The 133569-nt window shown below is 40.2% G+C and overlaps 4 protein-coding genes, 1 long non-coding RNA gene and 3 pseudogenes across 11 annotated transcripts in view; 4 read left to right on the top strand and 4 right to left on the bottom strand.

Annotated features, from left to right (window-relative positions):
• Positions 1-9816: 9816 nt before the first annotated feature.
• Positions 9817-24185, bottom strand: LOC141510107 (uncharacterized). 6 transcript variants are annotated; one of them, XR_012474773.1, is made up of 5 exons: positions 23932-24037; positions 18075-18201; positions 16944-17039; positions 11962-13893; positions 9817-11511 (listed from the first exon to the last, which is right to left on the bottom strand). XR_012474773.1 is itself a non-coding variant. In XM_074220106.1 (5 exons), exons 2-5 carry the CDS (start codon positions 19234-19236, stop codon positions 12074-12076), a joined length of 2070 nt encoding a protein of 689 aa, XP_074076207.1. In that variant the 5' UTR covers positions 19237-19281; positions 23600-23874; the 3' UTR covers positions 9818-12073. The 6 variants fall into 6 exon arrangements, 5 of the variants coding, with proteins under 5 accessions (XP_074076207.1, XP_074076210.1, XP_074076206.1 ...); XM_074220106.1 differs by lacking the exon at positions 23932-24037 and adding exons at positions 19210-19281; positions 23600-23874 and having other exon boundaries at positions 9818-13893; XM_074220109.1 differs by having other exon boundaries at positions 9818-13893; positions 23932-24185.
• Positions 24186-34542: 10357 nt separating this feature from the next.
• On the top strand, positions 34543-48175 carry LOC141510104 (uncharacterized; annotated as a pseudogene).
• Positions 40476-41188, bottom strand: LOC141510105 (V-type proton ATPase subunit D pseudogene; annotated as a pseudogene).
• Positions 48176-49014: 839 nt separating the features above from the next.
• On the top strand, positions 49015-72066 carry LOC141510993 (uncharacterized). Its single transcript, XM_074220352.1, is given in 7 exon segments — positions 49015-49227; positions 55626-55752; positions 56802-56897; positions 67172-69320; positions 69322-69353; positions 71849-71922; positions 72017-72066. Coding segments are annotated over 6 exon segments (2466 nt in total). The 5' UTR covers positions 49015-49194; the 3' UTR covers positions 71878-71922; positions 72017-72066.
• An 8-nt stretch (positions 72067-72074) lies between these two features.
• LOC141511670 (uncharacterized) lies at positions 72075-107712 on the top strand. The gene is made up of 4 exons (XR_012475362.1): positions 72075-73087; positions 75409-75483; positions 104949-105045; positions 107513-107712. It is a non-coding gene; the product is annotated as an uncharacterized LOC141511670 (long non-coding RNA).
• Positions 83614-108738, bottom strand: LOC141511080 (uncharacterized). Its single transcript, XM_074220389.1, has 5 exons — positions 108449-108738; positions 106497-106623; positions 105935-106030; positions 89007-89101; positions 83614-88531 (listed from the first exon to the last, which is right to left on the bottom strand). Exons 1-5 carry the CDS (start codon positions 108719-108721, stop codon positions 87020-87022), a joined length of 2103 nt encoding a protein of 700 aa, XP_074076490.1. The 5' UTR covers positions 108722-108738; the 3' UTR covers positions 83614-87019.
• Positions 108739-113935: 5197 nt separating this feature from the next.
• LOC141511620 (alpha-enolase pseudogene) lies at positions 113936-117081 on the top strand (annotated as a pseudogene).
• Positions 117082-125876: 8795 nt separating this feature from the next.
• LOC141511052 (uncharacterized) overlaps positions 125877-133569 on the bottom strand; it is a 15596-nt gene continuing 7903 nt past the window's right edge. For both annotated transcript variants that reach the window (XM_074220382.1, XM_074220379.1), the window contains 2 exons: positions 132609-132700; positions 125877-131178 (listed from right to left, as the gene is read on the bottom strand). In XM_074220382.1, coding sequence (XP_074076483.1) covers positions 129451-131178; positions 132609-132700 — 1820 coding nt within the window. In that variant the 3' untranslated portion in view covers positions 125877-129450. The remainder of the gene's footprint in view (positions 131179-132608; positions 132701-133569) is intronic.

The raw sequence follows: 133569 nt of genomic DNA, 5'->3' as shown, positions 1-133569 counted from the left end.
AATTTAAGGAATTTATTAATTCTCTCCAAAAAGAAATTCCAAAGTGAAAACTCCCAAGAATGAGAGTCCAATTCCAGAGGTCCTAGAGATCAAGGAAAAAAGTATTGCAAATAGAGACCATTCAAATATCATGAAGCTACCATGATGATCACAAAAGATTTAGCACCTACATTTAATGATCAGAGGCCTTGAGACATGATATTTCACCTGACAAAGGAGTTAGGTTTATAATCAAGAATCACTTCCCATCAAAACTGAGTATAGTCCCTCTGCAGAAAAAAAAATCAAACAGTTTAAATTCCTATGTGGGAAGATCATACTTGAAATCCTAAGAACTTTAATTTTTAGGATGATTAGAAAGAGTATATAGACAGAGTGAGCAAGGCTGTTAGTTAACTATGATAGTATGATATCTAAAAAAAATTAAAGGTTTAGAAAGAATTGTGCTGAGAAAATGGAAAGAGAATGGGATAAATTATTATTAAATAATTATTAAAAATATATTTTGAAAAGTATGTATTCTAATAACATCTACCTCTTATGGTTGATGCGAGGGTCATTAAGATAATACTTGTAATGTATGTTGCAAGCATTAAAGTACTTTAAAAGCTGGCTATTGCTATGATTATTCCTTGGGCAATAAGTCTCTTAGTAGAGTCATTGTCTAATAGTATGAACAGTTTAGTCATTTTTCCTTAAATTCAAATTAATATTCAAAACAGCATAGAAGAAAATAGTATGTTGTAATGATAAGGCACTGGTTTGAGAATCAGTTTGAGATGCTCCCTTTAACTATGTAACTATGGACAAAGAACATCTACCTCAATTTACTCATCTGGAAAATGACAGGGTTTGCTTCATGAAATTTATTGACCCTTCCCCTTTGACACCATGTTTCCTTGAAAAGTGTGTTGGTTCATGTTTCTTTTATCAGCAGGACCAAATCTAAAAATATACCACAACTATTGCAAACTATGCAATATTGAAAATCAGAGAACTTGAAAAACTAAATTAGTGTACTAGATTAATTAAAAAACTGGATTAATGTATAATGTACAAAAAAAGAATAATGGAAGCTGGAGTGAAAATGTGGGGTAACACCAGCATACTATCCTGTAGCTGTAGCTAGGTGGTACAGTAGATAGAGCACCGGCCCTGGAGTCAGGTGGACCTGAGTTCAGATTTAACCTCAGACACTTCATAATTGCCTAGCTGTGTGACCTTGGACAAGTCGCTTAACCTCATTGCCTTAAATAAATAAATAAAAATTTAAAAGAGAGTGTTAAACAAGTAGACCTTAACAAATAATGAACAAAAAAGACATCAACAATCGCAATGGGTACTTAGTACCATAGGTACTGAGGTGGAAGCTGGTTGAAAGTATGATGCAGTGGAATCAGCACTAGCTCTGGGCTAGCACCAGGGTGCTAAAGGGATTGTACAAGTGTCAGAAATTCCATGAGATTCAGTCATTATAGGTCACAGGATGTGAAGATACTTGACAGTTCTGTAACCATCATACAGTTCCTGGTCAGACTTTCAGGTTGATAATGTTCGATCAAGGATGTAAGGGATCAGATACCTTAACTGGGTAGGGACCAGAACACCGAGCAAGAGATCGGGGATAAATTCCTTACTTGAATGACACCAACCCACCAAGAATACCTGAAAGAGCTCGAGAAAAGGAAAACAGGGAAAAAGAAAAATCTGGTATTAATGTGATAGACAAAAAAATAGGGAAATTAGGGGCAGCCCAGGTGGCGCAGTGGATAGAGCACTGGCCCTGGAGTCAGGAGGACAACTTCAAATCCAGTCTCAGACACTTCATAATGACTTAGCTGTGTGGCCTTGGGCAAGCCACTTAATCCCATTTGTCTTCCAAAAAGTAAAAAAAAAAAAAATAGGGAAATTAGTAATTGAAGAAGTTATTGAAGAAAAATGAGCAGCTTAGAAAAGGGGGAAAAAAGATCCTGAAGACAGTTTCTTAAAAAGCAGATTCAGCCAAAAGGGAAAAGTATTTTAAAACTTCCCTGGAGAAAATTGTAAACTTAGAGTTGGGCAAGTAGAAGCTAATAGCAACATGACTCATCAAGAAATAATGAGAGCGAAGTTAAAAAATAAAAAAGGAGAAAATATGAAGTAGATCTCAGGGAAAACAACAGACATGGAAAAGAAATCCAGGAGAGATATTTTAACAATTATTAGATTACATAAAAGTTATGTGTTTTTTTTAAAAGAGAGCCTAGATAGAGGCTAGGTGGTGCAGTGGATAAAGCACCAGCCCTGGAGTCAGAAGTACTTGAGTTGAAATCCGGCCTCAGACACTTCATAATTACCTAGCTGTGTGACCTTGGGCAAGCCACTTAGCCCCATTGCCTTGCAAAAAAAAAAAAGAGAGAGAGCCTAGATACTACATATCAAGAAATTCTGAATGAAAAACAGCACAAATATAACTAGAGGGCAAAGTTGAAAGAATCCATTGATCACCTTGTGAAAGAATTTCAAAATGAAATCTCCCAGGTAAATTCTCAACAAAATCCAAAACTCAAGTTAAGGAGAAAGTACTATAAGTAGCCACGAGGAAGGAATTCAATACTGTAGAGTCACAATTGAGATCACAGAAGATTGTGCAGCCAGTACAGTTAAAGCCTGAAGACTTTGGAAATGTGACATTCCAGAAGACAAAGGTGGTAAGATTAAATCTAAGAATAATCTATCCAGCAAAACTCAGCATAATCCCAAAGGAAAATGATGGATATTTAATGAAATAGAGGATTCTAAGGTATTTCTACAGAGCCTAAAGCTGAATATGAAATGGGACATTCAATCAAAATTTAAGAGAAGTCTGAAAATTTTAAATGAATGAAAAATCATAAAAGACTCAAAAGGTTAAATAAACTGTTTACATTTCAAAATGGAAATATGATACAATCTAAAAAGATTTAGAATCATTAGTGTCTTCAGAAGGTGACTTCTAGAAAAAGGTTTTGCTATAAGCCTATATTACAGAGCTATCTATAATCATCAAAACAACATGGTCCTAGGTAATGGAGGGGTTGATAAATGGAAAGGGTTAAATACACAATCTCCAGAAGCAAATGAATACAGTAACATAGTGTTTAATAAACTTAAAAGTCCCAGCTGTTGTGGAAAGAACTCACTATTTGACAAAAAACTATTTTAATTGGAAAGTAGTCTGACAAAAATGGACATTTACCAATATTTATATCATGCACCAATATAAGCTCACAGTTGAGTGTGTGATTTTGATCAATGGTGATAATCTTTTTTTTTAAATTCATTTATTGGGGCAGCTAGGTGGTATGGTGTCCATAGTTACATAGTTAGAGGGAGCATCTAAGGGAGGACTTGAACTCTAAAACTGACTCTCAAACCAGTGCCTTATCATTACAACATACTGTTTTCTTCTGTGCTGTTTTGAATATTAATTTGAATTAAAAGAAAAATGACTAAACTGTTCATATCACTGGATCTTGCAAAAACTTTTTTAAAAAAATTTATTTATTTAAGGCAATGGGGTTAAAAGTGACTTGCCCAGAGTTAAACAACTAGGCAAGTAATAATTACCTGAGGCCAGATTTGATCTCAGGTCCTCCTCTGAATGGTGATAATCTTTTTTTTTTTGCAAGGCAATGGGGCTAAGTGGCTTACCAAAGGCCACACAGTTAGGCAATTATGAAGTGTCTGAGGCCGGATTTGAACTCAGGTCCTCCTGACTCCAGGGCCGATGCTCTATCCACCGCGCCACCTAGCCACCCCCGAGTGGTGATAATCTTAAGGAAATTAATGGAACCTGGAAAAAGCCACCTATCAAATTTATGGGGTAGAGAAAAAACTCATGACCAAGTGAGATAAAGTTAGATGAGATACAGTGGATAATTTTGATCAAATGAACTTTAAAAGGTTTTACAGAAACCAAAATAATGGAGCCAAAGTTAGAAGAAAATTCGGAAACTGATGAAAAAAATTTAGTTTAGCAAACTCTCAGATTAAGAAATCATTTCTCAAATATGTAAAGAACTAAATCAAGTTTATATATTCCCCAATTGATTTGAACAGATATTTTTTTCAAGGGACAGCTGTGAGGTATCTCCTCATATTCATCAGTTTGGCTAAGATCAAGAAAAGGGAAAATAGACAAATGCTGTGTTCAGATTGTGAGAAAGTAGGTATGCATTGTTGATGGAATCAGTATCAAATCCAATGAATATGGAGATTAATTTGGACGTCTACTCAAACTAGAAACTATGAAACTATGATTACTTTTTAACCCAGCAATACTGCTATTTGGTCTATACCCCATAAAGATTTTTAAAAATGGGGTGACTAGGTGGCACAATGGATAGAGCACTGGTCCTGGAGTCAGGAGTACCTGAGTTCAAATCCACCTCAGATACTTAATAATTACCTAGCTGTGTGGCCTTGGGCAAGCCAAGTAACCCCATTTGCCTTGCAAAAACCTAAAAAGAAAAAAGGTTTTAAAAATATGAAAAAGGATGAATATATTCTCTGTGATGGCGAGAACTGGAAGTTTTGTTAATGGCTGAATAAATTATGGCATAAGAATGTGATATAATACTATTGTGCTATAAGATATGATGAAATGGGTGATTTAAAAAAAAACCTGGTTGAACCTAGATGAATTGATGTTAAATAAAGTGAGCAAAATCAGAGCAATGGACACCAGTATGGATCCCCCCAACAATGTCTTCAAGTATATAAAGAAATTACAGAAATTATATCTGACTCCAAGGAAGAGCATCCAGCAGCCATCCAGGAAAAGACAGCATCCTAAGAATAATGATATATATCTAAATGATTACAAGCTTGTGGGACCATTTTAATGTTGCTCACTCCATGACATTAAAGAAAAGGAACACTGATGGGCCTCCTGGGTTCATCCTCCATGTTTTCACCCCATTACATGGGAAGATTCATCAATATCTATAGAAGTATTGAGCACTAGAGCAGTGAAAGAAATATTTGGAGTGGCAGTAAATTATTCTGGTCAGATTGAAAGTAAAAGATGCAATTATACAGGTCTTTCCACTGCTCCCCCAATTTGTTTCAAAGAAGGTCCTGATGGACCTGATCTATGAATTAAGATCACAAAAAGCATTCACAACATAACCATAAACCGAGGCATATAGAACAAAAAGAAACAGAATCACTTTGAATGTATTGGAATATATCCTGAGTAACATGAGTTATTCAACATCTCCACAAGTACAGGCATTGCCATAATCTAACGAAATGGACATGGAAAGGATGATATTTGTCTTTTGTGCAATGTTGGAAGAACATGATATGACATGGCTGAAGTCTGGATTGACAATCACATCCTTTTAATGGGGCTGACACTCCAGAATTTGTTGGGAGTGCTTATTTGCAAGTTGTTTGGGCAAGAATTTAGAAGAGATCAGATGAGCACCTGCCTTTATTCTGCCATAATGGCTCCTTCATTCCTTTGATACACATTCTGTAGGTTGGAAAAACTGAAGTCATAATAGCCTACATGATTTGCCCAAGGTCATACATCTAGTAAATGTCAGAGACTAAATTTGAACTCACATCTTGTGGTACCAGACAATTTAATGCACGTTCCAGTCACTAACTAAAAGAAATTGAAAAAGAAACAAATATCCAATATTTAGCAAAATATGTATGCCAGAATTGTTTATGTTAATAAAGAATCAGAATAAAAGTCAATATTAACAAATTAGGAAATGTCTCATGAAATGATAGCATAGCTGAAGAGTACTAAAAATGATAGTATTTTAGAGAAAAAATTATTACATTTATAGGGCATTATACACAGGAAGAAATTTAGGATCACTTATTACTGAAGCAAAAAGGTTTCATGGTAGTTAAAATCTTAAGTTTCATCTCCAGTAGAATTTCTCCAATGAGCATTCCAGGATGTCCTTCATAATAAGACTTTACTAGAATCATCATTTTTAGGATTTCCCATTCTATGTGACCATTCTGATGTCTAGGGATTTCCTTCTTCTATCCAAAGGCATGTCCTCATTTAGCACATTCAATATGAATAATTTCATCTAAGAAGATAAACTCTAAATATTTTCCCATATTGGGTTTCCATGGACCTAGTTCTCAGAATGAATTTTCTGATATGTAACGGGCTCTAGGTTACATTTGAAAGCAATATTTCATTTATTAGAGTGACAAAATTTATATCTAGGATGACTTCATTCCTGGAAAATAAGGGGTGAATTGATGAAAGTTTTTTACCATACTGATTACATTCTTCAGGGTTTTTTGCAATGTGGATTCTCTTATATTGAGCAAACCAGGAGCTCTCTCTCTGGAACTCTTTCCACACAGGTTACATTTATAAAGATTATTTCCAGGGTGACTAGGTTGCACAGTGGATAGAGCACTGGCCCTGGAGTCAGGAGTACCTGAGTTCAAATCCAGCCTCAGACACTTAATAATTACCTACCTGTGTGGCTTTGGACAAGCCACTTAACCATATTGCCTTGCAAAAACTAAAAAAAAAAAAAGATTATTTTCACTATAAATTTTTTGATATATAAGATTAGAAGTTTGTGAAAATTTTTCTACATTGGTTACATTCATAAGATTTCTCTCCAGAGAGGATTCTTTCTTGTTTACTAAAACTGGTCATTTATATGAAAATCCTTCCACACTGATTACATCGAAAATATTTCTCACTAGTGTGGATTCTCTGATGTAAAAGAGGACTGAACCCATATCCAAAATTCATTCCACAGTGATTGTATTTATAACCCTCTACAGTTGCTATAATCTTTCTAGTGTGATTCTCTGATACAAAATAAGTTTTTCGGGGTGGCTAGGTGGCACAGTGGATAAAGCACCAGCCCTGGAGTCAGGAGTACCTGGATTCGAATCTGATCTCAGACACTTAAATAATTACCTAGCTGTGTGGCCTTGGGCAAGCCACTTAATCCCAGTTGCTTGCAAAAACCTAAAAAAAAAAAGTTTTTCTCCTGATTTTAAAAAATCTTTCTGAAAGGATTCCATTCTCCAGTGTGGATTCCCCAATAACCAACAAATGGAATTATGTCTAAAACACTTTTCACGTTAATTCCATTCATTTCTCAACAGTGAGGGTTTTCTGGTGTAAAACAAGACTAAACTCAAATGTAAGTCTTTCCACAATGATTGCATTCATAAGGTTCCTCTCCTGTGTGGCTTCTCAGGTATTTCATGAGGGATGACATTTCACTGAAAGCTTTACCACATTCATGAAAATCATGGGACTTCTCTCTAGTATGAATTCTTTTATGGGAAATAAACCATGGCTATTTCCTGGAAATCTCTCTACATTGCATAGACTTATGAAGGTTTTTTTTGCTTGTATGAATATAGGATGGCTTGTTTTACGGGTGTATCCCATCCATTATGTCTACAATTTACCTTTCCATTGTCAATGTTATGGTGGTTAATGAACTCTGAATTACTGGTCAAGATCTGGGCATATTCATTACAAAGATTGTGTTTCTCTTCTATGGCTTTCTTGGGTCCAATGGAGTCTGAATTCAAGCTTGCGTTGTTATGTCTGCACTTCAGGAGACTTTTTCAGTTAGAGGTACCAACTCCTACTTCTTCAGTAAAGGATTTCCTATATTTCTTCTCCTGGGAATAGACATTGCCTGGCATTGTTTTTTGTAGGGTGAATTAGGACTGAATATTGCTTGAGCCTCTCTCTTTCTCTCTTTATCACAGGCACAGGGACTCTTTTCTTTTTTCTTTACTTTGATTTCAGAGGCACAGATTACTCTTAAATTGAGGCAAGAATGATCATCAGTCATGAATCTTTAATGATACAATTCTTTCACCGAAATGATAAACTTGGAAGCAGTCTCCTGCATTTCATGTCTGGTCTCTTCAGAAGGAAACAACAAAACATATAGATGAGGAGACATGCACAAAAATAAAAAATATAAAAATCTTCCCTGAATTGAATGAAAGGTACCTGATTTAAAATCTGGGGAAAGAGAAGTGTCTTCCAACTTAAATGGATCGATCATTTAAAAATAACAGTTCACATATCCAACAAACAACAAACCTGCACCACAGGGAAAACTAGAATTCTCATTACAGCCTCAGTTCATAAAGTTCATAATGTTAGTTACTGGACTTTTAATTTGATCATGATGCTTCTTTATTCTCTTTTGACTAGCTTTGATTCATTTATGTTTTGGGCTTTGTTTTTTTTGGCAAGGCAATAGGGTTAAGGGGCTTGTCCAAGGCCACACAGTTAGGTAATTAAGTGTCTGAGGTCCGAGTTGAACTGAGGTACTCCAGGGTTCATACTCTATCCACTGTGCCACCTAGCCACCCCTGCTAGCTTTGATTCATGAACACATTTGTTTTCTATAAATTTTACATGCTAATCCAAGAATTAGTTGAATTTGTCTAGAAGTTTTCTATATTGAATTATATATTTTATATTCATAGCTATAGCTATATCATATATATATATATATATATATATATATATATATATATATATCTATATGTATGTATATACATCAGAGAATCCACTCTGGAGAGAAATCTTATGAATGTAATCAGTGTGGAAAGACTTTCAGCCAGAGCTACCATCTTATGACACATCAGAGAATCCACATTGGAAAGGAACCTCATAAATGTTACTGTAGTAGACATTTATAATAATCGACAATTTTGCTAACATCTGAGAAACCACACTGGGTAGAAACATTATATATGAAATCAATGGGGAAAGACTTTTGGATTGAGAGCAAAGCTTAATAAACATCAGAGAACTCACACGGGAGAAAAATCTTATGGACCTAATGAGTGTGAAAAGGCTTTCAGAGAGAGCAACCATCTCATTAAGCATCAGAGAATACACACTGGAGACAAACCTTATAAATGTAATTAGGGTGGAAATGCCTTTGGCTGCAAGTCTTATCTTGTTAGTCATCAGAAAATCAAAACCAGAGAGAAGTCATTTGAATGTCATCTTTCAGCAAAGAATCTCAGATAGAACTCCTATCTTGCTAAACATCAAAGAATATACACTAAAGCAAAAACTTAGGAATGCAACATTGTGGACTTTCAGAAACAAGCAAACTAGCCATGAATTATTACTATCTCTCCAATTAATTAAATCTGAATTTTTTTTTTGCATAAAATTGTTTCATAATTTTTTTATACTTCTAAGGACTGTTTTGGCAGGTAGAGTTTCAGGTATTTTATACGGTTAAAGTATTCTCATGGGGTATCTTATTTTTTTTTATTCCAGCTACAAGTTTCAACATTTTCTTCCAAAACCCTGAGTTTCAAATTCTCTCCCTTCCTTCCATCTCACTCCTGCCATCGATAAATCAAGGAACTTAACTCAGGTTAACACTGTGTAGCCATGAAATATATCACTACAAAAAACAAGCTGTAAAAGTAAACAATCCCCTCGACCCCCACAAAGAGAAACCTCAAGAAAAATTAAGTGGGTGAAAAAGTTAAGTGTGCTTCAGTCTGTATTCAGAGACTGTCACTTCGGTCTTTGGAATGGATAGCACTCTATCATAAGTCTATCAGAGAAATTCCTTCAATATTTTTTGCAAGTTCCTTTATTTCCCTCTCCCCAATTGATTCCATTCTCTCTCTCCTTTCACCCTGTGCCTCCTCAAAAGTGGGCTGTCTCTGACCACTTTCTCCCACAATCTTCCCTCTGCTATCACCATTACCTCCCTTCCCATGACTGCTTTCTCCCATCTCTTTCCTCCCTTTCCTGCAAGGTACCATCTATACCCAATTTAGAGTGTATGTTATTTTTCCCTCTGAGCCATTTCTGATCAAAATAAAGGCTCAGCCACTCCCCTCATGGATTTTTGCAGCAATTTCCAGTAGAAAATTGATCTTTTTTTCTCATTTTATTTGTCCTGGGTTAATTATCACTTCGAAGGTTGTTTCAGAAAAGGAGTTGCTAGAATCCCTTCTTTTTTGGTTATTCCAAATAATTTATTTGATATTTCAGTTACCTGATTTTTTTAAAATGTTTGACAGCATTCAGGTGTAAATCTTTCTCATCCTGTTGCTTTTTTCTTAGGAAGTTCAGAAAATAAGCAATTTCTCACATACTATCACAAGATCAAAATACATCTATGATAGACAAAAAGTGTGGTCTGTGGAGAGGGGAACAAATTTTCCTGGGAGTAGGGGCTGAGGGGCTGAAGAAGGGTGGTCTTGGGGGATGGGGATTAGGGGTCAGCAGGCCGGATATTATTCTTTATCATAAGTCCTTTAGAATTGTCTTGGAAAACAACACTGCTGAGGAAATATACCATTCACAGTGGATTATCCTACAATATTGCTGTTACTTTGTATATACTACGTTTTGCTTTGCCTCTGCTCATTCAGATAAGTATGGATTTTGCTGAGTTCACCTCCTCATTTTTTGTTGCAGAATAGCATTCTATCATAATCACATACAATTTGTCCAACCAATCCCCAAGTGATGGGAAAGACAATTTGAATCCTAAAATCATAAGGACATAAGGAACATAGGGTTAAAATAACAAGAGAAACATCAAGATTAGACAAGAAGCTTTAATCTCTCAGATTTATCATGAAAATGTATAGATGGCGACAATCCAAGATGACCACAAAGGAAATGGTAAAGAAATTGGTCTTTTAAGCAAAAACAAAGGGTAGAAAAAATAATTAACATCCCTAGTGACTTGACCATGGAAACTGTGCAATCCATTTACCAAAAGCAATCTACAAAGATCATCAATCAGTAGTTGAACTTTGACTGCCTCTTCCCAGGAGGATGGTTTCTTTGCATCCTGTCCATTCACCTCCTGCATTTGTAATTAACTTACACTGTGTATTTTTAGTCTTATTATTACTAAGAAACAAGGGGATCCATATAAAGCCTTGCCATTACCATGATATAGTTTTGAGAATCTTATACTTTACATTGTGATCACAGTTGACATGCCAGCTTTGGATCAACTAAAGAACTGTAGAACAAATGAGTGGCATATTGGGGAGGAGTTAATATCTCTTAGAGCTCTAGGTCACTAGAAGGACAAGGAGGCAACAAACATGAGGCCAATCTAAAAAGGGGAGGAGGGGCATAAGAATGGACAATGTATTTACAGAATCAAGGGGAATGTTACAGAGATCAAGTATCGGTAAGATCTTAGTTTGGTGAGGATCCCGATGTGCTATGGCTTTATATGGGAACTACTCTGGTACAGTGAAAGAAATCAAATGACTCTATGTTTCTATGACCATCCATCAAGAGTTAATGAGCACTTGCATTTCATACCTTTATGACTGTGAGGAAACAACTGTTGATGAGAAACTGAAGGAACATGCTGCTCTGAGTCAGAAGTGGTGAGGATTTGTGGCAATCACTGCACGGATGTGAACAACATTGTATGCTCATTCATGCCAGTGTGGAGTCCCAGCAGAAAGGAATTTCAACTACGGTTGAAATGAACAAGCTTGCTGTTCCAGAGAAAAATGTTAAAAATGGATGTTTTAAAATTTTTCTATGAAAATATTTATGACAAATTTGACCATCATTTTTTGGTCCTCCATTTCATTAAAGAAAAAAAGAACAAAAACAATGTTGACAATCATGCTGTGGTCTTACATATGAGAACAAAATAATGAGAGAATTAACTATGCATATGGACATGACTGGTAATGAAATAACATGAATATTTGATATATGTACATCTAGAGATGTAATGTCTATGCATAGATCTGAATAATTCTGAATATAAAAAAGTAGATGGGCGGGCTTGTTCATGATAATCCAGTTGCTTATGAAACTCTGTAACTTCAAATTTACCTAGACATGAAAACTAATGGTAATTTCAACTGATTGATCCTGCTCATTTGAATTTGAAGACTCTTCTCTTTCCCTAGACTTATACATAAAAAATCATGTACCTTTCATTCAGTTGGGAGATTTTACATTTTATGGTTTTGTACACGTTTCCCCGTGTATGTCGGGTTGTTTTCTTCTGATGAAGAGACCAGACATGAAATGAGGGAGATGGCTTCAGAATTGTGCTTGTGGGTGAAAGAATTGCATGATCAAAGATTCATTACCAAGGACACTCTTTGCACAAAGATGACATTTACACTGAGTGTGGATTCTCTGATGTCTAGCTAGAGTGGAGATCACACTGAAAGTCTTACCACACTGATTACATTGATAAGGTTTCTCTCCAGTGTGGATTCTCTGATGTCTTGCTAGATTGGAGCTCCATCTGAAAGTCTTACCACACTGATTACATTCATATGGTTTTTCTCCTGTGTGGATTCTCTGATGATTAATAAAATTGGATCTGTCTCTGAAAGTCTTATCACACCAATTACATTCATAAGGTTTCTCTCCAGTGTGGATTCTCTGATGATTAATAAGAGTGGATTTGTCACTGAAAGTCTTATCACACCAATTACATTCATAAGGTTTTTCTCCAGTGTGGATTCTCTGATGATTGTTAAAAGAGGATTTGTCACTAAAAGTCTTATCACACCAATTACATTCATAGGGTTTCTCTCCAGTGTGGATTCTCTGATGATTAATAAAAGAGTAGCTCTGTCTGAAAGTCTTTCCACACTGATTACATTCATATGGTTTCTCCCCAGTGTGGATTCTATGATGTTTAATAAGAGTGGACCTGTCATTGAAAGTCTTATCACACCAATTACATTCATAAGGTTTCTCTCCAGTGTGGATTCTCTGATGGTTAATAAGCCTGAATCTCTCTCTGAAAGTCTTATTGCACTGATTACATTCATAAGGTTTCTCTCCAGTGTGGATTCTCTGATGGTTAATAAGTTTGTATTTCTGCCTGAAAGTCTTATTACAATGATTACATTCATAAGGTTTCTCTCCAGTGTGGATTCTCTGATGGTTAATAAGTTTGTATCTCTCTCTGAAAGTCTTATCACACTGATTACATTCATATGGTTTCTCCCCAGTGTGGATTCTCTGATGTCTAGCTAGATTGGAGCTCCATCTGAAAGTCATATCACACTGATTACATTCAAAAGGTTTCTCTCCAGTGTGGATTCTCTGATGCTTAATAAGAGGGTAGCTCTGTCTGAAAGTCTTTCCACATTGACTACATTCATAAGGTTTCTCTCCAGTGCGGTTTCTCTGATGTATGAGAGATGACTTTTCACTGAAAGATTTATCATATGCAACGTACTCATGGAGCTTCTCTCTAGCAAAAATTCCCTGGTGGGAGGTAAGTGATGACTGTCTCTTAAAGGCATTTTCAGACTGTATACACTTGGATAGCTTATTTCTAGTATGAAATTTCTGATCATACATGAAGGATGACTGTTGCTTAAAAGCTTTACCACATTCGTTAGAACTACAATGTTTCTTTCCATTTTCAATTTTCTGGAGGACAGTGGGCTCTGAACTGCAGCTCAAACCTATCTTGCCTTCATTACAGACATTAGGCATTTTTCCAATATGACTCTTCTGAAGTCCAATGATTTCTGAATTCAAGCTGAAGGCCATCACACACTGATAAGTTTGCACTTTGGGACATTTGTCACAAGACTGAGAAGCCTCTAACTCTTCAGTTAAGCATTCACTGTATTTACTGTCTTGAAAAGAGTCATTTCCTGACATCATTTTCTTACAGTGAATTAGGATTGAATGTTGCCTGACACTCATCCTTTCTGTAGCAAAGTCACAGTGAGTCGTCTGCTTTTTCTCTGTCTTCATATCAGAATCACAGATTTCCCTCAGATGGAGGTCACAGTGAGCATCCTTCACCCATCTTTGCCCTCGTGATGCTTCCTCAGACATGCTCAGTTTGGAAGTAGTCTGCCTCATTTCATTCATGGGCTTTCCATCTGAAGGAAACAAAAAACACTGGTCAGAAAACAGGCACAAAAACAGAATATGAATTCACATGTCCAGGTGGATTTCATTTACAAGGAGTTTCACATACAACTAGATTCTAAAACAGACCTGCAACACAGAGAAAACCAACATTCTCATTCCTCTCTCAAATTGGGCTGAATCTGAATGACAGGTTCCTGATCAACCTCTCTCACAAGAGGTAAAACTCAGCGGCTGGCCAACTTCTGTCCATATTACTCAATAGCATTTCTCCATTACCCTGTTTTTTTAAATAGGAGAATTCTTTGGTTATTGCATGGCCTTTCAATTTGGAAACATGTGTATACTGCCCATTGTGGAAGCAACAGTTGAAACAAGTGGCCAGTGGAAGTGGTCCATTTTGCAGCTCTGTAATATCATTTAAGAGATATTGTGGTACTAGGAGGAGTTAAAGAAGAGTAAGAAAAATGAACTCTCATAAGTAACTTGACACATTTACAATCCAAGTTTCCTTGGATACTTTTAACCTTTACTTTGTCACATTCTGTACTCTTATGCTTGTTAATGATTATTACCATGTGATTCTAGGAAGTGAACTTACGTCTCACCCAGGATTAGGTGGATGTCATTGCCAAGTCCTAGGAGCAAGAACATGTCTCTGATGCCCAGACTCATAGTGAATATTTTCCTGCTTTAGGATTATAAACACTTCTATGACTCTGTCCTTCAGGGGCTGTGTTAGCATACTTTAGATGATTTGTAGAGGTTATGATAATGGTTTTTTGCATAGTTTGTAGCTGCCAGAGTTTTAATATAAGAATGCATTTGAGTAGAGAAGTCTCTGATATTTATCTGACACTCTGATAATGCAAAGAGCACCTAAGTTTTCATGGTACAATTTAAGGTTTTATTGCAATTGTGTCCAGTGTTCTTCCCAATCCTACAAGTGAGTAAAACTAGTAGGATCTCAATCCTGGGCAGCAATGCTTCAAGTCCAGGAGGTGTCCACTACTATGTGGGATACTGTAGGGAAACAAGAAATCTGACAGAGGGTTCCTAAACCTCTAATACTCTCCCTCAGTATCCTAGAGGCTACTTCTCTCCACAAAAAATTGAGACATCATCTCAGCTGGCATTATGAGAAGGCAATCCCATGCCACTCAGCACAGCAGCCTTTCCAAATCTTTTCATTCCTTCCCAGCATTTCCATATGACTTAGTTCCTTCCCCCGTGCTCTTGGCATAGAATTTGACATATTTCATTATAACAATTGTACATTTACCAGTAGCTTTTTTTTAACCTCCTCCCCATCTCACATAAATCAGATGCCTTTCTGCATTCCTTTATTACAAGAGAAGATTCTCCTGATTTATCCTTTATGGTGTTTTAAAATTTTTTTTAGGATTTTACAAGGCAAATGGGGTTAAGTGGCTTGCCCAAGGCCACACAGCAAGGTAATTATTAAGTGTCTGAGTCCGGATTTGAACTCAGGTACTCCTGACTCTTGGGCCGGTGCTCTATCCACTGCGCCACCTAGCCACCCCTCTTTATATGTTTTTTACATAATTTTTTCAAGCAGTCTTTCCCTCTCAATAAAGGAGTTGTCTTTTCTTTATCTGAATCTCCAGACTTGAGCACTTAGCCCAAAGCATAGTTGCCATTTTTGATTCTTGCCTTTTGTTATCAAAGAAGAACAAAATGACATCACTATGATAGAGACAATTTACAGTATGTCCAAGTATGGTTAATCAGGCCAATGAGCTCAGAAAGCTTTACACAGGTCGGCACAAATACATTGTATGAATAGCTGAGAAGCATTCTCTAAACTCCCATATCTCACTCATTCTATGACCTCTTCCATTCTGCTGTACTCATAGGGTACAGTACCTTCTCCAATGAGACTATGCTATATTGGGTGATCCTGTGCCAATGTCTCCCATGCTTGCACAATCAATTCTAATACTCTTAAGTGATACCCTGAGTGTCCTTGCATTGATGTTTCTATCCCCGGGGTGAGCACTTGCCCTGTGTGAGTTTTCCATAAAATAGTCTTTTTGTCAAGCTTATGTTTGTCCTTAGAACAACATTGCCAGCCCATCATAGTTTTGCTCTCTGTAATAATGTTAGAATGCTCGAGAAATGGCCTCAGTGTCTAGTATCTACTTCTGCCAGCCAATCTTGAGAATTATCCTAAGACAATTTATATGGGAGCAATTTATTTTTCTGGTGTGACCCTGGTAGATGGACCAGGTTTGACAGGCCTCCAGCAATAAGGGCATATATAATAGTGGTATAGACCTTCAATTTCCTAGTCATTCTAATACCTGCGATTTTCTACATTTTCTTTAGGAGCCTCGCATTCTAGCACTGTGTCAGCCTCATTGTCAATGTGTACCTCCCTGGAAAGGACAGTGCCAAGGAACGTGAACTTGCCCAAAATACTCAAAACTTCTCCATTTGCTGTAATCAGTGGTTCCATATATCGTTCATGTTTTACAGGGTATTGGAGCACCTGGGTTTTCATGGTGTCAATAGTGACTTCTCATAATGAAAACCAGCAGCAGAGAATTGATCCATACTTTGTTGCATCTCAGTTTCAGAGGCTGCATTGAGAGGACCATCATCTGCAAACAGAAGACCATGCACCAACACTCCCTCCACTTTGATCTTGGCTTGTAGCCTTTTCAAGTTGAAGAATTTACTATCAATGTGATAGCTGACCTTGATTCCCTCTCCATCACTTCATCTAGACAAGCTGAGTCCTTTCTGGAAACCAGTAGGAGACCTCCATGACCCTAAGTTCCAAACAGTGGATCTGATAGGATCATAGTTTTATCCCTGAAGGGAAGTCACTGGTAATGTCTTCCGGTCACTTCACTTCACAGATGGTGAAACTGAGGTTCAGAAGTTTAATGACTTGACTAGGATTTCACTGCTCAAAATGTCTGAACAAGATTAGCAATCAGATTTTTCTACTCCAAAGTCTACTATTCCTTTCTCTGTGACATGTAGCTGCCTCTTCTGTTAATATCTCTTGAGAACTTGCTTTCATTTAACACACCTGCACAGGAGGTTCTGGGATCTTTTCGCTGCAGTAGGCAAGGTCCTTCACCTTTCTCCAAATGGAAAATCAAATCTTCTCTTGGAAGTGGAACACCTGGGAGTGGTAAATAAAAGACAAGAGGAGGAGAGACATGTGCAATGTGGTTCTCCTCTGGGAAAGAGGGAATGGAGGGTCACCAGATGGTTTCCAGGATACCACCTGGATCATTTTCAAGCTATTTCTTTTTAGATGGGAAAGAAATCATTTGAAAACAGAAGAATCAGTTTTATACACTTCTTTCACTGAAGGCCTGATTTCATAGATTCCATCATCTACAAATTAAGAAGCAGCTGGTCATACAGAAAAAAAGTGTTGGGCCTGGATTTAGGAATCCCTGATTTCAAATCCAGTCTCAGTTACTATCCAGGGATCTAAGACAAGTTACACAAACTGTTTTTCCTTATGTTCCTACAATCTAAAATGGGGATGATAATATCAGCTGATACTCCTGTTTTGAGGATCAAATTAGAAAATGCTTCTAATGATAGCATTTGGACTATTGCTTGCCACACTTAGGTCAATATAAATACTTGCCTCCTTCATTTCTTTTTCTACCATCTGTTCTAGAATTAGGGGGGAAGTATGAAAGAGGACCAATGACACAATAGCTTGACTAGACTTCTAGAATAAGAATAGGAGTAATGATCTACAATTTTAGACTGCTTTTAACCTCCAAAGACCAGACTCAACCCAAAGAGGAAGGGACTACTTTGTGAAGGAAGGGTTTTTCAACACTGTCCATCTCAAAGTAAAAACTGCCTGAGCAGTTTTCAGAGATTTAGCAGACAAACTTATGGTCAGAAAGATGGTAGATTATATATACTATGGCTAAAATTAGTTCTAAGTCTGAGATTTTCCAGCATTGCTGTGATCTTTGACCTCAGGATCCCTAGAACCAGCAAGAGAAAGGAAAGCCCCTGTACCCTGTTACACAGGGCAAAGACCCTTTACAGGAAAACCAGGCAGCATGAGGACTACCACTTTCGTCTTTCTAAGAAATGACAAATGCTCCATATCCTGCACATGAGGGAGAGAGAATGAAGGCAGTTCCTTTGATGTTACATTCAGTTCCCTGGGAATTGCTCTTACCTAGGGAGTGCAGGTTCTGGGCAGTCTCCATCATGACCTCCTTGTACAGCTCTTTCTGAGGATAGTCCAAGAGGCCCCATTCATCCGGAGTGAAGTCCACAACCACATCGCTGAAAGTCACCAGCTCCTAATCCATGAATAAAATCAAGATTTAGAGTTGAAAGACACTTCAGAATTCATCTAGTTTAATGTTCATCCATTTACAGGAGGAAACTGAAAGACAAAGAAAGGATTTCCCCAAATTTCCTATCCTCATGAGGCTCAGAATCAGTCAGGAAGAACTCAATGCAATACTAGAAGAGGTTTTTTATATTTGCAGTTACAAACTTTATTTGATAAATTTGGTACTATGAATACAATTCCTAAAGAATCCTAGAACTTATGTTTTCTACCAGGGATGCAGGAGGATCATATAAGAGAAAGAGTTTAACAGAGTAAACAAAAGTGAGATGTTATAAACCAAAGCTCATGAAGATCTGGTGAGTTGTCAGGACAACTATGTGTTTGGGATAGAAGAGAGGGGACATTTCCTGTGATTATTAAAAATAAAGTAAATAAAAAATAAATAAAATAAAGAGGAAATAAATAAAATAAAATAAAAATAAGTAAATAAATAAGGAAAATAAATAAAAGAGGAAAATAAACACAATAAATAAGAATAAATAAAATAAAAATAAATAAATGAGGAAGTAAATAAATGAATGAATCTTAAATAAATAAATGAAAATAAATGAAAATTTAAATAAAAAATAGAGGAAAACATGCACAGGAACCTTAAGAGATATTAATCACAATCCGAACCAACCTTTGTGGTAGGAGACTATTTCCAGTCAAAGAAAAGAGCTCCCTATTGTCATGTTGAAGGCGTGAGGTGGCCTTGGGATTCAAGTATCATAAAACATCTCCGTCTTTGCTTTATGATTGTATTCATTTGCAAATATCATTTATGTCAAATTATTACTAGAAGTTTTCACAACTATTCCTAGTCAAAGGTTGATGTTTCACAGCTATTGTAAGGAATAGAATGTGTCATTCATTAGAATTTGTCATTCATTCTCAAATCTCATGATATCAGGGAAGTGAAGCCATGACATGAATTGAATTTTAGTGAGGGGAGTGCTAAGTGCTAAGTTACCAGCCTCACTTTCTTTTCCAGAATCATTTGAGTCCAATCAGCAGATATGAGTCAGGATGACTGGAGATGGCCCTGCATTGGAGACATTGAGTATTAAGTGACTTACCTAAGGTCACAGAACAAATAAGTAGCAAGGGTCCGAGGTTGGATGTGAACTCCTGTCCTCTTGACTTCATGGTCAGTGCTCTTATTATATCCTTTTTAATTTTAAGGTTACTTGCCCTGCACTCTGGGTACTTAAACTCAAAAAACATGTTATCTCCCTCTGGCAAAATACAATTGGAAAAGAATGGTTTGGGACAGAGCCAAGATGGCGACAATAAGGGATCTTGTCTTAGGGGCTCTCTCATAAAACTCATAACCTAAGGACTCTAACTACACTTTCGAGAGACAGAACCCACAGAGGGACCCAATGAGGCAGTTCTCCTACTCAAGGTAACCTGGAAAAGAGCAGAAAGGCTCTGCTCCCCGGGGTTGGAGGGGCAGCCTGCCAGAGGGGTGGCCCGCCAGAGAGAAGGAATTTCAGACTCCTGGAGGCAGCCCCAGGGTGCTGGGAGCCACTGCTCCCAGCAGCAGGGGAGTCTCCTGAGCTACACCCCAGGGAGCACCAGGAACAAAGTGGGGGAACACTGTGGGGACCTCTGCCAGAGTGAGCACGTAAAACACAGCCCTCAGGGCACACAGCAAGCAAAGTGGTCTTTGGGCAGCCCAGATCCAGAACAGAAGCAGGCGGAGCAGGTAAGCAGGAGCCCCCAGGGCAGGAGCCCATTGAACCTAGGGAGGGGAGTGAAGAGAGACTGCAGAGCTCTGTCCTCTGCCCCTGGAACAGGACTCTGGGGTTCTGAACACATTCAGATACTGATCACAGTCTAGGCCCCCCCCCCTCCACCTCAGCCCCATGGCAGAGGGGGGCGCATATGGTCATTTACAGACCAGGAGGGAGGGCAGAGCCTCACACACTGAGACCTTTGTGGGAGTGTCCCAAAAGCTCAGGAAGCACCCCAAAACCAGGGAAAATGAGAAAGCAGAGAAATAAGAGGAACACTATTGAGAAATATTTTGCATATGAGCCCAAAGAAGGATCAAAATACTCTGTCTGAAGATGAGGAAGCACAAGCTCCTACATCTAAAGACTCCAAGGAAAACAGAAATTGGGCTCAGGCTATGACAGAGCGCAAAAAAGACTTTGAAAATCAAATGATGGAGTTAGAAGAAAAACTGGGAAAATAAATGAGAGAGATGCAGGAAAAACATGAAAATGAAGTCAGCAGCTTAGTCAAGGAGACCCCCCAAAAAATGCTGAAGAAAATAGCATGCTAAAAACCAGCTTAGGTCAAATGGATAAAATAGTTCGAAAAGTTATTGAGGAGAAGAATGCTTTAAAAAGCAAAATTGGCCAGATGGAAAAAGAGATAAGGAAACTCTCTGAGGAGAACAAATCCTTCAAAGAACAGAACTCAGGGAGATTGATGAATGTGAAACATCTCACTTAAAAAAACAACTGATATGGAAAACAGACTTAGGAAAGATAATTTAAAAATTATTGGACTACCTGAAAGTCATGATCAGGAAAAGAGCCTTAACATCATTTTCAAAGAATTACTACAGGAAAATTACCCTGATATCCTAGAAGTAGAGGGCAAAATAGAAATGGAAAAGAATGGTTTTCTTTGATATCAAAAAATGGAATGGTCTACAGCTAAATTGAAGGTTTCATCTACTGATGGTATGTATATTCTGTTCCCCTCTCCTTGCTACTCAAGTTTTCTGATCTCCTCCATCAGTTTGGGGTGATCAGTACCAGAATGATCTCTACCTCTATATAAGGATAAATGCCAGAGAACAAAACTAGATGTCTAATCTGTATTTTCTCTTGCTTTATTTAAATAAAATATATTTAAAATTCGAAATAAATTTATTTTTACGACTTTGTTTATAAGGTTAACATTACTTGTGCTGTTGATTGGCTGTAGACACAATTGGAAAGAAAACACTTTTCTTCCTGGCAACACCGCAACAAGACATGGAATCTGACATAAAAAAAGACCACTACCTTTTCTGAAGGTGAGGTTATTGTTTTTTAATTTGTCAAATAAACTGCTCTAGTTTAAACTGTTGATTTCTTTGAAGTTTCTCTGGGACGTTTCCTTTCCTTTGGGGGATTCTCACAGGTTGGTGGGAATTGTTTTGTTTTAAGTGGCCAGGTGGGTGCTGAGGTCTTGTCTCTAGATCTGAATGTGGTCCATTGGTAGGTCTCTGGGATTTTTCTGTTCAGTGAAGTGCAAAGGGATTTGATTGGCAATCCTGTTATATTTCCAAGGTCTGTATTATACTATGTGTTCTGTTTAATGGCTTATTGGGGCTTCTGGTGTTTGGTTTTGTAAATATTTCTTAATGTATATTTGTTTTATCTGGTTGTGGGACAGTCTAAATCTATGATTAGAGATCCAGTAGAAAGGACTCCTGCTTTATATATCAGTACTCATTATGACTAATCAACATGCATTTTGTCCAATTTGTTGAAAACTAAGTGGTGATGATACTGAATTAAGTTGGTACAGATGGGGATCCTTCAAAAGAGCTAAACTGAACTATCTGAAAACAATTTTAAAAACTAATATGTGGGTGGCTGGGTGTCACAGTGGATAAAGCACTGGCCCTGGAGTCAGGAGTACCTGGGTTCAAATCCGGTCTTAGGCACTGACTAATTACCTAGTTGTGTGGCCTTGGGCAAGCCACTTAACCCCATTTGCCTTGCAAAAACCTAAAAAACAAAACAAAACAAAACTAATATGGCTTCTAAAAATGAATGGGAATGATTCCATCACTGATTAGGGAGCTCAAAGCTGAAATTTCTTCACTTAAGGCTACTTAAAAAAGGCCTCAACTCCACATGTTGCTGCAGTCCCTGCCACTAGGGAGCCTCTAGCATCTTCAAATAGTACAACCAGTTGTTCTTTTTCAGCTTCTTTTCTTCCTTCTTGTTACCTTCTGTACTTACTAAGGATTCTGGTTTTGGGAGAGCCATCCCTTCTATAACCCAGTTCACATTCAAATCCTAGGAAAACTCTTCTATTATCTGCTCCCCTTTATCCTACCCTGTCTAGACCTAAGGAAATTTCTGATCTTTCTCCTTCCGCTTAAAGTCATCCTCAATCACCACTCTCATTCTTTTTCTTCTCCTCCGGTTCTAATCTCCATTTTTCTCACCTTTATACTTATGCCGGTAGCATTTCTTTTTTCCCTTTGCTCCTAAATAACTTCTCCCTCCATTATCTCTTCTCTTTGTTCTACAGTTTCTTAATCCTTCCATTACTTCCTCTTTTTGTCCCTCAATTTTTCCTCCTTCCGGTCCACCTTCATCTTCTCCTCCTCTCTACTTTTGTTCCCATCTCTACTCCTCCTTATATTCCTGCTTATCTATTCAGTCTCACCCTAATATCTCTTATTCTAATTCCTCATCTATATCCTTTCATTTTCTTTTCCTATTCTCCTTCTCATTCAGTTATCCTGCAGCCCCATCCTTACACTCAATTGCCTCTTGCTATGAAAGATTATATCTTCAATGAATTTATTCCATCACCAAATCTATTCAAAGATCTTTTTTTTTTAGTTTTTGCTAGGCAATGGGGTTAACTGGCTTGCCCAAGGCCACACAGCTAGATTATTATTAAGTGTCTGAGGCTGCATTTGAACTAAGAAACTCCTGACTGCAGGACCAGTGGGCTATGCATTGTGCCACCTAGCTGCCCCAGGGATCTATTTTTCTTAGGGAGGAATGGAATGCGTTCTCTTCAGACTTTGAAAGAAGACTTGTCCTGGCCTCCTTAATCCAGAAAAGAACTGTATCCTTGATAATTTGAAAGGAACATCTAGTTTTGCCCTCCTAATCCAGAAAAGAATCTGTTCAGACTTGGAAAAACAACTCCTCACTCTACCCTCCTACTACTAAAACTTTTATTTTTTTGGTTTTTGCAAAGCAATGGGTTGAAGTGGCTTGCCCAAAGTCAAACAGTTAGGCAATTAAGTGTCTGAGACCTGATTTGAACTCAGGTCCTTCTGATTCTGTGGCAGGTGCTCTATGCACTGCACCACCTAGATGCCCCCATGGTATTTAAAGTCCAAAAAATATTACTTCCTTCCGGCAAAACAGCAATATTGAAGGATGGCTCTCCTTGATTTGGATGAATGGAAGTCTCCTGCCAAGTTTCCCATTTTCTCTGCTCTTGTTATGTATATTCTATTGCCATCCCCTTGTTTTGGCATAAATTCTCTGACCTCCCTCACTTGGGGTAGTCATTAGGAGAATGGCTCCACCCAGAGAATAAACTTTCATATCTAAGGTAGCTTTTACTGTTGGTATTTTAATCTTATGTTATAAGGTCCTTACCGTTCTGCAGGTTCTCACCCCAGACTCCCGAGGCTTCGGCTGCGGGACTCGGTGGAAATGAGGCAGAACTTAGACCAAGGAGGGGCAGGAGCCCGCCGGGCCGGGCACGGGGCATCGGCGCTTCGGCTGCCAAGGTGCCAGCGCGGAGGGCGGTGCTGCTGCTCCTCTCACTGCGGGGGCACTGCCAGCATCGCGGGCACTCCCGGGGCCAGCCTGGGCCAGAAGGCACTCACCTGGGCTAGAGGGCACTCACCTGGGCTAGAGGGCACTCCAGGGGCCAGAGGGCACTCACCCGGGCCGGAGGGCACTCACCCGGGCCGGAGGGCACTCACCTGGGCTGGGGGTCTGCGGCTCCGCGGGGCCATTCCCTCGGGGGAGGAGGGTCCCGGAGGAGGGGTTCTCTCGGGTCTCCCTTCCGGGGCGGGAGGCGGCGGGGAGCCGGAGGGAGAAGGTTCTGGAAGGCAGAGGGGAGGGGGAGGGGCCCTGGGGGGCGGCTCAGCCGGGCCCCCGGGGGGAGACCTGACTCGGGGGAGCAGATGGGGGCCCCCCGGAGGCGGCTGGGGGAGGCGGGAGGCGGGAGCTCTGGGGACGTCTGGGCCCCGGCGGGGAGAGGATGGGGGGACCCGGGGGGGCTCCCTAAGGGGAAGTCAGACAAATGGGGCCCATGGGTGGGCGGGGGAAGGGCCCCGGGGCGTTCGGAATGCGGAGGGGGGGCTGGGGGGAAGTTGTGGCCTCGGACCGGAAGTCGGCTCGAACTCGGCTCCAGGGGGCGGGGCGACCTCAGCGCCGGGGGGGCGGGACGGAAGGAACTGGAACTCCGCTCCCAGCTCGGCCGCTTCCGGGCGCTCCTCGGGGGCGGGGCCTCCCGGTACGTGACGCTCCGCTCCTCCAATCGTCCCGCCCCTCCTCCCAAGCCCCGCCCTCCACGTTGTGCGGCGTCTGCCTGGTTGCAGTCACCCCTTTGTACCGCTAGACTCCTCCCAGGATTTCTCTAGGAGTTTTTGCTCTCACCATAGACAGCTTCCCTTCCTTCCTGGGCGAGCCGCCTGGGCCGGCCTGGCATTAGGTATCAGTCGGGGACTGACTTGTATCCTTAGGAACTGGACTATGAACATGCATCAGAGTGGCGCGGAAACTCTGATGGTTATCGCAGCTGGAGCTCTCCGAGAGCCTTATCACACTGGCTACATTCGTGACATCTGAATTCCCTCGTGTCCAGTAAGTTTTGCTCTCAGGCCAAAAGTCTTTCCACACGGGAGAGAAGCCTTATGAATGTTTTCATTGTGGAAAGCCTTTTAGACACAGCTCGGACTTGCTTACACATCAGAGAATCTACCCTCCGGAGAAATTACGAATGTAATCAGTGTGATAAGACTTCCAGACAGAGCTCCAGTCTAGCAAGGCATCAGAGAATCCATGCTGGAGAGAAGCCTTATGCATGCAATCACTGTGGAAAGGCTTTCAGACAGAGGTCTGACTTTATTACACATCAGAGAATCCACAGGGGAGAAAAACCTTCAGAATGTAATGGAGGAAAGACTTTATGAGAGAGTTCCCATCTTATTTACTAAGCATCAGAGAACCCACACTGCAGAGAAACCGTTTGAATATAATCACTGTGGAAAGACTTTCGGATTCAGGGCCCATATTTTTATTCATCAGAGAATCCACACTGGAGAATGACCTTACAAACGTCATCAGTGTGGAAATGCTTTTGACTGCATGTCTCATCTTGTGACTCATCAGAAAATCAAACCCAGACAGAAACCATTTGAATGTCATCTTTCTGCAAAGAGAATGTCCAAGGTCATCAATCTTTGATGATGCAATTCTTTCACCAAAATGCTCAATTCTGAAGCAATCTCCTCCATGTCTGGTCTCTTCAGTTGAAGGAAACAACCAGACATATAGATGGGGAAACATGCAGAAAAACGCAAAATATAAAATCGTTCCTCAACTGAATGAAAGGTACCTGATCCATAATCTATATGCCTAGGGAAAGAGAGGAGCCCTCAAAGTTAGATGGGCAGATCAATCATTTGAAAATACCTTTCATTCATACGTCTAGGTTGATTTAGGTTACAGAGTTTCATATACAACTGGATTGTCAACATCAAAGAGGGGATGTCAGAATTCTCATTACAGCCTCAGCTTATGAACCTCAGAATAATAGGTACCAGACTTTTAATTGGGTCACAATACTTTTTTTCTCTATTGACCAACTGTGATCCATGATCAGATTTGTTTTCTATAAATTTCATATGCCAATCTAAAAAAGAGTCCTTTTTGTCTAGTCATTTTCTATATTGTATTCCACTTTTTTATATTCAGAACTATAGCTACCTAGATGCACATATACCAAATATTCATATTATTTCATTACTGATTATATCCATATGGATAGTTTGATTTCCTTGCTGATCCCTTTTATCTTTTTTTTGTTCTCATATCCAAGGCCATATCACAATTGTCAACATTGTTTTTTGTCTTTTATTCACTTACTGAAAACTACATTCTGTTCTGGCCCATCAGTTTTTCAGGATAACAATTATCAGCTTAATTTTGAAATTTTATCTTTGAATGCTTCTGCTCCCTCCTTAGAAAAAGAGAAGTCACAATCCTTATAATAAACAAAATTTTAAAATCATCTATTCTTTTGGCCCCAAAATGTTATCTTAGGGCAGACCTAAAGTTTATTTCCTTTTGTCAGAAACTGGACTACATGCTTCACTATTGCTCCAATTGCATCTTTTCCCATTTTGTGTTTGGTGAGCCTTTTGGGGTTCGAAAATAAAGGTTGAAAAGGTTTGAGTGAAAAATTATTTAATGAAATTGAGTACAGAACAATTATTTTCAAAGTTTGTCATAAATATTGTCATGGAAAAATTTTAAAATGTAATTATTAAAACATTGTCCTCTGGAACAAGAAGCTTGTTCATTTCAACCATAGTTCTTTTCTTTCTGTTGGGACTCCAAACTGTCATGATTGTTGTTCAAGTCCATGCCATGATTGCCTCACACCCTGACCACTTCTGTGTTAGTGCAACATGCTACTTCAATTTTTCATCAAATTGTTTCCCAACAGTCACAAATTTTGAAATTCAAGTGCTTATCAATTCCTAATGGATGGTCACAGAAACATATAGTCATTTGAATTCTTTCACTGCACCAGAGTAGTTCCCACATAAGCCCATCTCACATCAGGATCATCACTAGACTAAGATGTTACAGATACTTGATCTCTGTAACTTTCCCTTGATTTTGTAAATAAATTGTCCATTCTTGTACCCCTCTTCCCCTTTTTAGATTGGCCTCATGTTTGTTGCCTGCCTATTCTAGTGACCTAGATCTCTAAGAGATGTTAACTCTTCCTCCAATATGCCATTCATTTCTTCTACAGCTCTTTAGTTGATCCATAGCTGACATGTCACCTATGCTCAAAATGGGGGATAATGCTAAGTATACGATTCTCAAAACTATATCATGGTAATTCAGAGGCTTCATATGGATCCCCTTGCTTCCTAATAAAAATTAAGACTACAAAAATATCACTCCCTAAGTTAATTACAAATCTAGGAGGCCAATGAACAGGATGCAAAAGAACCATCCTCATGGGAAGAGGCAGTCAAAATTCAAGTAATAATTGATAATCTTTATAGATTGGTTTTGGGTAAATGCACAGTTTCCATGGTTAGGTCACTAAGGATGTTAATTATTTTCTGTATCCTTTATTTTTACTTAAAAGACTAATTTCTTTCCCATTTTCTTTCTGCCATCTTGAATGGTTGCCACATATATGTTTTGAAGATAAATCCCCAAGAATCAAATTTCATGTCTAATCTCTATGTTTCTTTGTTATTTTAACTATTTGTTCCTTAAATTCTTATAATTTTAGGATTCAAATTGTCATACCCATCAACTGGGGAATAGCTGACCCAATTGTCATATGTGATTATGATGGAAAGCTATTCTGCAACAAGAAATGAAGAAACGAACTTGGTAACGCCTGGACTTACATGGCTAGAGGAAAAGCAAAATGTAGTGTGTACGAAGTAGCAGCAATATTGTAGGATGACCAACTGTGAATGATATATCTTCTCAGCAATGTTGTTTTCCAAGACAACTTTACAGGACTTATGGTAAAGAATATTACCCAGCCCCTGACCCCCAATCCCCATTTCCCCCAAGGCCACCTTTCTTCAGCCCCTCAACCCCTACTCCCATGCAAATTTGTTCCCCTTTCCTTAGATCACAATTTATGTCTATCATATGCCCATTTTGACCTTCTCTTGGTATAGCATGTGAGAAATTCTGCTTAGTTTCTGAGCTTCCTAAGAAAAAAAGGATCAGGACTAGGAAGATTTACAACTGAATGCTATCAAACATTTAAAAAATCAGGCAATTCCAATACAAAATTAATTATTTGGAATAATAAACAAAGAAGGGATTCAACCAGGTTCTCTTTTGAAATGTGATACTTACTATCTGTTTGACCTTGAGCAAGTCACATGCACCTATTTATTTCCCTGCACAAACCAAAAGAAAATAAAAAGGTAATTGGGAAATAGTTAACAACGCAGTAATAAGTAAATCAGAAGGCAGACAATGTTAATCTGTGATTTTCAAAATCAATATGTAGCTGATAGGGATCGTTCACTCTGGCTTAGTTGTCCTCATCATTATCTGACTTGGTCACGACTATCATATACCACAGGGAAGACTGAAGCTGCTTTCTCTCTTGTATTTAATTCCTCTTTTGGCAAAATTTGAGACACTGTAGGATTTGGAGATAATGGTCAGTCTTTGATCATGTTAGTCATCTGACCTAGAAGTTTCCTAGATAGCAGGTTGAATGCTGTAATGGGTATCCAAGACAATATTGAAATCTAGGCCTTGCTCTGTCCAAGTCCAGTACACTGCTCATTATTGAAAAACAATTGACATCTAGAAGATGTCAAGTGAGCTGTGTCTTAAAGGAAGATGAGGGTTCTGCAGGAACAGAGAGTGAAATATTAACCAATCCTTCTTAACCTCTGCAAATTTACAATAATGGACAAGATGGGTTGTAAGGTCCCCTTTTGCCCTTATATTTTATGAAGGGAAGCTAGGTGGTACAATGGATAAGAGCACTGACCTTGGAATTAGGGGTTCAAATCTGACCTCATGCACTTGACATTTAATAGCTATATAATTTTGGGCAAGTCATTTAATCCTGATTGCCCTCTATCCCAGGCATCTCCAGTTGACCTGATTCGTATCTGGTTACTGGATCCAGATGGCTCTGGAGGAGAAGTGAGCCTGGAGACAGCACAGCCTCCCCTCACTCAAATCCACTTCTCATGACATCACCTCCAGATTTCATGGTATTCTTTGACAATGAATGGCAAACATTATTATGAATATTTTATGGGTAGGTTTAGATTTGAAAATGTGATCTTAGGTATTTTCCCTTTTTCTGAGTACAGCATGCCCATCATGAGCATCACCAAAGTTGACTCTGCCTATTGTAACCAGGCATCAGTAACCTCTGGAGCTGAGAAATAGCATTGTATTGGAAGACCCATCCATCAGGACTTCTCAAAGTCTTTCTGCTGAAGAATAATCCCTTCTACAATGACAGTTCTTCAAAGGGTTTTTCCTGCCCATGATCTTACCCTGCCTAAGAGGAAGACAGGGTAGGTATTGTCCTCATTTTACAAAACATGAAACAAGTCCAGAGAGGTTGAGGAACTTAGTTAGACTCACAGTTAGTTACATGGTAGAACTGAAGTTTGTCCCCACATCTTCTATTTTGAGCTCAGAGAAGGTGTCCATTCCTACCTAAAGCTAATAATGACTTTACCTTGTAGTAGAGGACATACGCAGCCACAAGAACTCTCAAGCTCTGCAATAGATCCTCAACCACATGGATAGAGGGTGCTCAGACCCTGTTATTCTGTTCCTCCTGCTTCAAACTGCTCCCATGGCTGTGTCCACTGCCTTGCCCATGACTGTGGACAAATTGGTGAAGCTATACCACACCCTAGCAAAGAGAATGGAACATCAGGAAATCCTGGGTATCAGCTTTAGCCTCTAAATCTTCAGAATTATCTTATGACCTTCTAACCTCTTACAGGATCCTCTGGGAAAGGTAGGATGGAAATTTTTAAGGGAGTATGACTAAAAGCCCAATTAAATGACTGCTCTCAGTACATCCTATATCAAAATAGATCTTGAGAGCCAATTCAATAGATTAGTAGCACAAAGAAGGTACCAGATTCATTGGCCCCACAATTTTCATTTTCAGGGAATCCTGAATCAAAGGATTCTAGAATATAACCTGTATAAATGAAATGGGTTGAAGGAGGAAAGGGAAGATGTGCATGCTTGTTCTCTTCCATTAGAACTGTGAATTGATTTAAGCATCCCAGAAAACAATTTGAAATTATAGAAGGAAAGTTACTGGATTATTCATGTACTTTGGACCAGAAATTCCATCTCATCCCTTTTCCTTTTCCCCAAGGAAAAACATTATTGTGAATTTAAAAAACTATAAACAAGATATGATTCTAATAATTGGGAAAAAGTTGAAGCAGAGTCACAGTAACTCTCATTGTGGTGAGAGTTATTGTGAAAATAATTTTGCCATAAAGAATTTTGAATAAGAATTCAGAAAATCCTTTTTGTTTTTGTTTTTTTAGGTTTTTACAAGGCAATGGGGTTAAGTGGCTTGCCCAAGGCCACAAAGCTAGGTAATTATTAAGTGTCTGCGGCCAAGGAATTCAGAAAATTGTAAGAAGACTTATAAGAAGTGATGTGAAGAAGGAATAAAAGAACCAGACAATGGCTCCAACAATGTCAATCAAAACAGCTTTGAAATACAGATGAACTCAGGTTATCTAAAAAGAGGAATGTTGGCATAATACAATTAAAGTTCAAGAACACATAATTTCCCTTTTGTTAATAAGCAGCAAACCATAAAACTCAAAAGTGACACAGCAGTTGAAATCAGGATGTACTGCTTAACTCAATGGAGGGCTGGATGAGCTTTATTGGGGGACTGTGAGGAGGGTATGGTTTAAATAGTTATTAGGAAAGAGCAAAATGTATCCACTGAAGTACAATCAAGAAGGTAAGAGGCAGAATGCAAATAAAAATATAAACTTCTGATCCATTTCTCCTTTCTTCTGAATATATTTGATGTTTATATCTCCAGGAGTCTGTCAGGGGAACCAGGTTTTTCCAAGTATATTCAGCTCACTTCTATGAATCTTCCTTTCTGATAAAAAGAAATGTCTCAGTATAAATTTTTGGTCAAAACCTATGATTTTGGAAATTTGTTGATTTACCAATTGTCACACAGAGACCTTGGCTTTTAAGTAGAAAATAAAAAAAAAAAACAAATTTTATACAATCCACTTTTGAGACTTGGAATAGGGGTGGCTAGGTGGCACAGTGGATAGAGCACCGGCCCTGGAGTCAGGAATGCCTGAGTTCAAATCCAGCCTCAGAGACTTAATAATTATCTAGCTGTGTGGCCTTGGGCAAGCCACTTAACCTCACTGCCTTGCAAAAAGTAAAAAAAAAAATAAGTACTTGGAATAGCTTTATTTTTCCCCATTTGGAGGACATATTCCACTAACAAAAATAATATCCTTAACAATAATCAGTTTTGGAATAGTGTGTATCCGTTAGCTGTGTTTATAAATCAGTTTGAACAACGTGCCCATGTTTAAAAGAATCAGAAAAGCAAAAAATAATTAATAAAAATGAAAAGAAAAATTTAAAAATAGACCATAGATCATCTTTCTATGTATGTATTTAGTTGATTTGCTTAAATATTCCCTTAGCAGTTTGAAAAGCTAAAAGATCTTAATTCTCACAGGATCACATGGCTCAGGGATGTTCAAAATGGTGGGGCCACAAGCAACTGGCCCGTGGGTTTGCTAAATGCTTTCATAAAGGAAGTTGAGTTACAGCAGACCTCTCACTAAAATGGCAAATCAAAATATATTATCTCTTGTTTTAATTAAAATTTTAAAAAGATGGGGGGAAGCAGTTAGGTGGCATAGTGGATAGAGCCCCAGCCCTGGAATCAGGAGGATCTGAGTTCAAATCCAGCCTCAGGCATTTAATAATTACCTAGCTGTGTGACCTTGGGCAAGTCACTTAAACCCCTTGCCTTGCAAAACAAAACAAAACAAAACAAAAAACTATCCATTCAGAAATTGTTATCTGCATCTATGAAAAGAGGCAAATGAAAATATTGGACAGTCCTGATATAGCTGAGAACAAATGTCCAGGTTAGTCTATCTGACTCAGAATCAGATAGTTGTAAGCATAGTGTTTTCCTCCTTATTTACTGATCACCTAACAGGATTACATATATTTTTGACAAGGACATAAGAAAGAACAACTCTCCTTTGTCATTTAGAAGGAAGTTATTGTGAATATAAGAATCATGAATAAGAGGAATTCAGAATGTCACTGATTATTGCACTGATGAAACGAACATGTCCATCACGATGCATCATCACCCCATGTGTTGTGGAGGTGTACAATTGCTGTCAGGATGTCCAATGTTCTTCTGCTTCTCCTCATCACATTCAGCATCAATTCATGCAAGTTTTTCCAGACTTTTCTGAAACCCCATCCATGGGGTATCTCTTACTATTTCTTCTAACAGGGTTTTTGTTTTTTAGGAATAGGAATGTGGATGTCTTTTGGGGATTTACTTTATATCTGACTACTTTTTAAAAATTATTAACTTTGAATTTTTAGATGTCTTTTGGACTTTCCAATGAAATCATCATAGTCTGTTGAAAAGAAATACAGACTAACTATTCTGATTTCTTCTGTTTCTTTGTCTTTTCTTATTACTGTTGAAAGGATTTCCCATATACCCCTGAATAATACTGATGACAATCCATATCCTTGTTTCATCATTGATCCTACTGGGAAGGCTTCTAGCTTATCCCCATTATAAATAATGCTTGCTAATGGTTTTTTATAAATTCTACTTATCAGATCAAGGAACAATCCATTTATACTCATACTTTTTTTTTTTAGTTCTTTTTGGCAAAGCAATGAGGTTAAAGTGATTTGCTCAAGGTCACACAGCTAAGTCATTATGAAGTGTCTGAGGGTGGATTTGAACTCAAGTCCTCATTACTCCAGTGCTGGTGCTCTATCCACTGGGCCACCTAGCTGCCCCTGTACCTATACTTTCAAGTGTTATTTTTTCTAAATAGAAAAGTGTCTTGTATGTTATCAAAAATTTTCTTTTGCATCTATTGATATTATTATATTTTAAAACCTTTTCTTATGGGTAAAAATAATTATGTCAATAATTCTTCTTTATGTTAAACTTCCAATCCTGCCTCCCTCATCTAAATTCAGTTTAGTCATAATGGGTAATCTTTCTTATATATTTTTACATATTTTTGCTGGTGTTTTATTTAGCATTTTTTGTACCTATGTCCATTAACGAAATCGATATATTATTTATTCCCTGTTTTTACTTTATAAATAGAGTCTGGTAGAATCCCTTCATCCATTATTATTACAAATAATTTATTAAAGATTGGAATGACCTGATTGTTAAATATTTGAGAGCATTCACTTGAAAATTTCTCTAGTTCTGGGGCGTTTTTCTTAGGAAGTTCAGACCTTAAAGATGGGCCAACATCACACAAGCTATTGGAAGAGAAGGTCAACATAGTGCAACATTTAAATGTAAAGGGTAATACCATCAGTCAGCCAAGAATAAGTGGAAAGAGTGAAGTGGTCAGGGCCCCAGCCCTGGACTCAGGATACCTGAGTTCAAATCCGACCTCAGACACTTCATAATGACCTAGCTGTGTGGCCTTGGGCAAGCCACTTAACCCGGTTTGCCCTGCAAAAAAAAAAGTGACAGTTTATTAGTTTGGAGAGAGAAGAATTAATGAACAAGGAAGCGAAAGAGGACGCCGGCAAAGCCAGAATGGATAGGCTTCGCACCCACCAGAGCAATGCAGCAACCATTAGAGGGGAGGCAGAAGGCTGGGGGACAAGTGGCACAGCCGGTGTCTCCGGGAAAGGCCCTCCATCTACGGTAGTTAGAGAACAGTCATATATCTAGGAAGACACGGCAGTACCCAGCCGATGCCCCAGGACAGGCCGGGCCAGCTGCCCTCACAGGGAGGAGGGAAAGTTCTAGAGAAGTCCTGGAGGAGGCCGGAGGCAGAGAAGGGTTATGGCCACCGGGCAGACACTGTACAACGTGGAGGGCGGGGCTTGGGGAGGAGGCGTGAGAGGATTGGAGGAACTGAGTGTCATGTGCTGGGGCGGGGCTTGGCACTGGCAGGCCCCGCCCCCGAGGAGCACCCGGAAGCGGCCCTGCTGGGAGCTGAGTTCCAGTTCCTTCCCTCCTTCCTCCCCGGCGCCGGGATCTTCTTGGAGCCGAGTTCGAGCCGACTTCCGGGCCGGCCTGTGCTTGCAGCCCCGGGTAGGGCTGAACCCGGAAGTCCCCTCAGAAGCCACAACTTCCCTTGGACCCGCATTCTTCTCTTCTGGCCTCCTGCTGACTCCCCCACCCCCCCAGCCCCCTTCCACACCCCGAACGCCCCGGGGCCCTTCCCCCGCCCACCCATGGGCCTCATTTGTCTGGCTCCCCCCTAGGGAGCGCCCCCGCCCCCCGGCCCTCTCCCCGCGGGGGCCCAGACGCCCCCAGAGCCCCCGCCTCCCCCAGCCGCCTCCGGGGGGCCCCCATCTGCTCCCCCGAGTCAGGTCTCCCCCCGGGGGCCCGGCTGAGCCGCCCCCCAGGGCCCCTCCCCCTCCCCTCTGCCTTCCAGAACCTTCTCCCTCCGGCTCCCCGCCGCCTCCCGCCCCGGAAGGGAGACCCGAGAGAACCCCTCCTCCGGGACCCTCCTCCCCCGAGGGAATGGCCCCGCGGAGCCGCAGACCCCCAGCCCAGGTGAGTGCCCTCCGGCCCGGGTGAGTGCCCTCTGGCCCCTGGAGTGCCCTCTAGCCCAGGTGAGTGCCTTCTGGCCCAGGCTGGCCCCGGGAGTGCCCGCGATGCTGGCAGTGCCCCCGCAGTGAGAGGAGCAGCAGCACCGCTCTCCTCCGCACTGGCACCTTGGCAGCCGAAGCGCCGATGCCCCGTGCCCGGCCCGGCGGGCTCCTGCCCCTCCTTGGTCTAAGTTCTGCCTCATTTCCACCGAGTCCCGCAGCCGAAGCCTCGGGAGTCTGGGGTGAGAACCTGCAGAACGGTAAGGACCTTATAACATAAGATTAAAATACCAACAGTAAAAGCTACCTTAGATATGAAAGTTTATTCTCTGGGTGGAGCCATTCTCCTAATGACTACCCCAAGTGAGGGAGGTCAGAGAATTTATGCCAAAACAAGGGGATGGCAATAGAATATACATAACAAGAGCAGAGAAAATGGGAAACTTGGCAGGAGACTTCCATTCATCCAAATCAAGGAGAGCCATCCTTCAATATTGCTGTTTTGCCGGAAGGAAGTAATATTTTTTTGGACTTTAAATACCATGGGGGCATCTAGGTGGTGCAGTGCATAGAGCACCTGCCACAGAATCAGAAGGACCTGAGTTCAAATCAGGTCTCAGACACTTAATTGCCTGTTTGACTTTGGGCAAGCCACTTCAACCCACTGCTTTGCAAAAACCAAAAAAATAAAAGTTTTAGTAGTAGGAGGGTAGAGTGAGGAGTTGTTTTTCCAAGTCTGAAGTAGAACAGAATTCTTTTCTGGATTAGGAGGGCAAGACTAGATCTTCCTTTCAAATTATCAAGGATGCAACTATTTTCTTCATTAAGGAGACCAGGACAAGCCTTCTTTCAAAGGCTGAAGAGGACGCATTCCATTCCTCCCTAAGAAAAAAAAATAGATCTTTGATGAGGATTAGTGATAAAAATGTATAATATTTATTATATAGATGAGGAATTAGGATAAGAGATATTAGCGTGAGATTGAATAGATGAATAAGCAGGAATATAAGGAGGAGTGGGGATGGAAACAAAAGTAGAGAGGAGGAGAAGATGAAGGTGGAGAGGAAGGAGGAAAAATTGAGGGACAAAGAGAGTAAGTAATGGAGGGATTAAGAAATTGGAGAACAGGGGCAGCTAGGTGGCTTAGTGGATAAAGCACCTGCCTTGAAGTCAGGAGTACCTGGGTTCAAATCCTATCTCAGACACTTAATAATTACCTTGCCGTGTGGCCTTGGGCAAGCCACTTAACCCCATTTGCCTTGCAAAAACCTAAAAATAATAAGTTAATAATAATAATAATAATAATAAAGAAATTGGAGAACAAAGAGAAGAGATAATGGAGGGAGAAGTTATTTAGAAGCAAAGGGAAAAAATGCTACTGGCATAAGTATAAAGGTAAGAATAGTAGAGATTAGAGCAGGAAGAGAAGAAAAAGAATGAGAGTGGTGCTTGGGGACTTTCAGCAGAAGGAGAAAGAAGCAGAAATTTCCTTGGTCTAGAGAGGGTAGATAGTTCAGTTTAGCTCTTTTGAAGGATCCCCATCTGTACCAACATAATTCAGTATCATCACTTCTTAGTTTTCAACAAATTGGACAAAATGCATGTTGATTAGTTATAATGAGTACTGATATATAAAGCAGGAGTCCTTTCTACTGGATCTCTAATCATAGATTTAGACTGTCCCATGACAAATATACATTAAGAAATATTTACAAAACCAAACACCAGAAGCCCCAATAAGCCATTAAACAGAACACATAATATAATACAGACCCTGGAAATATGACAGAGTTGCCAATCAAATCCTTTTGCCAGAGACTTGCCAAAGGATCACATTCAGATCTAGAATCAAGACCTCAGTATTCACCAGGCCACTTAAAACGATTCTCACCAACCTGTGAGAATCCCCCAAAGCAAAGGAAACCTCCCAGAGAAACTTCAACTTCTAAGAAAACAACAGGTCAAACCAGAGCAGTTTGTTTGACAAGTTAAAAAACAGTAACCTCACCTTCAGGAAAGACCACTATGTCAGACTGGATATCTCCTGGCTGCGGTGTTGCCAGGAAGAAAAGCGTTTTCTTTCAAATGATGTGTCTAGATCCAATCTATAGCACAAGTAATGTTAACATAAACAAAATTGTAAAAATCAATTTATTTTGAATTTTAAATATATTTTCTTTAAATAAAGCAAGAGAAAGTACAGATTAGACATCTAGTTTTGTTCTCTGGCATTTATCATTACATGGAGGTAGAGGTCATTCTGGTACTGATCACCCCAAACTGAAGGAAGCTATCAGAAAACTTGAGTAGCAAGAAGGATGGGGGAACAGAATATACATACCATCAGTAGACAGAACCTTCAGTTTACCTGGAAACCACTCCATTAATTGATATCAAAGGAGAACCATTCTTTTCCAATGGTATTTTGCCAGAGGGAGAGAACATGTCTTTTGAGTTTAAGTACCCAGAATGCAGGGCAAGTAACCTTCAAATTAAAAAGGATAAAATAGGGGCAGCTAGGTTGCACAGTGGATAGAGCACTGGCCCTGGAGTCAGGAGTAGCTGAGCTCAAATCCGGTCTGAGACACTTAATTACCTAGCTGTGTGGCCTTGGGTAAGCCACTTAACCCCATTTGCCTTGCAAAACCCTAAAAAAAAAAAAGGATACAATAAGAGCACTGACTATGAAGTCAGGAGGACAGGAGTTCCCATCCAACCTCAGACCCTTGCTACTTATTTGCTCTGTGACCTTAGGTCAGTCACTTAATACTCAATGTCTCCAATGCAGGGCTATCTTCTGTGATCCTGATTCATATCTGGCCACTGGACTCAATTGACTCTAGAAGAGAAAGTGATGCTGGCAACTCAGCACAGCCCTCCCCTCACTAAAATTCAATTCATGTCATGGCATCACCTCTCTGATGTCCTGATTTTCTTTGGGAATGAAGGACAAACATCAAAGAAGACACATTCCATTCCTCCCAGTAGCAATGAATCAACCTTTGACCAGGAATAGTTGTAAAAAATTCTAGTAATGATTTGACATAAATGATTTTCACAAATGAAATCAATCATAAAACAAGGCTTGAGATGTTTTCTTTATGATACTTGAAACCCAAGGCCATTTCAAGCCTTCAATATGAAAAATAGAGAGCTCTTTTCTATGACTGGAAATAGTCTCCTACCATGGAGGTCGGTTCAGATTGTGATTAATATCTCTTATGATTCCTCTTCACTCTAATAATCACAAGAAACATTCACACTCCTCTATCCTAAACACAGTTCCTCTGACAACTCACCAAATCGTCATGAGCTTTGCTTTATACTATCTTACTTTTGTTTACTGTAATAAAGAAGTTTTGTTTACTCACCTTTGCTCCTATAGTGATTGCCGGGTTTTTATTTACAACGCCGGCTTCTTTATGCTAGTCCGTCCTCTTACTCACCAGTCCAACACGTGATGAGTCTTCGGGGTACCTCCGGCCCCCACTCTTTGATGGGGGAAGAACCAGACAGAGCACCTGAGGTGGATAATGAGTCTTTATTCTTCTGTGATCACATTCCCGCCCCCTCCCCACCTCTCAGCAGACACTTTTATCCCTCCTGTCCTCCCTCCCATGAACTCTTAAACAATGAGGGGCCGAGTTCTGTAACATTCCTTTATAAGGGGATTATGTTTCCCCCGCTAAGCGACCACCAAGCCTCTTCCCCCCGCCCCCAACAGTGATCCTCTTACATCTCTGGTAGGAGACATAACTTCTTGGATTCCTTCGGAAATGTATTCATAGTAACACATTTCTCAACTTTATTCTAAGTGCAAATATAAAAAACTCTCCAAGTATTTGATTGAGATCCTCCTGACTGATTCTAAGTGTTGACTCTGAGCCTCGTGAGGTTGTGAAATTTGGGGAAATCCTTTCTTTGTCTTTCAGTTTTCCTCCTGTAAATTGATGAACATTGAATTAGATGAATTCTGAAGTCTCTTTCATCTCTAAATCTTGATTTTATACATGGATAGGAGCTGGTGACTTTCAAGGATGTGGTTGTGGATTTCACTCCGGATGAGTGGGGCCTCATGGACTATTCTCAGAAAGAGCTGTACAAGGAGGTCATGATGGAGACTGCCCAGAACCTGCACTCCCTAGTTAAGGGCAATTCCCAGGGAACTTGAATCTACCATCAAAGGAACTGCCTTCATTACCTCCCTCATGTACAGGATGTGGAGCATTTATCAATTCTTAGAAAGACCAAAGTGGTAGTTCTCCTGCTGCCTGACTTTCCTGTAAAGGGTCTTTGCCCTGTGGAACAGGATACATGGACTTTCTGGCCCTGTGATTGTCTCTTGCTGATTCTAGGGATCCTGAGGTCAAAGATCTCAGCAGTGTTGGAGAATCTCAGACTTGGAACTAATCTTAGAAGTTGTATATAATCTACCATCTCTCTGAACATGAAGTTTCTCTGCTAAATCTCTGAAAACCGCGCAGGCAGTCTTTCCTTTGAGATGGGCAGTGCTCAAAAAAGCCTTCCTTCGCAAATTAGTCTGGTCTTTGGAGGTTAAAAGAAGTCTAAAAGTCCTTACTCCTATTCTTATTCTCAGAAGGCTCTTCGAGCTAGTATGTCATTGGTCTTCTTTCATACTCCCCCCCCCCCCCAATTCTAGAACAAATGATAGCAAAAGAAATGAAGGAGGCAAGCATTTATATTGATCTAAGTGTGGCTGGCAATGGTCCAAGTGCTTTCATTGCAAGCATTTTCTAATTGATCCTCAAAACAGGAATGTCAGCTGATATTATCATCCCCATTTTAGATTGGAGGAAAATAAGGAAAAACAATTTGTGTAACTTGCCTCAGATCCTTAGATAGTAATTGAGACTGGATTTGAAATCGGGGATTCCTATATCCAGGTCCAACACTTTCTATCCTCTATGAGCAGTTGCTTCTTAATTTCTAGATAATAGAATCAATGAAATCAGTCAATCCTTCAATGAAAAAAGTATAGAAACTGATTCTTCTGTTTTCAAATGATTTCTTTCCCATCCAAAAACAAATCCCTTGAAAATGATCCAGGAGGTATCCTAGAAACCATCTGGTGCCCCTTCCTCCATTCCCCCTTTCCTTGAAGAGAACCCCATTGCACATGTCTCTCTCTCCTCTTGTCTTTTATTTCCCACTCCGAGTTGTTCCGCTTCCAAGAGAAGATTTGATCTCCCGTTTGGAGAAAGATGAAGAACCTTGCCTACTGCAGCGAGAAGATCCCAGAACCTCTTGTCCAGGTGTGTTAAATGGAAGCAAGTTCTTGAGGGATATTATCAGAAGAGGCAGAGAAGGGAATGGTAGACCTGGGGGTAGGAAGATCTGATTGCTAATCTTTTTTATTTTTAAATTCTTTTACTCTGCTTATAATACACAGAAATTGGCAGAATTTTGTCCATAAAGGAGGGGAAAGTCTTCTTCCAAAGGACTGAGACCAACCATGCAAGAAAAAAAGATGTGATGCTATTCACAATAGTAGATTGAAGCACCACTAAAAGCAGACATTGAAAGTAGATCAAAACCGAGGGTTGTGTAAGTAGGAGTCAGGCATGAATCACTATCATTTTCAAAAGGATGTTTTCCAAATACACTGAGAGCATAAAACACCACAACTCTGCTTACATACATAGACCAACAAGGGGAGGAATAACAATGGGTCATGCTTCTACAGGTTCCTGGGCTGGTCAATTACCATTAAGTGGTGGTTGTCCTACTGATATAATCATGATCTCTCCAAATAAACCCAATAACTTATTATCAACTAATGGAATTCTTGGGCTATAACAAATAACCCATTACATTTAGAACCTGGATACCATGTATTATATGAAATCATAAGACCAAGGTCTCAAAGAAGACTATAGAACAGGAAGGGCTATTCAAATAGAAGATCTTCATCTCTCTCCTCAGCCAGTAGATTAGCAGGCTACAACAGTTCTCCAGCTGCTTTCTGAAACTCCAGTTCTTTCTCTTTAAGAATCTTCTTCTTCTCCTGTACTTTTTTTAACCTATAAAACACTTCACATTCTCTTTCATCCAGTTCTGTGATGATGTAAGTAATCTTACATTCAATCCAGGGAATGATCACATGCTCAGTGGCATTCACTCTTCTGTTTGTTATTTTAATGGCCTTATCCAGTTTAACAAATGAAGTCTGCAGTGATGTTAGTTCCACCAGCAGTTCCACTTCAGTTTGACCAGTTGTTCCCCACCTCTGGCCAAACCAGTCAATTCATAACTGTCAGTTCCTTCTTGATAATGTTCAAACACTGGGAAGGTGACACCTGCTACATTATCTTTCTTTGCTCTGCTCTTTACTTGGGCTTTGTTCACGTTATAAATAACAGTGGTACTAAAGTCGCCAGCTGTGAATTTGACCTCAACACGTGAGAAAGCAGGTTCTTGCATCATTTCACCCATTAGCATTTTGGTCTCAGTGATCTTCTTTAGGATCTGCCGAAATTGAAGAGTCAAGGCATCAGATTTTTTCTTGAGGTTTCGGTCTGTCTGTGCTCCTTTTAATCAAGCCTTCATAATGGTCTGTACCTTTCGCAAGGGGAAGATGTCGATGTGGTCTTTTCCAGACATCCTACAGGTTGTTGTCCGGTGGCAGCCAGTCAATCCCTGGGCCTATCGCTTTTGGCTTCCAAGCCCTCGGTCACTGCCGCCAGCCTGCACCGCCGCCTCTTCATACAGTCAGCTGGGAAAGGTCACCTGATCACCTTCACCACAAGCTAAGCAGAAGTCACTCCAGGTAACCTTTTTCTGGTTCCACCTGTGTCAGGAAGATTTTGAAGATAGTTCATTGATTCAGGAAAGGGAGTCAGGTTTTGACTTCCATTCTGAGTGATTTACTGGGTGGAAAATAAACGGGAGCAAGAAAATGTGAGCTTCCCACTTTCCTAAGAGTAAGCACCATCACTCAGTTCCCCAGTGCCCTTCTCTCTGGGGAAGACTAAGACTCTATGGGTAAATAAAGGGGAAAAAATAAACCCTGATTGCTAATCTTGTTCAGACATTTTGAGCAGTGAAATCCTGGGCAAGTCATTAAACTTCTGAACCTCAGTTGCACCATCTGTGAAGTGAAGGGACTGGAACACATTACCAGTGACTTCCCTTCAGGGATAAGGCTATGATCCTATCCGATCCACTGTTTGGAACTTAGGGTCATGGAGGTCTCCTACTGGTTTCCAGAAAGGACTCAGCTTGTCTAGATGAAGTGATGGAGAGAGGATCAAGGTCAGCTATCACATTCATAGTAAATTCTTCAATTTGAAAAGGCTACAAGCCAAGATCAAATTGGAGGGAGTGTTGGTGCATGGTCTTCTGTTTGCAGATGATGGTCCTCTCAATGCAGCCTCTGAAGCTGAGATGCAACAAAGTATGGATCAATTCTCTGCTGCTGGTTTTCATTATGAGAAGTCACTATTAACACAATGAAAACCCAGGTTCTCCAATACCCTGTAAAACATGAATGATATATGGAACCACTGATTACAACAAATGGAGAAGTTTTGAGTACTTTGGATGAGTTGCCTTCCCTTGATGGTGTCCTTTCCAGGGAGGTACACATTGACAATGAAGTTGACACTCACAGTGCTAGAATGTGAGGCTCCTAAAGAAAGTGTAGAAAACCACAGGTACTGGACTGACTAGAAAACTGAAGCTCTACAGAGCTATTATATTGACTTATTGATGTAAGCCTGTCAAACCTGGACAGTCTGCAAGGGTCATACTAGAAAAATAAATTGCTTCCATATAAATTATCTTAGGATAATTGTCAAGATTAGCTGGCAGGAGTAGATACTAGACACTGAGGCCATTTCTCAAGCATTCCAACATTATTACAGAGAGCAAAACTATGAAGGGCTGGCAGTATTGTTTTAAAGACAAACATAAAGTTGCCAAAAAGACTATTTTATGGAAAACTCACACAGGGCAAGTGCTCACCCCGGGGATAGAAACATCAATGCAAGGACACTCAGGGTATCAATTAAGAGTATTAGAATTGGGGGGTGGCTATATGGCACAGTGAATAGAGCACCGGCCCTGGAGTCAGGAGTACCTGGGTTCAAATCTGGTCTCAGACACTTAATAATTACCTAGCTGTGTGGACTTGGGCAAGCCACTTTACCCCCATTGCCTTGCAAAAACCTAAAAATAATTATTAGAATTGATTGTGCAGCATGGGAGACCCTAGCACAGGACCATCCAATATAGCATAGTCTTATTGGAGAAGGTGATGTACCCTATGAGTACAGCAGAATGGAAGAGGTCATAGAATGAGTGGGATATGGGAGTTTAGAGAATGCTTCTCAGTGATTCACACAATCTACGTGTGCTGACTTATGTAAAACATTCTGAGCTCATATTGGTCCAATCTACCATACTTGGACACACTGTAAATTATCTCTACCATAGTGATGTCATTTTGTTGTTCTTTGATAGCAAAGGACAAGAATCAAACATGCCAACTTTGCTTCAGGCTAAGTGCTCAATTCTGGTGATTCAGAGAAAGAAAAGACAACTCCTATACTGAGAGGGAAAGATAACTTGAAAGAATTATGTAAAAAAATATAAAGGATAAATCAGGAGAATCTTCTCCTGTAAAAAAGGAATGCAGAAAGGCACCTAAATTAAGTGAGATGGAGAGGTTGAAAAAAAGCTCCTGGTAAATGTACAATTGTTATAATGAAATATGTCCAATTCTATGCCAAGGGCATGGGGGAAGGGGCTAAGTCATATGGAAATGCTGGGAAGGAATGAAAAGATTTGGAAAGGCTGCTGTGGTGAGTGGCATGGGGAGTCAGTTAGCAAGAAGTCAAAGGATGTGCCAGCTGAGATTATGTTGCCAAAATTTTTGTGGAGAGAAGCAGCCTCTAGGACACTGTGGGAGAGGATTAGGGGTATATAGGCCCACTGTCACATTTCTTGCTTCCCTACAGTATCTCACAAAGTAGTTGGACACCTCCTGGACCTGAAGCATTGCTGCCCAAGGTTTAGATCCCATCAGTTTTACCGGCTTGTAGGAGTGGGATGAATACTAGACACATTTGCAAGAAAACATTAAATTGTACCATTGAAAACTTAGGTGCTCTTTGCATTATCAGAGTGTCAGAGACTTCTCTACTTAAAGGCATTTAAATATCAAAACTCTGGCAGCTACAAACTATGCAGAGAACCATTATGATAACTTCTATGAATTACCCAAACTGTGCTAACATAGCCCTGATGGACAGAGACATAGAGGTGTTTATAATCCTAAAGCAGGAAAGTATTCATTAGGAGACTGGGCATCAGAGATATATTCGTGCTTCTAGGACTTCACAATGGCAGCCTCCTAATCCTGAGTCAGATGATAGTTCACTTTTAGAATCAAATGGTAACAATCATTGGTAACAAGGTTAAGTACAGAATGTGACAAAGTAAAGGTCAAAAGCATCCGAGCAAACTTGGATTGTAAACTAGTCAAGATACTTTTGAGAGTTCATTTTTCTTACTCTTCTTTAACTCCTCCTAGTACCACAATATCTCTTAAATGATATTACAGAGCTGCAAAATGGACCACTTCCACTGGTCACTTGTTTCAACTGTTGCTTCCACAATGGGCAGTATACACATGCTTCCAAATTGAAAGGAAATGCAATAACCAAAGAATTTTCCTATTTAAAAAAATAGGGTAATGGAGAAATGTTATTGATTACTATGGACAGAAGTTGACCAGCCGCTGAGTTTTACCTCTTGTGAGAGAGGTTGGTCAGGAACCTGTCATTCAGATTCAGCCCAATTTGAGAGAGGAATGAGAATGTTGGTTTTGTCTGTGTTGCAGGTCTGTTTTAGAGTCTAGTTGTATGTGAAACTTCTTGTAAATGAAATCCACCTGGACATGTGAATGCATATTCTGTTTTTGTGCCTGTTTTCTGACCAGTATTTTTTGTTTCCTTCAGATGGAAAGACCATGAATGAAATGAGGCAGACTACTTCCAAACTGACCATGTCTGAGGAAGCATCACAAAGGCAAAGATGGGTGAAAGATGCTCACTGTGACCTCCATCTGAGGGAAATCTGTGATTCTGATATGAAGACAGAGAAAAAGCAGAAGAGTCACTGTGATTTTGCTACAGAAAGGATGAGTGTCAGGCAACATTCAGTCCTAATTCACTGTAAGAAAATGTTATCAGGAAATGACTCTTCTCAAGACAAGAAATATAGTGAATGCTTAACTGAAGCGTTAGAGGCTGCTCAGTCTTGTGACAAATGTCCCAAAGTGCAAACTTATCAGTGTGTGATGGCCTTCAGCTTGAATTCAGAAATCATTGGACCTCAGAAGAGTCATATTGGAAAAATGCCTAATGTCTGTAATGAAGGCAAGATGGGTTTGAGCTGCAAGTCAGAGCTCAACGACCTTCAGAAAATTGAAAATGCCAAGAAACATAGTTCTAATGAATGTGGTAAAGCTTTTAAGCAACAGTCATCCTTCATGTATGATCAGAAACTTCATACTGGAAAAAAGCTACCTATATGTATGCAATCTGAAAATGCCTTTAAGAGACAGTCATCACTTACCTCCCACCAGGGAATTCTTGCTAGAGAGAAGCTCCATGTGTATGTTGAATATGATAAATTGTGCAGTGAAAAGTCATCTCTCCTTATCCATCAGAGAAACCAGACTGGAGAGAAACGTTATGAATGTAGTCAATGTGAAAAGACTTTCAGAAGGAGCTACAATCTTAGCAAACATAAGAGAGTCCACACTGGAGATAAACCTTATGGATGTAATCAGTGTGGTAAGACTTTCAGATGGAGCTCTTCTCTAACTACACATAAGAGAATCCACACTGGGGAAAAACCTTATGAGTGTAATCAATGTGATAAGACTTTTAGAGAGAGATACATGCTTATTGCACATCAGAGAATGCACACTGGAGAGAGGCCTTATGAATATACTCAGTGTGATAAGACTCACAGAGAGATTCAATCTTATTAATCATCAGAGAATCCACACTGTGGAGAAACCTTATGAATGTAATCAATGTGATAAGACTTTCAGGTGGAGCTCCAATCTAGTTAGACATCAGAGATTGCATACCAGGGAAAAACCTTATGAATGTAATCAGTGTGGAAAGACTTTCAGACAGTTACCATCTTCTTCAGCATAAGAAAATACACACTGGGGAGAAACCTTATGAATGTAATCAATGTGGTAAGATTTTCAGTGAGAGATCCAATCTAGCTAGACATCAGAGAATACACAGAGGTGAGAAGTCTTATGAATGTAATTAGTGTCATAAGACTTTCAGAGAGAAATCCAAACTTATTAACCATTAGAGAGAGATTCCACACTGAAGTGAAAGCTTATGAATGTAATCAATGTGGAAAGATTTGGATTGAGAGTGAAGCTTAATAAACATCAGAGAACTCACACAGGAGAAAAATCTTATGAATGTAATCAGGGTGCAAATGCTTTCGGCTGCAAGTCTCATCTTGTCAGTCATCAGAAAATCAAAATGAGAGAGAAGCAATTTGAATGTCATCTTTGTACAAAGAGAGTCCATGGTCATGAATTTTTGGTGATATAATTCTTTCATCCAGAAGCCTAGTTCTGAAGCAGTCTCCTCATTTCATGTCTGGTGTCTTCATCTGAAGGAAACAACCAATTATAGATGGGGAAACAGCACAAAATCATAAAATATAAAAATCTTTCTTCCACTGAATGAGAGATACCTGATTTATAGTCTATATGCCTAGTGTGTGGGACAAATGCCACTTAAATAAATTTCAGAGATCTCTCAAGGTATGAAGAGAAAGCTTTATTCATTTCTTGAGGAATGGGCCACAAAACAATTACAGAGACTGAGTTAAAAGGCCCAAGAATCACATTCATCCTAACCCACCTATCCCGCCCCCCTCCACTGACCCACCCTCTTTAATGAGGAATGTGGTTTTACAATCTAGACTGGCAAACTAATCTAGGGAAAAGAACCTAAAATTCAGACCAAAACCAGATTATTTCTTCAGCCCTAGGACTTCAACAGATAAGGTGGGGTCACTTGACTCTTCAGCAATATCCCAGAAAGTTGATTTGTGAAAGGAGGAGGGACACATAGTTAGGTATTCTCCAATCTATAATATTCTACTGAAGAAATTTTGGACTTTATCCCACTCACTAGGGAAACAGAAAAGTTTACAAAATTAAATGGGTAGGATCAATCCTTTGAAAATACCATTATTTCACCTATGTCTAGGTTGATTTAAGTTACAGATTTTCCTATTCAACTGAATTCTCATCAAAAACCTGCTTCACAGTGCAAACCAGAATACTCATTACAGCCTCAGCTCCTGAAGCTCAGAATGATAGTTATCAGACTTCTAGCTCAATCATGATGCTTGTTTTTTTCCTTTACGGTTTAACTATGATCCATTATCACATCTGTTTCTTCTAAATTTCATATGCCAATCTAAGAAATAGTTCTGTTTTTATCTAGTAATTTTCTATATTGTATTCCCCTTTTTTTATTCAGAACTCTTCAGATCTGTGCATAGATTTAGATACCTAGATGTACTTTCATGAAATATTCATCATTTCATTACTGATCACATCCATATGCATACTTTCCCTGCTGATCCCTTTTATCCTTTATTTATGTCTAAGGGCACATTATGATATCAACCTTGTTTTTTGTGTTTTATTCACATAACGAAAATTATGTTCTGTTCTAAGCCCATTCCTTTTTTAGGATAACATTATCAGCTTATTTTTGAAATTTTACCTTTGAATGCTTCTGCTCCCTCATTAGAAAAAGAAATCCTTCCAATAAACACAGTAGGAAAAAAATCATGTATTCCCTTGACCTAAACATGTTCTGTCAGAAACAGGACTACATGCTTCACTATTGCTCCTATTGTATGTTTTCCATTTTGTGCTCGATGAACCTTATGGGATTTGAAAAGAAAGGTTGAAAAGGTTTGAGCTAATAAATTATTAAATTAAATCGAGGACAGAAAAATTATTGTCGTAATTTGACATAAAATTTTCCTAGAAAAATTTAAAAATGTAAATCCTTCAACATTTTCCTCTGGAACAACCAGCTTGTTCATTTCCACCATACTTGTTGTTTCTGTTGGGAACCGAAAGTGTCATGATTGATACTCCAGTCCGTGCAGTGTAGGCCTCAGACTCGGACCACTTCTAAGTGCCACCTGTCCCTTCCGTTTCTCATTAAATTGTTTCCCCACGGTCCCAGGGGTTGGAAGTGCCAGGGCTCGGCGATTCCTGATGGATGGTCATACAGCCCTTCGATTTCTCTCCGTTCCCCAGAGGAGCTCCCACGTCAACCCCTATGGCCTCAGGATCGGCACCAGACTGAGACGTTGCAGATACTTGACTGTAAGATTTCTCTCCAGGGTGGATTCTCTGGTGGTCTCTGCATCTAGGCGTGCGTGTGCATGCATGTGCATGCGTGTGCATGTGTAGCTGTTCGGATCTGCACGGACAGGAACCACCTATCCTTGTAAATCTAAAAGCCGCATCATTCAGTGCTGCAGCCGCTAGGAAACGCACACAAGACAAAGGTGTTCGCATGCCAGGAGGCCCAGAGAGCAGGCACCGGCTCCCGTGGGCATCCAGCGCGGGGGGCTTCAGGCGCCGGGCGCTCGTGGGGGGTCTGTCTCTCCCTGGGCTGCACCGCTGGGCCGGGGGACGCGTGCCAGAGCCGGGGCTCCGGGAAAGGCCTCGGGTCTGAACCGGTCAGAGGGCGCGGCCCGATGCCCCAGGAGACCCGGCACTGCCCAGCTGATGCCCTCAGCGGGAGCAGGGAAAGTTCTAGAGACATCCTGGGGGAGGCTGGAGGCAGGAAAGGGTTACTGCAACGGAGCAGACGCCGTACAACGTGGAGGGCGGGGCTTAGGGAGGAGGGGCGGGACGATTGGCGGAACGGAGCGTCAGGTCCTGAGAGGGCGGGGCTTGGGAGAAGGGGCGGGACGATTGGCGGAACGGAGCGACAGGTCCCGAGGGGGCGGGGCTTGGGAGAAGGGGCGGGACGATTGGCGGAACGGAGCGTCACGTTCCGGGAGGCCGCGCCCCCGAGGAGCAGCCCGGAAGCGGGAGAGCTGGGAGCGGAGCTCCGGTCCCTTCCTTTCCCGCTTCCTCCCTGCAGAGCTGGGCGGCCCCGGGGGCCCCGGGAGCGGAGGCCACGCGGCTCCCCCCGGGCGCGGAGAGCGGCCCGCCCCGCTCGGAGCCCAGGTGGAGCCGACTTCCGGCCCGGCCCGCGCCTGCAGCCCCAGGTAGTGCAGACCGGGCCGCGCGCAGCCTCGCTTCCTCCTCCTCCGGGCGCCCCCCCCGTACCCCCGGTCCTCTCCCCGCGGGGGCCCAGACGCCCCCAGAGCCCCCGGCCTCCCCCAGCCGCCCTCGGGGGGGCCCCCATCTGCTCCCCCGAGTCAGGTCTCCCCCCGGGGGCCCGGCTGAGCCGCCCCCCAGGGCCCCTCCCCCTCCCCTCTGCCTTCCAGAACCTTCTCCCTCCGGCTCCCCGCCGCCTCCCGCCCCGGAAGGGAGACCCGAGAGAACCCCTCCTCCGGGACCCTCCTCCCCCGAGGGAATGGCCCCGCGCAGCCGCAGACCCCCAGCCCAGGTGAGTGCCCTCCGGCCCGGGTGAGTGCCCTCTGGCCCAGGCTGGCCCCGGGAGTGCCCGCGATGCTGGCAGTGCCCCCGCAGTGAGAGGAGCAGCAGCACCGCCCTCCGCGCTGGCACCTTGGCAGCCGATGCCCCGTGCCCGGCCCGGCGGGCTCCTGCCCCTCCTTGGTCTAAGTTCTGCCTCATTTCCACCGAGTCCCGCAGCCGAAGCCTCGGGAGACTGGGGTGAGAACCTGCAGAACGGTATGGAGCACGTACCGTAGCGCTACAGTAAGAAGGAGCATAAGCAGACTGCTGGAGACCCACAGGTTCGCTCTCTGGGCCAGGCCTTTCTGGTGATGACGCCCTAACAAGAGGAGAGAAAGGGGTCGACTTGGCAGGAGACTATGCCATTCATTGAAATCCCGGAGAGCCTTCTTTCCATATTGTTATTTTGTCAGAAGGAAATAACATTTTTTGGACTTTAAATACCATGGGGGCATCCAGGTGGCACATTGCACAGAGCATCTACCACACAGTCAGGAGGACCTGAGCTCAAATCAGGTCTACTTAATAATTGCCTAGCCAGGCAAGCCTCTTAACCCATCGCTTTGCAAAAAACAAACTAAAAAAAAGAGTTTAGTAGGAGGGCAGAGGGAGGAGTTGTGTTTTCCAACTCCGACGTAGAACAGAATTCTTTTCTGGATTAGGAGGGCAAGACTAGATCTTCCTTTCAAATTATCAAGGATACAGTTCTTTTCTGGATTAAGGAGGCCAGGACAAGCCTTCTTTCAGAGTCTAAAGAGAACGCATTCCATTCCTCCTTAAGAAAAACAGATCTTCCAAGAGGAATAATTTTAAAAACTCGAGGTATTTATCATATATTTATTATATGCTTTGACATTTTTTGCATTTTGATTAAAAATGATAGAGCAGGTTAGCCAGCAAACTTAATAACAACTTATTGAACCAATTGATTGCAATTTTTCAGCAATTTCCTAGGGCATGTTTCTTTTTTTTTTATCTTTTTGCAAGGCAAATGGGGTTAAGTGGGTTGCCCAAGACCACACAGCTAGGTAATTTTTTAGTCTCTGAGAAGGCATTTGAACCCAGGTACTCCTGACTCCAGGGCCAGTGCTTTATCCACTGCACCACCTAGCCACCCCCAAAGTTTAGCCATGTTCAGCAGAGGATGGTTTCAATCTACTGACTATTGGGTTATGGGCCCAGCACATTTCTGCTGCACCACTCTGCTAACGACCTAGGTCACATTTCTCAAAACCTAGGATGAAAACTGAATCTCTGTCCTCTACACCACATGCCCCCTTTTTTTTTTACCATAAACCCTGAGGAAATGACTGATGGAAAAGTTGTTGGTACAGGAATGTCAGGAACATTGGAAAAGAGAGGAAATACCTCAGAATTAGGAGTTAGGAGTGCAAGAGTAAAACCAGAAGAAGATTTAATCCTAACCCAACCCTATCAGCAACATGAGGGTGATGATCAACATTAATAGACTTCCTCACTCCAACAGTGCAACAATTAGGCACAATTTTAGGGAATTTATGATAGGCAATACCATCTGAATCCAGAGAAAGACCTGTAGGGATTAAACAAAGACCAAAGATTATTATCTTCAATTTTTAAATTAGTTGTTTGATGTACTACATAATTTTGTTATCTCCAATATTTTATTCCTTCCTCAAGGATATATGTGATTCTCTTATCACATTCAGTTTTGATCAGTGAATATCATGGAAACAAGGTGAAGATTATCAGATTGCCTTATCTTGGGAGGAGGGGGAAGGCAAACCAAGGACGAGGGGAAATTGTAAAATTCAAAACATAAAACAATGACTTGTAGAAACTACTATCATATATAATTGGAAAACTAATAAAATATTTATATAACAGATATTTTCCAGGTTAGGCTCCATAGATAATATGCCTTGAGTCAGATTTCAAATCTCAAGTAAGACAATTCCAAATATCATATTTGAGACATGAGTTAGGAATTTAGGAAAGTCCCAATCTCAGAACATGTTGAACAATTACTTCACCAACCTTTCTCAAGGAGCCTATCACCCACAAATATCCATGAAGCTCCTAGGGTCTCATAGTCATTAGTCCAGCCAAAATTTCCTTTTTGCTCAGATTTGAGACTCAAAAGATGAATTTTCACTCTCATGAGGTCTCTGAAAGCAATTTCCTATAATTAGACAGAGAATGAGTCCTATACTTTATAGTCCAAAGGATCAGAATATGCCACACAATAACTGTAATCTTTCAGTGGCAACAATAATATTCTATTAGAGAAGAATCTCACAACTTAATTCTGTCGTTGAACAAAAATGAAACAAATCTGGGATTAAAATGAAATCAACAATCCTCTTGAAACAGGCGTTATTCAAAAAGATGCTTTTTATAGTAGAATATTTAGTTATTAGTCACATTTAAAAATCAGCATAAATACAAAATGTCTTCAATAGTTTTAATAAATTATGAAAAATATTACTATTTCAAACAAAACAGCTTTAAGAACAATCAGATTTTCATCATTCTCAGGCAAAATTGTATTCTTCAGGAATTTAATCTTATACCTATGATGATTTCCAAATTCAACACCACTTTTGCTTTTGCCATGGAATGGGAACTTATTTAAATCAAAACAACATAAATGAAAATATACAAGGTTCTCTATCCCTGATTTCATTGCTCAAAATTGGGTTCAACAGTTATCATCAATATCAGATTAATATTACAATGAATTAACTTACAGATGGAAACTTTTCACAGAAGGGGACTTAAACACATTTTTATTTTTAATATTAAATAATCCCACATAGATGTTTCATCTTAATGTATATGTATATAAGTGTATTTATATATTTATAGATGAAACAAGCCTAGCAATTAAAATGACACAATTGTACCCCCATTTTTGCAAGAATTTTGCTAAAATTCTACAACACAAGTATTCATGCAACAGGGTTGGATTTTCCATTACATTTCCCTTTTATAACACTCAGAGTAACCCCAAACACCCAGTTCAGGGATGAGGTAATTTAAGGACATTGTGGATGAGCAGCAATAATTCAAAGATGTGATTCAGGCCAGCTCAGGGATCCATTGTTTTCTAAAAGGGTTTGCCCTATGCTAGGGAAAATCTTTGTCAGGGAGGGTTATTGACCTCATCTCAAGAACTTGAAAACTTAAATGGGTGAGGGACCTATAAACTTTTGAGCAATGTAAGATATGTAATCAATACAGAAGGAACAATTTAAGGAATTTTCAAAAACATTTCCCCATCCAAAATATATCATGGTCGGGGGTGGCTAGGTGGTGCAGTGGATAAAGCACTGGCCCTGGAGTCAGGAGTACCCAGATTCAAATCCAGTGTCAGACACATAATAATTACCTAGCTGTGTGGCCTTGGGCAAGCCACTTAATCCCATTTGCCTTGCAGAAACCTAAAAAAAAAAAAGTTTCTGAACAAAATATATCATGGTCAAATTACTCAAATGAATAATTTTCATACTAGCTAAATAATCTTAGGTCAAATTCCTTTATTAAATCCCTAATTTGTTTGAAACCCAGAATGATTCTCTTTTCAAAGAGTTTCAGGGCTCTCATTCCCCTCATTTGCAATAACTACAAAAGCCTCTAGGAGTCATGCAGTGGTCTATACTATACTTTTCCTCTGGTCACCCTGAGAAACTAGACTGTTTTTAACTCCTGTAAGATCAAGACAGTTAAAATTGATATGTGAAAACTCAATAAGATCATAATGTTAGGGCTAGATACGATGTTGGTGATCAACACAATTTTAATTTTCCAAATTTTAGTTTATAAGAGAATGTGTCCTGTTAAATTTACCAGTAATTCTTTTTTTTTTTGGTGGGGGGGGGGGTGTTGCAAGACAATGGGGTTAAGTGACTTACCCAAAGTAACACAGCTGTGTGTAAGGCTATATTCGAACTCAAGTCCTCCTCACTTCGGGGCCAGTGCTCTCTCCATTTGACTATCAAGCTGCTACCAGTAGTTCTCAATATTATATTATTTAGGACACTCAAAAAAAAAAAAGCATGATCACAATTATGTATTTTTTAACTTAAAAATCATTCAAGTTAATGCAATAAACATGTTTAGTAAGGCACAGAAAATCAGCCTATATATCATCTAATTAAAAGGGTTATCATATAGCTTTAATATATTTTTTTTTTTTTTTAGTTTTTACAAGGCAGTGGGGTTAAGTGACTTTTAAGTGACTTGCTAAAAGTCACACAACTTTGTAATTACTGTGTGTCTGAGACTGGATTTGAAATCAGGTCCTCCTGACTCCAAGTCTATCCACTATGCTACCTATCTATCCCCTTTAATATTTATTCCTTTAGGTGGTCCTCTTTCTTTTTCCTTCTGAACAAAATTTTGGATTACATCAGGGTTGCCAATCAAATCCCTTTGCACTTCACCAAACAGAAAAATGCCAGAGCTCTACCCATAGATAACATTTAGGTCTAGAGGCAACTCCTCAGCACCCACCTGACCATTTAAAACCAAAACAATTCTCACCAACCAGTGAGAATTTGCAAAACCAAAGATACCCTCCCAGAGAAACTTCAGTTTCAAAGAAAACAACAGTTCAAACTAGAGCAATTTATTTGACAAGTTAGAAAACAATGACCTCAACCTTCAGAAAAGACCACTATGTCAGACTCTATCGGCCCTGGTTGTGGTGTTTGTCAGGAAGAAAAGTGTTTTCTTTCCAATCATGTGTCTAGATCCAGTCAACAGCACAAGTAATATTAACCTTATAAATAAAATCATAAAAATATATTTATTCCAAATTTTAAATGTATGTTATTTAAAAATAAAATGACAGATTATATAGATTAGTCATGAAGTTTTGTGCTCTGGGGTTTATCCTTACATGGAGGTGGAGGTCATTCTGGTACTGATCACTCAAGCTGAAGGAGAAGATCAGAAAACTTGAGTAGCAAGAAGGAGAGGGGAATGGAATATACATACCATCAGACAGAACCTTCAATTTAAATGGAGACCATTCTATTTTTTTTGATATCAAAGAGAACCATTCTTTTCTAATGGTATTTTGCCAGAGGGAGAGAACATGTCTTTTGAGTTTAAGTACCCAGAGTGCAGGACAAGTAACCTTTAAATTAAAAAGGATACAATAAGAGCACTGACCATGAAGTCAGGAGGACAAGAGTTCCCATCCAACCTCAGATCCTTGCTACTTATTTGCTGTGTGACTTTCGGCCAGTCACTTAACCCTCCTTGTCTCCAATGCAGGGCCATCTCCAGTCATCCTGATTCATATCTGGCCACTGGACTCAATTGACTCTAGAAGAGCAAGTGAGGCTGGTGACTTAGTACAGCCCTCCCCTCACTAAAATTCAATTCGTGTCATGGCTGCACTTCCCTGATATCATGAGATTCTTTGAGAATGAATGACAGATCTTAAGGACCACACATTCCATTCCTCACAATAGCTGTGAAACATCAACCTTTGACCAGGAATAGTTGTAAAAACTTCTAGTAATGATTTGACATACATGATACTTGCAAATGAAAGCAATCATAAAGCAAGGCTTGAGATGTTTTGTTTTTTTGCAAGGCAAACAGGGTTAAGCGGCTTGCCCAAGGCCACACAACTAGGTAATTATTAAGTGTCTGAGCCGGGATTTGAACCCAGGTACTCCTGACTCCAGGACCAGTGCTTTATCCACCCCGACACCTAGCCACTCCTTGAGATGTTTTCTTTATGATACTTGAAACCCAAGGCTACCTCAAGCCTTGGCATGACAATAAAGAGCTTTTTTTTCTTTGACTGAAAATAGTCTCCTACCATAGAGGTTGGTTCAGGTTGTGATTAAAATCTCTTAAGATTTCTCTTATTTTCATCTGAAGAGGACTTCATTTCCAGCACTCAGAAAAAGAGCAAGCTTTTTTAATCTTTACTCTCATTAATAATCACAGGAAAATTCACACTCTTCCATCCTAAACACATAGTTCCTTCTGACAACTCACCAAATCTTCATGAGCTTTGCTTTATAATATCTCACTTTTGTTCAATAAAGAAGTTATTTTACCTCACCTCTCCTCCTATAGTGATCCTCCTACATTTGTGATAGAAGATGTAACTTTTTGAATTCCTTAGGAAATTATTTATAGTAACACATTTATCAACTTTATTCCAAGTGCACATATCAAAAGCTCTCCTAGTATTGCATTGAATTTTTCCTGACTGTGATACTGTGTTGACTCTTATACTCATGAGGATAGGAAATTTGGGGTAATCCTTGTGTTTCAGTTTCCTCCTGTAAATTGATGAACATTGAACTATGTGAATTCTGAAGTCTCTTTCATCTCTAAATCTTGGTTTTATTCATGGATTAGGAGCTGGTGACTTTCAGCGATGTGGTTGTGGACTTCACTCCGGATGAGTGGGGCCTCTTGGACTATCCTCAGAAAGAGCTGTACAAGGAGGTCATGATGGAGACTGCCCAGAACCTGCACTCCCTAGGTAAGGGCAGTTCCCAGGGAACTGAATGTAACATCAAAGGAACTGCCTTCATTCTCTCCCTCATGTGCAGGATGTGAAGCATTTATCATTTCTTAGAAAGACCAAAGTGGTAGTCCTCATGCTGCCTTGTTTTTCCTGTAAAGGGTCTTTGCCCTGTGGAACAGGATACATGGACTTTCTGGGCCTGTGATTGTCTCTTGCTGATTCTAGGGATCCTGAGGTCAAAGATCACAGCAGTGTTGGAGAATCTCAGACTTGGAAGTAATCTTAGAGGTTGTATATAATCTACCATCTCTCTGAACATGAAGTTTGTCTGCTAAATCTCTGAAAACCGCGCAGGCAGTTTTTCCTTTGAGATGGGCAGTGCTGAAAAAAGCCTTCCTTTGCAAAGTAGTCTTGTCTTTGGAGGTTAAAAGAAGTCTAAAATTGTAGGTTCTTTCTCCTATTCTGATTCTCAGAAGGCTGGTTGAGCTAGTGTGTCATTGTCCTCTTTCATACTTCCCCCCAATTCTAGAATAAATGTTAGAAAAAGAAATGAATGAGGCAAGCATTTATATTGACCTAAGTGTGGCAAACAATGGGCTAAATGCTTTCATTATAACCATTTTCTAATTTGATCCTCAAAAGGAGAGTGTCAACTGATATAATCATCCCTATTTTAGATTGGAAGAAAATAAGGAAAAACAGTTTGTGTAACTTGCCTCAGATCCTAAGATAGTAACTGAGACTGGATTTGAAATTAGAGATGACTAAATCCAGGCCCAACACTTTTTTTTTCTGTATGACCAGCTGCTTCTTAATGTGTAGATGATGGAATCTATGAAATGAGTCAATCCTTCAATGAAAGAAGTGTAGAAAACTGATTTTTCTGCTTGTAAATGATTTCTTTCCCATCTCCCACCAAAGTTCCCAAATACAAAGACTATGAAAATGATCCTGGAGGTATCCTGGAAACTATCTGGTGACCCTTCCCCCATGTCATCTTACCCTGAAGAGATCCACATTGCATGTGTCTCTCCCTCCTCTTGCCTTTTATTTCCTACTCCCAGGTATTCCATTTCCAAGAGATGATTGGATCTTCCATTTGGAGAAAGGTGAAGGACCTTGCCTGCTGGAGCAAGAAAATCCCAGAATCTCCTGTCCAGGTGTGTTAAATGGAAGCAAATTCTTTTTTTTTTTTTTAAGGTTTTTGTAAAGCATTGGGGTTAAGTGGCTTGCCCAAGGCCACACAGCTAGATAATTATTAAGGGAGTGAGGCCAGATTTGAACTCAGGTACTCCTGACTCCAGGGCTGGTGCTCTATCCACTGTGCTATGTAGCTGCCCCGGAAGCAAGTTCTTGAGGGATATCAGAAGAGGCAGCTACATGTCACAGCGAAGGGAATGGTAGACTTGGGTGTAGGAAGATCTGATTGCTAATTTTGTCCAGACATTTTTGGCAATGGAATCCTGGGCAAGTCATTGAGGTTCTGAAACTCAGTTTCACCATCTAAGAAGTGAAGGGACTGGAAGGCATTGCCAGTGACTTCCTTTCAGGGATAAGGCTGTGATCCTGTCAGATCCATTGTTTGGAACTTTGGGTCATGGAACTCTCCTTCAGGTATCCAGAACAGATTCACCTTGTCTAGTACAACCTGGTTTGTAGACTCTCTTCAACTCAACAAGCATTTATAAAGTGATGGAGAGGGCATCAATGTCAGCTATCACATTGATGGTAAATTCTTCAACTTGAAATGGCTACAAGCCAAGCTCAAAGTGGAGGGAGTGTTGATGCAATGTCTTCTGTTTGCAGACGATGGTCCTCTCAATGCATTCTCTGAAGCTGAGGTGCAACAAAGTATGGATCAGTTCTCTGCTGCTGATTCTCATTATGAGAAGTCACTATTAACACCATGAAAACCCAGGTGCTCCAACACCCAGTAAAACATGACCCATATATGGAACTGCTGATTTTAGCAAATGGAGAAGTTTTGAGTACTTTGAACGAGTTCTTTTCCTTTGGCAGTGTCCTTTCCAGGGAGGTACACATTGACAATGAGGTTGACAGTCGCAGTGCTAAAATGTGAGACTCCTAAAGAAAGTGTAGAAAATCATAGGTACTGGACTGACTAGAAAATTGAAGCTCTACAGAGCTATTATATTGACTTATTGATGTAAGCCTGTCAAACCTGGTCCATCTACCAGGGTGACACCAGGAAAATGAATTGCTTTCATATAAATTGACTTAGGATAATTCTTAAGATTGGCTGGCAGGAGTAGATACTAGATACTGAGGTCATTTCTTGAGCATTCCAACATTATTACAGTGAGTAAAACTATAATGGGCTGGCAATGTTGTTCTAAGGACAAATATAAGTTTGCCAAAAAGACTATTTGTTGGAAAAGTCAAACAGGGCAAATGCTCACCATGGGGTCAGAAACAGCAATACAAAGACACTCAGGATATCCCTTTTTTTTAATTAAAGATTTTATTTATTTTGAGTTTTACAATTTTTCCCCCAATCTTACTTTTCTCCTCCCACCCCCCACCGAAAGCAATTTGTCAGTCTTTACATTGTTTCCATGTTGTACATTGATCCAAATTGAGTGTGATGAGAGAGAAATCATATCCTTAAGGAAGAAACAAAAAGTATAAGAGATAACAAGATCAGACAATAAGATATGTTTCTTTTTCTAAATTAAAGGGAATAGTCCTTGAACTTTGTTCAAACTCCACAGTTCTTTCTCTGGATACAGATGGTGTTCTCCTTTGCAGACAGCCCCAAATTGTCCCTGATTGTTGCACTGATGGAATGAGCGAGTCCATCAAGGTTGATCATCACCCCTATGTTGCTGTTAGGGTTTACAGTGTTTTTCTGGTTCTACTCATCTAACTCAGCATCAGTTCATGCAAAATCCCCTAGGCTTCCATGAATTCCCAGTTCCTCCTGGTTTCTAATAGAACAATAGTGTTCCATGACATACATTTACCACAGTTTGCTAAGCCATTCCCCAATTGAAGGACATTTACTTGATTTCTAATCCTTTGCCACCACAAGCAGGGCTGCTATCAATATTTTTGTACTAGTAATGTTTTTATTCTTTTTCATCATCTCTTCAGCTTATAGACCCAGTAGTGGTATTGCTGGATCAAAGGGTATGCTCATTTACACCTTTGGGTATAATTCTATATTTCTCTCCGGAAAGGTTGAATGTGTTCACAACTCCACCAACAATGTAATAGTGTCCCAGATTTCCCACAACCCTTCCAACAATGATCATTAACCTTTCTGGTCATATTGGTCAGTCTGAGAGGTGCGAGGTGGTACCTCATAGAAGCTTTAATTTGCATTTCTCTAATTAATGGTTTAGAGCAGTTTTTCATATGGTTATGGGTTGCTTTGATCTCCTGATCTGTAAATTGCCTTTGCATATCCTTTGACATTTGTCAACTGGGGAATGGGCTTTTAATTTAAAAATATGACTCAGTTCTCTGTATATTTTAGAAATGAGTCCTTTGTCACAATCATAGTTGTAATGATTGTTTCCCAATTTACTACATTTCTTTTGATCTTGGTTACTTTGTAGTGTTTTGTTTGTTTGTTTGTTTTTGCAAGGGTTAAGTGGCCTGCCCAAGGCCACACAGCTAGGTAATTATTAAGGTCTGAGACCAGATTTGAACCCAGGTACTCCTGACTCCAGGGCCTGTGCTTTATCCACTACACCACCTAGCTGCCCCAGTTACAGTGGTTTTATATGTGCAGAAGCTTTTTAATTTAATGTAATCAAAAATCATTTAGTTTGTTTTTGGTGATGTTCTCCATCTCTTCCTTAGTCATAAACTGCTCCCCTTTCCATAGATTTGAAAGGTAAACTAGTCCTTGATCTTCTAATTTGCTTATAGTATTATTTTTTTTAATGTCCAAATCCTGTATCCATTTGGCTCTTATATTGGTAAAAGGTGTGAGGTGTTGGTCTAATCTAAGTTTCTTCCATATTAACTTCCAATTTTCCCAGCAGTTTTTATTAACAAGTTTTTATCCCAATAGCTGGACTCTTTGGGTTTATCAAACAGCAGATTACTACAATTGTTTCCTGCTATTGCCCCTAGTCTATTCCACTGGTCCACCACTATTTCTTAGCTAATACCAAACAGTTTTGATGATTGATGCTTTATAATATAATTTTAGATCAGGTAGGGCTAAACACCCTTCTTTTGCAATTTTTTTTCATTAAATCCTTGGAAATTCTTGACTTTTTATTTCTCCATATGAATTTACTTACAACTTTTTCTAACTCATTAAAGTAATTTTTTGGAATTTTGGTTGGTAGATCACTAAACAGGTAGTTTAGTTTTGGTAGAATTGTCATTTTTATTATATTAGCTCGACCTATCCATGAGCAGTTGATATTTGCCCAGTTATTTAAATCTGATTTAATTTGTGTGAGAAGTGTTTTATAATTGTTTTCAAAAAATTTCTGAGTCTTTCTTGGCAAATAGACTCCAGGTATTTTATATTGTCTGAAGTTTCTTTGAATGGGATTTCTCTTTCTAGCTGTTCCTGCTCTATCTTGCTAGTCATATATAGAAAAGTTGAGGATTTATGAGGGTTTATTTTATAACCTGCAACTTTGCTAAAATTGCTGATTGTTTCCAGTAGGTTTTTGAATGATTTCTTGGGATTCTCTAGGTGTACCATCATGTCATCTGCAAAGTGAGAGTTTTGTCTCTTCCTTCCCAATTCTAATTCCTTCCATTTCTTTTTCTTCTCTAATTGCTGATGAATTTGAATTTGAACCCAGGTACTCCTGACTCCAGGACCAGTGCTCTATCCACTGTGCCACCTAGTTGCCCCCTTTTTGTTGTTGATATAATTGATTAAACTAACAGTTTTCCTAATATTGAACCTACCCTGCATTCCTGGGATAAGTCCTACTGGATCATAATGTATTATCCCAGTGATAATTTGTTGAAATCGTTTTACTAAGATTTTATTTAAGATTTTTGCATCTGTGGGGTGGCTAGGTGGCGCAGTGGATAGATTACTGGCCTTGGAGTCAGGAGTGCCTGGGTTCAAATCCGGTCTCAGACACTTAATAATTACCTAGCTGTGTGGCCTTGGGCAAGCCACTTAACCCCATTTGCCTTGCAAAAACTAAAAAAAAAGAAAAAAGAAAAAAGGTTTTTTTTGCATCTATATTCATCAAGGAGATAGGTCTATAATATTCTTTCTCTGCTTAAACTCTTCCTGGTTTAGGTATCAGCACCATATTGATTTCATAGAAAGAATGAGAGAGTTGTATCTTCCCCAGTTTTTTCAAATAGTTTGTAATGAATTGGAACCAATTGTTCCTTAAATATTTGGTAGAATTCACTTGTGAATCCATCAGGTCCTGGAAATTTTTTCTTAGGGAATTCAATGATGGCTTGTTGAATTTCTTTTTCTGAAATCAGGTTTTTTTAAGTATTTAATCTCTTCATTTAACCTGGGAAATTTAGATTTTTATAAATATTCATCCATTTTACTTAGATTGTCAAAATTTATTGGCATAGAGTTGGGCAAAATAATTTTGAATTATTAATTTAATTTCCTCCTCATTGGTGGTGAATTCACCTTTTTCATTTATGATGCCAGCAATTTGGTTTTCTTCTTTCTTTTTTTAATCAAATTAACCAGAGCTTTATCAATTTTATTGGGTTTTTTCATATAACTAACTTTTGTTTTTATTTATTAATTCAATAGTTTTTTGCTTTCAATTTTATTAATTTCTCCTTAATTTTTTAGAATTTCTAATTTGGTATTGGGGATTTTTAATTTGTTCTTTCTCTAATATTCTAGTTGCATATTTAGTTCGTTGATTTCTTCTTTCTCCAATTTATTCATGTAAGCATTTAAAGCTCTTGAGAGCTGCTTTGAGTGAATCCCATAGGTTTTGGTATGTTGTTTCATTATTGTCATTATCTAGGATAAAATGATTCTTTCTGTAATTTGTTTTTTGATCCACTCATTCTTTAAAATGAGGTTATTCAGTTAACAATTGGTTCTGGGCCTATATCTTCCTGGCCCAATATTGTATATGACTTTTATTGCATTGTGATCTGACAAAGATGTATTCACTATTTCTGTCTTTCTGCAGTTGATCCTTAGGTTTTTATGCCCTAGTACATGGTCAATTTTTGTATAAATGCCATGTACTACAGAGAAAAAAGAGTATTCCTTTCTATCCCCATTCAGTTTCCTCCATAAGTCTATCATATCTAGTTTTTCTAATAATCTATTTACCTCCTTAACTTCTTTCTTGTTTATTTTATGATTTGATTTATCTAGATCAAAGAGCAGGAGGTTGAGGTCTCCCACTAGTAGAGTTTTGCTGTCTGTGTCTTCCTGTGGTTCTTTCAGCTTCTCCTCTAAGAATTTGGATGCTGTCCCATTGGGTGCATATCTATTTAGTATTGAAATAACTTTATTGTCTATGGTACCTTTTAGGAGGATATAGTTTACTTCCTTATCTCTTTAATGCTATCAATTTTTGCTGCTGTTTTGTCTGAGATAAGGATTGCTACCTCTGCTTTTTTCACTTCAGCTGAAGCAAAATATATTTTGTTCCAACCTTGTACTGTTAGTCTATATGTAACTCTCTGCTTCCAATGAGTTTCTTGTAAGCAGCATATTGTAGGATTCTAGTTTTTAATCTACTCTGGTATTCGTTTACATTTTAAGAGAGAGTTCATCCCATTCACATTCAAAGTTATAATTACTAATTTTTTATTGCCCTCCATGCTATGTTTGTATTTTTCCCCTTTCCCCCCATTGTCCATATTTCCCAGTATTTTGTTTCTGAATACCACCCCCTTCTGTGTGTTTGCCCTCCTATAGCCACCCCCTCCTCTTTCTTTCCCCTTCCCTTCCTTTTTTTAGTTCCCCTTTTTTCTCCCCCTCCCTTTCTCTGTCCTCCCTCTCCTTTTCCCCTTTTAATACTTGAAAGGTCAGATGTTTTTTAAGTTAACTGAGTATGTGTGTGTAAGTTAACTTTAAGCCAAGTCTTATGAGAAGATTCAGGCCTTTCTCATCTCCTCCCTTCTTCCCCTCTGTTACCATAGGTATTTTGAATCTTAGTGTAATGAGATTTACCCTATTCAATCCCCTCCATCCTCCTTTCTTCTTCCTGTCCTCCTTTTTTAGGAGGAAGTGTTTTTAAATCATTCTGAGTCATAGAAAATTCTGAGTATCCATCACTTCTAGCTAAGTATATACTCTCTAATAGAGTTACAATACTTGAGAGTTATTAGAGTCTTTCTCCCAAGTGGAGTTAAAGCCAGTTTCATCCCATTGGATAGCAGTCTCATGGATAAGTCATGAGTGTCCATCACTTCTGGCGAGGTATATTTTCTCTTTTAGAGTTACAATTCTCAGGAGCTGTGAGAATCTTTTCCCCATGCTGGGATATAGCCAGTTTCAACTTATTGGATAGTAGTCTTTTTTTTCTTTACCCCCTCCCCTTTTTTTTTAACCTTTTCATGTGTCTCCTAAACCTCCTGTTTGATGTCCATATTTTCTATTTAGCTCTGGTCTTTTCATAAGGAATTTTTGGAATTCTTCCATTTCGTTAAATGTCCATCTTTTCCCCTGTAAAAGAAGGCTCAGCTTTATGGGATAGTGAATTCTCGGCTGCATTCCAAGCTCCCTTGCTCTTCTGAATATCTCATTCCAGGGCCTTGGGTCCCTTAATGTTGATGCAGCCAGGTCCTGTGTAATACTTACTGTGGCTCCTTGATATTTAAATTGTTTCTTTCTGGCTGCTCCTAGGATTTTTCTCTTTTATCTGATAGTTCTGGAATTTGGCCACAATATTCTTTGATGTTTTCATTTTAGGATCTTTTTCTTTCTTTCTTTTTTTTTTAAAGGTTTTTGTAAGGCAGTGGGGTTAAGTGGCTTTCCCAAGGCCACCCAGCTAGGTACTTATTAAGTGTCTGAGGCAGGATTTGAATTCAGGCACTCCTAACTCCAGGGTCAGTGTTCTATCCACTGTGCCACCTAGCTACCCTTGATGTCTTCTTTCAATAACTACTTTGCCCTCTGATTCCATGATATCAGGGCAATTTCCATCACTAGATCCTGTAATATTAAGTCCAGGCTATTTTTCTCTTCAATGTTTTCAGGAAGTCATAATTCTCAGATTGCCTCTCCTCAACTCTATTCTTGAGGTCAGTGATTTTGCTGATGAGGTATTTTACTTTTTTTTATGTTTTTTCTATTTTTTGATTTCATTTAATAGGCTCTTGCTTTCTCATGAAGTCATTAGTTTCCACAGACTGCATTCTTTTTTTTAGGGAGGAGTTTTCTTCATTTACCTTTTGCAACTGCTTTTCCAGTTGGTCAATTCTACTTTTGAAAGAGCTTTCCATTTGACCAGTTGAGATTCTGAGAGAATTATTTTCTTTGTGCATTTGCCCAATTGATGATCTGAGAGATTTATTCTCATTTTATATTTGTCCAATTGAGGACCTGAGAGATTTATTCTCATTTTGTATTTGCCCAGTTGTGGATCTGAGAGAATTATTCTCATTTAGCATTTGTCCAATTGTATTTTTCAATGATTTGTTTTCTTGTTGCAAGGTGTTGTCCCTCCCAAGTTTTCCAATTGATTTTTAAACTCCTTCCTGATTTCTTCGAGGAAGTCTTTCTGTACTGGAGAGCAGATCATATTCTCCTCAGAGATTCTAGGTATCTCTGAGTTAGGGACTTTTTCTGTGGATCCACTTTTCCCCTGACCATTCTTCATTTTGCTAAGACCTTGAGTTGGGGAGGGGCTAGTTCACAGAGGTTTAGTGTTGGGATCCCTAGAGGCTTTACTCACTGAGTGCAAGTTCTCCAGATAGCCAGTAGCAGGTACTGGTTGTTTTCTCTGGAGTGTCTGTGACATTGATTGAAGTCTACTCTGGAGTGAGCAATTGAAGCTGTTAAATCCTTTTGTCTTCAATCAGTGGGGGGCTTTACACTGGGGTGAAGTCATCCCTCTCCCTATTGTCAGCTGGATTGGTTCTTTTCACACACCTGTGCCTGGGGCAGAAGTAGTCTGTAATTTCTATTGTTCTGGGAAGAGGCCTCAGCTGGACTCAGAGTTGGTCAGACCAGAGGAGCCCTGGGATGGTGTCCAGAACTCTCCCCTTAGCCCTGTCAGCAAACTCCAGAGGGTCAGCACCAACACTATTGTCTCTGCTCCCTAGTAGACTGGAGCCCCCCCCACCCCAGCTCCTGTTGCTGATCAAGCAGGTCTGGCTCCCCGGGCTCCAACCCCACCACTAATCAGGCTGATCCGAGGCTGATCTACCCTCTGTATCCTGACTCACCCAGGGCTGCAGAAGACAAATCCTAAGGTAGATGTTCTTTGTCCTGGCTTTTCTTTCTGGATCACATTTCTGTGAAGAGGTTTGTTTCATGTCATAGATGGGGAAAGGTCGGGAGATTTTAGAACTGTGTCTGTCTTCTCTCTGCCATCTTGACCTGAAGTCCTTATGGTATCTCTTAAGAGTATTAGAATTGATTGTGCAGCATAGGAGATACAGGCACAGGACTGCCCACTATAGCATGCTCTCATCAGAGAAGGTGCTGTACCCTATGAGTACAGCAAAATGGAAGAGGTCATAGACTGAGATAAGGGAGTTTAGAGAATGCTTCTCAGGTGTTCACACAATCTATTTGTGCCTACCTGTACTGGAGCATTCTGAGCTCATATCGGTCCAATCAACTAGACTGGGGGGGGGTCAGCAAGGTGTCGCAGTGGTTAGAGCACTCAGGAGGACCTGAGTTCAAATCTGGCTTCAGACACTTAAATAATTACCTAGCTGTGTGGCCTTGAGCAAGCTACTTAACCCCATTGCCTTGCCTCCCCCCCAAAAAAAGTGTAATAGAAAAATCATACTTGTACATGCAGTAAATTGTCCCTGCCATAGTGATGTCATTTTGTTCTTCTTTCATAACAAAGCAGAAGAGTCAAACATGCCAACTATGCTTCAGGCTTAGTGCTCAGTTCTGGTGACTCAGAGAAAGAAAAGGCAAATCCTGTACTGAGAGGGAAAAACAACTTGAAAGAATTATATAAAAAACATAAATCAGGAGAATCTGCTATTGTACGAAAGGAATGTGATTTAAGTGAGATGGGGAGGAGGTAAAAGGAGCTGGTAAGTGTGCAGTTGTTATAATGAAATATGTCCAATTCTATGCCAAGAGCATGAGGGAATGAATTAAGTCGTAGAAATGCTGGGAAGGAATGAAGAGATGCTTAAAGGCTGCTGTGGTGAATGGCATTGGGAATCAGGAAGAAGTCAAAGGATTGCCTTCACATAGGGCCAGCTGAGATGACATTGCCTAAATTTTTTGTGGAGAGAAGCAGCCTCTAGGATACTGGGGGGAGAGGATTAGGGGTTTATAGACCCTCTGTCAGATTTCTTGCTCCCTTATAGTATCCCACAAAGTAGTTGACACCTGGACTTGAAGCATTGCTGCCCAAGGTTGAGATTCTACCAGTTTTAATCGCTTGTAGGATTGGGAAGAACACTGGACACAATTGCAATAAAAACTTAAATTGTACTTTGAAAACTTAGGTGCTTTTTGCATTATCAGATTGTCAGATAAATATCAAAGACTTATCTACTCAAAGGCAGTCATATCAAAATTTTGGCAGCTACAAACTATGCAGAGAACCATTATCATAACCTCTAAAAATCACCCAAACTGTGCTAACATAGCCCTGAAGGACAGAGACATAGAAGTGTTTATAATCCTAAAGCAGGAAAGTATTCACTAGGAGACTGGGCATCAGAGATGTATTCTTGCTCCTAGGACTTGGCAATGGCAGCCTCCTAATCACTTCCTAGAATCAAATGGTAATAATCATTGATAACAAGGTTAAAAAGTATAAAAAGTGACAAAAGTAAAGGTCAAAAGCATCCCAGCAAACTTGGATTGTAAACTTGTCAAGTTACTTTTGACAGTTCATTTTTCTTACTCTTCTTTAACTCCTCCTAGTACCACAATACCTCTTAAATGATATTACAGAGCTGCAAAATGGACCACTTCCACTGGCCACTTGTTTCAACTGTTGCTTCCACAATGGGCAGTATACACATGTTTCCAAATTGAAAGGCCATGCAATAACCAAAGAATTCTCCTATTTAAAAAAACAGGGTAATGGAGAAATGTTATTGAGTAATATGGACAGAAGTTGACCAGCCACTGAGTTTTACCTCTTGTGAGAGAGGTTGGTCAGGAACCTGTCATTCAGATTCAGCCCAATTTGAGAGGAATGAAAATGTTGCAGGTTTGTTTTAGAATTTAGTTGTATGTGAAACTCCTTGTAAATGAAATCCACCTGGAAATGTGAACTCATAATTCTGTTTTTGTGCCTGTTTTCTGATCAGTGTTTTTTCTTTCCTTCAGATGGAAAGACCATGAATGAAATGAGGCAGACTACTTCCAAACTGAGCATGTCTGAGGAAGCATCACGAGGTCAAAGATGGGTGAAGGATGCTCACTGTGACCTCCATCTGAGGGAAATCTGTGATTCTGAAATGAAGATAGAGAAAAAGCAGATGAGTCACTTGGACTTTGCTACAAATAGGATGAGTGTCACACAACATTCAGTCCTAATTCACTGTAAGAAAATGATGTCAGTAAATGACTCTTCTCAAGACAGTAAATATAGTGAATGCTTAACTGGACAGTTAGAGGCTGTTCGATCTTGTGACAAATGTCCCGAAGTGCAAACTTATCAGTGTGCGATGGCCTTCAGCTTGAATTCAGAAATCATTGGACTTCAGAACAGCCATATTGAAAAAATGCCTAATATCTGTAATGAAGGCGAGATGGGTTTGAGCTGTAATTCAGAGCTCACTGTCCTCCAGAACATTGAAAATGGAAAGAAACATTGTAGTTCTAATGAATGTGGTAAAGCTTTTAAGCAACAGTCATCCTTCATGTATGATCAGAAATTTCATACTGGAAAAAAGCTATCCAAGTGTATACAATCTGAAAATGCCTTCAAGAGACAGTCATCACTTACCTCCCACCAGGGAATTCTTGCTAGAGAGAAGCCCCATGAGTACGTTGAATATGATAAATCTCTCAGTGAAAAGTCTTCTCTCATACATCAGAGAAACCGCACTGGGGAGAAACGTTATGTGTGCAATCAGTGTGGTAAGACTCTTTCGCAGAAGTCCAGTCTATCAAGACATCAGAGAATCCATACAGGAGAGAAACCTTATGAATGTAATCAGTGTGGTAAGACTTTTAGACAGAGATCCAGACTTATTAACCATCAGAGAATCCATACTGGGGAGAAACCATATGAATGTAATCAATGTGGAAAGACTTTTAGACAGAGCTACCATCTTATTAATCATCGGAGAACCCACACCGGAGAGAAACCTTATGAATGTAATCAGTGTGGAGAGACATTCACTCGTAACTCCAATCTTGCTGTACATCAGAGAATCCACACTGGGGAGAAACCTTTTGAATGTAATCAGTGTGGTAAGACTTTCAGACGGAGCTCCCATCTAGCAAGACATCAGAGAATCCACACTGGAGAGGAACCTTATGAATGTAATCAGTGTGGTAAGACTTTCAGTGACAGATCCACTCTTATTGCACATGAAAGAATCCACACTGGGGAGAAACCGTATGAGTGTAGTCAATGTGGAAAGACTTACAGATGGAGGTCTGATTTTCTTACACATCAGAGAATCCACACTGGAGAGGAACCTTATGAATGTAATCAGTGTGGAGAGACATTCACTCGTAACTCCAATCTTGCCATACATCAGAGAATCCACACTGGGGAGAAACCATATGAATGTAATCAGTGTGGTAAGACTTTCAGACAGAGCTCCAGTCTAGTAAGGCATCAGAGAATCCACACTGGTGAGAAACCTTATGAATGTAATCAGTGTGATAAGGCTTTCAGTGACAGATCCTCTCTTATTAAACATCAAAGAATTCACACTGGAGAGAAGCCTTATGCATGTAATTGGTGTGATATGATTTTCAGTGAGACATCTACTCTTATTAAACATCAAAGAATCCACACAGGAGAAAAACCTTATGAATGTAATCAGTGTGATAAGACTTTCAGAGAGAGATCCAAACTTATTAACCATCAAAGAATCCACACTGGGGAGAGACCGTATGAATGTAGCCAATGTGGAAACACTTTCAGACAGAGGTCCACTCTTACTACACATCAGAGAATCCATACCGGCGAGAAACCTTATGAATGTAATCAGTGTGGAGAGACCTTCAGACGGAGCTCCAGTCTAGCAATACATCAGAGAATCCACACTGGAGAGAAACCTTATGAATGTAATTGGTGTGATAAGACTTTCAGTGACAAATCTACTCTTATTAAACATCAAAGAATCCACACTGGGGAAAAACCATATGAATGTAATCAGTGTGGAAAGACTTTCAGACAGCACTACCCTCTTATTAAACATCAAAGAATCCACACTGGGGAGAAACCATATGAAGGTAATCAGTGTGGAAAGACTTTCAGACGGAGCTACCCTCTTATTAATCATCAGAGAATCCACTGGAGAGAAACCTTATGAATGTAATCAGTATGGTAAGACATTCAGTGTGCGCTCCACTCTATAGACAGAGAATCCACACTGGGGAGAAAACATGAATGTAATTGGTGTGATAAGATTTTCAGTGAGAGATACACTCTTAATACACATCAAAGAATATACACTAGGGAGAAACCTTGTGAAGGTAATCAATGTGGAAAGACTTTCAGATATAGGTACCATCTTAATAAGGATTAGAGAATCCACACTGGAGAGAAACCATACGAATGTAATCAGTGTAGAAATACTTTTGACTACAAGTGTCATCTGGTTAGTCATCAGAAAATCAAAACTAGAGAGAAACCATTTGAATGTCATCTTTGTGCAAAGAGTGTCCACGGTCATAAATCTTTGATCTTGTGATTCTTTCACTCACAAGCACAGTTCTGAAGCCATCTCCCTCATTTCATATCTGGTCTCTTGATTGGAAGAAACCAACCAGACATACATGGGAAAACATGTACTAAAATATAAAATCTCCCAACTGAATGAAAGGTACTTGATTTATTGTGTATAAGCCTAGGGAAAGAGAAGAGTCCTCAAAGTCAAATGGGCAGGATCAATCAGTTGAAATTACTATTAGTTTCCATGTCTAAGTAGATATAAGTTAGAGTTTCATAAACAACTGGATTCTCACCAACAAGCCTGCCCACCAGGGAAAACCAGAATTCGCATTTCAGCCTCAACTCGTGAAGCTCAGAATGATTTACCAGACTTATACTTGCATCATGAAGCTTTTTTCTCTATTGACCAACTATGATCCATTATCACATTTGTTTTATATAAATTTCATATGCCAAGTTAAGAAATAGTTCTGTTTTTGTCTAGTAATTTTCTATATTGTATTCTACTTTTTTATATTCAGAATTATTCAGATCTATGCATAGACAAACATACCTAGATGCACATATATCAAATATTCGTATTACTTCATTACTGGTCATGTCCATATGCTTAGTTAATTTCTCTCCTGATCCCTTTTATCCTTTTTCTTGTTCTCATATGTAAGGCCACAGCATGATTGTCAACCTTGTTTTTTGTTGTTTTTTTAATGAAATTGAGAACAGAAAAATATTATACTTTCATAGAAAAATTTAAAAATATCAATATTTAGCATTTTTCTCTGGAACAGCAAGCTTGTTCATTTCAACCATAGTTGTTTCCTTTCTCCTGGGACTCCACACTGGCATGAATGAGCATACAATGTTGTTCTCGTCCATGCAGTGATTGCCTCAAATCCTCACCACTTCTGACTCAGAGCAGCATGTTCCTTCAGTTTCTCATCAACAGTTGTTTCCTCACAGTCATAAAGGTATGAAATGCAAGTGCTCGTTAACTCCTCATGGATGGTCATAGAAACATATAGTCATTTGATCTCTTTTACTGTACCAGAGTAGTTCCCATATAAAGCCATAGCACATCAGGATCGTCACCAGACTAAGATCTTACCGATAGTTGATCTCTGTAACATTCCCTTTGATTCTGTAAATACATTGTCCATTCTTCATATTTGTTGCCTCCCTGTTCTTCTAGTGACCTAGAGCTCTAAGACATGTTAACTCCCCCCCCCCCCCAATATGCCACTCATTTGTTCTACAGCTCTTTAGTTGATCCAAAGCTGGCATGTCAGCTGTGATCACAATGGGGGATAATGTAAAGTATAAGATTCTCAAAACTATATCATGGTAATGGCGAGGCTTTATATGGATCCCCTTGCTTCTTAGTAATAATAAGACTATAAAAATACACAGTCTAAGTTAATTACAAACACAGGAGGTGAATGAACAGGATGCAAAGAAACTGTCCTCCTGGGAAGAGGCAGTCAGAGGTCAAGTACTAATTGATGATCTTTGTAGATTGCTTTTGGTAAATGGATTGCACAGTTTCCATGGTCAAGTCACTAGAGATGTTAACTATTTTTTCTATCCTTTGTTTTTGCTTAAAAGACCAATTTCTTTACTATTGTGATCATCTTGGATTGTCTCCACCTATACGTTTTTATGGTAAATCTGAGAGAATAAAACTTGTTGTCTAATCTCTGTTTCTCTTGTTATTTTAACCCTGTGTTCCTTAGGTCCTTATGATTTTAGGATTCATTGTCTTTCCCATCACTTGCAGATTGGTTGGACAAATTATGTCATTATGATAGAATGCTATTCTGCAACAAAAAATGAAGAGTTGAACTCAGCAAATTCCATACTTATATGAATGAGCAGAGGCAAAGTCAAATATACTATTTGAAAAGTAACAGCATAATTGTAAAATAATCCACTGTGATTGATACTTTTTCTCAGCAATGTTTGCCAAGACAACTCTAAATGATTTATAATGAATAACATCCAGCCTCCTGACCCCTAATTGCCATCCCCCCAAGAGCACCCTTCTTCAGCCCCTCAGCCCCCTACTCCCATGAAATTTGTTCCCCTCTCCATAGATCACACTATTGATCTTATCTGAGGATAGTTTGTAAGAAACTCTGCTTATTTTTCAGAGCTTCCTAAGAAAAAGGCAACAGGATGAGAAAGATTTACACCTGAATGCTGTCAAAAATTTTTTAAAAATCAGGTAATTCCAATATCAAATAAATTATTTGGAATAGCAAGCAAAGGAGGGATCCTACCAACTCTTTTTCTGAAACAATCTTTTTCTTATTTTTCAGTTTTTGCAAGGCAATGGGATTAAGTGGCTTGCCCAAGGCCACACAGCTAGGTAATTATTAAGTGTCTGAGACTGGATTTGAACTCAGCTACTCCTAACTCCAGGACTGGTGTTCTATCCACTGCGCCATCTAGCTGCCCCCTGAAACAAAGTGATAATTAACTGGAAATTGTTGCAAAACTACTTGAGGGGAGTGGCTGAGCCTTTATTTTGATCAGAAGTGGCTCAGAAAAATAACATACACTCTCAATTGGGTATATATGGTATCTTGCAGGAAACTTAAGAGAGGAAAGAGATGGGAGAAAGTGGTCATGGGAAGGGAGGTAATGGTGATAGCAGAGGGAAGATTGTGGGAGAGAGTGGTCAGAGACAACCCACTTTTGAGGAGGCACAGGGTGAAAGGAGAGAGAATGGAATCAATTGGGGTGAGGGGAATAGGGGGGTGGGAAATAAAGCAACTTGCAAAAAATATTGAAGGAATTTCTCTGATAGACTTATGATAGAGTGCTATCCATTCCAAAGACCGAAGTGACAGTCTCTGAATACAGACTGAAGCACACTTAACTTTTTCACCCACTTAATTTTTCTTGAGGTTTCTCTTTGTGGGGTAGAGGGGATTGTTTTCTTTTACAGCTTGTCTTTTCTAGTAATATGTTTCATGGCTACACAATTTTAACCTGTATTAAGTATTTTGATTTCTTGATGGCAGGAGTGGGATGGAAGAAAGGGATGGAAGTCAATATTTTGGAAGAATTAACTTGCTTTAGTTTGTAGCTGGAGTTAAAAAAAAATAAGATACCCCATGAGAATACTTCAACCATATAGACTTCCGGCCAAGATGGAAGAGAGAAGACAGACGCTGATAGGTGCTCTCTCTTTCCCCTCAGAAATAACATGAGAAACTTAATAGAAATTCAATCAACAAAACCCAGAAAGAGAAGGTAGGAGAACCCCTACCAAGAAGGTCTGTCTCAGGACCGTGGGTGAACCAGGAGATGAGAGCAGAGGATTAATGCTGGGGATGGCAGCTAGGGGAGGCCCAGAGGGTCAGCCTCAGCCATGGAGACTTCCGGTAAGTGGCAGGTGCAAAATCCAACTTTGGCTGGGGGTTTTTTCGGGGTGGGGTGGGGAGAGAAGAGTAACAGGAGGGTGAGTTGCAGCACAGTCTCAGAACATGGCTCCCTTCCCCAGGGCCCAGCCCAGTTTTCAAGGTCAACTCAGACCCTTCTGCTAAGGACCTCACTATAAAGAAATCAACCAGCACCCCCTACTGGCTAGCCCTTGGAATTACTAAGCCAAAGTGAACAAAGCCTCTAGGATCTTAGAAAGCAAACCCCTGAGAGCCAGCTACCCCCCCAACACAAGATGAAAAAAGGTTAGCGAAAAGGGGCCCCATGGAGAAGTACTTAGAAGAGACAGATGCTAACCCAGAGAGATCTAGCACTGCTGAAGAGAATATGAATTGGTCTCCAGCCCAGAAAGACTTCCTTGAAGAAATGGGGAAGGAGTTTAAAGATCAATTGGAAAAATTGGGAAAAAGAAACTGAAGAGAAAATCAACATGTTGCAAGAGAAAATTCATATCATGCAACAAGAAAACAAAACCTTGGAAAATACAGTTGGACAAATATGAAATGACAATAACTCTCTCAAATCCTCAACTGGGCAAGTGCAAAAAAGAAATGATTCTCTCAAAACTACATTTGGGCAAATAGAAAAGTCCTTCAAAAATAGAATGTACCAACCAGAAAAGGATTTGGAAAAGATAAATGAAGAAAAATCTTCTCTAAAAAAAAGAATGGAATCGGCAGAAACCAATGACTTCATGAGACAACAAGATTGTGTTAAACAAAACCAAAAGATTGAAAAAATATAAAAAAAATCTAAAATATCTCATCAGCTAAACCACTGACCTCAGGAACCAATCAAGAAGGGAGAAATTGAGAATTATTGGACTTCCGGAGAACATTGAAGAGAAAAAAAAGCCTGGACTTAATATTACAGGATTTAGTGATGGAAAATTGCCCTGAAATCATGGAATCAGAGGGCAAAATAGTTATTGAAAGAATACATCCAGCCCCTCAGGAAAGAGATCCTAAAATGAAAACAAGGAATGTTGTAGCCACAAATCCTGCAAGCAGCCAGAAAGAAAAAAAAATTTAAATACTAAGGAGTCACAGTAAGGATTAAGCAGGACCTTGCCACAGCAACATTAAGGGATCAAAAGGCCTGGAATGAGATATTTTGAAGAGCAAGGGAGCTTGGAATTTAGCCAAGAATCCACTGCCTGGCAAAGCTGAGCCTTCTCTTCCAGGGAAAAAGATGGACATTTAATGAAATGTGAGACTTTCAAGACTTCATGATGAAAAGACCAGAGCTAAATAGAAAATTTGGACATCAAATAGGTGGGTCAAGAGACACAATAAAAGGTTAAAAAAAAAAAGAAACCAAAACTACTGTACAATAAGATGAAACTGGCTATATGCCCACGTGGGAGAAAGAGTCTCATAATTCTTGAGAATTATAATTCTATTAGAGAGAATATTCATAACCAGAAGTGATGGACACTCATGACTTTTCTGTGACACAGATAAAATGATTTAAAAACAATACCTCCTTAAAAAGGGGGGCGGTTGGAGGTTGGAGGGAGACTGAATAGGGTAAATCTCATTACATCAAGAGGTACAAAAGACCTATTGTAATTGAGGGGGAAGAAGGGAGGAAGTGAGAACCACCTGAATCTTCATCTCATCAGATTTGGCTTAAATTTAATTTAGTCACACTTAATCAAGTTAAGAAACCTACCTTTCAAGCATTAAAAGGGGAAAAGGGGAGGGAGGGACAGGGAGGAGGAGAAAAAGGGGAACTAACAGAAGGAAGGGAAAAAAGGGGAAAGGGGGGTGAGTGGCTAGATGGCGCAGTGGATAGAGCACCAGCCCTGGAGTCAGGAGTACCTGAGTTCAAATCTGGTCTCAAACACTTAATAATTACCTAGCTGTGTGGCCTTGGGCAAGCCACTTAATCCCATTGCCTTGCAAAAAAAAAAAAGCAAATGTTGGTTAAGTGAAGAAACCAGAGTTGATTGCTTAAAGATATCTAAATGAGGATTATTCTGTAGGCTAGACTATTCTCATGCATGTATTCAGCCTGCATGCATGTATTCTGGCTACTATCTGATAATTAACAAATTTTTCATGAATTTGAAATAATATTTGCCTTCTGAGTTATATAATCCAACGCTATTTAAGCCTTCATATGTTGTAAAAATGATAAAAAGTAAACCAGTGATATCAGATGTTTTTTAATTTTGAAATTCTTAAACATAAAATAACAAAATAATCTTATTTGATATTATCTTTTATTCCTTCTTTGCCCCTTTCTTGAGCTCCTCCAGGAAATGTTGAGCTGATGTGATTTAAGGAAAAATCTGATTCTTCACATTGTGGTCTGTGCTCCAGTTCCTGCACAGGTAGGACTCCTGATGTCTTCATGTCCTTGACCAAACCACTCCAGAACAAAACAAGGATCTGGGTAATGGGTGACATAACTGCCAAATATTTCTACATCCTGGTGACCAGTACTGCCTAATGAGACCCATAGAATCTCTCTGATATTGTTGTATCCAAAGTTCATAGCTAGTGCTAATTCCATTGCCCCATTTGTCCAATTAGCTCCCAACTCAATGCCCACAGACCTCTGTTTTCCTAAGTTGCCATAAGCTGAAAAAAATAATTGTGATTTTTTATGTCTTTTTTGTCACTATTTGTTTAACTTATTAAAGAGAAGTATATTTTAATTCTATGCAAGCACACTGGCCTCACTCCACCATCCCAGCCCCCATTTAGTTCTGTATATTGTATTTTTACCCTTTTTCATCATCTCTTCAGGGTATGGACCCAGTGGTGGTATCGCTGGATCAAAGAGTATGCTCATTTTTGTTGCCCTTTGGGCAGAGTTCCAAATTTCTCTCCAGAAAGGTTGGATGAGTTCACAGCTCCACCAACAGTGTAATAGTGTCCCAGATTTCCCACATCCCTTCCAATAATGATCATTATCCTTTCTGGTCATATTGGCCAGGCTGAGAGGTGTGAGGTGGTATCTCAAAGAAGCTTTAATTTGCATTTCTGTAATAAGTAATGATTTAGAGCAATTTTTCATATGACTATGGATTGCTTTGATCTCATCTGTAAATTGCCTTTGCACAACCTTTGACCATTTGTCAATTGGGGAATGGCTTTTTTTTAAAATATGACTCAGAGGGGTTGCTAGGTGGTGCAGTGGGTAGAGCACCGGCCCTGGAGTCAGGAGTCCCCAAGTTCAAATCTGGCCTCAGACACCTAACAATTACCTACCTGTGTGGCCTTGGGCAAGCCACTCAACCCCATTGCCTTGCAAAAAAAAAAACAAAAAAACCATAAAGATATGACTAACTTATGACTAACTTCTGTATATTTTAGAAATGAGTCCTTTGTCAGAATCATTAGTTGTAAAGATTGTTTCCCAATTTACTACATTTCTTGTCATCTTGGTTACAGTGGTTTTATCTGTGCAAAAGCTTTTTAATTTAATATAATTGAAATCATCTAGTTTGTTTTTAGTGATGTTCTCCATCTCTTCCTTGGTTGTAAACTGCTCCCCTTACCATAGATCTGACAGGTAGACTAGTCCTTGATCTTCTAATTTGCTTATAGTATTGTTTTTTATGTCTGTGTCCTGTAACCATTTGGATCTTATCTTGGTAAAGGGTGTGAGGTGTTGGTCTAAGTTTCTTCCATACTAACTTCCAATTATCCCAGCAGTTTTTATCAAACAGGGAGTTTTTATCCCAATAGCTAGACTGTTTGGGTTTATCAAACAGCAGATTACTATAATCCTTTCCTGCTATTGCACCTAGTCTGTTCCACTGGTCCACTACTCTATTTCTTAGCCAATCCCAAACAGTTTTGATTACTGATGCTTTATAATATAATTTTATATCAGGTAGGGCTAAGACCCCTTCTTTTACACCTTTTTTCATTAAATCCCTGGAAATTCTTGGCTTTTTATTTTTCCATATGAATTTACTTACAACTTTTTCTAACTCATTAAAGTAATTTTTTTGGAATTTTAGTTGGTATGGCACTAAACAGGTAGCTTAGTTTTGGTAGAATTGTCATTTTTATTATATTAGCTCGACCTATCCATGAGCAGCTGATATTTGCCCAGGTATTTAAACCTGATTTAATTTGTGTGAGCAGTGTTTTATCATTGTTTTAGTTACATATGTTGTGCACTGGATCAGTTTGATTTTTCCCAAGTTCTTATTTTTCAATATAACAAAATAGTTTATGATACAACTTCAGATTTGATCCTGCTGGATCCTTCTTAGAATGCTCTAAAAGGCTGTGGAAAAAAATATAACACTTTGCTTGAAGATAAAAATTTAGAATGGAAAGGGACAATAAAATTCAAAAAAGCAAAACTCCTCATTTTAGAGATGAGCAAATTGAGGGAGAGGTTATTCACTGACCAGGGTTATATAGCTTGAGAACATCTGAGGCAAGATTTGAACCCATAGTCCTACCTCTCAACACAGTGCCTTATCATTACCACATACTGATTTTCCTTACAGTGTTTAGAATATTAATTTGAATTAAAAGGACAGTGACTAAATTATCCAGTAAGACTACTAAGATACTTATGAGCCCCAAATTAATGATATGTAATAAAATTCTATCAATTTTTATTTGATCCTCTGCATCTAAGAAATCAGGTCTTTGGTAAGTTCTTGAAAGATACTATACAGACTTGCTCTCAGGTGGTCCAACAATTCTTAAAAAACCTGTCTTCTCAAACTTCTAAGTTGTCATGGGCTGGAGATTGTTCATCACATCCTCCTAATTGGGGCAGTGCACTCCAGAATTTGTTGGGAGTGCTTATTCATAAGTTGTTTGGGGGAGAATTTAGAAGAGATCAGATGAGCACCTGCCTTTATTCTGCCATCATGGCTCCTCCATTCCATTGACACACATTCTGTAGGTTGGAAAAACTGAAGTCATAATAGCTTAAATGATTTGTCCAAGGTCATACATCTAGTAAATTTCAGAGACTGAATTTGAACTCACATCTTGTGGTACCAGACAATTTAATGCACGTTCCAGTCACTAACTAAAAGAAATTGAAAAAGAAACAAATGTCCAATATTTAGCAAAATATGTATGCCAGAATTGTTTATATTAATAAAGAATAGGAATAAAAGTCAGTATTAACAAATTAGGAAATGTCTCATGAAGTGATAGCATATAAATGCTACAGGACATTACTGAAGAGTACTAAAAATGATAGTATTTTAGAGAAAAATTTATTACATTTATAGGGCATTATACACAGGAAGAAATTTAGGATCGCTTATTACTGAAGCAAAAAGGTTTCATGGTAGTTAAAATCTTCTTAAGTTTTATCTCCAGTAGAATTTCTCCAATGAGTATTCCAGGTTGTCCTTCATAATAAGACTTCACTAGAATCATCATTTTTAGGATTTCCCATTCTGTGTGACCATTCTGATGTCTAGGGATTTCCCTTTTCTACCCAAAGACATGTCCTCATTTAGCACATTCAATATGAATAATCTGATCTAAGAAAATAAACTCTAAATATTTTCCCATATTGGGTTCCCATAGACCTAGTTCTCAGAATTAATTTTCTGATATGTAACAGGCTCTAGGTTACATTTGAAAGCAATATCTCATTTATTACAGTGACAAGATTTATATTTAGTATGACTTCATTCCTGGAAAATAAGGGGTGAGTTGATGAAAGGTTTTTACCATACTGATTACATTCTTAAGGTTTTTTTGCAGTGTGGATTCTCTTATATTGAGCAAGCCAGGAGTTCCCTTTCTGGAACTCTTTCCACAAAGATTACATTTATAAAACTTATTTCCACTATGAATTTTTTGATGTATAAGATTGGAAGTTTGTGAAAATCTTTCTCCATTGATTACAACCACAAGAATTCTCGCCAGAGTGGATTCTTTCTTGTTTGGTAAAATTAGACTTTGAGGTGAAAATGTTTCCACACTGATGACACTAAAAACATTTCTCTCTAGTGTGGATTCTCTGATGTAGAAGAGGAATGAAACTATCTAAAATTCTTTCCACATTGATTAAATTTATAATGAGGTCCCTTCTTGGGACTTCAGGATCCCTAGAATCCTTAAGGGACAACCCCAGGGGCAAGAAAGGAACGCCCCTGATCTTTATTTATAACACTTTAGTATGGCTATAATCTTTTTTTGTTTGTTTGTTTTTGTTTTTTAGGTTTTTGCAAGGCAAATGGAGCTGTGTGGCTTGCCCAAGGCCACACAGCTAGGTAATTATTAAGTGTCTGAGACTGGATTTGCACCCAGGTACTGGGTTTCTAGTGTGATTCTCCAATAGAAAACAAGTGTTCTCTTGATTTGGAAACTCTTTCTGAAAGGATTCCATTCAAAACTTGTCTCTCCAATATGGATTCCCTGGTGACCAAAAAATGGAATTATGTCTAAAACTCTTTTCACTTTAATTCCATTCATTTCTCAACAGTGGGGATTTTCTGGAAAAACTAAACTAAACTCAAATGTCAAAGTCTTCCCACAATGATTGCATTCGTAAGGTTTCTCTCCTGTGTGGCTTCTCAGGTATATCATGAGGGATGACTTTTCACTGAACGCTTTACCACATTCATGAAACTCATACGACTTCTCTCTAGTATGAATTCTTTGATGGGAAATAAACCATGGCTGTTTCTTGGAAATCTTTCTACATTGCATAGACTTGTGAAGGTTTTTTTTTTTTGCTTGTATTAATTCTCAGATGGCAAATATAGGATGGCTTGTTTTACGGGTGTATCCCATCCATTATGTCTACAATTTACCTTTCCATTGTCAATGTTATGGTGGTTAATGAACTCTGAATTACTGGTCAAGATCTGGGCATATTCATTACAAAGATTGTGTTTGTCCTCTATGGCTGTTCTTGGGTCCAATGGAGTCTGAATTCAAGGTCACATTGTTATGTCTGCACTTCAGGAGACTTTTCAGTAAGAGGTACCAACTTCTACCTCTTCAGTAAAGGATTTCCTGTATTTCTTCTCCTGATCACACAAATTGCCTGACATTGTTTTTGTAGGGTGAATTAGGATTGAATATTGCCTGAGCCTCTCTCTTTCTCTCTCTTTATCACAGCCACAGGGACTCTTTTCTTTTTCCATCATCATCTTGAAAAATAGGTCTAGTTGTATTAATGTTGGGTCAAAGTTGTTGTTTTGGCATAATTGGCATAATTGTTTGGCATAAATACAGATTGCTCTCCAAAATGTTTCTATAAGTTCCCAATTAACAAAAAAAAGGAATGTGTCCCATTTTTCCTACACCACTCCACACATTTGTCACTTTCCCTTTTACTGCTTTTAGCTAATGTGATAGGTATAAAATAATATCTTAAGGCTGTTTTAATTTGCATTCCTCTAATCAATAATGATATAGAGCATTTTTCATATGTCTATATGTTTCTTCATCAGGCAACTGTTCATATCTTTGACCATTTATTTTATGGAAAATGACTCATATCCTTATGGATTTAGTACATTCTTAATATATTTAAGATATGAATTTTTTTTAGATTTTTGCAAGGAAATGAGGTTAAGTGGCTGGCCCAAGGCCACACAGCTAGGTAGTGTCTGAGGCCAGATTTGAACTCAGGTACTCCTGACTCCAGGGCTGGTGCTCTTTCCACTGTGCCACCTAGCTGCCCCAAATATGAGATTTTTTTCTGAGAAACACATAAACTATTTGTCCCAATTTTCTGCTTTGCTCCTGATCTTGGCCACATTGACTTATTTGTAAAAAAAGCATTTTTAATTTAAAGGAATTGAAATGATCCATTTTAGATCTTACACTGCTCCCTAGCTCTTGTTTATTCATGAATTGTTCACCTACCCATAAGTGTGATAAGTATGGCTACAGCTTTTCCATTTCAAAATGTCTGGCCAGTACTTTATTTTTCATAAGGAATGCTTTGAAAAATATATTTACTCCCCTCCACTCACACTCCCCCTTCAGACACACACACACATACACACACACACACTCTCTCTCTCTCTCTCTCTCTCTCTCTTCCACATTCACCCTATGGGATTACATTTAAGTTTTCCAGATAATTCATTCTTGGTTTTAAGCCTTTATCTTTTGCCTTTTGGAATATCAATTTCCAAGCTCTCCCCTCTTTAGAGGTGGCAGTTGCCAGATCTTACTCTGACTCCTTGTATTAGAATTTTCTTTTGGGCTACTTACAGCTTTTGGGTTTGGGTTTGTTTGTTTGTTTTTTGGTTCTAAGTAGCCTCAGGATCAGCATGAAGGCTAGGGGGACTGTGCTTGGATCAGGTTCTACTCTGGCACTCTTCTAGAAGGAGTGTAATAACAAAAAGTAGGCCTCTCCTTTAAGACACACCAGGTTGTTCTAGTGTTGATCCCTCATCACAGGGCTCCCTTTCATCACAGAGCTCTGGGGTACCCCACTTTACCAGGGGGCTCTTCCTTGAGGTGTTGAACTCCTATTGCAGCCTGGGAATCTGATCTTTGCCATGGGTCTTTCTCTAGCTTTGGAACTTAGGGATATTTCCTCTCATGTTGCCTCTATCCCTGTGGACTAGAAGCCCCACTCCAGGTGCCCAGGGGCTGTTGTGTGCTTTATTTTTCCAGTAGGGCATTTTTGTTTTTGAGTGGGGTGGACTCTATAGGGAATTCTCCTTTGCCAGTTAATCATTCATTTTTAGGTTGTTTTGGGGGGGAGATGGTGGGTGGAAAGGCATGTAACTGAGTTTCTCTAAGACCTAACACAACTGCCATCTTGCCCCAACTGTCTCATGCTAGGTATATACCCAAGGGTGTTGTAAATAAAGCTTAAAAAAAGTGAATGGATACAAAGCACTTTGCAAACCTTCAATTTATCCTCTTCTTCATGTTAAAATCATCAGGTCTCTAATCTAGTGATGAACTCCTTCCCTGAGTATTCTATTGCATTCCTGTTGAGCTCCAGCAATATTTAAGAAGAAATTAAGCATTATGAGAGCAGAACTGGATTGATGCTACATAGCAATTCTAATTCCCATATTTGTTGATCATGGCAGCTGCCCATTTAAAAGAGAATACACATACCCTGACTTAGTAAAAGAATCAAATTTAGAAGAGACCCCAGATGTCTTCAAATCCTACTCTTATTTTTTATTTATTTATTTTTTTTAGGTTTTTGCAAGGCAAACGGGGTTAAGTGGCTTGCCCAAGGCCACACAGATAGGTGTCTGAGACCAGATTTAAACCCAGGTACTCCTGACTCCAGGGCCGGTGCTTTATCCACTACACCACCTAGCCGCCCCCCCCCCCAAATCCTACTCTTAACAAAGCAAAAACAAACCAAATAAAACAAAACAAAATCCTTTACAATATACTATAAAAGTTGTCACCCAATTTGGTGTAGACCTTCAGTAAGGTTAGGAAATTCACCATATCTCATTTCAATGTGGGCTATCTTTAATTGTTAGAAAAGCTATTCTTACATTAAACCTAAATTCATTGTGTTTAACCTTTGATTCGAAAACTGTTTATGTACTTTCATCATTAGTGAGGAATATTTTTATTTATATTTTTATAGTAATTTTATTTATATTTATTTATAGTAATTTCCTACATATATTAAATATCACATCATGTATTGATTTTCAAGCATATTTAGGAAATAAAAGTTGTTCCTCCAATCTCCATTCTTTCTTTTTTGATTGCTTCTGCCCCCCCAAGTTATAAATGTAAAAGATTGCTCTTTCCATTCTTAAGAAAAAAACTGATTTGCCTTTCACATTGTGTAGTTATTGGAACTCAGTATGGTATACTCTGAATTCATTCTGAATCAATTTTCTACCAAAATGTTGTCTAGTTTTCCTAGCAGTTCTTGTCAAATCACAAGTCCTTCTGTAAGCATTTTCTTTGGATTAGTCAAATAGTGGGCTACTGAATCAGTGCCACTCCTCTAGATTTATAAGATTTTGTCCCTTAAGGCAAAAATAATGTATCTGAACCTCCTTAGGAATTATAATTCCTAAATTTGGAGATAAATGTCTCTCTAAACAAACGATACTGTGGTAAATAGTAGCCATGCTAGGGAGGAGAAGAGGAGTAAGCCCTTATACAAAAATGAATATATGAAATTCACATTTTTCACATCTTTCCAGCCAACTTGGCCTCAAGAAAGTTGGAGACAGGGGTGCTGCAAACCTCTAAGACTGCATTCAGATTAATTCGGGGGTTATAAGGAGGGTGGTAACAGCTCTAAACATGGTTTCTTCGTTTTCTCCCTTTTAATTATTTAATAGAAAAGATTGAATCTTCTGTATGTTAATTATCCTTCATTCTTAGGATCCTAGGTTAGTGACTCACAAAGCATTGCTACTCTGAGAACTACACCTTGGGATTGCTTATGTGTAAAGTGAACTAAATGGGATAAGGACCTTCATTTCATCTATCATTATACAAAGCATATTAAGAAGGAAGGTTATAAACATTTATTGAATGTCGACCAGAAACTCAATTAAGCTCTTTATAAAAGCCAGCTTATTCAGTCCTCACAACAGCTCAGAGAGGTAGATGTTGTTATTATTCCCATTTTATAGATGAGGAAACTGAAGCAGCTGTTAAGTGACTTGACCATGGTCATAAGGCTAGGAAGTATCGAGCTGGATTTGAACTCAGGTCTTCCTTTCTCCAAGTCCAGCATTCTGTGCACTGTGGTGTCTCCTAGTTATATCTTATTTATGATCCAGGTGTATTAGACCATATGGATCCAGGTGAACACACCAAAGAAATCATCATTTTGAAGATGGGAAGATTTCTCTCACTATATTACAAGTTTAACATCAAAAAATGGTTAGAAAATTTATATATATTTGCAAAATTAAAAAAAATAGCATACGTACAAGTCATGGCAACCCAAAATCCAACAAACATTTGTTAACATTTCCTAAGGCAATTGCTAAGAACTTGTGAGACAAAACAAAAAAAGATCCCTGTCCCCAAGGAGCTCATAGTCTAATGGGGTAGACACTGTATAGAACATAGTCAGACAAGAGAGAAACAGAATGGAGAAAAGGTAATGCTAAAAGAGAAGGCACTAACAGTAGAAAAGTGTTCCTGCAGGTGGTGGGATTTGTCTTGAATCCCGAAGGAAACCAAGGAGATGAAGAGGCATGGCAGAAAGCCAGGATAAAACTGGAGGATGGAAATGGGTGAGTCAGGCAGGGGTAAGGAACAAAATGACATCAGTGTAGCTGGACCCTAGGGAGTGTGGAAGAAAGCAATGTATAAGAAAATAAGAAGGGGTCGGGTCATGAAGGTGGATAGGATTTAGGTACCAACTGGAGTTAAGACAGTATTTTAGGAAAACCACTTTGGTAAGTGAGTAGAGGATTGCCAAAGTGGTTTCAACCCTAAACAACTTGGCCTTTACTAGTTAAAAGGCCTAGTCTTCTTGTATAATAGGGCAAAGAGCCATTAAGGGCCTATGATATTCTTTTTGTAAATGAAGGGGCTAGACACTCAACAGATTTCATATTAAAAGAGAAAAAAGAAAATGATTTTAGCGAAGTAAATAGAAAACATTCCAAAGGTTTTATTAAAAAGAATTTCTTGGTGAATATTATCATTTAAACAATTCACAACTCTAAGCTATGTCAACAGCATATCTGTTTTGCCACAAACATGCCAATATTTAATTTTGTCACTTTTCATTATCTTTTGCCAATTTCATGCATGTCGTAGGACAGAGGAATCAAACTTGCAAGCAGCCCACAAATGTGGAGAACCAAAATAAAATGCAATTGAGAAATGTTCAACAAAATAAATAAAAATACAATATAATAGGGATAATGCTAATTTGTGGTTCCCCAATCAATGTGCAAGCTGGCAGCAGCAATCAATTTCTCAGTAAGACACTATTTTCATTTGAATTCTTTCAAATAGCAGAGATTTGGAACATTTTTTCAGGTGGTGGTTGATATACTGTTTCTCCATTTGAAAACTGGCCATTCACATACTTTGATAAGCTCCTTATTGCAGAAAGGCTCACACAGCATTGATCTGTCAGATCCTTATCAACTTTTCAAGTCAGACTTTTATGAGGAGGCTGTGAAAAGGGAAAAGAGCTCTGGTCTGAAATGACAATACAAAACAAATCATCAGTAAAACATTGTAAGATGTGAATGCACTTATATACACTCATCTGAATACTTCCACTTGTTTTTAAAAACAAAGATTTTTTTTTTAAATAGTAGTTTAATTGCTATTGATTCTGCAGAGATCTCCCCAGGGGCACTGACTTGTGCAACTCCACTGCTATGTAGAGCCAGTTGATATACTGCAGTGAGGAGGTCCAAAGGAAGATGCAGCTTCTTTTCTCCCCAAATACCACAAAACCTTATATTGAGTAAGGACTCAGCATTCTTTTTTTTAGGGTTTTGTTTTTTGTAAGGCAGATGGGGTTAAGTGGCTTGCCCAAGGCCACACAGCTAGGTAATTATTAAGTGTCTGAGGCCAAATCTGAACTCAGGTCTTCCTGACTCCAGGGACAGTGCTCTATCCACTGCATCACCTAGCCGCAACTCAGCATTCTTGACTTTCAAGCATTGAACAAATGGCAGCCTGCTGTGTTGTTTTTCCCATCATTATATCTCTATAGTCTGAATTTGTGAAAATCATAGATATATCTATGAAGTCATTGAGCTCCTTTATTCAGAACAGGAAATGCTTGCATAGTTACACACAGAAGTTTCTGGGGCAGGATACAAACCCAAATCTCACTGGTTCCAAGTCCAACATACCATTAACAATACCACATCACCATGGTTACTGAATTGTAGCTGGGGGGGGCGGGGCACATCGTTCATTTCTAGAGATGTATAATGAAAAAGAGCAGTCATGACTAATCCTTTTAGGTAACCTTCCCATCCCTCAGTTCTTCTCCAAAATCAACCAAAAGATAAGAGTGCTCCATGAATCCCCATGGCCAATGCAAAGAAAATTTGACTCTTTGCATTCCCTCCTCTGAAACATACCTTGCCCCCAAGGCCAGAGGCTGACCAGTCATGAGCTCAACATGTTTATGAGTTTTCTGTCAGTTGGATGTTGTTAGAGCATATAAGAAGATACAAAATAAAGCTGTTCACAATGCAATAAAAGGAATTCTCTTTTGATTGCATAATCTTTTTATTCTGTATTAATTCTCTAACCCTTTTTCTGAAAGGGTTCAACTAGGGCTAATGATTTTCTCATTTAATTGCCTTTGTGGAGTTTATCAGTAAGGTGTTCTGGCTGAAGATTCCATATTCATTGTTTGAATGTATTTTCTCAAAAATGAGATCTCTAACATAGTCAATCATGAAGAATAACTGAAGGCTTTCTCGTATTCATTCTGGGATTAACTTAACCCCTAGCAAGAATTCTGCTTTGGTAATTTTCTTCATTTTAGAAAAGTTTTCCTACATTAATTACCTAAATAGGATTTTTCTCATGGGATTACAGATTTAGAGTTGGAAATGACTTTAGGAACCACTAAATCCATAATCCACCATTTTATAGATAACAACTGAGCTTGAGAGAGGGTAAGTAATGTGTGCAGTGACTCGCAATTAGGAAATCTTTGAAACAAAATCTAAACTCAAGTCTTCCTGGCTCTAAAGACAGAACTCTACCCACTGGACCACCTAGTTGCCTCCTTGGCATGGTATGAATTCTTATGTTTGATCAGTGATGACCTCTGGCTCAAGTTTTCCAGATTTATAACACTCAAAAGTATGAATGCTGATGGTCAGTAAAGGAATCTTTTCAGGTGAAAGCTTTCTCCATAATTGTATATAATGGGTTTGTCTCCACTACAATTCTCTGAATTTTCTGATATTCATTAAAACTGAGATTTATAGTGAAATTATTTCTCAATAATTTCCCTTAAAGGGTTCCTGTCCAGAATGAATTATCTGATGAGCAATAAATGATAGAGTTTCCAAATTCATTGTACTCAAAATGTTTCTCTCCTGTATGAATTTTCTGATGTTTAATAAATGATGATCTCTCACTAAAGTTTTTCCCACATTCTGGACACGCAAAAGATTTTCTTCTAGTGTGAGTTCTCTGATGTACAGTAAGCTGAGATCTGTTATAATAGGCTTTCTCACATTCATTACATTCAAAGGGTTTCTCTCCTGTATGAATTCTCTGATGTGAAATAAGGGATGACTTCCAGCTGAAGTTTTTCCAACAATCAGTACATTCAAAGGGTTTTTCTCCAGAATGTGTTCTCTGATGTTTAATAAGTGATGACCTCTGGTTGAAATTTTTTCCACATTCATTACACTCAAAGGGCTTCTCTCCAGTATGAATTCTCTTATGTGATATAAGTGATGATCTTAGGCTGAAGTTCTTTCCACATTCATTACACTTAAAGGGTTTCTCTCCAGTATGAATTCTCTGATGCTCAGTAAAATGAGATTTGTTGTAGAAGGCTTTCCCACATTCAGTGCACTCAAAGGGTTTCTCTCCAGTGTGAATTTTCTGGTGCTGAATAAGGGATGATCTTACTGTGAAATTTTTTCCACATTCAATACACTCAAAAGGTTTCTCACCAGTATGAATTCTCTGGTGTTCAGTAAGTTGAGATCTTCTGTAGAAGGATTTCCCACAGTCATTACATAAAAAGGTTTTCTCGCCAGTATGAATTCTCTGATGTAAAATAAGTTGGGATTTATCATAGAAGGCTCTTCCACATTCATTGCAAGTGAAGGCTTTTTTTCCTGTATGAATGCTCAGATGAGAAGTGAGTGATGATCTTTGGCTAAAATTTTTCCCACATTCATTACACTCAAAGGGCTTTTCTCCAGTGTGGATTCTCTGATGAGAAATGAGAGATGATCTCTGGCTAAAGTTTTTTCCACATTCATTACATTCAAAGGGTTTTTCTCCAGTATGAATTCTCTGATGTGAAATAAGTGATGATTTCAGGCTAAAGTTCTTCCCACATTCCTTACATTCAAAGGGTTTCTCTCCTGTATGAATTCTCTGATGTACAGTAAGCTGAGATTTGTTGTAAAAGGCCTTCCTGCATTCATTACACTCAAAGGGTTTATTGCCCGTGTGAATTCTCTGGTGTGAAATAAGTGATGACCTTTGGCTGAAGTTTTTCCCACATTCACTACATTCAAAGGGTTTCTGTACAGTATAAATTTTGTGATGTGCACCTAGTTTACACCCCCATTGAAAGGTTTTTTCACATTCATTAGAATTAAAGGATTCTTTCCCAACATGTGCTTTCTCATGTAGAAGAAAATTTCTCCCTGATTCATGAAAAAGATGGATTTTCTTTTGAGTATAAATTTTATGATAATCATTAGGGCTTCCCAAATGCCTAAAGGCTTTCTTGTTTTCTTTAAATTTACACTGTTTCTCTCCAGTATGAATCATTTCCTGTAAAAGAAAGCAGAAACTATTAATGAAGGCTTTCCAGCATCCATTACACTCCCAGAATTTCTCTTCTAGCAAGTATTCTCTAATTGAAAGAAATGCCCTTTTTTCTTAAGCCTTCTCAAGTCCAAAAGTCTAGGAAATGCATTATGGACTGGGTGTTAAATGAAGGAATTTCTCTATTTGTTGGCTTTATAACGTATTTTACCTAAAGACATTCTATTATAGCTAAAAAACTATATGTAGTTTTTTTTTCTGGTCAAGGATGTCGTATTTATAATGATTGATCCCAAACTGCAACAGCTCCCAAATGTTCTGAATTCAGTCATATTATTACAACTATTTCTTGGAGGGAACTTCGACCTACACCTGATCTGATCTGATCTAATCCATTTCTCTTCATTCTCTCTCTGCTACTAACCTAAACTGAAATCACATTCCCAAGTTCTCTGAGCACTTTGCCATCCCCAAGACCAACCTTTTGCAGATTCGCCTGGAAAGATGCTGTCAGACAAATAGTGTGTTGTATAGCTGGATCCGTGGTTTCACATTGCTGTTCCTGGTGAAGGGACCCTGAAGGAAATCAAAAAAGTCAATATTCATTTTTACCTGATCAAGGAAGAAGAATTATTTAACTATGAGAATGATGATTAAGTTGAAAAACACAGAACATTGATGTGGGGCATTGAAAACCCAAGTTGCTGAGGAGGGGTAATGGAAAACCTCATTCATCAGAATTGAATGAATTACATTCAAATACACTGAAAAACGCCTACAGACAGACTGTTGAAGTGCTTCCACCACATTAATACCCAATCATCCCCATCTTTTTTATATTATTTTCTATAACTTGTAACATTCTGCACAAGTAGGGCAGGCAGGAAAGATTGAGAAATAAAGGTGATATAAGAACAAAAGGCATCAATGACATTTTAATGCTTTTAGAGGATTTCTTAGTAAATTTCTCTTTAAAGCTAATGAAAACAGATATTGGGAACATTCCAGGAAAGAGAAGATATATTTTTTTCTTTCTGAAGACACACCTCTTTGGAGATTCTGGTCAACTTAATTCTAACTTAATAACTACTCTTTGGTTCTAGGATTCAATAATTTCCATATCTCCCAGAAGAAAAAGATATGAAAACTTTTATCAAGTGCTTTGCTGAAATCCAGTTAAAAACTATCTCCAACATTTCCTTGATAAAATAGATTAGAAAAAAGTAAAATTAGGCTCAGAATAACCATTTTTAAAGTTTTATTGAAATCTTTGGTTTTTAAATCATCTTAATTTCTGATTTTATTTTAGTAGTAATTGGAATTTTACATCTCTTTAATGTTTGTAAAAAGACTTTTCAAACATTATCTGATTTGATTTTCACAACAACCCTGGGAAGTAAATGCTGTCATTATCCTTATTTTACAAATGAGGAAACTGAGATGGAAGTTAAGTGACTTGGCTAGGGTCACACTGGAAATGTGTGAGGTTAGACTTGAGCTCATGTCTTCTTTCTACAAACTTCACACTGTGTGCTGTGGTAGCCCCTAACTACTGTATCCCACTTTCCTATCTAACATAGCAAAAATAACAAAAGTGGAGAAGGGGAAATACAATACAGCAAAAGAGCCCAACATGAACTGGATACTTATGATCATCAGGTAGCTGGTTCCTAGGCACCTTTCTGAGATTCAGGTCTGGGTTCCAGTACAATGAGCCATCCTGGATGAGGATGCATATCCGGATGGGTTGAGATCTTTATCCCAGATCTCATTATGTGATCTTTACCCCAAACCCTCCCCTGTTCATTTTGTGGGTGTTCAGGTGAGAGTGATGCCATTCTCTGCCTGCTCCTTCCTCTCCTTCCTATGGGTGGGTAGGTAGACTGTTCTCCTGCATGCTTCTTTCCACTTTCTCTGTTTCTATTGTGGGCATCACCACACTTCTAGTCCTGCAGGTTCAGACTCATTTCTCTAACTTATTCAAGCAGGGGCAAAAACATGTTGTCTCTGTCTCACTGGCCCTCATTACCTCATGCCTTGATTATTACAATGGTCTTATAACTGGCCCTCCTGCTTCAAGTATCTCCCTGCTTGAATTCATCCTATGTACAACTGACAAGTTTGTCTAAAACAAAATCACTGAGTTTCTAATCCTCAGCATTCGTGGCTTTTTCCTACTGCTGAGACCAAATATAAAATCTCATTGACATTTAAAAGCCTGCAAAACTAGGCCCCAAAAGATCCATCCACTGTCATCATACAATCATTATTCCCTTTCTGCACTCTATGACTGAGACCTTCAAGGTATTCCTCACACATAAAGAAATATCCAAATATAAACAGGAATTGAAGATATGAAACAATTCACTCAACAGAACCATGGAGATGAAAGAACATCAGATACTGAAAACCATAAACAATTCACTTGGGTACAGTGTAGTAATGACACTGTGATATACTCATGGTGAGGGTGATGCTCACTAAACTACTGGTTAATTAGTATTGGGTAACTTTTTAAAATTTTTATTTATTTGTGAGTTTTACAAATTTTTCCACAATCTCACTTCCTCCTCCCACCCACCCCCATAGAAAGCAATATATTAGCCTTTACATTATTTCCATGCTATACATTGACCTAAAATGAGTGTATTGAGAGAGAGAAATCATATCCTTAAGGAAAAAAAATAAGAGAAAAATTACATAATAACAATTTTTTTAAAAAAAAATTAGAGGTAATAATAATCTTTGGTCTTTGTTCAAACTCCACAATTCTTTCTCTGGATTTGGATGGTATTCTCCATCACAGATACCCCCAAAATTATCCCTGATTGTTGCACTGATGGAATGAGCAAGTCCATTAAGATTGAGCATCAAGCCCATGTTGCTGTTAGGGTGTACAATGTTCTTCTGGTTCTGCTCATCTCGATCAACATCAATTTCCAATTCTTTGCCACCACAAACAGGGCTACTATGAATATTTTTGTACAAGTGACATTTTTCCCCTTTTGTTATGATCTCTTCAGGGTATAGACCCAGTAATGGTATTGCTGGATCAAAGGGTATGCACATTTTTGTTGCCCTTCGGGCGTAATTCCAAATTGCTCTCCAGAAAGAGATTGGATAAGTTCACAGCTCCACCAATACTATATTAGTATCCCAGATTTCCCACATCCCTTCCAACATTGATCATGGTTCTTTCTGGTCATATTATACAGTCTGAGAAGTATAATGTGGTACCTCAGAGATGCTTTAATTTGCATTTCTCTAATAAGTATTGATTTAGAGCAATTTTTCAATATGACTATGGGTCACTTTGATTTCCTCATTTGTAAATTGCCTCCACATATCCTTTGATGATTTGTCAATTGGGGAATGGCTTGGTTTTTTTTTTATAATTTGACTCAGTTCTCTATATATTTTAGAAATGAGTCCTTTGTCAGAAATCTAGTTGTAAAAATTGTTTCCCAATTTGTTACATTTCTTTTGATCTTGCTTACAGTGGTTTTGTATGTGTAAAAGCTTTTTAATTTTATGTAATCAAAATTATCTAGCTTGTTTTTAATGATGTTCTCCATCTCTTCCTTGGTCATAAACTGCTCCCCTTTCCATAGATCTGACAGATAAACTATTCCTTGATCTCCTAGTTTGCTTATGTTGTTGTCTTTTATGTGTAAATCTTGTATCCATTTTGATCTAATCTTGGTATAGGGTGTGAGGTGTGTGTCTAATCTAAGTTTCTGCCATACTAACTTCATTTTCCCAACAGTTTTTATCAGAGAGAGAGTTTTTATCCCAACAGCTGGACTCTTTGGGTTTATCAAACAGCAGATTACTATAATCATTTCCTGCTATTGCACCTAGTCTGTTCTACTGATCTACCACTCTATTTCTTAGTTATTTTGATTGGGATTTCTCTTTCTGGGTCTTGCTGCTGTATCTTGCTAGTTTATATATATGTGTATATATATATACACATATATATAAATCCTAAGGACTTATGAGGGGTTTATTTTATATCCTGTGACTTTGCCAAAGTTGCTCATTGTTTCTAAAAGTTTTTTAGATGAATTTTTAGGATCTCTAGGTAGACCATCATATCATCTGCAAAGAGTGAGAGTTTTGTTTCTTCCTTCCCAATTCTAATTCCTTCAATTTATTTTTCTTCTTATTGCTTATTCACAATATTGAATAGTAGTGGTGATAATAGGCATCTTTGTTTCACCTCTGATGTTATTGGGAATGCCTCTAGCCTATCCCTGTTGCATTTAATGCTTGTTGATGGTTTCAGATAGATATTATTCATCATTCTAAGGAACAATCCATATGCCTATGCTTTCCAGTGTTTTTAGTAAGAATGGGTGTTGTATTTTGTCAAAGGATTTTTCAGCATCTATTGATATAATCATATGATTTCTGACAGGTTTGTTATTGATATAGTTAATTAAATTAACAGTTTTCCTAAACCCTGCATTCCTGGGATAAATCCTGCTTGGTTATAGTGTATTATCCTAGTGATAACTTGTTATAATTGCTTTGCTAATATTTTATTTAAGATTTTTGCAACTATGTTTTTAGGGAGATAGATCTATAATTTTCTTTCTCTGTTTTGACTCTTCCTTGTTCAGGTATCAGCACCATAATGATGTCATAGAAAGAGTTAGGTTGAGTTCTGTCCCCACCTATTTGCCAAAGAGTTTATATGGAATTGGAACCAATGGTTCCTTAAATGTTTGATAGAATTCACCTGTGAATCTGTCTAGCCCTGGATATTTTTTCTTAGGGAGTTCAGTGATGGCTTGTTGAATTTCTTTTTTCTGAGATAGGGTTGTTTAGGTATTTAATCTCCTCTTCATTTAACCTGGGCTACTTATATTTTTACAAATATTCATCCATTTCACTTAGATTATCAAATTTATTAGCATACAGTTGGACAAAATGATTCCACAGTTATTTTAATTTCCTCCTCATTGGTGGTAAATTCACCTTTTTCATTTATGATACTGGTAATTTGGTTTTCTATATTCTTTTTTTAAAAATCAAATTAACTAGAGGTTCATCAATTTTATTTTTTTCATAAAACCAACTCTTGGTTTTATTTATTAATTCAATAGTTTTCTTATTTTCAGTTTTATTAATTTCTCCTTTAATTTTTCAGAATTTCTAATTTGGTATTTAATTGGGGGGGTTTCATTTGTTCTATCTCAATTTTTTTTAGTTGCATGTTTAGTTCATTGATTTCTTCTTTCTCTAATTCATTCATAGAAACTCTAAAGATTATAATATATCCCAACAGCTGCCTTGAGTATATCCCATAAGTTTTGATATGTTGTCTCATTATTGTCATTTTCTAGGATGAAATCATTAATTCTTTCTATAATTTGTTGTTTGATTCACTCATTCTTTAAAATGAGATTATTTAGTTTCCAATTAGTTTTAGATCTCTCTCTCCCTGGCCCATTATTGCATGGGATTTTTATTGCATTATGATCTGAGGAGGATGTTTCACTATTTCTGCATTTTTGCATTTGATTATTAAGTTTTTATGCCCTAGTACGTGGTCAATTTTTGTGTAAGTGCTAAGTACTGCAGGAAAAACAGTATATTCCTTTCTATTCCCATTCAACTTTTTCCAAAGTTCTATCATGTCTAGGTTTTCTAACATTTTATTTATCTCCTTAAACTTCTTTCTTATTTTTATGTTTAGATTTATCTAAATCTGAGAGTGGGAGGTTGAGGTCACCCACCAGTAGAGTTTTGCTGTATGTCTTCCTGTAACTCATTCAACTTCTCTAAAAATTTGGATGCTATACGACTTCGTGTATACATATCTAGTATTGAAATTGCTTCATTGTCCGTGGTACCTTTTAGAAGGATATAGCTTCCTTCCTTATCTCTTTTTGGGGGAAAGATTTTCTTTATTTTGAGTTTTACAATTCCCCTCCCCATTCTTGTTTCCCTCCCCCCACCCCCACAGAAGGCATGTTAGTATACCATTGTTTCCATGGTATACACTGATCTCAGTTGAATGTGATGACAGACTTCCTTTTCTCTTTTAATGAGTCTCTTCATCTGAGACAAGGATTGCTACCCCTGCTTTTTTCACTTCAGCTGAAGCAAAATATATTTTGCTCCAACTGTTTACCATTACTCTGTAGGTATCTCTCTACTTTAAATGAGTTTCTTGTAAGCAGCATATTGTAGGATTCTAGTTTTTAATCCAATCTGCTATTTGCTTACATTTTGTGGGAAAGTTCATCTTATTCACATTCAAAGTTACAATTACTAACTCTTTATTGTCCTCTATGCTATCTTCCCTCTGTTTATATTTTCCCCTTTTTTTCACTTTTTCCATATTCCCCAGTATTTTATTTCTGAATACCACCACCTTCAGTGTGTTTGCCCCCTTGTATCCAATCCCCCTCCCCTTTCTTTCCCCTTTCCCTTTGCCCCTTCTTCCTCCTGTTGGTTCCTCTTTTCCTCCCCCTACCCCCTTTCAGTATTTGAAAGATAAGGTAAATTTCTCAACTGAGTGTGTGTATGTAAACTTTAGGCCTAATCTAATAAGTAAGATTCAGGCAGTTCTCACCTCCTCCTTTCTTTCCCTCAAGTGCAATAGGTCATTTGTACCTCTTTATATAATGTGATTCACCTCATTCAATTTCCTCCATCCTCCCTCTTTATTGTTCCCCCTTTTTTAGGGAGATATTATTTTTAAATCATTCTATCAGAGTCATGGATAAGTCATGGGTGTCCCTCACTTCTGGCTAAGTATATTCTCTCTAATAGAGTTACCATTCTTGAGAGTTAGAATCTTTCTCCCAGGTGCAGATATAGCCTGTTTCATCTTATAGGATAGCATTTTTCCTTTACCCTTTTTCTTTAACCTTTTCATGCGTCTCAAGTCTCCTGATGTCCAAATTTTCTATTTAGTTCTAGTCTTTTTTTAGGTTTTTTTTTTCAAGGCAAATGGGGTTAAGTGCCTTGCCCAAGGCCACACAGCTAGGTAATTATTAAGTGTCTGAGGCCAGATTTGAACCCAGGTACTCCTGACTCCAAGGCTGGTGCTTTATCCACTGCACCACCTAGCGGCCCCAGTTCTAGTCTTTTCATCAGGAAAAGTTGGAAGTCTCCTATTTCATTAAATGACCATCATTTCCCCCTGGAAGAAAAGGCTCAGTTTTGCTGGATAGTGGATTCTTGGTTGCATTCCAAGCTCCCTTGCTCTTTGGAATATCTCATTCCAGGCCCTTTAATCCCTTAATGTTGAAACAGCCAGGTCCTGCATAATCCTTACTGTGGCTTTAAATTGTTTCTTTCTGGCTGCTTGCAGGATTTTCTTTTATCTGATAGTTATGGAATTTGGCCACAAGATTCCTTGGTGTTTTCATTGTAGGATTCCTTTCCAGAGGGGATTGATGTATTCTTTCAATAACTATTTTGCCTTCTGGTTCCATGATATCAGGGCAGCTTTCCATCACTAAATCTTGTAATATTAAATCCAGGCTTTTTTTTCTCTTCAATGTTTTCAGGAAGACCTATAATTCCCAGGTTGCCCCTCCTCGACCTATTCTTGAGGTCAGTGGTTTTGCTGATAAGGTATTTTACATTTTCTTCTATTTTTTTCAATTTTTTTGATTTTAACAGAATCTTGTTGTCTCATGAAGTCAATAATTTCCACAGATTCCATTCTTTTTTAAGAGAAGAATTTTCTTCATTTGCTTCAGTTGCTTGCAACTCCTTTTCCCATTGGTCAATTCTATTTTTGAAGGAGTTTTCAATTTGCCCAAATGTAGTTTTGTTTTTTGTTTTTTTTTGCAAGGCAGTGGAGTAAATTACTTGCCCAAGGTCACACAGCTAGGTAATTAAGTGTCTGAGGCCAGATTTGAACTCAGGTCTTCCTGCCTCCAGGGCCGGTACTCTATCTACTGTGCCACCTAGTCACCCCCAAGTGTAGTGAGAGAATTATTTTCATTTTGTATTTGTCCAATTGTATTTTCCAAGGGTTTGTTTTCTTGTTGCAAGTCGTTAATTTTCTCTTGAGGTTTCTTTTCCCAGCTTTTTCAATTGATTTTTTTTAGGTTTTTTTGCAAGGCAATGGGGTTAAGTGGCTTGCCCAAGGCCACACAGCTAGGTAATTATTATGTGTCTGAGGCTGGATTTGAACTCAGGTACTCCTGACTCCAGGGTCGATGCTCTATTCACTGTGCCACCTAGCCGCCCCTCCAATTGATTTTTAAACTCCTTCCTGATTTCTTCAAGGAAGTCTTTCTGGAGTGGAGAACAATTCATATTCTCCTCAACAGTGCTAGATCTCTCTGGGTTAGAATCTGTCTAAGTACTTCTCCATGGGCCCCCTTTTCTCTGGCCTTTTTTCATCTTGTGTTGGGGGGGCGGGTAGCTGGCTCTCAGAGGTTTGCTTTTTAAGATCCTAGAGGCTTTGTTCACTTGACTTAGTAACTCCAAGTAGGTCAGCCAGTAGAGGGTGCTGGTTGCTTTCTCTGGAGTGTTTGAGGTCCTCTCCTTAGCCCTGGAGGGGGTGAGGGGCAGCAGCAAGACTTGAATTATCCTTGAACAATGTGAGCTGGGCCTTGGGGGAGATAGTTAATCTCCCTTTTGGCATAGAGAAGTCTGTTCCTAAACCTGAGGGTTCAGGGGAGGCTGTTACTATTTGTTCTGGGAAGAGGGTGCCCCTAAAAGTATGGAGCTCTGGGCCTCCAAGCCCAGTGGATCAATGTCCAGTCATGCTCTGGAACTCTCTGTGCTGGAACTCAAACTCCAGTCCATCTGGGACTCACCAGACCTCTGCTCCCCCAGACAAAGATTCAGTGGCTAAAGTTGGTCCTTGGATCCACTACTCACTAAAGCCTCTTACAGCTAAGGCCAGTCCTCTAACTTCACTCTGTTCCTCCCATTCCCCCTCTCCCCTCCCCAGCATTGGCTCTCTGCTCTCCACTCCTGGTTCACCCATAGTTCCTTGAGACAGTCCTTGGTGGTAGGTGCTCTTCTCCTAGCTTCTTTTTCTGGGTTTTGTCAATCAAATTTCTGTTAAGAGGTTTCTTTGATGTTATTTTTGAGGGGAAACCAGGAGACATTAGCACAGTGCCTGTCTTTTCTCTGCCATCTTGCCCAGAAGTCCTATTGGGTAACTTTTAATGAGTTTTTTAGGGTTCAATTTAGGTTCCAAGCTTTATCCCCACCCCCAAAAACACATACCAGAGAAGGTCAACACTGGACACAGATATGTATATATGAAACTATAGTACACAAAATTCCCATATCAGTTCTTTATCTGGAGGTGATGTTTTTCTTCATAAATATTTAATAGTTGATTTGAATACTCATAGAGACTAGAATAACTTGGTTATTCATGTTGACCCTTTAAACAATATTGATATTACTGTATACAACATTATCTTGGTTCTGTTCATTTCACTTCATTATTTCATGTAAATCTTTCCATGCTTTTCTAAAAGCAATGAATGCATCATTTTTTACAGCAAATAGTATTCCATCACAACCATAAACCATAACTTATTTCAGTCATTCTCCAATTGGTGAATCCCTTCAATTTCTATTTCTTTGCTACTATAAAAAAGCTGCTATGGATATTTTAAAATTGTTTTTGTTTTACTTTTTTGTTTTTGCAAGGCAATGGGGTTAAGTGATTTGCCCAAGGCCACACAGCTAGGTAATTAAGTGTCTGAGGTTGGATTTGAACTCAGGTCCTCCTGACTCCAGGATCAGTGCTCCATACACTGCACCATCTAACTGCCCCTGCTATGAATATTTTTTTTTTAGGTTTTTGCAAGGCAAATGGGGTTAAGTGGCTTGCCCAAGGCCACACAGCTAGGTGATTATTAAGTGTCTGAGACCAGATTTGAACCCAGGTACTCCTGACTCCAGGGCCAGTGCTTTATCCACTCCGCCACCTAGCTGCCCCCATGCTATGAATATTTTAAAGCATATAGGTTCTTTTCCTTTTCCCCTCATCACATTGTGAAACAGACCTAAAAGTGGTATTACTGCATCAAAAGGTATGAGCAATTTTATAAATCTTGGGCATAATTCCAGACTGCTCCCCAAAATGTTTGGATCAGTGTCCTAAAGTTTTCCACATCTCCTCCAACATTTGTCACTTCCCCTTTCAACATTTTAGCTAGTCTGATGGGTGCAAAATGGTATTTTAAAGTTATTTTAATTTGTGTATATCTAGTCAATAATGATTTACAGCATTTTTTCACAAAACTATATATAGCTTTGATTTCTTCCTCTAAATGCCTTCTGTTCATATCCTTTAACCATTTATCAACTGAGGATATATTGGGTATCTTTTAAAAAAAGAGATTCAGATGGAGTCAAGGTAGCAGAGTAGATGAAGCACTCAGCCAAACTCCACCATCACTCCCCTCCAAACAACCCTAAAATAATGTCTCAGATAAAATTCTGGAGCAGCAGAGGGTCAGGGTGAGGCATTTTCCAGGACAGGTGCAGGAGAGGTCTATCGAACAGGAGTGGAAGCCTGTCTGGAGCCCTGGAAGGGGCAACACCAGCAGTGGGAAATGGAGGCAACCACAATAACAGCTGCAGCAGCAGCTTCAAGAATCTTGGTTCAGAAAGAGGAAGAAGGTCAAACAACTAGTCAGAAAGGCATTACAGGAGACCCTTTGCTGTCACTGGGTACTGACTGACTGCTCTGCTGCCCATACACAGTTCTCAGTTGTAGTTCCAAGGCTGGGAGGAGCACTAGCACCTGTGACTACAGGTAACTAAGGGCCCTTCCTGTGGTAAAAACCAGAGCCCAGACAAGAAGAGCAGAGACTACACCTCTCCCCAGATCACACCACCTTGGAAACACCAAATACTTACAAACCCATAGAACTAGCTTTGAAAATAGTTGCACAAAAATGTCTTAAGTTTGGGACAGTGCTTTCTACCCTAAGGGAGTAGAGTCCAATTTTTTGCATAAAATTCAGTCAAGGAAGAGGCTGAAAAAAATTAGTAAACAGCTAATTTATTAACCATGAAAACCTACTATGGTGGCAAGGAAGAGTAGGACATAAACACAAAAGAAGACAACACTGTTGAAACATCTACAATCAAGGACCCAAAGAAAACTGAAGTGGACCTAAACCCAGTAAGAATTCCTGAAAGAGCCAAAGAAAGAACAAAACAACAACAGCAACAACAACTTGATTTTAAACATCTATGAGTAGCTGAGGGAAAACTGAAGGAAAATATGAAAACAGAAACACACACACACACACACACACACACACACACACACACACCTGAAGAAAACAACAGAATAGACTAAATCAAAGAAGAGGCACAAAAATCTCACTGAAGAAAATAATTCCTAAGAAACAAGAATTTGCCAACTCAAAGCTCCTGAGAAGACTCATATGAACTGAAACAAAGTGAAGTGAGCAGAATCTAGAGAATACTTTATACTACTATATGAGCAATACTGCGATGATCAACTGTGAAACACTTAGCTACTCCAATCAGTACAATTGTTCAAAACAATCCTGAAGGACTCATAATGAAAACTGCTATCTACCTCCAGAGAGCATTGATGAAATCAGTGCAGAATGAATGGGGATACATTTTGCATGACTTCACATCATATTGCTTTCCTTCTCAATAGGTGGGGAAGGGAAAGGGAGCAGGACTTAAGTTTTTACAAAATCTTAAAAAAAAGTATAACTATGAAAAATATTTTAAAGAAATTTAAATAAATTAAAGAAATATTCATCTAGTCAGCTTTTGACAGTGATTTAATTAACTGAAAAATTACTAAAAAGAAATGAATCATATTCGTAAACTTTTCTCTCACCAAAATATTAACCATTTGAATGATAAATGCTTAAATAAACCTAATTATATTTAAAATTCATAATAAAATAATTTAAAACTTTCCTTTCTCCACTTTAAAACTTTTTTTGTATATGCTTAATAACAATAAGGATGCCAGGAATAATTATCAACCCACAAGCACTTACTACATGCCAAGTTCTGGCCAAACACTTAAAATATATTATTTCATTTGATCTACACAAAACCAAGAAGAGAAGCAATGTGAGTTCAGGAAACTGAGCCAAAGAAAGGAAAGTGATTTGTCCAGGGACACACAGGTCATAAGTAGGTGAGATCAAATTTGAACTCAGATCTTCCAGACTCTAGGCTCTATTCACTACATAACCTATCTAACTACATATACATGGCACATGTGTATGAGTGTGCCTATGTGAATATATGATATATGTATGCATATGTATATATGACATACCCTATTAAATATTGATGCATAATATATATATTAGTACAGTATATAATAAACCACAAATACACACACACACACACACACACACACACACACACACACACACCCCTAGATCAGAGTGCCTGTTCAACATGTTTTACTGATAGGGATGTATGAACAAAAAAGTCTGGAGTCAGTGGTGTAGATAATGGATTGCATAATATGCATGCCTAGGGGTGGACTCACAAGGAATTCTGGAGAATAACTTCCTGGGGGATACCTTCTATTTTCAGATGTTTTATTCTATTTGGGCTAATTCCCAATACAACATGAAATTCTTTAATCCCACAATTCTTAAGATTCATTTGATGCAATATTTTCCTCCCCTCCTAAGTAATTCTTACTTTTTATGCTGCTTTCATTTTGTTTTTATTAAAGCTTTTCAATTTCATAAAATCAAAACTACCTTTCATCCTCCTTCTTTCACTAAGAATGGTATACCTAGAATTCAAATTCTGTTAGTAGTAGTCATCAAAAATATTTGCTCCTAGAGGAGGTACAATCAGGACCACACGTGATTTAGAAGTCACCACTATGAAAGAACAGAGAAGTTGGAATACAATATGCCAGAAGACAAGGGATAGATATGGGCTTACAGCCAAGAATGACTGACTGGTTGGTTGCTGTCCTTCATTCGCAAAGAGGAACAAAATGACTTCACTCTATGAGAGTCTAGGCACAGTGTGTCCAACTGTGACTAATCAGATCAATACAAGTTTAGAAGGCTCTACCACAGGTTGGGCATAAATTGTCCATATGAACACATGGAATGGAAATGTCTCTAATTTGTGTACTTCATGTTTCTTTGAGCTACTACAATTCTGCTTGGCTTAGAGAGCCCAGTGCCTTCTTTGATATAAGCACATCATATGCTGGTTGGTCCTGAGCCAGTGCCTCCTATATAATGCAATCAATTCCAAAGGTTTTCAGAGAGTGACCTTGTATTGCTTTTTCCTGAGCTCAAAGTGAGCAATTGCCTTCCGTGAATGCTTTCTTAAAATAATCTTTTAGGCAAGTGTATATTTGGCCAGCCTATCGGAGAAGCCCTCTCTTCAGAAGAGTCTAAATGCTTGGCAGTTCACCTTGAGAAACTCAGTATCCAGTACCTTCTCCTCCCAGGTGATCTTCAGAATCTTCTTCTAAGACAATTTAAATGGAAGTGATTCAGTTTGCTTGGTAGACTGTCTAGGTTTCACAGGCACATAGCAATGAGATCAGCACAGCAGTTCTGAAGACCTTCAGTCTGGTGGTTGGTCTAATACCTCTTCTCTCCCATGCTTTCCTTTGAGCAACTTAAACAGCCAGTTAGCTCTGGCTAGTTCATCATCTATGTGTACAGTCCTGAAAAACACACTGCCCACCTAAGTGACCTTGTCCAGTCTCCAAAATTTCCCTATTTGCTGTAGTGAATGGTTCCACATATGGATGGTGTGGTGCTGGCTGATGAAGCACCTGGGTTTCTTCGGAGTTCCTTGTTAGACCAAAATGAGCACAAGCAGCAGAGAATCGATCCAGACTTCGTTGCATCTCCGCTTCAGAGGCTGCATTGAGAGTACAACCATCTGCAAACAAAAGATCCTGCATCAATCCTCCCTCCACTTTGGTCTTGGTTCAGAGCCTTTCCAAACTGATGCACAATTGATGAACTTCTCTGGGTAACCACATTTTGCCATAATCTTCAAAAGATCCCCCAACTGATGGAATCAAAGGCCTTGGTCAGATCCACAAATATTGTATTCAGACTTCCATTCTGTTCATGGCATTTCTCCTGGAGATGTTGGGCAGCAAACGTATCAATTGTTCCTCTACTCTTTCTGAAGCCACACTGACTCTCCGAGGGGTGATCATCTTCCAGGTGAAGGATCAGGCTTCTGAGGAGGGCTCTGGCAAGAATCTTACCAGCAATGACTAAGAGAGAAAGAGAGATGCCACCCTCCTCCCACCATGATTGCCACAGGATAATTGATTCCCTTTCCCTTTATAGAGATGGATAGTAGAGGCATCCTTGAATTCCTGGGGGATAACTTCCTCTTGCCATATAACCCATAAAAGGTTATCTCTTGTATGAGCAATGAACTCCCAATGCACACATTATAAATCCCAGCTGGAATAGAATTTGCCAAGGGAGAGGACCAAACCTCTTGTTCAGTTGGAAACTTGTTTGGAGAAGACTGACTTCAACCTAAGGTATATGGTCAATGTTTGCATATTGATTAATGACAGTCTGTTAAGAACACTATAAAAGTGTTCAGCCTATCTCTCCAGGATCATGTCCTTTTCACTAATCAATGTGATTGCCACAGCACTGAATAGCTGAGAAGCACCATAGGTCTCCGACCCATAAATAGTCCTTGGGCCAACATAAAAACACTTTGATTTGTTAACTATGAGTATAAAACTGAATTTCATCTGCCTTCTTACTGAGTCAAGAATTCTGTATCTCTCTAAGCTTCATTTGCACTTTATTTGTGATGGAGTAAAAACACTGCCTTCTTAGAGATGAATGAACTAACCTGCTGGTAAATCCTGTGGAGTCCTTATTTTACATTTAACCAAGAATAACTTAGAGAGCAGAGCTGGCTAATCCCACAAAGGGAAAAAATGAGAGAAAGAGAGAAAGACTTTGCAGCAATCTTGATTTAAAAAAGGCCAGACCTAAGGAGAATCTTTGAACTTCAAAACAGGAGTGAAGAGAAACAAAAAAAAAAAAAGTAAACAGAATGAACAGTGATAAGTGACTACCCAAGGATAAACTGCCTGCCTGTGTCCAACTATGGGACAACAATGATGTGTCCCCTTTGAACCCTAACATCATCAGAGATTATAGAGGGGATCCCATTGGACAAGGCCTGGGAGGGGTTGTGTTGTGACTTGATGATCTTAAAAGAAAAATAGAAAGAGAGGGAAAGGGACATACACTGAGGGGAGGGGAGGAGAGAAGGGAAGGGACGGTTAAGGAAAATTATCTCATGTAATCCAGGCATATGGGCAGAAGTCTATTCAAATAAGAAGAAAGGAGAGTGGGGGACAAGAGCTGACACCTGAAACTAGCTCATCTAAACTAATAAAAAGAGAGAAGAACCAGAGATATACACAAAAGCATGGGGGAGGGGGCATCTAGGTGGCACAGTGGATAGAGCATCAGCCCTGGAGTTGGAAGGGCCTGAGTTCAAATCCAGTCTCAGACACTTAATAATCACCTACTCAGACCTTAATAATTACCTAGCTCTATGACCTTGGGCAATTCACGTAACCCCATTGCCTTGTGAAAAACAAAACAACAAAGGCATGAGGGACTGTGGTGCTGACTACAAAGCCTGGACCTCTGTGACTCTACTTTTCAGAGCTAGTTGACTAGCATTGAATGTGCCAGAGATACAAAGAGAGGAGAAAAACCAAATCAGTCCTAGCTGTCAGGAGACCATAGGCAAACACCTCCTAACAAAGAGATGGGAGAAACTGTAGAGAGTCAGCAGTGTGAAGACCCTGGAAGGAAAGGGTGCTGGGTAAGACGTCCTGAAGAAGAGGACACAGAGATCCACTGCTGGGCAGAGGAGGGAGAATGTAAGGGCAACAGCCAGAGAAAGCAATGGGAGCCCAGAGACAGAGGGCTTTGTCTGTGGACCAGACAAGGTCGCTGTCATCCCAAGGCAGGTGAAGGCAGTTTTTCCTTCCATTGAAGGCAGAGGGTGGTGCAGGAGACATTCCTGGCTTCAAGCTGGTACACAGCCATGGCTGTGATCAGGGGTCACCGAGGTTGAGGCTGAGATCAATGCTGCATCCTGGCTGAACATCCTTTCCATGACGTGGTTCAAGGTTCCCAAGATAGTGTCCAATTTGTTCCCATTCTACACCTGACCCACCAGACAGGTCTGAGCCAGGTCTATTTGCCATCTCCCTCACCTATTTCTGACTTTGTACTGATGTAGCTGTTTATCAGAGTCCAATGATGTCATTAGAAGCATCTCTGGAAGCTTCCTCAAACCCTTGTCACTAGCAGATAAGTAGTGCTCAGAAATGCTGTCACCATTTTGATAACATCCTCTCCCTGCCAACATGGCTTAGCCCCAACTCACCAATTTCTTTGCTTGTTTCTCAAAGGAAAACCTGTGAGTCAAGGCTCTATTGAGTCAGAGGCTCAGGATGAAAGGAAAGGCTCCTTGAGGAGCAGAAAGGGAATTCTCCTGCTGGACTTGAGGTAAGAGAGCATTATTTTAAACATGGTTTCTCGAGGGAATGTTAAAGAGGGAGGAAAAGAGGGATGTGCCATTTCTCTAGGGACTGAATGCCAGTTGTATGAGACCCCTGAAGGACATGGATGGAGAAACAGATACAGGGAGGACCCCAAGAATACAGCATCAGTCAGACAGGAGATCAAGCCAGAAGAGGAGCTCAAGTCCAGCTGTGATCCCAAGGCAGCTGGATCAGATGGAGGCCAAACCATGGAAAGGCCCAAGAGGCTTCATGAAACAGGGCCAGCAAACCCTCACTCTTGCCTTGCTTGTTTGTTTTTCATCTCATCTACCCGCAGACATGTCATTACTGTCAGTATTCTAGAAAGGAAGGACTTGGCTTCTTGGAGCTCTAGACCACTCTGCGTCCTCTAGACGGGGGGTCAGCCCTTAACCTGGGCCCCCAGACTGACAAGGGGGTCTCTGGAGGATGTCAGAAGAGAACATCTTTAAGACACAACAGAGTGGGTGGCTAAGTGGATGGAGTACTAGCCCTGGAGTCAGGAGGATGTGAGTTCAAATCCCGCCTCAGATACTTAATAATTACCTAGCTGTGTGACCTTGGGCAAGTCACTTAACGCCACTGCCTGAAATAAATAAAAATTCTTTTAAAAAAGGAAATGAAGGACAAACACCAAAAAAAAAAAAAGAGAGACACATCAGAGTCAGACAGGACTTCATCCTGACCCTGAGGTTTGAATAGGTTTAAATAATTATTATACAGAGACACTTCTCAAGAGAAGAAACAGAAACAACCAGCACCCACCAGAAGGCTCACTTCATCCCAGGATCGGCCCTTGGGGGAGGATGCCCTGCCTGCCATGAGTTCCATCAATTCTCCCTCCTGTCACTCACCTAGGTCAAGGTCTCTTGGGGCCATGCCCTTGAGAACCCATGGAGCTTCTCCTCTCTCCAGTCGGGAGATCACATCTGGTTTCAAAACCGGAAGTCCTGGTCATGGGGAGAGAAATGAAGACATTCTGGAGAGAGAAAAACCCATCTCAGAAGTCCCCCGGGTCCCTTTTTCTCCCCAGAAGCTGTGGCTCATCCTCTCTATAGGGACAGAGACAGCTCTAATTGGGACTCAGAGAGACCACTGATTCACTGACCACTCCCTGCCAAGAGGAGAGGACATTCTCACGTCCACTTGGGCCCTTGGATGGAGCAAGCTAGACCTGGGGAGACAGAGAGTTGGGAGGCCAGAGCATCACGGCCGGGAAAATGAAGAGGCAGCCCCCACAAAAGGCCAAGCCCTTCTAGGCACAAAGAACAGAAACAGCTTCCAGGATCTTCCCCCAGTCAATGGGCCCAGTTCAGGAGAGTTCATGTGTCACCTACTGGTGACTGCTGAGGGAGAGGCAGAAGCGGCCAGGCTGGTGCTCAGATCCTGGCCCAAAGGAGAGAGGGGTGTCCTTACCCAGGGAGACGAGGTTCTCAAAGTTCTCCAGCATCACCTCCCGGTACAAGGCCCTCTGGGCAGGGTCCAGGCGGCTCCACTCCTCCCAGGTGAAGTGCACGGCCACGTCCGGGAAGGTCACTGACTCCTGAAATGTCCAATGCATCCCCTTAGCCAGGAGTCTCCTGTCCTGATTCCTGGGGACAAACCCTGGGGAGAGCAGCTCCCACAGCTGGTGGAAGCTTGCCAGGAAAGGGCTGAGCCTCATTTGGGTCTCAAGGCCAGTGTCCTTGACTGTTCTATTTACCTGGGAAAACCCTTCATGTGAGGCCCAGCAAATGCTGCCTGCAGTCTGAAGGCCCGAGTGACTCAATCGTCCCCACTTTCTGGTTCAGGGCCCAATGTGAGCCCTGTATTCAGGTGCGATCCCTGACATTCCTGCTCAACAGAAGACTCATTTCTAAGAGGAGCAGCCTGGCCAGTGCCACTGCTCGCACCCATGTTTCCTGCACCGTGTCCTGGGGAGTTTCATTAACAAACCAGAGGGAGGAAACGCAGCTCCAGCTTGTCGTCTCCAGCCAAAAAAGGGCATCTCATCACCTGTCACACACATACACACTCTCACACTTACACAGACACACTCACACAACCACTCAATCACACACACACTCACATTCACACAATCATCCTCAGAGAACACGACATTCCCCATTCTTGTCCATGCAGTAGAAGTGGACCAAGGTGGTGTCCCTCAGAAGCCCGGAAGGGCTGTGGCAGAGTAAGAGAGAGAGGAGGGAGGTCTTCCCCCTCCTTGGTAGGGGTTGGGGGTGTAGGGGGGACCATGGGGGAGCATCTGCCCGCTCTTCCAATCGTCTGGAGGCTGGCTCTCGGGAGGGGATGGAAAGAGGAGGGTCTGGCAGCTGCGTGCATGTAGGGCAGTGATGCCAAGACTGGATGGAGAGCATGGTAAAGGGAAACAGGGCTGTGACCACTCCTGATGGGAAGAGGAGGGGACAAAAGAGCCGTTTCCTCTCCAGGGGTCAGGCTGGGCCATGTAGAGACATTCCGAGGTGTAGACGATGAAAGAAAATGAAACCCGGGACATTTCAAAGGATCCAGGTGGGTGATGGAGTGCCTCAGTGGCTCCTGGGGGCTGGCAGGGAGGGACGGGGGCAGGGTCTCAGGTTCAAGGCCCACCTCTGTTGGGCTTAAAGGGAGGATGGTGGGATTGGCGGAGACGGAGGCAGGAAACCTGGGGAAACGTGGATGGGGGAGGGAGGAAGCAGCATCTCGAGAGCACCGTCTGTTTGCCAGCCACAGTGCCGACCCCCACCGTGGTTCTCTCACTGGGCCCTTACAGCCATCCTGGGAGGGACCTCATTTCCATTTTACAGTCAAGGAAACTGAGGCAGGCACAGCGTGTGAGGCACACGTCTAGGTGGTGTCTGAGGCGGGATCTGAACTCAGAGCTTCTTGCTCTGCACCGCCCGCCACCCCTAAGGATGCCACGGGGGTGAGGAGTCTAGAAAGGGCTGCCCTGGGGGAGGGTAAGAAGGGGAGCGGGGAGCCTCGGATGCTGAGCTGGGGCTCCTTCCTCTGCTGCCCCCCCAGCGGAGCCAGAGACCTGAGTCTGCGCTGAGCTGGCCCCGTCTGGGGTAAGGGGGGCTGAGGCAGGGGGCCCGGGGCGACCCCTTCTCTTGGTCTCAGGCTCCCTCTCTGTGCCACGAGGGGTCCCTGCAGCTCCGGGCCGCCCCGCGGGGTCTCTGCCTCTTCGGCCCCCAGCCCCCCGCTTCTGAGTCCAGGCCCGGCCCTCTGCCTGAGTCTGTCTTGACCTGCTCCAGCCCTTCGGACAGATAGGGACACTGAGGCCGGGGCGGGGAAGCGGTGGGCCCCCCCTCCCAGGGGAGTGGGCAGCAGACCCCCGGGGGGGCGTCCGTCCCCGGAGGAGGGGCCGGTGCCCTTCGGGGCCTCACCTGGGGCCCGGGGGGCCTGGGCTCGGCCTCGCTCTGGTCCATGCCGGCGGGGAGGGGCCCTGAGCGGCGCCCCCGGCCTCCCCTCCCCCGCCGGCAGCCGCGGCTGCTCAGCTCCGGGGTCCGGGCGCCTGGGGGGCTTCGGGGGGCCCGCGGGAGCTGCTTCCTACAGTGCAGGGGGCGCTCGCCATGGGCTGCCCCTCTCCCCGGGAGGGGAGGACGGGCCCCGGGGGCTCCTGGGGGGGCGCTGACAGCGGGGGGGCCCCCCGCCCGCATTCACCCCCCGACGCTCCCAGGACCCCCAAGGCGCGGCGGCTCTCAGGCGGCGCGAGGACGGGACGCATGCGCCATCCGGAGCCTGCGCGCAGGGAACGTAAAAACTACACTACCCAGAATGCAACGGGGCGCCGCGGGGTCCGCTGGAACCTCGAGCCCGGCTCCGGGCTGAGGACCGCAGAGCGCCGGTCTGTACGGACGACGTCGGTCGCGGTAGGAGGGCAGAAGGGCGGGGCCGCAGCCGCTGCGCCTGCGCAGGCCCCTTCTGGACTCCTCCCAGAATGCATCGGTGTTTGCGGGCTCGGCAAGGCATCCTGGGAAATGGAGTCTTGCGCTCCTCGTTCCCTTCTCGCCCCAGAAATGTCTGGCGGACGGGGAGAGAGGAGCGGACTCGCTCCACGGACCGGGACAAGGGTCCTCCTCTTCCACGCGGAGCGGGGGGCGGCCCTCGGGGAAGCTCCACTCCAGCCGAGGAGCCCGAGTCCGGCTCTTAGAGCCTCCAGACTGGCAGGGGGCGGGGCCGGGGAGAGATGTGGGAGCTCCGCCCAATCAGAAGCCACGTCCAAGGCTCCGCCCCCAGCCCCACTCCCTATGGGGCGGGGCGTAGACGTTGAGCTCCTCCCTCTCAGGAGGGCGGGGACGGGCCGCTCCTTGCGCCGGGCGCCAGCCGGGCCGTCAGGACCCCGGACAGCGGCCGCCCTCCGCGGAGCCCTCCCGCCCCGCGGCCCTGGCCGTGGTCCTGACCGTGCTCCTGTCCGTGCTCCTGCCCGTGCTCCTGTCCGTGCTCCTGTCCGCGGCCCTGGCCGTGCTCCTGGCCGTGCTCCTGTCCGTGCTCCTGTCCGTGCTCCTGTCCGTGGTCCTGCCCGGGGCCCTGGCCGTGCTCCTGGCCGTGCACCTGTCTGTGCTCCTGTCCGCGGCCCTGGCCGTGGTCCTGTCCGTGCTCCTGTCCGTGCTCCTGTCCGTGGTCCTGTCTGTGCTCCTGGCCGTGGTCCTGCCCCTGGCCCTGGCCGTGGTCCCACCCGGGGCCCTGTCCGTGCTCCTGTCTGTGCTCCTGTCCGCGGCCCTGCCCCTGGCCCTGGCCGTGGTCCCGCCCGGGGCCCTGGCCGTGCTCCTGGCCGTGGTTCTGGCCGTGGCCGGGATATCGTTGGGACAGGCAGGGCTAGATTTTTCTCTCGCTACTATCTCTCTTCACCCCAATTCAGACCCAACGCCTTCCTCTCGGAATTGAGCTGCAGCGTTACCAGTTTTAGCCTAAAACAGATCATTTAAAAAGCCAGTATCGTTCTCCCAAAATGAACAGAATCGCTTCTACAGAAAGGCCAACTGAGTCTGAAGTCTGCCTCGGAGAGACTGTGTGACTATGGGCCCGTTACCCAATGTCCACCGAGGGCCATAACGTGGGCTCTTATTCCCGCTCTCTCTGCCCTGGGAGACCTTACAGCTGCTGTCAGTGAGCAAAGTGGGACACATGCCCCGCCTCACACAGACACTTCTGTAAAATGGGAACAAAACCAACCTCCTCCTCCTGCAGCTGTTTGTGAGGGCCACAATGGGGCGCTGCCCAAACTTAATGAGCTATAGAGACATTAGCTATCGTTTGGAGTTTTTAGCAATTTAGTTCTTCCACCAAGAACATACTGAAAACACAGAAGACAAAGTTGGGCCACAATTCAGTATATAAATGTGTGACCTTGGGCAAGTCCCTTAATCCTGATTGCCTTACATCCAGGGCCATCTCCACGCATATCTGATTCATATGTGGTCACTGGACCCAGATGGCTCAGGAGAAGAAAGTGAGGCTGCTGACTTAGCACAGCCCTCCACTCACATCCAATTCATGAGCTTATCCTGATATCGTGAACTTCTTCAAAAGTGAAGGACAAAGGACAGCTTGGGGGTGCAGTGGTTGGAGCACCGGCCCTGGAGTCAGAGGGCCTGAGTTCAAATTTGTCCTCAGACACTTAATAATTATCTAGTTGTGTGGCCTTGGAGAAGTCAACCCCGTTGCCTTGCAGCCCCCACCCCCCCAAAAAGAAAATGAATAACAAAAATATATAACTGTAAGAGGTAGGGTGTGGGGTTCACCTGTTTGTTTTAATGTTCCGAGAGGAACAGTTTCTGGGTTTACAGTGCTTTAGAGGAACCTCTGCTTCTGAAATAGCCAATACTGATTTGCATTTAAGTAGAGAAGCTAAACTTTGCTTTCTACTGTTAATTTTGAAAAAGGGAGTAGAAAGACTACTGGCAAATGCTAATAAGACTAGAGAGGATTTACTTTGGTATCTAGTACCATTCACTGGGAACAAAAAAGAAAAGAGAGAGAGAAGACAGAAGGGACTTCTTTACATTGTACTTTTACATTATGATTGCCAAGAATAAGTGAAGAAGAATTTGGCTAAAGCAGCAGAGTTAGATTTTTCTTAATGGCAGGAGAAAGGGCAATATCTTTTCCTAAAAGAGCACACAACTGTTTTATCTCAAATCACCAGCTAGACCTGAAGCTCTAAGGGACAGATACTAGAGCTGCTGGTGAAGAATAGTAACTGAGCAATGAAGCAGCAGTGAAAAAGGCAGGCATTCTCAGATACCTCCATGTCTTGATTGGTTTGGTTTCACTTTTTTGTTACAAGGGAATACATGGTGCACAGTGATGTGTAGGAAGACTGGAAAGGAAGGAGAAAACTAAGCCACAAGGGTTATCCCTAGTATACTGACAGTATTGAGGATAGCCATTGCCCTTTTTCTATGGAAATTCAAACTTACTGTATGGAGGTAGAGTAAGGAGGATATCAGATTCACAGAGAATGCCCCCACTGATACTAATTAATGAAGTATTCCTTCATTAATTAGTATCATTTTAACTCTTGGAAGCTGAGGGGCCCAGTGGATAGAATGCTGAACCTAGAGTCAGGATGACCTGGGTTCAAATCCAGCCTTGGATGAAGTCACTTAACCTGTTTGCCTCAGTTTCCTCTTCTATAAAATGGGGGACATTATAACATCTACCTCTTAGGAATGTTATGAGGATGAAATGAAATTGAAAAGTATCTTGAAAATAGCTGGTGCTATAGAAATGCTAGCTATTATTAGGTATTCTTTTCAATTAATGAAAGATAAAAGGATTATTCTAAAATCCCTATCTCAGTAGAAATTTTAGAATGGTCCATCTTCTCTAATAATGAATAAAAAATTGATAAAGTTTTCTTCTTCTTCTTCTTCTCATCCTTCTTGGTTAAAATCTCTTATTACTCCACACCCGTGATAGTATCTTGTGAAGACATGCTCAATAATTTCATTTCTCTAAGATGTTCTTTGCTGAAAAGTCCATTGTGAAATTCTATCTGCATTGCTAGTCATTAGTGATCCTGATTGTTTACATGGATTGCTTATTAACCTTCATCTTAATTTACTGATATCAATAGCTAATAATCCAAGTTTGTGTAACAGAAAATGGTCTGACTAGCCAAAGGAAAACTGGAAAATGCTTATTAAAATATAAATGTTTAAAAATGGATCCTGAAGATTTTCTCTATGTCCTTCCCAAAGCAAAGAACCCATCTCCCTAAAAAATTCCCAAACTAGAAATTCCTTCAAAGGTAAAATGTGCAAAAAACAATTCCTAGATGACAATGTCCCCACTCTGTCAATATATGGGGGGATATCCAGGTTAATAACTGCACAGCACCTTTTAGCAGGTGAACATACAGCTGCCTCCATGTCTCTGGGTAGGGATGTACTAATGACTTCCACTCTGATTCTTCTTTTGACTCTAACTGGATGATTGCTTACCTGATGATTCCTATGGCCATGTCTCTTTGAAGAGCAAGCTGCTCCTCCCTCTTGGGGAAAAACCTCCAATCTGTTCGCCAGTTCTAATTGTGGAGCTGCCCTTTCCCTTCCCCTTCTCTCTTCTCTTCAACTAAGCAAATGGAGAGTTTAGTCCTTGTTCCCTTGTTTGAACTCCATCTCACGGAAGGGGTCACCAGCCTAGTCACCCTTATTGGCAAAGGACTAGTTTTCTTGGATGGATCAGCCAAGGTTCCAGGGACAAACATGTCTCTTATCTGTTTCTACCTTTCTATCTTTTTCCCTTTTTTCTCTTCCTCTATTTCCTCCAACCTTCCTGGAGCCATTAGAAATAAAGCAGATACTGGTCTGTGACTATACACTGCCCTGAGATCATGGGGAGGCTGGCATGTGACACGTAATTCAGACCCAAAGCTGGCTAGTTGAACCACTTAACCCATCAGGAGGGAATCCTTTATTCATTTAATGGATTGAATCACCACATCAGTCTTGTCCTCATTCACATCAGACAATTCCAAATTAATAATGGAAGCTCATATGTGTATCAGTCAAAATAGACTGGTGTCCAATCATGGTCAAATAACTCTACCCCAAACATGGGGAACCCCCCTTTTTCTCCCTTTCTTTTTTCCTTATGAGCTTTTCAGGAAAACTTCTGTCTCATGTCATGTCTAATGTCTGCCAAATCTGTTTTCCTGGAAGATTTCTAAGGGAAAATGTCATAAAACTGCTGCAAAAACTGCAACCCAAGACTTTAGAATTCAGGAAAATTCATGAAAATCTAAACAGCTTTCTGTCATTTGATGCTACACTGTCCATACCAGGAAGCTATGAACTTACTCCTATAACAAGCCTTTAGTCAAAAATAAAGTTTTAGGGAAAATAGAAAAAAAACAAATCTGAAAGATACTTTCTCTCTGACATTTCAACCCTGACCAGTTTGGAATTAAGAGATAAATTCAGATAAGTTAAGAAAGAAAAACTTTTTCTTGGTGGGTAGAAATATATGTCATTATAAACTAGAGACTAAATGAGTAAGTGAAATGTAATATAATTGTTGTAATTTTCCAAATTATGGTTTGAAGACTTTTGTAAATGCTGTAATATTTTAAGAAAAAGGAGAATTTGAGAATGTCATCATAAATCTTTGGAAGAGAGATAAATGAAAGCAATAGGTTCTTTAATTTGAGGTACCGCTAAAAAAAGTCCAAAATCTCAATTTTCCCAAGACTTTTTTTAGATTTTTTTTTCAAGGCAATGGGGTTAAGTGGCTTGCCCAAGGCAACACAGCTAGGTAATTATTAAGTGTCTGAGGCCAGATTTGAACTCAGGTACTCCTGACTCCAAAGCCAGTGCTCTATCCACTGTGGCACCTAGCTGCCCTGAAAATTGAGATTTTGAATGATATTATTATTTTTAACTTTTTTACTTATTTTAAGGCAATGAGGTTAAGAGTGACTTTCCTAAGGTCAGATTTGAACTCAGGTCCTCCTGACTCCAAGGGCCAGTGCTCTATCCACTGAACTACCTAGCTGCCCCCTGAATATTTTTTAAATTGAAATTTCAGATTTGATTGTTGCAAAATTGAATTTTATTGGTTCCATTTAAAGTGAGTTGTGTCCTCCCATTCAGATAATTTTATAACTGTGTGACCTTGGACAAGTCACTTAACCTCACTCATTACCTTGCAAAAAACAAAAAAAAAGATTATTTTAATGTCTGATACTCTTGCCTTAGTGGAAAAAAAATTGATATTTGGCATTAAGTTGATACTTAGAAACTGCATAAATGAGAAAGAAAAGATTTTTGAATGTGATTAGCAGAGAATACCAAATTGATCTGGACAAACATTTAAATGAATTGATATTATTTGAGGGGCAAAAGTTTTGTTATGTTTCTAAGCCCATAATAAAATGTTATTGTTAGACTTGTATTGAATTGATTGAGAAAAGCATTATATAAGAAATTACTGTAAATGTAAAAAGTGATATAATTATATTATTGGAAATTAACTCTTCCTAGAGAATGTTAGATATATTTGCTCAAAATGAGTAAATAAATATAATTAATATAATTTTTTGGCAAAGGACCACAGGCTTTGTAAATGTCTAAAATTTTTTGTCCCCTGAATCTTAGACTTAGCATAGTCAGAAATCTCAATAACTCTGGGAAAAAAAAATTGTTGAAAGTTATATGGTGAAGTTCTAAAAATATTTTAGAATGAGAAACCAGGACCTCTTATAAGCAAAATAAAGGGACTTACTTATTAAGTGATTCTTTTCTGCTTATAAATTTATGAAAGTGCAACTGGAATAGTGTGCATTGAAGTTACATCTCAGATTCAACTTAGTATCAACAGCTTCTAGATTTAAGCATTTGATTTTTAGAGCTGATATGCAAAACTTTCTGATATGTCACCTGCCGAGCTTGGGGACCTTTACAAGAGCTTCATCCAGGACTATCCAGTGGTGTCTATTGAAGATCCCTTTGACCAGGATTATGGGGAAGCTTGTAAGAATTTTACTGAAACTGCAGGCATTCAGGTTGTAGGCGATGATCTCACAGTGACCAATCCCAAGTGCATTGAAAAGGCTGTGAATGAGAAAGCTTGCAGTTGCCTCCTGCTCAAAGTGAACCAGATTGGCTCCATGACTGAATCTCTCCAGGTGTGCAAGCTGGCCCAGCCCAATGGGTGAGGAGTAATGGTTTCCCATCGTTCTGTAGAGACTGAAGATACCTTCATTGCAGACCTGGTGGTGGGTCTCTGCACTGGGCAGATCAAGACTGGGGCCCCCTGCCAATCTGAGCGTTTGGCCAAGTATAACCACCTTCTCAGAATTGAGGAAGAACTGAGCAGCAAGGCTAAATTCGCTTGAAGGAACTTCAGAAACCCTCGGGCCAAGTAAGCTCTATGACCATGAAGCCTCAGAGCTGGTAGGCAACAGTCACCACAGTAGAAGTCCTCCAAAGAATGGGCAGTGCCAAGTAGTAGACCAGTTCTGTTTTGGGGATGGGGGCTCAGCGCTACATAACTCCACCCCGCTCTCTTCCACCTTTCTGTGTTCTCATTGCTTCTTCTGGTACCTGATCATTTGGTCCTTTTTTGGAAGACCTCATCTTGTGACTGGGTAGAATGATCTGTTCTCACCCCCACCCCCAGTGTTGATGTGCAGAGGCATATACTTGTGATGCAGCCCTACAAGCCCACGGGCCAGATCCTTTAGTAGCTTCTATGTGTAGAATAAAAGTATTCAGTAAAAAAACAAAAACAAAAAAACTTTCAGATATGGATCTCCATCAGACTTTGTTTTGGGCTTTGAGGTGAACAATCATGTATTAACTATATTGTGTAAGCAAAGAATGCAATGATTTTCTTAATTTCCAATGATTAATGTCTGCTCCAGGATGGATTTAAACTAACGAAAGATGAAAGAGATAAGACTTGTATGTGCTTATTTTTAGCTGTTATGGTAGCAACATGAGGAAACATAAGATCCCCATTTTTTTTTTAGTTTTTTTGCAAGGCAAATGGGATTAAGTGGCTTGCCCAAGGCCACACAGCTAGGTAATTATTAAGTGTCTGAGACCGGATTTGAACCCAGGTCCTCCTGACTCCAAGGCCGGTGCGGTGCTCTATCCACTGCACCACCTAGCCACCCCATGAGGAAACATAAGAAAACATTTCTTAGTATTTGATGCCATTCTGAGTTTTGATTTCAGGTACGATTGTCTGAATTGTCAGTAAGTCAACAATCCACCACTCAAGGATAATGTCACAAGTTACTCAAAGAGAGTGTGATCTGAAAACTGTTACAGGTGGATGTTTATGCCTGGGAAGACTGAGAGGATGACCTTGCAATAGTAGAATCCTCTTGACTCATTTTCCCCATTGTGGTATTTCCTTCTGAATGGGAAATGTTTCCACTTAAATAATTCTGATCCTGACTGTGATATCCTATGAAAAATGTGGAATTCTGTTATATGATTAGCTCTTCCAAAATAAAGGCCAATTATGACTCTTATCTTAAATTAATAAAGTTAACGAACCTTTATTCTGTTACGTTTATATCAGATCAATATGGGACCTTTAAGGGAGAATTTTAATATACTTATAACCATTTTCTTTCTAGCAAATTTTTTTAACAAGAATACACACATATTATATATTTCTATAATATATACATATATACATAGGGAGAGAGAGAGAGACATAAAAATACACAAGCCACATACACATATATGATGAATCATATTGTTACAATACTCAATATGTCTGAGTTACTATAATGAGAGGCAAGTAAGAAAGACCTAGTTTTGCTTTTGGTCATCTGATTCTGTGATCACTTATAGTAAGATATTCATGTATAAAGTCCTTAAAGTATCTCATTCTCTCTGGAGAATTTGAGGATGATGCTGTTCAGTCATTTTTCAGTAATGTATGACTCTAGGTAACCACATTTGAGGTTTTTTAGCGAGGATAATGGAGTCAGGGGCAGTTAATTTGTGCAGTGGATAGAGCACTGGGCCTGGAGTCAGAAGGATCAAATCCAGTCTTGGACACTTAATAATTACCTAGCTGTATGACCTTGAGCAAGTCACTTAACCCCATTTCCTTGCAAAAACGGGGGGGGGGGGCGGAGTTAATGGAATGGTTTGCCAGTTCCTTCTTCAGCTCACAGATTAAGAAACTGAAGCATACAGGGTTAAGCAACTTGCCTAGGTGACTTACACAGATAGTCTCTAAGACCAGATTTGAACTCAAGTCTTCATATTTCAATCTGGGTATTCTATCCATTAGGCTACCTAGTTTTCTCTGATATATATATATCGTCAAAGCAAGGACAGGAAAATTTAGGACAAAAATGTGATGTGATGAAACTATAAAAGTCTTACACTTCACCTGAGAAGTAAACTTCATTCTAAGGAAAGCAAAAAACTGTTTTTTCTAAGAATTAAGATTGTGTACACACACACACACACACACACACACACACACATTTTTAAGTATATGATTGTTTTTTAAATGTTTCTACCCAAAACAATGACAAAAAGACAAGTATAACATTAACTCCATAAATGAACTGGTTTATACCAAATGAACAAAATTTAAAAAGAACATTCTTCTAGAACTGCCTTGGAAAAGAGGCCTCTTCCAGAATTTCCAAGGGAAAATGTTTCCAAGTATCAGACAGCTACATACAACAGTTAAGATTCAAGACAGAGATGATTAAATGTAACCTGTAAGCTGTTTACCTAAAGAGTCTTTGGACTTTAGAGATGTCTGAGGTTATGACTAAGTTTGTTCAACTTTTTTGACATTGAAGAAAGCATGAGATTGTCAATTTTCTATTTTTAAAATTTTTTGTGATATTTGTGGCTGTGTACATTTTTTCAATGCCTCTTGTGTAGAGCACTTCTTCCCTAGTCCACATCTAAGTCCTCTGACATTCACCCAATTTGATCCCTCTGACGATGAGTTGCCACCATGTGGTCTCTATCCATAAAGAAATTCTCTCAAGCTCTTGAAGAGAGGGGCAGTGATGCAGACATCTCCCCAATGAGGATTATTTTTCCACCTTAGTCCAGCTCTCTGTGTTTGTAATAGTGTTTCTGTGACTACAGGAATGTTGGGCTTTAATCCCAAGAGGGGGAAACTGGGAAACTTGACATCACAGTGTGAACTTAGACCCAGAGGTCAGATTCATCTCATGCTTTCTTCACTCAGGACCTGGGTTATGCTGACCAGAAACTTAAAGATTACTATGAGTTTTCTCCCATCCTCTCTGCTGGTCAATCAGTTACTGTCTCAAACTTCTTTATTTTTTTGTCCAAACTCCATAAAATATGCAACTTCAAGGTCCTAGGGTGAGTGGGGCACCCTTTGCTGGCTCTCCTCTCCCCTGGACAACTTTCTAAATTATTTCAGTTCTGGGTTTTATTCTTTTCCATCTTGTGATTTTTGACTAATAACTAATTATTAAAATTGGGAAGACACCAGCTTTTTCTCTCTGTCCTATTTCCTTGTCCAATCAATCGAGGAAAGGGTTGATGGAAGATAATTAACATTCTCCTTGTTCTGAGTATCGCTATCCCGCCATCTACCTCAGACTTGGCTGGGGGTGCAGATTCTTTGTCTAGATTGCCCAAGGCTGGAGGTGGTCTGGGTAAAGAAATAGTCTCTCTGGCCAATAGTGACATGATGTCCCTCTCAGCCCCTCATTGGAGTGATCTCACTTCTCTTTGGAAAGTTACTAATCCGGGTTGATTGCCACCTTTGGGAACTCTCCTCTTCGAATGGGAAGATAAACTGAATCAACATCATGATTGTCTTTGGTATGTGAGAGGGTCACTGACTGCCTTTTATTAAAGTGTTGGTATTATTAATAAAATGATTAAATTACTCAGAAATAATGTCTCTCAAAATTTTTAAATAGAATGTTTTCATATAAAATGATGATTGTCAGGCTTGTATTTTCCTCCATTTCTTTCTTATAATTTTTTTTTTTTAGGTTTTTGCAAGGCAATGGGGTTAGGTAGCTTGCCCAAGGCCACACAGCTAGGTAATTATTAAGTGTCTGAGGCCGGATTTGAACTCAGGTACTCCTGACTCCAGGGCTGGTGCTCTATCCACTGCACCACCTAGCCACCCCACTTACAATATTTTTAAGTTTCCTTTTTAGGTCAATAATTTGTCCCTATAATGAATTTTGCTTAAATGATGATGAAAATGTTAAGAATGATAACAAAGTCAAACTGGAATGCTGTAAAGTGGTCAGCCAAGGGTGGCCCCAGTGAAGAGATATAAGAATGGATTGCTCTTCCTTTGGGGCAGGGGCTGGGGGTGGTAAGGAGGAGAAATTTCTCAGAACAATGGTCAGTTCTACTGGACTATTTTTTTTCTCTCTCTCATTCTTATAAGCAATGGAAAGTTGGATGATAATAGGAGGGAACTGAGAAAGGTGGAGCTTCCAGACCCAGGGAAGGCTTAGCTTCTCTGTCCTCTGCTCCATCAGGTCCCAGGTAAAAGCTTGGGTTCGATTCTGAATACCAGATTAGGAAGGCTACTGACTGCTGGACAGCTCCCTCAGAAAGGTAAGGAGGACAAAGGGCCTTGGGCTCATTCTACAGGAGATCAAATTAAAGCGACTGGGGACGTGGAGCCTTGGGAATAGAAGACAAGGGAATGTGATAGGCATCCTCCAGGATATGAGGGGTCATCATGAGGAAGAGGGGCAATCCCGAAGAGAGGTGGATGGTCACTGTAATGAGGCCGATCACCTTAATGTCAGGCAAATCTCTGACTCCTTACAGTTCTACCCAGGAGAAAAGGGCTCCAAGGTGACAGGAAAGTCTCTTCCTCATAAACTTTCAAGCCGAGACCCTCTTTGTCTCTTCTCTCTCAATCTCTCTGAAACCGTCTCATTCTGTCTCTGTCTCTCATTATCTCTGAGTCTGTCTGGATCTCTCTCTCCCTGGATCTCTCTGTCTTTCCCTGTTTGTGTCTCTCACAACTCAACTTGGAGTCACAAAGATTAAGTGGGTCTGGACAGAAGTACATGGAGAGAACAGGAGAAAGGTCTTTTATCTCAGAAAATGGTGACTAAAGCACAGGCAATTGGAGAACAAGAGTCTGCCAGTCCCATGTCATGGAGAGTCCTGCTGATCTAGGTGCTCACCCTCCAAGTTCCTGGAAAGACTAAATATTATTCTGGACTTGGGATATGGGCATCTGTGACCTCAAAAACTGGCAACTAGAAGGTGGCAGGAACCACGATTGCATGATGGTCTCTACCACTTCTTGGTGATCCCTACTCTAGGTTCCAGATGCCTTATGTCTAGATGGCCCATGTGAAGGATGCCTCATTTGAGAAGCCAGAATTTTGTTTCCTCAAAGAAAGGCATGAATGTTGGTAACTGCCAAAGAGGTTCAGGAACTCTAGCATCAGAACTCCCCTGAGGTCCTGCCTCTAGGACCTGCCCCTGGAACCTCAGGAATTTTTTATAAATGTTAAAGAGTGTGTTTCCCATCAGACAACTGATGCTACCATCTTTCAAAACCTCAGGAACAGAGTTCACAGCTTAGTTCTGGATCTGTCAGTTTACATGAGAGTAGGTTACTGTCTAAAACAACCCATGAAGTCAGAAGTGTCCTTCAGAACAGCCACGTACTTCTGGGAGGGCATAGGGGAATCTCTGGTTGCTTGGTGGGGGGACCAAAGAAAATGTATCCATGCTCTGAAAAGATAGATGAGAGTGAAAGTGAAAGAGAAAAGAAATTAGAACTCACCTGTTACCTGGTTGTCAGGAGCTCAGAGGGGATTTCCTCATCCCCTTCCTCCTCCATACTCCAGTCTAGGGGAAAGTCAGTGGTAGGGCTGCAGGGGGACAAAAGAAAGTCATGGCAGAGACCAAAGGTGACCAGGTCCCAGGGTGGAAGGCCCTTCCTAGTCCTGTGGTATAACCCTAAGGCCCAGAGGTTCCCAGGAGCCATCGAGACTTGGATGTCATGTTATTACTGCTGAAATGCCAAGTCTGGCTCCTGCAGGGCTTGCAGCAGATGCCTCACCTGCCTCCTTTGTTCCAATGTCTCTTCTCTCATCCCATACTCCACAATCACCCTCTTGAGAGTCCTATAACACAGGTCTGACCACACCACCTCTCAAACACCTTCATTGGTTCCCCACTGCCTCTACCAAAAGCATCAGTCCTTTACTTAAGCATTTAAAGACCCCCCCCCCAGAAAGACAATTTAGAATTATGCAAACAGCATGGCTAATGTGGAAATATGCATGTCCATGTGACTACACATGTCTAATCCATAGCCAATTGTTTGCCTTTTCAAAGAGAAACTAGGGGCCTCAAAATTTCAAATGAAAAGTTAAAATTTTGATTTAAATGAGAAAAAGATAAAATTAATGCTAAAAAATTAAATGTAGAATTAAGAGATTAAATGTAGAAACAAAGAAATGAAAATGTTCCTATACTTTGCTCCAGAGAGAAATGACTAGGCATATAGCTCTAAGATGTCAGTCACAAAAAGAAAGACCCCTATCCGCCCAGTTATGGTTTTATTTTTGTTTTTGTTTTTTTCCGTATGTATGGCAGCAAAGAATTGAAAACAAAGTAGGAGATTGTTAATTAGAAAAAGGTTCAGCAACTTATGGGATGCCAATGAGATGAATAAGTGACCATAAGGAATACAGAAAAGCATGGAAGACTCCTATGAGCTGTGTCAAATGAAGTCTATGGAAAACACATTGACTATGGCAGCATCGGTGGAGAGAAGGGCAGCTGTGTCCATTCAACATTAAGACCAAGTTTAGGGGCAGCTAGGTGGTGCAGTGGATAGAGGCCCTGGAGTCAGGAGGACCTGGGTTCAATATGGCCTCAGACACTGAATAACTGCCTAGCTGTGTGGCCTTGGGTAAGCCACTTAACCCCATTACCTTGCAAAGAAAAAAAAAGACCAAGTTTGACCCAAAAGAGGAGCTCTGAAAAGACACTTTGCCCTTTTCACTGAAGAAATGGGAGCTCAGCAATGTGGAATACTATAGATCGCATCAGACTTTGTTGAAATCCCTTGTTTTGCGGACTTTTGTTATCTCCCTCTTTCTAAAGGCTACAATTTAGCAGGAGGCTCTGCGGTAGGAGGAGCATAAAGAAGGCTGCCACCTACAATTTCTTCGATGGCTCCTCTTTGTGAATCAGACATCAGTCAAAGATGCATGCGGGGATACCGAGATACAGCCTCTGCAACACCTCTGGTCCATTCCCCTCTGCCTCATCTCCCCCCCCCCCCCCATATCTCTTCTTTTTTTTTTTTTTTTAAGGTTTTTGCAAGGCAGTGAGTGGGGTTAAGTGGCTTGCCCAAGGCCACACAGCTAGGTCATTAAGTGTCTGAGACCGGATTTGAACCCAGGTCCTCCTGACTCCAGGGCCGGTGCTCTATTCACTGGGCCACCTAGCCACACCGAATAATTTCTTGAAAGAGGATGTCTAGATGCTTTTTTTGGGGGGGGGGGAATCATCACTTTCAGATAGTTTAATAATTCTTAAACAATCTCTCCTAGATCTACAATTCCGTTAGATTTCCACTTGAGTTGTGTTTTTTCCAGAGTTATTTTAAGTTTTCATTTTTTCCCCAATCTTGTGATTTTGTTTCATTCTTTCTTGTTGCCTCATGGCATCGTTGGCTTCCACTTGCTCAGTTCTAATTTTTAAGCACTTATTTCCATTTGTTCGATGCTACTTTGTAGAGTTCGTTTCTTCAGTGAACTTTTGTCCATCTTTTTTCATTGGGTCAGTGACGTTTTCTTTTGTTTTGCTTTAGGTTTTTGCGAGGCGACCGGGGTGACGCGGGCCAAGGCCACACAGCTAGGTCAGTACTCAGTGCCTGAGGCCGCATTTGAACCCAGGTCCTCCGGCCTCCAGGGCCTGCGCTCTATCCACCTAGCCGCCCCCCACCTCTCGCCCATCCCCCCGGGCCCCTCCTCGTCTCCCGACCCCGGGGGGCATCACCCCTGGCCACTCGGGTCAGCCCCCGGCTGCAGCCCCCCGTGCCCGCTCCGGGGCTCCCGGCTCTTTGGGGCCCCTTGTCTGGCCCCTGACCCCCTCGGCTGCCCCCACCCCCACCCCCGGGCGCTGGCCGCGGGGCCGGGTACACAGCAGGCGCTTAAGCAATGCCCACGGGCCGCCGCCTGCTCGGGGGCCATCCCCGGGCGGGCCCCGGGGCCCCGGGGTTCACCCAGCGGGCGGGGGCAAGGCCCGGGGGGCAGCAGGGGCGCGGAGGAGACGGCGCCCCAAAGCCCCCGCCAGGCTCCGGTCTAGCCTCTGCTGGGCTATCCTCGGATGGTGGTCCTCCTCCGGAAGGCGGCCCAGGCGCGGGCAGTGGGAGCCCCCGACGCGCAGGCGCAAACACTCGCCTCCCCGGGGACACGCCCGAGGCCCTGCGGGACGCGAGAGAGCGGGTAGAGCGCATGCGCGCTCCCTCCCGCGGGAGCTGTGCCGCCCACAGGCAGCGCGCATGCGCGCAGAGAGCCCGGGAACTACCACTCCCAAGGTTCCCGGGGATTTGCTCACCGGCCACTCCGGGGCCGACCTTTGCGCTTGCGCACTCCAACCTACGAGGCGCCTTCACCGCCTACTGTACCTCAGCTCCGGACTACCATTCCCAGAAAGCACCGGGACATAAAATGGTAGGACTTAAGTCTGAGAGGCCAGGAAAGATTCCTGGGAAGTGGAGTCCTCCCTGCTTGTCTCCCCGGGTGGGCGAGGTGCGGAGCCAACATCTGAGTCCTTCCTCACCATTCTTTACTTCAGCACTAGATGGCGAGTTCGTGTGTGGACACACACAGACTCACACCCACACTTACTTTTACTTTAACATTCTTTTCTTTTTAAATTGAGTTCGTTTCTCCCCCCCCCCCCCCACATCAAATCTGCCTGATGCTTCACCTTGCGCTCGGGGTGCATCGGTTCTCTCTGCACCGGCATTTCCCCCCTTTCCCTATCGCTGCTCCTGGGCACAATGTTCTCCTGGTTCTTCTCCCTTCAGTTCTTCCTGAATCACCACCCCACCCCTTTCTTATAGTACAATAGGGTTCCACCACAATCAGACACCGAACTCGTTCAATTGATGAGCATTCCTTCCGTTTCTAATTCTTTGCCACCATGAAAAGAGTTCAATGAACACTTTTGTATAATATTATTTTTACATTCTACTTTTTAAAGTTTATTTTCCAATCACATGCAAAGATAGTTTTCAACGTTCACCCTTTTGCAAGCTTGCCTTCCTCCCTTCTCTCTCCCTTCCCCATGACAACAAGTAATCTGATATTGGCTAAACATGTACAATCGTGTTTAACATATTTCCATATTAGTCATGTTGTGAAAGAAGAATTGGAACCAAGTTGGAAAAGCCATGAGAAAGAAAGAAAAAACATAAAAGACGTTTAGAAGTGCATATTATGCTTTGCTCTGCAGTCTCCGTAGCTCCCCCTCTGGACGTGCATGGCATTTTCCATAACAGGTCTCTCTCAGGAGGGTCCTTGTTCATTGAACTGCTGAGAGGAGCTGCTTCCATCACAGTTGATCACTGTTTCAATTACTATGTACAGTGGTTTCCTGGTTCTGCTCACTATTCTCAGCATCAGCTGATGCAAGTCCTTCCAGGCTTTTCTAAAGTCTGACCATTCATGATTTCTTTTTTTTTCCCTTTTAAATACTTTATTTATTTTTCCAAGTACATGCAAAGATAGCTTTCAATAATCATCTTTTGGTAAGGTTTTGAGTTTTACATTGTTTTCTCTCCCTTCCCACCCCCCCTCCCCACAGAAAGCAATCTAATATAGGTTATACATGTATAACTGTGTTAAAATATATCTATATTAACCATGTTGTGAAAGAAGAATCAAATCAAAAAGGGAAAACCATAAGAGGGAAAAACCATAATACACAAGAGGAATTTTAAAAATAGTAGGCTTTGGCTTGCAATTTTCTTCTAGTTCTGCTCATTTCACTCAGCATCAGTTCAGGCAAATCTTTCCAAACTTTTCTGAGGTCCTGACATTATGATCTCTTTTTAAAAAAAAAAAATTCCAATAACATACAAAAGTAGTTTTCAGCATTCACTCATTTGCAAGTTTAAGAGATCCACCTTTTTCTACCACCCTTACTTCTGTCCCTCCTTCCCATGGAAGTGAACAATCTTGTAAGTTTAACATGTACATGTGTTTAACATATTTCCATACTAGTCATGTTGTGAAAGAATTAGAACTAAAGGGGTGGGGGGGAACTATAAGAATGAAAAACCATCCTACCCACATTTACAGTTCTGATTACTACTTCTGTATTTCTCTCTATGCCATCTTCCCTTATTTATTCTTTTCTCTTTCCTTTCTCCTTATCCCTCCTTAACATTTTTTTTCTGATTGCTACCTCTCAATCAGCCTTTCTATCAGCCACATTCCCTTTCTCTTTTACTTTCTTTTTGACTTTTATTTTATCTTTACCTTTACTTTTGCCCTTTTATCAGTCCCTGCTTCCCCTTTCTTAACCCTTCCCCTCATATCTCCCTGTAAGGTAGGATAGTTTTAAACTCAATTGGGAATGTGTGTTATCTGTTGAGAGTAAGATTTACTCAGTGCTCACACTTTCTCTTCTTTCCCTCTACTTTAATAGGTCTTTGTGCCTCTTCATCTAATATTATTTATCATCTAATGCCTCACCTCCTAGTATAATCATTCTTTTCATGTCTTCATTATTTTAAACCTGTCTTGTACTCACAGCCTCTATTAAAATATACTCCTTTTATCTGTCCTGACAGAAGTACAATTTCAAAGGTTGATTGATTGATTTATAAACAGCCTTACCTCATAGTCACTTCATATCCACAGCTTCTGTCCAAGCATACTCCTCTCTACTGTCCCAATAAACATCATCAAATTATAATCAATTTATACCTCATCCTCTTTCCAAGTACCCTATATAGAAATACAATTCTCATGAGCTGAAGTATCATGTTAAGCAAAATCACAAGAGCTAAAATTTGGATAATATCACAATCAATTTATACCCACACTCTTTGTCTAAATATGTTCCTTTCAGTTACTCTATGAGAAATACAGTTCTCATGAGTTAATATTTTCCCCCTTCTGTTTACCTTTTTATGAATTTCTCAAATCTTATATTTGGAGATCTAATTTTCTGTTCTGTTCTTGTCTTTTAATCAGGTTAAGTTGGGAAGTCCTCTCTTTCAATGAAAGACTATCCTTTACCCCTGGAAGAATGTGCTGAATTTTGCAGGGTAGCTCAGTGGCTTATGGAATATCATATTGCAGGCACTCTGATTCTTTAATGTTGAAGCTGATAAATCTTGCATAATCCTTACTGTGATTCCCTGGTATTTAAATTGCTTCTTTTTGACTGCTTACAGTATTTTATCCTTTAGCTGAGAGTTGTGAAATTTGGCTCTGATATTTCTTGGAGTTTTTATTTTGGGATCTCTTTCTGGGGTGATCCATGGATTCTTTCAAGGACTATTATATCTTCTTATTCTAAAATATTATGGCAATATTTCAAGATAATTTCTTGCATGATATTGTTTAGGCTTTTTCTGATCATGGCTTTCAGGTAGACCAAGAATTTGTAAATTTTCTGACCTGGAACTATTTTCCAGGTCAATCATTTTTCCTAAGAAGAATTTTATATTTACTTTTTTTTAGCATTTTGGGTTTGATGGAATCTTGGTATCTCACAGAATCATTCATTTCCATTTGTCCAATTCTCCCTTTTAAGGTTTTATTTTCTTTGGTTAGAATTTTTGTTTGGTTAATTTTATTTTCCAGATGGTAAATTTTACTTTTAAAATTTTCTTCAATTAATTATTCATAATTCTCCTATATGAATCCATTTCTTTTCTCCATTTTTCTTCTTCCTCTTTGGATTTTAAAATGAGCTCTTCAAAGAGGTGTTTTTGTAATTTAAACCAGTTTATCAAGCCCTTAGAGGCTTCACAAGTAGGCATTTTGTCACTGCTTTCCTCATCTAAGATGGTGTTTTTATCATTTCTATCAGAATAGTAGAGGTCAATGGTTGGCACTTTTTCACCCCATCATTTTGTCAATTGAACACTGGTCTTATGGTATAGGGTGTATAGTCCCAAGTTCTAATGTTTCCTGCACTAGTGTAGCCCCAAACCATGCCAGCTTCCCAGAGCTGGAAATCTTGCTCTCCAAGCTGGGGTTGGGTCCCTTACTGCTGGAGTGCTGTACCAGGACTCTAGCTGTGCTATGGTTAAAAGCCTCTCACTGACTTTCCAGATCTCCCTCCAACACTGGTCTAGATTCCCTTTACTTACATGACATCTTTTCCTGGAGTTTTTCCAAGATATCTTACTGAAGAGTTGTTTCACTGTTTTATTTTTTTTTTTGGTGGTTTCTGTCACTTTAGGATCTGTTTAGAGTCCTCATTCAAAGTTGTTTCACAAAAATCACTAGGAGCTTTCTAGTTTTGTGCCACCATCTTGGCTTATTTTTTTTATGTATTATAGAAGTTATTTTCTCATTTCTTTGATCTCTTTGGGGTAACAGTAACTAGGAATGGTTTTGCTGGGTCAAAGGGTATTCCAGAATGGATCAGTACACCACTGAACCAACAGTTCATTAGTGTACTTATTTTTCTGCATCCCCTCCTTTCCCTTCTTATAGGTATGAAAGTGGTATCTCAGTTATCTTAATTTTCATTTCTCTAATAAATAGTGATTTAGAGAGATGTATAGGGTATTCATGGAGAACTAGTACCTTTAGTGTGAGGACTTGCTGAACACTTCTCAGGGCTGCTCATCTACCTTTGATGTATTCACTGAACTCTCACCTGTGGCTCCAAGAAGCTGTAGTATGTGCAGTAGCCAAACCCCAGTAAAAGTGTTTTGGCAGATGGGCCAAGTTGAGGACAACCCATAGTCCTCAAACTCATCAATGAGTTAGGTGGAATGACTACCCCAAGCAAGTGAAGACTCGCGGAGAACGAGTTGATGAGAACAATTTGTTTCAATGACCATGAAGGTGTCCGAAGCAGGTTCTGTGGAGTGCTTAAGAATTTGGTCAGACATCAAATTATGCCAAAGATCCTCAACTGAATCCCTGGCAATCTCCAATTGTCTTAACTTTTTGTCCAGCCACTGCATTTTTATGACTCTGGAAGAATATAAGGGCAACAACTTTGTCTCACTTAAATCCAATTCACTCTAAAGTCAAAACATCACCCTTGTGATGTCATTGGTCCTCTTTGAAAAAAATGAAGGACAAAAACAACAGTTTAGGACTTTTATTTGGGGAAGAGAAATGTTGGAGAAAGGCTATGATAATGATGCAAAAAAAAGGTGCATCAATGAACTATTTAAATAACACACTGAAAGAAGGAAAAGGAAGGTCAAAAGGGGACAATAAAGGCACTAAGTCAACACACATTTATTATTAGCCAGGCAGTGGGCTGGAGATGCAAAGAAAGGCTAAGAGAAAAAAAAGCTTATTATCTAATGGACATGAAAATTTATATATATATATATATATATATATATATATATATGTGTGTGTGTGTGTGTGTGTGTGTATATGTACATATATACACATATATGTTGTAAATGATAGGTTTAACATTTCACATGCAATACTTTTTCTGTCCTATATATATGAAAATGTTCATGTGTGTTGATGACTATCAAATTCGTAACAAAAATATTCTTTAAAGGGTAATGAGATCTGGGAATGTCTCTAGAGCACTTTAAGACATACAAAGATAGCTAGCTGTGGTATGGGTGGGTATTATTGGGCAAGTAAGGAGAGGACTAGTTACTTTGTCTTTGACCACTGCGTATGTGAAGATGATGTCAGTCTTCCTAATGTCTCCCTCTGACCTCCCCCTCAGACATAACTTTTCCTCTAGTTACTTTTGACTCCACCTCTCAAGGGGTAGGTTTTCTTTTCATTCCTTCTGGGAAGAAACATGAGGAAGGGTAAATATCAGAGATGACCATCTCAGGGAGGCTCATTCTCCCAACAAAAATCACTTTTCTCATTTTGTCTAGGATGTATTTGGATCCACTTTCTCTTTCTATTTTTGGGAAGTTACTAAAGTATGAATCAAGGAAATCTCTTCTGCATATATCTAAGCCTGCAATGAGCCAAGAAATATTCCAGCAGTCGTAAGAAATGCCTCTTTCTTCTTGTATGTGTGTATTTATATATTTATACAGATCAGTAATTCACTGGCTAAGCTCTTTATATTGGATAAACTATGAGACAGCTGAGCAAAATAAATGGTTAGGAATTAAGGATCAGAAGACAAGTCATCTTTATCCTCCAAGAAATAATGAGTATGAGTGAAGACAGGGACTGGAAATTACTAGTTCCCCAGTCCTGTTCTCAGTGCCATGATTGACTCCAGTCACTCTGTTTCTGCCCTATGTTGCTACAGTCTTTTTCATGGTATCTCAGATTTTGCTCAATGAACAGCTGATTTCCGGTGGAGAGGATGGCAGCCATGAATGGCAGTTCAGTGCTAGAGACTCCAGGCTGATACAAGCATTTCTCATCAGTATGAGTTCTCTGGTGCAAAAGAAAAGACTTCTTATAATTGAAATTTTTCCCACATTCAGTACACTCAAAGAGTTTTTCTCCAGAATGAATTCTCTGATGAAATGTAAGTGATTTCCTTTGGCTAAAATTTTTCCCACACTGGGTACACTCAAAGGGTTTCTCTCCAGTATGAATTCTCTGATGTTCAGTAAAGCGGTCCTTTCGGGTGAAAGCTTTCCCACAGTTATCACATACAAAAGGTTTCTCACCAGTGTGAATCCTCTCATGTTTATTAAGTTGACTCTTTGACATAAAACTTTTTCCACATTGAAGACATGCAAAAGGTTTATGGCCAGTATGAGTTCTCTGATGTAGAGAGAATTGATATTTGTTGTGGAAGGTTTTGCCACATTCCATACATTCAAAGGGTTTCTCTCCTGTATGAATTCTCTGATGTTCAATAAGGTGAAATTTGTCTCTGAAGGCTTTCATGCATTCATTACATTCAAAAGGTTTCTTTCCTGTGTGAATTCTCTGGTGTGAAATAAGTGATGATCTCAAACTGAAGTTTTTCCCACATTCTTCACACTCAAATAGCTTCTCTCCAGTATGAATTCTCTGATGTACAGTAAGATAAGATTTGTCCCGAAAGGCTTTCCCACATTCATTACACTCAAAGGGTTTCTCTCCAGTGTGAATCCTCTGATGTGAACTAAGTGATGACCTTTGGCTAAAAGTTTTCCCACATTCATTACACTCAAAGGGTTTTTCTCCAGTGTGAATTCTCTGATGTACAGTAAGGTGGGACTTGTCACGGAAGGCTTTCCCACATTCATTACACTCAAAGGGTTTCTCTCCAGTGTGAATTCTCTGGTGTGAACCAAGTGATGACCTCTGGCTAAAAGTTTTCCCACATTCATTACACTCAAATGGTTTTTCTCCAGTATGAATTCTCTGATGTACAATAAGGTGGGACTTATCGTGGAAGGTTTTCCTACATTCATTACATTCATAGGGTTTCTTTGTAATATGATTTCTCTGATGTGAACTGAGAGATGACCTCTGGCTAAAGCTTTTCCCACATTCACTACATTCGAAGGGCTTCTCTCCAGTATGAATTCTCTGATGCGCTGTAAAGTGAGATTTGTCATGGAAGACTTTTCTGCACACATTACATTCAAAGGATTTCTTTTCATTTGGAATCTTCCTGTGTTTATTAAACTGATTCTTCCACATAAAGGGGTTTCCATATTCATTATACTCAAAGAGTTTTTCTCCAATGTGAATTTTCTGATGAGCATTGAGTTCATATCTCCATCTAAAGGCTTTGCCACATTCATTGCAATAAAAGAGTTCTTTTTCAAAGTGAACTCTTTCTTGTAGAGTGAATATTTTCCCGCATTCATTAGACATATGGAGATTCTTTTGAGCATAAATACTCTTAAAGTCATTAGGGCTGCTCAACTGTTTCTCACCTGCAAGAATACTCTCATGATACATATGTAGATGATTCTGACTGAAGGCTTTCTCATATTCATTCCATTTATTGGGTTTCTCTCTAGTATGAGTTCCTTGCTGTAAAAGAAAGCAAGAATTATTATTTCAGGCTTCCTTACATTTGTCATATTCAAAGGTGTCTCTTTGGTATGAATTTTCTGATGGGCAAAGGTCAAAAGCTTTGGCTGAGAGTTTTCCAAAATTCATTAAAAGGGCCCTTCCAGGTCTAGATCTATGATGCTATGGTCAATTATCAGGGCAAAGAATAGACCCCTGATCAGTTCTTGGGAGCTGGTCATTCCAAATTCCAAGCGATGACCACTTCCTAGCTCTAGTCATTCAACCACTTTTATGTCACCATAATGGTACTATCTTCCATTTCTACATACAAAGACAGTCAATGCAGACAGGTGGCCTGGGATGCTATGAGACTGATAAAATTCATAGGTTTTACCAAGAAAGGTTGGACTTTGTATCCAAGATAAGCTCTTTGATGAACACGAAGTCTTCTGAACTAAGGTTTTCCTATATTCACTAAATACTTAATGTTTCTCTCCAGGATACACTCATTGATAAAAATAGTCAGCATTTACATAGCATTTAAGGTTTGCAAAGCTCCTTACAAACATTATTTTATTTAATACTCACAACCACCTTGGGAGCTAAAGATTATTGTCCCCACTTTACAGGTGAGGAACTGAGGTAGAGGTGAAATGACTTGCCCAAGGTCAGACAGTTAAAAAGTATCTGAGACTGGGTTTGAACTCAGGTCTTCCTAACCTCCAGCAAGGGATACTTGTTTTCTGAAGGCTTTTTCCCTTTCATTACAGTCAAACACATATTTTCTAATATATAAGTATGAAAAGTAGTATTAACATTTTTTTTTAAGTTTTTTAACAAGGCAATGGGGTTAAGTGTCTTGCCCAAGGTCACACAGCTAGGTAATTCTTAAGTGTCTGAATCCGGATTTGAACTCAGGTCTTCCTGAATCCAGGGTGGTGCCCTGTCCACTGTTCTACCTAGCTGCCCCCAAAAAGTAATTTTGAAGAGATTCCTTCGTTTACTGCCCTAGCACAGGGTGTTCAATCATCTCTCAATAGGTCCTATCACTGTGTAATGTTCTCTTCAAATGTATCCTATTTATGCAGACTTATTATTTAAGGGACTCTCTTTTTTCTTTTTTTTTTCTTTTTTTGGCAAGGCAACGGGGTTAAGTGGCTTGCCCAAGGCCACATGGCTAGGTAATTATTAAGTGTCTGAGGCCAGATTTGAACCCAGGTACTCCTGACTCCAGGGCCGGTGCTTTATCCACTGCACCACCTAGCCGCCCCTGGACTCTCTTTTTTCAAACTTCTTCCAAATTTATTATAATCAGAAGCATTCTTTTCACTGACAATATTATTGGGGAAGAAGAATCCAACCCCGCCCACTCTTCTGTTTTCCTTTTCCTTCTCTACTTTGACAGCACATCTCTCAGTTTCTCCTAAATTGGAAACCCAAAGACTAACCTCTTGCAATCCTTCATCCCCCAATGTTCTCATGAGAATGTCTTGTTCTGGAACTGAGTCTTTGGTCTTGAATCTTTCGTCCTGAAAAGAACCTAAAAAAAAAAAAAGTCAAGTCATTCTTATCTGCATTAGGAAAAAGAAAACTATTTTACATTAAATGTGAAAATCTGGTTTTTTCCATCAAGAATGAAGATTAATTATGTCAAAGGAAGAACACTACTAAAGACAGCTGAGGAGGCAATAATACAGTTCTTATGCCCAGGTCAAAATGAATATGATAAATGTGAGAAAGTCTGAAAGCATTTATAAGATGTATTGGTTAGATTTGGGGAATTAGTTTTTTCCCCCGTTCTTTTTTTCTTTTTTCTTTTGGGCAAGGCAATGGGGTTAAGTGGTTTGCCCAAGGCCACACAGCTAGGTAATTATTAAGTGTCTGAGGCTGGTTTTGAACTCAGGTACTCCTGACTCCAGGCCCGCTGCTCTATCCACTGTGCAACCTAGCTGCCTCTCCCCTTTCTTTTTTATTTTTTACTTTTTGTCATCAAGAATGGAACTGGAGGGGCGGCTAGATGGTGCAGTGGAGTCAGGAGTACCTGAGTTCAAATGCGGCCTCAGACACTTAATAATTACCTAGCTGTGTGGCCTTGGGCAAGCCACTTAACCCCATTTGCCTTGCAAAAAAAAAAACCCCAAAAAACTTTTTTAGTTCTTATGGCTATTATTAGGGAACAGCTGCTTGGCATAACATATAAAACATTACATGTAGGAGTTAAAAAGACAAACTCAAATCTTAAATTTACTAGCTACATGTCTGGACAAGTTATTTAACCTCTCTCTGCCTCAGTTTCTTCATTTATAAAATGAGGAGGCTGGACTGGATGATCTCAAAAGGCCCTTCCAACTCTCGATCTATAATGCTATCAGAGTGAAGCACAGACCCCTGGTCAATTCTGCTAGAGAG

Source organism: Macrotis lagotis, chromosome 1, assembly GCF_037893015.1.
Source record: "Macrotis lagotis isolate mMagLag1 chromosome 1, bilby.v1.9.chrom.fasta, whole genome shotgun sequence".
Lineage (NCBI taxonomy): Eukaryota > Metazoa > Chordata > Mammalia > Peramelemorphia > Peramelidae > Macrotis > Macrotis lagotis.
Note: the sequence above shows the minus strand (reverse complement) of the source record. Positions and strands in the feature narration are given on the sequence as shown.

Coding starts and splice junctions, on each gene's coding strand:
- LOC141510107 (XM_074220109.1), bottom strand. CDS start 23,964: ATGGCCCCGCGGAGCCGCAGACCCCCAGCCCAG. Junction 18,202..23,931: donor GCCGCAGACCCCCAGCCCAG/GTGAGTGCCCTC, acceptor TTCATGGATTAG/GAGCTGGTGACTTTCAGCGA. Junction 17,040..18,074: donor CCAGAACCTGCACTCCCTAG/GTAAGAGCAATT, acceptor TACCACTCCCAG/GTGTTCCACTTCCAAGAGAA.
- LOC141511080 (XM_074220389.1), bottom strand. CDS start 108,721: ATGCGGGCGGGGGGCCCCCCCGCTGTCAGCGCCCCCCCAGGAGCCCCC. Junction 89,102..105,934: donor CCCAAGAGACCTTGACCTAG/GTGAGTGACAGG, acceptor GATTTCCTTCAG/GGTCCCTTCACCAGGAACAG. Junction 88,532..89,006: donor TCCAGGCGAATCTGCAAAAG/GTTGGTCTTGGG, acceptor TTTCTTTTACAG/GAAATGATTCATACTGGAGA.